This window comes from Lissotriton vulgaris, chromosome 1_2 (assembly GCF_964263255.1).
Source record: "Lissotriton vulgaris chromosome 1_2, aLisVul1.2, whole genome shotgun sequence".
In the NCBI taxonomy this organism is placed as follows: domain Eukaryota; kingdom Metazoa; phylum Chordata; class Amphibia; order Caudata; family Salamandridae; genus Lissotriton; species Lissotriton vulgaris.
The window spans coordinates 308,702,373-308,842,923 of record NC_141686.1 but is presented as its reverse complement, the minus strand read 5'-3'; the positions used below and the strand labels follow the sequence as shown (position 1 = coordinate 308,842,923).

At 45.6% G+C, this 140,551-nt stretch overlaps 1 protein-coding gene across 2 annotated transcripts; it reads right to left on the bottom strand.

Moving 5' to 3' along the window:
* Window positions 1–22,025: 22,025 nt before the first annotated feature.
* On the bottom strand, window positions 22,026–118,853 carry LOC147736577 (zinc finger protein 692-like). Of its 2 annotated transcripts, XM_086953318.1 has the most exons (11): window positions 118,779–118,853; window positions 115,151–115,349; window positions 110,236–110,267; window positions 103,654–104,544; window positions 84,755–84,797; window positions 66,056–66,169; window positions 58,992–59,054; window positions 46,671–46,749; window positions 39,334–39,448; window positions 29,615–29,714; window positions 22,026–22,697 (listed from the first exon to the last, which is right to left on the bottom strand). In XM_086953318.1, exons 1-11 carry the CDS (start codon window positions 118,792–118,794, stop codon window positions 22,409–22,411), a joined length of 1,941 nt encoding a protein of 646 aa, XP_086809444.1. In that variant the 5' UTR covers window positions 118,795–118,853; the 3' UTR covers window positions 22,026–22,408. The 2 variants fall into 2 exon arrangements, with proteins under 2 accessions (XP_086809444.1, XP_086809445.1); XM_086953319.1 differs by lacking the exon at window positions 58,992–59,054 and having other exon boundaries at window positions 118,779–118,833.
* Window positions 118,854–140,551: the final 21,698 nt, after the last annotated feature.

Sequence of the window (140,551 nt, the reverse complement as noted above, 5' to 3'; positions counted from 1 at the left end):
GAGAGGAGAGAGAGGAGAGAGAGAGAGAGAGGAGAGAGAGAGAGAGAGAGAGAGCGCGAAAGGAGAGAGAGAGAGAGAGAGAGAGAGAAAGGAGAGACAGAGAGAGAGAGAGAGAAACGAGAGAGAGAGAGAGAAAGGAGAGAGAGGAGAGAGAGAGAGAGAGAGAGAGAGAGAGAGAGAGAGTGGAGAGAGAGTGTGGAGAGAGAGAGAGTGGAGAGAAAGTGGAGAGAGAGAGAGAAAGAGAGAGAGAGTGGAGAGAAAGTGGAGAGAGAGTGGAGAGAGAGAGAGAGAGAGAGAGAGAGAAAGAGAGAGAGAGAGTGGAGAGAGAGTGGGGAGAAAGAGAGAGAGTGGAGAGAGAGTGGAGAGAAAGTGGAGAGAGAAAGAGAGAGTGGGGAGAGAGAGAGAGTGGGGGAGAGAGAGAGAGTGGAGAGAGAGAGAGTGGAGAGAGAGAGTGGAGAGAGAGTGGAGAGAGAGTGGAGAGAGAGTGGGGAGAGAGAGGGAGAGAGAGTGGAGAGAGAAATAGTAGAGAGAGAGTGGAAAGAGGGAGAGAGTGGAGAGAGAGAGAGTGGAGAGAGAGTGGAGAGAGAGCGAGAGAGAGAGAGAGAGGGAAGAGAGAGAGTGGAGAAAGAGAGAGAGTGGGGAGAGAGTCAAGAAAGTGGAGAGAGAGAGGGGGGATGACTGACTGACTTAGAGCAGATTGACTGACTAAGAGACAGAGACTAACAGAGGGAGAGAAAGAGTGTGACTGACTGACCGTGAGAGACTGACCGACTGACTGAGGGAGAGAGACTGACTGACAGAGAGAGATAGCACTAACTGACTGACAGAGAGAGAGAGACTGAGTGGAGAGAAAGAGGAGAGATAGAGTGGACAGAGAGTGGAGAGAAAGTGGAGAGAGAGTGGAGAGAGAAAGAGTGAGATAGAGAGAGTGGAAAGAGAGTGGAGAGAGAGAGTGGAGAGAAAGTGAAGAGAAAGTGGAGAGAGAGAGAGAGTAAAGAGAGAGAGAGTGGAGAGAGAGAGAGTGGAGGGAGAGTGGGGAGAGAGAGAGAGAGAGAGAGAGAGAGGAGAGAAAGTGGAGAGAGAGTGGAGAGAGAGAGAGAGTGGAGAGAGAGAGAGAGAGAAAGGGGAAGAGAGTGGGGAGAGAGAGTGGAGAGAAAGTGGAGAGAGAGTGGAGAGAGAGAGAGAGAGAGAATGGAGAGAGAGTGGAGAGAAAGTGGAGAGAGAGTGGAGAGAGAGAGAGAGAGAGAAAGAGAGAGAGTGGAGAGAGAGAGAGTGGAGAGAGAGAGAGAGAGAGTGGAGAGAGACTGGGGAGAGAGAGACTGTGGAGAGAGAGTGAGAGGAGAGAACGTGGAGAGAGAGTGGAGAGAGAGAGAGAGTGGAGAGAGAGTGGAGAGAAAGTGGAGAGAGAGTGGAGAGAGAGAGATAGAGAGAGAAAGAGAGAGAGAGTGGAGAGAGAGTGGGGAGAAAGAGAGAGAGTGGAGAGAGAGTGGAGAGAAAGTGGAGAGAGAAAGAGAGAGTGGGGAGAGAGAGAGAGTGGGGGGAGAGAGAGAGAGTGGAGAGAGAGAGTGTGGAGAGAGAGTGGAGAGAGAGTGGAGAGAGAGTGGGGAGAGAGTGGGGAGAGAGAGTGGAGAGAGAGAGAGTGGAGAGAGAGTGGAGAGAGAGCGAGAGAGAGAGAGAGAGAGGGAAGAGAGAGAGTGGAGAAAGAGAGAGAGTGGGGAGAGAGTCAAGAAAGTGGAGAGAGAGAGGGGGGATGACTGACTGACTGACTTAGAGGAGATTGACTGACTAAGAGACAGAGACTAACAGAGGGAGAGAAAGAGTGTGACTGACTGACCGTGAGAGACTGACCGACTGACTGAGGGAGAGAGACTGACTGACAGAGAGAGATAGCACTAACTGACTGACAGAGAGAGACTGACTGAGAGAGAAAGACTGACTGGGAGAGAAAGACTGACTGGGAGAGAAAGACTGACTGGGAGAGAAAGACTGACAGAGAGAGAGAGTGTGACTGACTGACAGAGAGAGAGAATAACCAACTTAGGGAGAGAGAATGACAGACTGAGAGACTGACTGACTGAAATGAGGGAATCCCTTTGCCTCTGCGCCCGCACCGTATTACAGACGCAGGCGCAGAGGCAAAGAAGCTGTCAGGAGAGCAGCCCTCTGCAGGGGCCAAATGGGGTCCTAAGGACCCCCCAGATGCCCCCCAGATGCCCCTTGCAGGCGGGTGCAGTCACTGATTGCACCCGCCTGCAAGGGCATCTCTAATCTCCCTTCAAAGTGCAGACGGGTTGCCGCCTGCACAGTGAAACACAGAGCTGCACCGTATTACACTTGAATGCGCTGTCCCCAGGGCAGCACGAGTTCACGGCTGTACTGTGGGCAGCACATTCTATGTAATAGGGCACACTTTCCCTGTTTGTGCCTGCCCTACCTGTTTGAATGTGCACCGTGAGCATACAGGGAAAGTGTGCCCTAATACATAATATGGCCTCTGTTCATGTAAATTGATACCTGTATAGCGCACTACTCACCCGCAGGGGTCTCAAGGCGCTTGTACGAATACCGCTGTGGAACCCGTCCTGGCTTTCCCTGTGAGGCGTCCACTCCTGGGCACCCCCAAGGTGAAGCCAGGCATCCTTAGCGTTGTGGGGGCCGTTGTGGAGATTAAGCAAGCTATTGCCCAGAGTTGCAGAGTGGGACTCAATGATTGGAATAGGCACTGAGGCGAGAATTATCAGGTCTGTGGAATTTTGAGCCCAAGACCCGCCGAGGCGGGGAATTGATCCCTGGTCCCGGGCTCGACCTCTGCATCAGGGTCTGCCGCTCTAACCATTGAGCCACACTTCTCCACCTTCATCATGCAATATTTCTTAGTCTTCTCAACGTAGAAGTTAATTAAGAGCTTTAAGTGGTTCCAAATGGTACAGTCTGTCCACCTCCTTGGAAAAATGTGTTGGAGAGGAACATGTAAAGTGTAATGGACTTGCCCACATGGAAAGGCGACGCCACTTTCAGAAGAAAGGAAGCAGAGAGGTGTGGCGCCGCGGCCATGGTGACTGACTCCGGACTCTGGGGATCATGGTTCGATCCCCGGGGCCGGCGGCAGATCAGCCCAGCACCATGTGACTCTGGGCAATAGCTTGCTTAATCTTCCCGACGGCCCCCAGCGCCTAGAGACCCTTACGGGTGATTGTGCGCTTTACAAAATGTGGAATATTACATGTCCGAAGCACCAGTTTGTCAGAGAAAACAGTTGTATATAGAGGTTGAATTGACCACACCTGAGCTCAAGGTGAATTGACCACACCTGAAGCTCAATTTCCAGAGTAAGAAGCTGCATAGTGCACCTATGGACAGGCTCCAAGGCTACATGCATGAGAAAGGTTAATACCAAATTGAGGTCTCAAGTGGCATGATAAACTGAGCAAGTAGCAACAGGAGTTATTTGAATATTGCTGGTTGATCGGTTAGATGGAGAAAGACCGAAAGGGCCATTGCGTATGTTTACCCACACCTCCCACATGAAAAACAATAGGACATAAGTCAGTTTTGGCTGTAAAGGGTTACATGCATGAATGCGTAGATTGTGGAGGCTTAGAAGAGCCTTGCCATGCTGCAGGGACATAAGGTCCTCCAAAAGGGAAAATAAATAAGGGGAACCTCTCCGGATAAGAAATTCTGTGTACCAGACCCTACAAACCCAATCCGGGGCCACCAAAGTGACCTGTGTGTGGTCCCGACTGACTTTCCTCAGAAAACAGGGGCCACAGGCAATGACGTGAGAATTCTGAAGTCCCACCATCTAGGTTGAAAGTGAAGAGTGCAAAACATTTCCTACAGAGCACTCTCAGAAAAGGGAACCCAAGGGTGTACTCCACTAGGCAAAGAATTGCTGATCCACCTCTGCGAACTTATGCAACTCATCAGATTGGTATCAATCATCCACCACTGCTGGTCCGGAGACCAAATGAGGATTTTGTCCAGCAGATAACCCCCACACAGGGCCCAATGCTTGTTATTGCCCCTGAAAGTCCAACATACGTCACAGAGCAAAGAGCATCACCAGGATGCACAAGGCTAACAGACCCTACAGCCATGCCAGAAAAGGAGTTCATGGCTGAAACATCGGGATTATAACCTGAAATTCCTGCCTGCACTCGCTGTGAGGTAGAAAGACCTTCAAAGAGACAGTGTCCAAGACCGCTCCAGTAAAAGGCACCCTTTGTGTGCGGTGGAAGTGGGTTTTAGACTTGTTGCCAGAGAACCCCTAGCTGAACAGCAGTGGTATTGGGCACTGCAGATGATCCGATACCAGCTGAAGAAAGCCCTGATTCAACAACCAGTCATCAAGGTACGGGAACGTTTCAACCCCATCCCGTGAAGATGGGCTGCGACCACCGACTTGACCTTTGCAAACAGCCCAACAGCAGAGGTGGAGAAGCGTGGCTCAATGGTTAGAGCGGCAGACCCTGATGCAGAGGTCCGGCCCGGGACCAGGGTTCAATTCCTCGGCAGCTCTTGGACTCAATCTCCCCGGACCTGATAATTCTCGCCTCGGTGCCTAGTCTAATCATGGGTCCCACTCTGTGACTCTGAACAATAGTTTGCTTAATCTCCACAACGGCCCCAGCAGTGCTTGGATGCCTGGCCTCCACCTTGGGGGTGCCCAGGAGTGGACGCCTCAGAGGGAATCCAGGATGAGTTCCACAGCAGTATTCGTACAAGTGCCTTGAGACCCTTGCGGGTGAGTAGTGCGCTATACAAGTATCAATTAACATTAACATTTAATGTGCAAAAATGTTTGTAAATGCTGTTTTTTTTTGGGGGATCAACTGTATGGGTAGACGTCTTGAATCTGACCCATACTTAAAATCACACTTTCCAAAGCACTATTGCACTTTTTTTCGGCTGAATGTATCAACATACGTATGCACATTTTGAAGCACAAATGGACTTTTCATGATTGTATTTATTTACATAGGAATGGAATGGTAAGGTATTGTTTATATTCATGTAGCACTCTTGCACTTTCAATTGCCCTTTCCAGATGCAGCAACAGCCAGAGCTCGAAATCCAAAGGAGGACCTGCCACAAGCAAACAAGGAAGCCCAAACATCGGATTAATCCAGGTGGCACAAAATTTAGGGAAGAACAAAACGAGCCACTTATCAGGAACCGTCACTACCATCCATGAGATAGTCCTCAACCCGAGATTCTATAGCACGGGTCAGCATGACCTTTTGAACAGGTGCAATATTCTTCGCCTTTTTAAGCACTTTGCCGTGCTAGACAAGCTACAAACAGGGGACATAGAGTGGGTGAGAATCTTTAGCATGAAGGGCGACACACACGGCAATTCAACAATATTAGGCTTGAAGAAAAAGGAAACTGCACAAGCCATTTTGAACAACTCCATGCAACTTGCCGAGTGGGGCATTGATGCTCAGAATCTTCCCAACCCAAAATACCCATACATTCTTGCTCCAGACAAGGGGGATATGGGCCCCTGGTCAGTACTGCAGGGACAAATAGATCAGGACTCCTCGAGAATACAGGGAAGAGACATAAGGACTACACAGAACTCAAGATCGCATGTCAAAACAACCAAAGGGTTATTAGTGCCATCCCTTCCCTCTTGGATCAATCTGGAAACTGGGGAAGAACACAGAATCGCTCGTAACAACAGCAAGTCCAGGTCGGCAGGAGTGAGACCGAGGGAGCACCTCTTCCTAAGAAGAACTTAACACTAATTTCATGGAACATCGCAGGGAGCAGAACGATCGCAGAGAACAACAACCTGAGGCGATTCCTGTAAACAGGAGACATACTCTGCCTCCAAGAGACCTGGGCATTATCTAGCACGCCATTGGCAGGGTTCTATGAACATCATGTGCCAGCAATAAAGAAGAACCTCTGTGGTCGCCCCTCCGGCGGTCTATCAGTTTATATAAAACACACAAGCCCCCTCGTAGAGACTGGAATAAACCTAAAGTTACCTGGGCTGCAAGCCCTGCAAATAGAAGGTCTGAAACACACACTAAAGCCAAGACGCCTCCTAATAATAAACTGCTACGCCAATCCAGCTCAAACCACCATGAAAGATCAGTTGTAGGCATTGACAAGGGAAATCGACAGCCTCCTAAACAAATACAAAAATCATCAAGTAATCTTAGTCTGGGACTTTAACTTGAAGGACCTCGACAATACAGCATCTACATATCGAGGGACGGGAAGGGACGCACCCTTTCATGACTTATTCGACAATTATAAGCAATCTTCAATGTACGCTGTGAAAGCAAGATACTCGAATGGCGGGCGACTACAGCCGACCTTCCGGGACATCTCGAGGATCGACTATATCATGGTCTGCGAAGTAATGGCGGTCAGTCTGGAAGATTTTACAGTCAAGATCAGGTCGGAAAGCGATCACAGGCCACTAATAGCAATGCTCAAGCTAGAAGTTCCAGCGGCCCTTAAGTTCCAAGCCATCGGAGAGTCCAGAGGGGACGAAAATTACAGCCTCCTAAAGAGAATCAGATGGACAGATGAGGCAGGAGCAAAACTTCAAAACTGGCTGGACCTAAAGCAGGAGGAGATCCCAGCAATTCCGTCTTCACCAATACAAATATGGGAGACCATAGTGGATGAGATACAAACAAGCTTGGGCCATACCCAGCCACAATGCTCCAGACCCAAAAAGAAAATAACAGCTGGAATCATCCGTCCAACCAAGGACATACGCGAGACCAAACGCCTCTTGCGTAAGGAACTAGTAATAAAGAAAAGAGGGGGCAGACAAACAGATGGGACATCGATTGCATCATTGAGGGCAGCCCTAAGAAAGAAATGGTGGGAACACAAAAATGCTCACACGGAGAGGGAATGGATCAAAGTTTTCTCCCTGCTCAAACAGAAGAATTTGGCAGGATTATGGAGACACATAAACCGGCTAAGCAGCAGAGGTGCTCAAAGAGAAAACGGGGTTGCAGAGCAAGATTGGCTGGTCTACGTAAAGCAGCTATATTCAAATGCCCATGTAAACACATGCAGTACTGAAGATTTTAACTGTGGAACAGACTGTCTCCACCTACCAAGGGCAATGATCGAAGAAAAAACTTCTAGCCCCCGAAATCCTCCTGAGGGTTTGCGAGACCAGGCAGAGATGCACCGTACCCTGTCAGCCCAGATAAACCACTATATGGTTATTAAGATATTTAAGAATATGAAGAATGATGGGGCCCCTGGAACAAAAGGGATACCCGCCCAGGTTTTTAAAAAGACCCCAGACTGATGGGCATATGTCCTTACTCCTCTTTACAACCAACAACAGCAATAACCCCCGACTCATGGAGGGGCTCCTTATTAGTCCCAATTTTTAAAAAGGGAGATCGCTTAAAGCCATCGAATCATAGGCTCATCGCTCTTCTTGACATAGAAGCCAAGGCCTACGCCCGCCTCATACTGAAGGACCTGGAGACATGGGCCGAAGGAAAAAGCATCATACCCTGCTATCAGACTGGCTTCAGACCACAAGCCTCGACAATGGATAATATCCTGGCGTTAGCGCACCTAGCAACTGAAGCAATAAAGAAGAAAAACCCTCCCCTCTTTTGTTGCTTCATTGATTACAGCACTCGATAAAGTGGTACGAAATAGGCTATGGCGGAAATTAGAAAATTGGGGTGTTCCGCCAATCCTACTGAAGGCAATCAGGTCACTTTATGATGGCACCTGGGTGCGGGTTAAAACCAGCCCTGGTACAGTGTCCCCCAAAATAACAACAAACAACGGGCTGAAACAAGGGTGCGTGCTGGCGCCCATCCTTTTTAACCTGTACACGGTGGATTTGGGGGATGCCTTGAAAGGCGCCAGCTTAGTAGCACCGAGATTAGGCAGCATGAGGCTGCCGGTCCTACAATATGCCGACGACACAGCTGTAATGGACCACACTAGGGTGGGCCTACAGAGAGCCCTAAATGCGTTGAATCAATTCAACAAAGATAACAACCTTCTAGTAAACCAAGGAAAAACTAAGGTCGTCATTTTTGGGAGCTATCATCTGAAAAAGAAAGCACAGTGGCGAATGGGAGATCTGCGGATCAGTACAGTGGCAGAGTATAATTACCTAGGGGTTTGGTTTACGGAACGGGCCAATGCAAATGTCCATCTGAAACAGCAGTCGTGCAAGGCCAATAAGGTGATATTCCTTTTAAAGCAATTTAGCTTACATCTGATAAGCCCCATGGCCGGACCAATATTAACTGCCTTAAAATCAAAATTGCTGCCAGCCATCAGTCATGGCCACCAAGCCTTTCCGGGGACGCAGGATGCCCTTCTCACCACAATCCAAGCCAAAGCATATAAATCAGTCTTTTCTATCCCAAGGTCGGCAAGGAAGTCAAGACTAAGATTGGAGCTAAGCCTGGTTAGGCCAGAATTGATGTGCCAAGGGGAGATTATAAAATCATACTTAAGGATTATAAGGGCCCCAACAAACTCCCTAAGATACCAATTGAGAGCCATCTTCGAAGGGCCAAGAACAGCATGGCACACAAGTCTTGGCAAAGCACTCAAGATCCTAAAGATCGAGGAAAAGAGCATACCACTGCCAGAAATCCCACTAAATGCATGGAAAAAAGCCATAAACAGACAATTCTGAAAATCTCATTCAAACTGGACCTTAAATCCCTGCGCTATAGCCCCCACCTAGACCCGCTGAATAGTTCCTACATGGTAGGCAAGGCACAACCCTACGTGAATGAGGCCCTGACACCACAAGCCAGAACTAAAATCCTCTCTATGAGGCTGTGTACTCTAGGAATCACTGAATTTAACCCCACATGGGCTCGTAATGGGGAAAATACAAGCTGCAGACTGTGCCCCTACACAAGAGAATCCTGGCTTCACCTTTTATGCTGCTGCCCCTCCCTTACGAATGAACACCGTAGACTTCTCCGCCCAGCCTGAATCATCAAGGGAATCAAGACATGCCGTGAAGCATCAGCCTTGTGCTTTTCTAGAATAACCACGATGACCTTGGCGAGTCTTGAGAAGTTCATTCATCTGATTAGAATGGCTTTAAATGCAGGAAACGATCACAAACAAACCAGAGCCACCAGCGTGGTACAATAAGGGGATCAAGGCAGCCTCCCCTCAAATGAGCGATGATTCTATCCACCCGCCCTAAAAAAATCGCACCACATCAATAGCTCTCTGTAGGAGAAAACCACCAAGGCCTACAAAGCTGTCTAAGAAACTTGGTGCAAGGACTTATGATAAAGAAGCGGGGCTGACGGTCCGAGTGGGTGCAGCGGAGAGGGGATATATTTCTTGAACAAAAAACTTTTTAACCAGCAGTCTTTATAGTTTTAATGTGATCATTGTTTTACTCACCACTTTTATTCTTTCTTACTGTAATGATTTTAATTAATTGAACAGTTAATAAATTCATTCAATTGCCCTTTGCAGATGTTTGAGATTAGGATTTATGCTTCAGATTGAGGGAAGAGGAGGCTGAACAGCCCAACAATGTGTTGTAAAGTTGGCTTTATCCAATTCTATGCGCTTTATTCTTTCGTACAAAAAGTTCTCCATAATCACCTTAGCTTAAAGACAGTCTTTTTCTTTTCTTCTTTTTTTTTCTCTCTTTCTGAACTCAGATAGTGGGTTGTGTTTTCATTAATGTGCATTTTGTATAATCTATGATGGGGTGGAGATAGGCGCTAGGTGATGCATCTTTAGTACCAGCTTAAAATCTGTTTTCTGTCCTATTATCATAAACCTATTGATGTACTATTGTCATTTCTCTCTGCTCAATAAATAAAAATAAAAAACCGTCCTGCATTATTGTGTTGTATCACTATCTTGAAGGCACAATAAATATGATGGCAACTTGAGTTGAGGGCTCTTCCTACTTGCATCTTACTGACAAAATGATGAGTGAAAGGTTATTGAGTTCATCCAAGGCATATACACAAGGGTAAGAACTTCCAGACGGTAATTCTTGGTAATGACTGGGAGTCTGACAGCCACTCATGTTCCTGGTGCCAAAGTAACTGTTGCTGCACTACCCCTTTCAGTTTGCAACTTTTCAATTAAAAGATCGCGGCGGAGCCTGCCTGGTCTCAAGATGGCCGTGCTCTAAGCGAGCTCCACTAGCCATCGTAACAATCTGCCTGGAATCCTGCCAACCGAGCAGGCAAAACACATGCCTGCCATCGCCCTAAAGAGCACATGTGGTGTGCTATTCATCGGTATGCCCATCATGACCTTCCAATAATCTGGAGGACTCGGAAGCGGAGCAGACGCAGGTGCCTGTCGCTGGCCGGAAGTGAGGCCTAACAATGACGAGGCAGAGTGGCCTGCCGTAGCCTGGTGACCTGAGACCTTGCTTGTCCTTTCGGAGCGGAGGAGGGAGACCACTTGGACCGCTCGCTGGACTTTGGAACGGGCTCCGCCAGCACCCACGGTGACTGTATTGAGCAGGGGAGTGAGGCCCGAGCAGCAAGCTCAGGCCTTGCATACCTGATGGGTGGCAGCCTGGAGTCCTGAAGCAGAGACTTTGTACATGTGGTGGTGTGGAGTGGGACTGACGCCCAGACTACGATCCATGGAGAGTATCGCATCTGGATCGCTGGCGGCCAGGCAGGATACCGGTGAACGACCTGAGGAGTGTGGCGCGGCCTGATCCAGATAGAGCGCGATATTGGGAGTCCCCTGCGAGCTACCTTGGTGCTGCTTTCTGCCGGGACCCGGCCGCCTCAAACGCCGCTTATATGGAGACAGCGATTTGAACCCTGCAACGCTGGTACTCCGGGTAAGGTAACGGGCCGTGTGGTGGGGGTCCGGCGAGAGCGCAGGAGATCAGTGAGTGCGAGCCCTAATTGCAGCGCGGGGACACAGATGGACCGTGTAGAGACATGGGGGAGGTCATTAAACGATGCCCTAATACCAGAGGGGAGTCTGTGGAACGCATCTATTCTCCACGTGGCTGCTATAGACTGCTGTGCTCTGCTGGCAGCCTATTGGTTGTCCTTCTTCCCTCCGCTTGATCACCTATAGAGCCCACACCCGTCGACTTTAGCCAAATAAAGGTCCCCACTTATTCTGAGGGCTTGACCAGAGGAGCAGGGAGAATTTTTCTGTGGCCCCCTAACTTAAGTGGTTTGGAAACAGTGTAGCCGTGGGCACTGCGGCAGCTACGGAGGGGCTCCACCTGTATAGCACGATGGGCAATGTATAGCACAATGGGCAAGGTAGACAAATCGCAGCCCAAGCTGCAGTTTGAGCAGCGTAAGGCGAGGCATAGGGAGGCAGGCGCTGACCAGACTCTTGAACAGCTGAATGACACTGCTGATGAGGCTGCAGGTGACATTCGCCAAATCCTAACAGCGATGCAGAAAAGCCTTACCACCATTGATGGCAAAATTGACTCGCTAGCCTTTCGCATGGATCGTATGAGCGAATCGATAAACCCGCAGAGCACCTGGATATGGCGGAGAGACGAGTGTTGGAAGTAGAAGAGGCTCAGTCAGAGATAGATAATGCCCAGAAGCAGATGGGCAGGCTATTTAGCGTGCTACAGGACAAGGAAGAAGACTTGGAGGCTAGATCAAGGAGATGTAATATCCGCATCACAGGCCTGCCGGAATCTACTGCCATAGGCAACATGGAGGTGTTTGTTGAGAAGCGTCTGGTAACACTCCTGGGCTGTGATACTTTTTCTACTATGCTTGTGGTCGAGCGTGCCCATTGTTCCCTGAGCCCCAAGCTCTCGCCGGGAGCTCCGCTGCGACCTGTAATAGCTAAACTACTGAATTATAGGGATAAGGACGCTGCGCTGAGGCAGGCCAGAGAGAAAGGGGATCTTCAGTTTGAGGGCTCCTCGATATCGCTTTTCCCAGACTTCACCGTGAGGGTGCAGGAGGCGCAATTGCAGTTTGCTCCTCTGAAACGGCAGCTACAAGAGCACAAGTTGGAGTATGCAATGTTGTACCCAGACAGATTAAGGGTCATTATAGATGGTAAATCAAAGATCTTTACAGATCCTAAGACCCCACAGAAGGCCCTCAAGGAGTACACCAAAACTGAAGTGCGGAGTAGAGGTTCGGAGTGGCTAGCCGGGGCAACTGGCAGTGACCTGGAAGAGCAAGACTATCTGGTACTTTTTCATTTCTCAGAAGGGGTATGTTGAACAGGGACTGGAATTCGTAGCTCGCTGAAGTTGACATGTGGTTGCCTGTTGCCCGGAACTCAAGGAGATATAGCTGCATTCATGTTTGAGGCTGCGTTCAGTGCCTATTGGGGCTGATATAGAGTCATCAGACTCGCTGTTGTATGTCGCTGATGCGCCCCGGCCTGGCCAGTAGCTATGGAAGATGGCAGCAGCAGGCTACCTCTATTTCTTATGGGTCCAGCTAATTGTGATCTGACGGATGTACGTCGTTACAACGCATGCCTTTACGACGCAACTTTTACAACGCAAGTCGTTACAACGACTTGCGTTGGGGTGCTGGATAGTGAATAGTTTAATTTACTATTCCAACTCCAGTTCCTGTGGATAGTAGGGAAGGTGTTGGATAGTAAATTAAAACTATTCCCTATCCTAGAGCGCCCCCCAGCGCAACTCGTTGTAATGACTTGCGTTGTAATGGTTGCGTCGTAAAGGTACTTCGTTGTAAAAGTTGGGTTGTAAACGCTGTTCCCCGATCTGACGGATCTACATATTATGACCAGATGGCAATGTCTTAATCCAATTCTCTGTGGGGTTCTTAGCGGCGAGCTGGTAACATCGGCCCCTATGTGTTACTGACTGTATGGCACTATGCCAGAAATGTTCTTTGATTATAGCTATCATTTTTGTTAGATTATTTTCTAGTACAGGGGAGGAGGAATTTCATCTATGCCAAGTTGGGAATTGCACAGCGTGTTTGGGGGGGAAGCTATATTGTTTTGTAATCGCAATATGTATGTGGTACCCAAAAATTTCTCGAGCAACTCACCAGTGCAGGACAGGGTGTTGATGGAAACACGGTTGATATATACAGAGCAAACTCTGGTATGGAAACTTGCAACTTTCAATGGCGCAAAGACAGGGCAGTAGAGTACGGTTCCTAATATGGAACATCAGGGTCCTAAATGAATTTAGGAAAATGTGAACAGTGATTGCGTATCTTGCCAGACATGAGATTGATATCGCTCCCTTGCAGGAAATCCATTTGCCCTCACACAGCAAAATGCTAACACGCAGAAGATTGCATGGGCCTTTCCACACAGCAGGGTTCATAACACATGCCATGGGGTGCTCACTTGGGTCAGCCCGAGATCAGGGATAACGTTGGAGGCGATCGAGACAGACCCTGGGGGCAGGTTCCTCTTTTCTAGATGCCGTGGGCGGGGACAATCTGCTTATCGCTAATATTTATGGACCTAACTACGATAATCAACAATTTTACCATGATTTGCTGGAGCGGCTGCGAAGGGACACCACATTGCCACAAATTGGGGGGGAGGGGTGACCTTAGCTGTGAACTAGATCTGGCATTGGACTGCACCGGGGGCCCTTCTCTGCGCCCTTCGGCTATCTCAGATTCTGTGGTTCAGCTTGACATGCTGGACGTCTGGCGTACGCGCTCTCCGGGAGCGGGAGATTTCACCCACCACTCAGCCCCGCATGACCTCCACACCAGAATAGACTACTGGTGTATCTCTAGATCCTCAGCTACAGGCTTGCACAATTCAACCCCGCTCTTACTTTGACCATTCCCTAATTGAGTTGAACATTGAAAGTCCGCAGAAGAGGCCTGCCCCTTTCACATGGCTGTTCCCACCATAGTCTCTGCTGGACAGCGTGTTCAGGTCCGAGATGTCTGAGGCCGTAGAATATTTTTCTAAACAAATAATGGTTCTGTACGTCAGTTCTCCATGGTGTGGGAGACTTACACGGTCTTCATACATGGGATAGCCATGTCCAAACACTCTGGGGTACTCCGATCTCTTAGGGGACTGACTGGCCTGGAGGAACGATTGGCTAAACTAGAGCAAGATGTTTTGATGGGGAGGATGACCAGACCACGGAAGAATAAATAAAAAACTCTGGAGGAATATCACGAAACCGCTGACAACAAGGTTAAACATATGGGGGAATATGCAGTCGCCTGAACATAAGAAAGGGAAGGAGAGCTGCCTGGTTCGGTCTTAGCGGCCTGGTTGAGAGACAGAAGGGAGTTGGCTGGTGTGACAGAATTGTGGGCAGTGAGTGGTGAGCTACTGAGGGATTAAACCGAAATAGCGAACAGGTTCCATCAGTACTACTCAGACATGTACCGCTCTAGAGCCGCAACGGATAAGACAGCGATTCAAGACTACTTAGAGTATATCAAGTTGCCGTGGTAGTCAGACGAGCACAGGGAATACTTAACAAGACCGTTAGATGCTAATTAGGTACTTGCTGCACTAAATGCAATGCGGGCTGGAAGCACCCCTGGGAAAAATGGCCTGACGGTCACTTTTTACAATGAGTTAAAGGAGTTAATTATCCCCTACTTAATTACGCTGTTCGAGGAGATGGGGAGGAGGGTAAGATGCCCCCCACTGAGTGAAGTCTTAATAGTTACACTATTAAAGCCCCCTAGTGAATGCTCATCTTTTAGGTCTTTGTCTCTTCTCAATGTAGACACCAAACTATTTGCTAAAATCTTGGCTAACCGTCTGGACCCTCTAGTGCCGCTTTTGGTGGGGCCTGAGCAGGCAGGGCTTGTACCAGGGTGTTTGGAGCGATACATCATATTAAGCTGGAATCCAAAGCTGCTGCAGTCTTTCTGGACGCAGAAAAGGTCTTTAATTCTGTAGAGTGGGCCTACATGCGGCTAACACTGAGGCGGTTGGGTGTGGTTGACGTCTTCCTACAGCTAGTGGGTGTACTATACCGTTCCTCTACAGGCAGGATCAGAGTTGGGGATTTTGTCTCAAGATCTCAAGAGGTACTTGCCAGGGCTGCCCTTTGTCACCTTTATTAAACGCAATAGTGGCGGAACCTTTGGCATGTGCTCTCAGGAAGTATCATGGACACAGAGGGCTATGCTTTCCGGGATACAGCCTCAAGTGCAACTCGGATAAATCTGAGGTCCTCTTCTTCGGGTGCAGTTCGGACCCGGACTGGAAAGTGTGGTGGCCTGAGAACATGTTTCCACCAGCAAGTTCGTCCCAGGTGGCAAAAAACCTTGGGATTAAGATCGACAATGGCCTCACACTGCGTTCACAGGTAATTGGTCTCACTGGCACCTGCTTTGGCCTGCTCCGGATGCTGCGTAAGTTTCTCCCCCTGTTATCGGAGGAACACAGGGAGATCACAGTGCAGGCGATCATTGGCTCGAGAATTGACTACTCTAACATTCTTTATCTCGGCCTGCCAGAATACCTGCTTCAACGGTTACAGGTGGTCCAGAATTCGGCAGCACGGGCCATCTTTGGACTATCTCGCCGTGCTAGAGCCTCGGGCCTCCTGGAGGCACTGCACTGGCTGCCTGTCCGGAAGCGGATCATTTTTAAGACCCTGACTCTGGCACATAAAGCTTTGTACGCCTCCGGAGCGAAATACCTCCAAAAAAGGCTGACCTTTTACCATCCAGCCAGGTCGCGGAGGTCAGAATCCTTGTTTCTTGCTGCGGTGCCTCGTGTGAGGAGAGCACGTATTGGAGGCTGCTCTTTTAGATTATTGGCGCCCCAGTTGTGGAATAAGCTGCCAGTGGCCCTGCGCAGCACCCCAAACTTGTTGGCTTTTAGGAAGGGGCTCAAAACCTGGCTTTTTACCTCTTAGTTTTTTTCTGGGCTTTTCTGGTTTCCATCTCTCTACCCTTTGTTTGTTTTTTCCTGTTATGTTATGAGATTGGTGTGCAATTCAAAGCGTCGGGACACTCTTTCGAGTAGCCGTACGCTATATAAAACCCGGTATAACATAACATAACATAACATAGTATCAACCTATGCTGACGATACGCTCTTGTACATCAGGGATCCAGAGTCCAATCGGTCCCAGGTGCTGAGGGAAGTAGTAAGATATGATGAGCTCTCATGGCTTAAAACCAATTGGACTAAGTCAACTATTTTCCCATTGACCCCGGCCATGGAACCGATCGAGTTAGAATACACGCTATTGTAAACTTCTGAGCTGATACGCTATTTGGGCGTGAAAGTTCATGCAGTTCTTTTTCAGTGAGAATTATGGGAAAGCAGTTAAATTAGAAGAAGAGGTGGAACGTTGAATCCGATTGCCCATGTCCCTATTAAGTCACATTTCCCTGATGAAAATGGTGGTGCTGTCAAGGTTCTTATTCCGGTTTCTAAACTTGCTGATGGTGCTCCCCGCACTCTTTAGAGTCATTAGAACATTATTGGTGAAGTTAGCCTGGGCCGGGAATCACATTACGTGCCAAGTGGGGCACACTGACACTACCCTACTCTAAAGGAGGCTTTGTGGCCCCGGATTTAGAATTGTACTATAGGTCTGCGCAAAGTTCACATGCTTACCACTGTGTCCACGGGCAAGTTGGCTTACCACACTTGCAGACAGAAAAGGCTGTGGCAGCGCCTTCCCACCTCACATTGCTGTTTCAGGCTCCATCTAGGCGGGCTGGTATCTTAGATCCTGTCAACGCTACCACTCATGCATGGCTGAACCTGTTGAAGAGGGAGGCGGGCATTATCCTGTTTTCCCTCTTGATCCCGGTTGAGTGGTGTCATTGGTTGCCGGTCTGCAGCAAGAAGAAAGTGACTTACGCACTAGCAACAATTAATATTACAAACATTTTGGGGATTTGTTCTCGGAAGGCAGGGCTCGTGGGTGGAATGAGATTGAGGCTGAGGGACACGATTTCACACTGCTCGCCCGGTACCACTTCCTCAGGGTGAGACATGCACTTCGAAGGATGATGTATTGGAGCCCCCGGAGGTAACATTTTCTTTCCTACTGTGCACTGACCCCCAGTAAAATTGTCTCCAGCATTTACAACATAACACAGGACTATCATAGGGATCCTTACACTAAGGCTAGGTTAGGATTTCAAAATGAGCTTAGAGAGGCTATCAATGATACCGCTTGGGGTTATAGTTGCAAGGTCCCGTAGCATGTTATCTTGAATGGGAGACACCACCTCATGCACTTTAAGCTCCTCAATAGAATGTATTATACGCCTGTTAGGTTGCATCGATATGGTCTCCGTGATACTGCAGAATCCAGCTGCGTTTCTGTATATCTCCTGGCTGTATCCGGAGATCATGTATTACTGGAAATTAATATTTCATGCTCCGAGTGGAATCACTGGACTGCCGCTGGCACTGGACCCTCTATTGGTGCTGCTAGGCTACTCAAAGCGATTGCGGAAAGATGCTCCTTGATTAATAGATATGGGGCTGCTGCTTGCAAAACGCAGAGTTGCGATGCGATGGAACCGAGGGCCAGCCCCCACCGTTACGGACTGGTCTAAAGACCTGGTGTACTGTAATACACAATCGGAATTGTACAGTGAACTACTTCCTCCCCAGAATCGACCTAAAAGTTTTTTGGGTCTGTATCGGACCTACTTGGCTGGAAGAGAGACGGTGTCTATACAGCTCCTCTACATGTACTGGTTAAGTGCTTTGTAATGTCTTTCTAAACTTTGCTCAGTATTGATGAACCACTGTAATTGATTGTTTTATTTATTTTCCTTTCCTTTCTCATATTGTTATTTTGCTGTTTGAATAAAACTTTAAAAAAAATAAAACATTTCAAAACTTTTCAATTCAAGACTAAACTGAAAGCCTGACTTTTTTCCCCCTTTAAAATGGTCTCATTGAAAGTATGTGCAAAGGTCTTCAAGAAGACACGGGTGCGACTGGCGAGTCACTGTTCTTACTAATCATTTTTGACATAGTTATACTTGATGGACATCCATAATGTGAATGCATCATAACAATGGAACCACCTATCTCCTTTCCTTTCCCCAGTCCAAAAAATGTAGAAGAATACACTCTTGGCTGATGGTAGAACGTTAAAATATTAAAGGTATTTTGTATTCTGTCTGGCTCTGGTTTCCTGCCAGTCGCCACCAAGGGGATAGTGGGGCAAGAATTATAGGTCCCTGTGAGAAAATGGGTTGTTTTTTCAGGGAATGTGAATCCTTTTCAAGCAACCGGCACAATCACAGTCAGGATGAACCACTAAGGTCACTTAATTAACCTGTGCTTAATACTCAGGTAGCATGGCACAAAAGCACACAGGCTTAAATTGGAAGCAATGTGTAAAGTATTTATGCAGAACACAAATAGGAATAAAGTGAAAACGCAACAAAAGAAAACCCCCAAACCAATTTAGAGAAATAGAGTAAATTTTAATTATTTGACTCCAAAAACCTAATTAGCGGAATTGGAGGAGAGGAATTTTAAAGGTTTTGTAGAAAGCAAGCGCTAAGAAGCAAAAAGAGCCAATTGTGGTGATCTGGTCACGGTAGACCGGGTCTGAGTCACAAGTTCAGACCAACCGGAATGGAGCACGGAGCAGATACAGAATTGAAATCAGTCCGCTGACAAAGTGCCCTTTGGCCTGGACATCTCAATGCGAAGTCCTTGTGTCAATCTGCATTGGCCGGCAACAAGAAGTCGCAGAGGAGCTGCAATGCGAGGTCTGGCATCAAGATGCGTTGCACAGTTGTGGAGCCGATAAAAAAAACAGGAGCTTGTGAAGTGGGGTTCTGCGTTGTTGAGGAAGCTGCTAGGGCTGCGAAGGCTTGAGCTGCAATTCATGCAGTGTGCAAAGGACTAAAGGCATCGCCCTGGGCTAATGTCTGCATTCAGGTCGAAGGAACTGCAGGGACTTGCACTGCGGTGCATCGGTGCAGAGGACGAGAGCTGGGCCGGTGGCGAGCTGCGTCAAGATGTGTTGAGTCGACATCAAAGAAGCCTGTGGCCTTAAAAGGGGGCTAGCCAACACAGGCAAGCTGGATTCAGCAGAGCAGAAAACAGCAGCAGAAGAGTAGTTAGTCAGTATAGCAGGACCTTTGAAGCAGGGAAGACCTCACAGCTTGGTCGTCCTTCATCGAGTCCAGAGGTCCAGAAGTGAAATGAAGAGTTTGGTCTGAGGGCTTACTATTTATACATGGTGCCCGCTTTGAAGTAGGAGCAGCATCTAGAGTCCTCACCCTAAAGAGATGTCTCAATTTCCTTCCATTGATTGCCTGGGGCACAAAAGACTACTGTAAAACCCTTTGCAAGTGTACTGAGGCAGAATCTTTGCAACGTGCAATCGTAGGTCACAGTTCCTTTCCCTCATCCTGACAGAGAAGGCCCATCCCAACAACACGTATTCCCCTTTGTCTAACTGTCCGGGAGTAAGACACAAAAGACCAACTTCCAGGTACACCTAGTCATAACTAGTCATACAGTTTGCAGGATAAAGGCTGCAGGCACCAAATGGTTGGGACAAGAAAATGATAACTTTCTAAAAATGGTATTTTCAGAATTGCAACTTAAAATCTGACTTTACCATTAAAGAGCATTTAAAATAACATTTCTTTAGACTCTAAACTCAACATGCCTACCGGCTCCTAATTGAAAGGTATCACTTAGCAAATGTAATAAGGTAACACAATGTTATTCTATGGACGAAGAAAGCCTTGCAGTACTGTAAAACTAATTTGAGAGTTTTTCACTACATGTAAAACTTACACATACATAGCCAACTTTTTAAATATACTGCACCCTGACCTCTGGGCTGTGTAGGGCCTATCATAGGGGTGACCTGCATGTATTAAAAAGGAAGGTTTATGCCTGGCAACATGTATATTTTATCAGGTCTAAATGGCAGTTTAAACTGCAAACACACAGGTTGCAATGGCAGGACTGAGACATGTTTAAAGAGCTACTTAAGTGGATGGCACAAGGAGTGCTGCAGCCCCACTAGTAGCACTTAATTTATAGGCCCGCCCTCTGAACATGTGGTACCACTATACTAGGGGCTTACAAGTAAATGAAATGTGGCACTTGGGTGCAAGACAATTTTATCATGTTTAAAGGAGAGAGCACAAGTATGGTAAGTGCATAGAGTTGTAAGGCCAACAGAAACAAGATCAGCAAAAATGGGGGTATGAAAGTTAGGGAGGGAAGAACACACTTAGGCTGACAGGCCTAACAGCCCCCCTGCAGTCAGGAGCTGCAGTTTGCCTAGATCGGCTAGGACATGCTGTTCACCAGCCCGAAGGTACAAACTGGCCCTGGAGCTTGCTGTTTCTCTCAAGGCCAGTATTAGGCTTCTGACTCTGGAAGCAGGCAGAGCTGTTATAATCTAGAAGCACAAGACGTAGTAAAGCATAATTTAGAGAGAACTGGGCCATGGCAAAAGATTGCTCTGTAGCTGGCTGAGCGGGGAGGACTCCTTGCATAAGTAATGCACCCAGGTGCTATGTGGATCTTTCAGCCCAGTTAATAACAATTGATCAGAGGAGTCTGTGTGAACAGGAGGTCCAAGATCAGCAGAGAAGGATTCGGCGAGTGTGGGATGAGTCTGCAACATAAGACACCAGCTGTCAGTGATTTTGCAATAGCTCAAAGAGTTTGTTTTCACACTTGGACCCAACATCATGTTTTGTTGCTTACGGTCCACACTCAAAAGCTATTTTGATTTAGTTTCTTGCCCTATGGTTCTGGAGAGCACTTTCCTTGTATTCACAGGTGTCCCAGTAGGAGCCCATGAACCAAGTAAAACAACACATGTTCAAGATATGGTCCTCCAAAGGTTTGCATGTCCAGAGGATGCATATGTGGGTGCTACATCCATCCTGACACACCTAGTCCTCTAGCTTGGCCTGTGAGACTGATCTGCACTCTCCCCCTGACGTCAGGTACCTAAGGTCATACCCCATCTTGGGGAGGCCGAGACTCAATATTCTTTATTTTTGTCTAATCATTTACAAGTCTGCCTTTGATGCAGATGTCGTCTGTCCTCATCTTTCCAGAAAACTTTTAAGGTGTCAATTCATTCAGACAATGACATTGATAATAACACCCGATGCACCCTCAGTCTGGGATAAGTGCTTTGTTATCTCTATCACAAATGAGATAATAACAGGCAGTGTAACCTCAAATGGTGTATTTTTACCTTATTTGTTTATAAGAATGCCATCTAAGGCATTTTGATGCACACAAGCTATGTCAGACATTCCTATGGGTATTTGAGAAATTCCCATCTCAGATAAGATACAGTATAAAAGGCTCACCAATCGACCACTTGTCAGGAGAGGTCCTTCAGCCCATTTTATCGTGTGAGATACTGGACTGGGACTACCAGACTGCTGTGGAGTCTCAGCATCCTGTCCTGTGCTGTGCTGAAAACTGATGCCAAGTCTAGGAGGAGAGGAGCTGAAGCCACTGCTTGTTTTCCTTTTGAGGGGAAAACTCCCATCCACTGATAACATAATAAGTATACAGTGCGTTTATTCTCCCAAAGAAACAGCAGATGCAAGTTACACTACTCCATGCTCTCAATGTACAACGCACAGAGGTAGGTTTTGGGTGTTAGGTTGCTAGAGGATATTTCCACTATGGTAGAAATGTTCATTGTATTCTTGTTGTTTGCAACATGCATTAGAACCGTTTTAATATTTTGTGTGGTTATTTTAGATGTGTTAAGCAATGGGATGAGACCTTTGAAATAAAGCAGTTTTAAGCATCAAATGTCTTTTTCTTATTGCAATTCTTGTGTGTGATACTGTAAAGAATGAAATCGGGTTTTCTAATTAACAATTTTCCTCGGATCCCTGTGTAGTGACTGTTAGTCATCTAGAAAGCACATACACCGCTTCAACTATGTATTGGGTAGGGTTGTGTGATGCTACAACCGGCTTTTTCACATTCAGCTGCTGCTGCATTGAACCAAGTTCACTCGTGACAGCTGTGGGTATGAAAACAAGCCTTATTGAGCTAAGCCAGATTTTTGGTTTACCCAATATCCCCTTTAAATGCCACAGGACAGAGAGAAAAGATGTCACAGCCATCACTTAAAAATCTTTATAAATACATAAATATGCAGAATACCCTCAATTATCCAAAGAGGAACACTCTGCACTTTTGCATCCAATTGTCCAGCAATCCGATTCATAATTGCATAGAATATACTCCAGTGTTTCCTAAAATCTTCAGCAAATGACAACTCTGTTGCTCCCATAGGCTGAGTGTTCACACTCGAAGTCTTCTCTTTCCTTCGAAAACAAAGGTCAGAGCATGCCGCAGTATCTAATGCAGTTCCACAGCTCCAATGTGTGGATGGGGAGGCTGCCGTCTAACCCTGGGAAGATCAATTGTCAAACCTCTAACTGCTTCAGTCGTCATTTAAAGCGACATGACTGTCCACAAATGTCCCCGCCGGTCAGAAATTCTATTCAGTTGTTCCTGTCGCGGCTGCATCAGAGTTCTCTGTGATGGTCTCCAACAGAGGTATGCACTGGGAGTCTAGAAATCCTTCAGATGCAGGAACCTCATGGGTTTCTGAGGGCATAGCTTGGTCAGGGTGTTTCTTCTTCTTGTGGGCAGTGACATTGTCCCTCTTTTCAAACTTCTTGCCACAGGTGTCGCACGAGAACAGGTAAAAAGAGTCTGCATCATGCTTTTTCATGTGCCAGTTGAGGGAGGCCTTCTGACGGCAGGTAACACCACAGATCTCACACCTGAGGAAAAAGGGCAGAGTAAGCATTAGATTGCAGTAAAATTAAAAAGTACAAAAGAATATGGATATTGGCAAAACTAAGCTAGAGAATGGTAGGCAGACGAAAAGGCATGCCGCAACTACAACATGGTGAATTATCAATTTGGAGAAAAACTGATTATTTTTATTACGGCATCAGACCATTTAACCTTAGGCCATGAACGAAAGAAAAAAGGCTTCAAAATCATTGCAATTCCTAAAAGATTAAAACGTTAAGTATAATTGTGTAAAATAGGTTTGTGGGGAAAAGACTGAGTTGTCTGTCTTCTATGTCAACTGGACTGGAAGATGCAAACAAATCCAAATGACCAGCTCAGAATGCACTGTTGTCGAAAATACTTTTATCAGGGCAAATCTGACCCCATAAAGTTAACTCTGAAGATCTGACTTGGTAAAAGAAGCTTTTTTTAGGCTTGTTTTCATCAGCATCATATAGAACCTACAAAAAAGTCAGCAGGTGGTGGCAAGGAGAGGAGATATGCAGCTGAAGACTGAATCTTTGCACTGAAATCAGTCAAACCAATCCCATGCCTGTGCTCCTCAAACCAGATTAGGCTACAAGGTCCCAGCACACAACAGGTTTAGTTTTGGATCCTAATGAGATTAAGAAATGATTAAAAGCAGCAGGGGTAAGAGAGCGGATAAATAAAACCTGTGGGCAGAGTTAATACAAATTACAATAGAACTACCCAATGTTTTAAATGTGCCTGGACAAATGTCAAACAGTGCACCCCATGTTTTAATGTGTGTGCTTATACATACTGAATGAGCAAAAGCTGAGGAGAATTCAGTGAGTCCCAACTTGAGAATGGCATAGCTCTAAAAAACCAAAAGGTAGACTACAGAGCAGGAATGAAAGGAAATGAACATATGTGGAGTCATGAGACCCAAAAGTACCCTTTTTCACAGTGAATTTCATTAAGACAAACCAATGCTTAAGTAGAACTGTCTGTCATGCTTTGTGCCACTATTTTAAAGTGGGTGGCCTGGTTTCAACCACAGATTATTACATTAACCTAGAAGTTGACTACTGCAAAAAAAAAAAAAAAGTTTGCAATAATTGGCAAACTGTCCGTTTGATGTGTGTCACGTAGGATCCAGATAGAGTAAAAATGTGCAATAATTTAGAGGTGTGCTTAAGCGGAATTGTGAATTGTCCAGGATGGGAACATTTATAAGCATTCTGGCAATATGTGACCTTGGTTCATTGTTTGCTTCTTGGGTGGTGGTTACAAGGTTTGTTGGTGATGTGTGATGTGTTGGACTTTTGTCAAATCCAGATCACATTTTCTCAGTAAAACGTTGTTGGTTTAATTGTTAGCATCAGCCAAAATGCACAGTCCAAATACCACCATGTATTTCTGCACCCCCCTGACATCCACCTCACTGTTCTATGCTTGACTTTTAAGCAAGTAGTTTGTTGATTTGTAATAACTATTAAATGACGAACAACATTATGGGGCCTGGCTAGACGACTATTAGGCAACAATTATGGTTCAGTGCATGTGGAGATTCATTTCACAGGCCCATGTGTATTATTACTATGTAGTCCAGTTAATTTTGGACATTTTAACTTCATGTGACGTTGTTTATTAAACACCAATATGAGATCATCTGTCTAGAGTTTCTTTTAACAAACTCAGTATATGTTATTTAGTGACTTATGTTGCTTGGTCCCTCACTAGACCACCATCAGATAGGTGGGTTGCCTTCTTATTGGTTTATGCTTGGTGTGCTTTTATCTCTAGGGCTCACCTTCTTGGTTATATTGACGCAATCAATTTTTATGACTTTCCCTTATTGCACAGTTTGTAGGGTAATTTTATCTTGGACACGTATTTGTGTGCACCTCTACATATAAAAAATGTGTATACATTTTCATGGTGGAATTGTGATATTTTGGCTATTTGTCATGTACATAACATCTTCTCTTTGTATCTGGCAACGAGATGTGCCATATGTACACATGAACTATATTGATGTCATATTTGTTTATGTTTACAGCCTTGAGAAAGTCGGAGTACGAACTAGTACAGACGAAACACATGGTGGCTGTTCTTGCACAGTTGGATTTTGATTTGAAAATTGAGAATAAAAACAGATATTTACTGCTGAAGTCTCGTGGACTGTTCATCTCACCGCATTAGAGATTGCACTGCCATATATGACTTTATGAGCTGTATAATTATTTCTCTATGACTTGGATTATCCTGGTCCTGAATACTGTTCTTTGTGTAGGACCTAATAATACTGATCGAGGGTGTGCTACATTAGCTTATGTGTTGTTATTCATATTGGCAGGTTGTTTTTGCAATGTGCTATACGATCACTCTTCGGTAGTGAGTGCTGCTAGCTAGCCCAGAACCCCGCTGTACTTACAGCAACACTCCATTGATTTGTCTCACACCATTTACTTTGTATACACATCAATTGTACATCTGACCTTTGCCCCTGCCTGCAGGCTGGTCGCTCCACACACCGCGCAGCTCCCTCACTAAGTGCCGGGACCCCCGACCCCTCCGCTGCTGCCTCGCACAGGTGTGTGCCTGGACCGTCACTCTACCGGCTCACTTCCTGCATTGTGCCCCTGCTCGGCGTAGCGATCCTTTCGCCTGTGTACAGCGTTTGCTTGGTTATTCTGTTTTCTGTACTGTGTTGACTTGTATTTTCCCCTAATTGTGCCTCCTGTGCCGCTTGTCCCCCTCCCCGCTCCCCACCGCTGCTCCCCTGCGGCCCCGCCCAGCTTCGCTCATAATTCCCGCCCATTTGTCCACCCCGCTCCCGCCTCCCACCTGCTCCGCCCTCGCTCCGCCCCCCCTACGCCATTTATGGCGGAGTCCACGCATACGCGCAGCGTGCACGCGCAGCGGGCGCGCCGACTGAGCGCCGAAGGTGCGCCAAAGGTAAGCCAGTCTGCGCCCGTCCGCGCCTGGACCGCGCCCAGTGCCAGGACCCCTGGCCCCCACAGACACCAGCCCACCCGCCGGACCTACGACACCACTGAACTCTACGCACTCAACGCCGGCCGACTCCCGAGCTGCTTCCGAGCCACCCCGAGACGCACCCACGGACCTTTCTGCTGCCACTCCTGCAAGTTCACCTGCATCCGGACCTGCACTACTCCAGCACCGACCAAGACCAAGACGAGCAACAGCAGCAGCCACCTGAAATGCATCCTGCTCAACACCCGCTCTGTCCACAGACACGCCGTCGAGCTCTGGAACCTGCTCGACACAACTTCACCAGACGTCGCCTTCCTCACGGAAACCTGGATGAACGCCTCTTCAGCACCCGCCATCGCCATCCCAGACGGCTACAAGATCATCCGAAGGGACCGCATCAACCAGACCGGAGGAGGCATCGCCATCATCCACAAGAACACCATCCGCATCACAACCAACACCGACGACACCCTCGCACCCGCCGAACACCTGCACTTCCAGGTCCACATCAACCCCAAGACCACTCTCAGAGGCACCCTCATCTACAGACCCCCAGGACCACGCACACAATTCAGCGAAGACATCGCCAACTTCATCAGCCCGCATGCCCTCCCCTCCGCTGACTACATCCTCCTCAGGGACCTCAACTTCCACCTGGAGAACAACAACGACCGCAACACCACCACCCTGCTGGACAACCTCGCAAACCTCGGACTCAAGCAGCTGGTGACCACCGCCACCCACTACGCCGGACACACACTCGACCCCGTCTTCTCATCCAGCAAGGACATCACCTTCAGCCACGCCACCGGACTCCACTGGACGGACCACAGCTGCGTCCATTTCAGCTTCAGAAGGACCACGAGCCACCACCACCAGCAACAGGTTGCACGCAGAAGCTGGAACAAGATCACAGCCAACCAGCTTGCGACTTCCCTGAGCAAGAACCCACCCACCAGCGCAACGAACCCCAGCCAAGCGGCCACCAACCTCACGAAGTGGATCAGCGACTGCGCAGACGACCTCGCCCCCCTGAGGACCCCGCCTAGCAGACCCGGCAGCAAGAAAGCCCCATGGTTCACCGAGGAACTCAAGATCTCCAAAAAGAACTGCTGAGCCCTCGAGAGAACCTGGCACAGAGACCCAACACCGGACAACATGACTGCCCTCAAGCTCGCCACCCGAAAACACCACCAACTTATCCACGCCACCAAGAAAACTGCACACAACAGCAAGGAACTCTTCAACATCGTTAAAGAGCTCTCCAACCCCAACGCCGGAAACAACGACATCACCCCTTCGCAAGACCTCTGCAACTCCCTCGCCTCCTACTTCCACAACAAGATCGCGGACATACACAACAGCTTCAGCCCTCAACCGACGCACGCCACGACCGAACCACCGCCCCCCACCACCACCCTCCGCGCCTGGACCCTGATCAGGACCGAAGACACCATCCGCACGATGAACTCCATCCACTCCGGATCTCTGACCGACCCCTGCCCGCACCACGTCTTCAACAAGGCCGACGCTGTCATCGCACCCCACCTGCGGACATCATCAACACCTCCTTCGACACCGCTACCTTACCGGAGAGCTGGAAGCACGCCGAACTCAGCGCTCTACTAAAGAAGCCATCAGCCGACCCCACCGACCTCAAGAACTACCGCCACATCTCGCTGCTCCCGTTCCCTGCAAAAGTCATCGAGAAGACTGTCAACAAGCAGCTTGCCGCCTTCCTCGAGACGAACAGATTCCTCGACCTCTCGCAGTCTGGCTTCCGGGTCAACCACAGCACCGAGACCGCCCTGATCGCAGCCACCGATGACATCTGAGCCCTGCTTGACAACGGAGAAACAGCAGCCCTCATCCTCCGAAACCTCTCCGCGGCCTTCGACACTGTCTGCCACCGTACACTAGTGCAGCGCCTCAGCAACGTCGGAATCCAGGAGAAGGCACTGGAGTGGATCCTCTCCTTCCTCGCCGGAAGGACACAGAGAGTCCGCCTCCCCCCGTTCAGATCTGAAGTCACCGAAGTCATCTGCGGCGTTCCTCAAGGCTCCTCGCTCAGCCCAACCTTCTTCAATGTCTACATGAGCCCCCTCGCAGACATCGCACGCCAGCACAACCTCAACATCATCTCCTACGACGACGACACCCAGCTGATCCTCTCCCTCACCAACGACCCCGCCACCGACAGAGCCAACCTTCACGAAGGGATGAAAGAGGTAGCCGAATGGATGAAGAACAGCCGCCTGAAACTGAACTCGGACAAGACGGAAGTCCTCATCCGGGGATCCTAACCCTCCGCCTGGGACGACTCCTGGTGGCCCCCCGCCCAAAACAGCGCACCCAAACCAACAGACCACGCACGCAACCTGGGATTCATCCTGGACTCCTCCCTCTCCATGACCAGACAAGTCAACGCCGTCTCCTCGTCGTGCTTCAACATCCTGCGCATGCTACGTAAGATCTTCCGGTGGATCCCCTCCGAGACCAGGAAGACAGTCACCCAGGCCCTCGTCACCAGCCGTCTGTACTACGGCAACTCCCTCTACGCCGGAACCACCGCCAAACTCCAGAAGAGACTCCAGCGGATCCAGAACGCCTCAGCACGACGCGCCCCGGACATCCCCCGTCGCAGCCACATCTCCGGACACCTGAGAGACCTGCACTGGCTCCCGGTCAACAAGAGAATCACCTTCCGTCTCCTCACCCACGCACACAAAGCCCTACACAACCAAGGCCCAGGATACCTCAACAGCCGCCTCAACTTCTACACTCCCAAACGCCAACTTCGATCGACCGGCCACGCCCTCGCCGCCGTCCCCCGCATCCGAAGAGCCACCACAGGGGGACGGTCCTTCTCCTACCTCGCCGCCAAGACATGGAACTCCCTCCCGACCCACCTCCGCCTGACCCAGGACCACCTCGCCTTCAGTAGGCAACTCAAGACCTGGCTGTTCGAGCAGTAGCGGACCCCCCTCCCCTAGCGCCTTGAGACCCTCTGGGTGAGTAGTGCGCTATATAAATGCTTTGATTGATTGATTGATTGATTGATTGATCTTGATGTGCAGGTTCCTCCCTATTAGGGAACACTACTACCCTCTTGTATATACCATCCTATTCAACTCAACAATACTTTAGGGCTTGCGTTCTTCATTAGCAAAACAATGGTAGCGTTCTTCGGCCTTGCTCTATCACTAGGTGGGAGCAATGAGCGAGTCATTGAACAAACAGCAACTATAACCTCTGAAGAATCACAGATGCGCCCAGCACCTTCTTAGAGCTCTTGGTCAAATGGTCATCCGTGCATCAGGGACCTCCTTCCTGCTCCTGAAGATTGGCAGTTGAAGGCCCTCGTATTGACATTTCAGGAATAACCTGAGCCACCAACCTTTTCTCGCAAGTAGTCTTAGATTATAGTAGCCGATCATCTACCAGACACCGAATAAAACATGGGGAGGGAGTGAAGCAATGAACCCGATATATCTCCAAATATCAGACACAGCAGCCTCTGTCGCTATTCTAATCCTTCAGGGTTTCAGATCCCAAACAGAGATCGAAACCTACCATGCTTTTAACACCCCTCTGCTGGGCTTATATCTCCACTGAGTGTTCCTGATGGCGATTTTACTGCACAACTCCACATAATACTTGCTTTTGTGTCTTTAATAATAACTAGAATTTCTCAGACATTAGTACAGAATTACTTATTTTCATTCCCAGCACATCCTTGTTTCTGAAGTAATTTCCGCAATCTCCTCCAGTCTTTAATCGGCCAGATATCAACACGAGACGAGGACTGTGATCCCAAAAGCAACATACATCCAAGCCCACAAATGCTCTCAAGAATAATGAAAGTTTCTCAACATACATGCAGCAACCATGACTATTTTTAGAGCATCTGAAAGGCATGGTCTCCCTTCATACTTACTGAAGTGGCTTTTCTCCTGTGTGAATCCGTCGGTGTATGACTAAGTTACTGCTGGTGCGAAAGCCCCGGGCACAAAACTCACAGATAAAATCACGCTTATCTGTAGAAAAGTTTTAAAGAGGAGAAAAAACAGAATATGATTCAAAATTGGTCATATGAAAGAGACAAACAATGAAGTGAAAAGCTAAAAATGCAGTCAAAAAACCAACCCGCAGGTAGAAGCGTGAATGTAGCTGTGACAAGTACAGTAGGCAGTACTGCAGCTACTACAAGTAATATGTTGCTGTTCACCCTTTCATGTCATAACACTGTTTTATAAAACTTCTCTGCTAAAATTACTTTCAAAAACATACTTTGCAATTACATTTTCCCCCTGAAATCTGAGACTAATTTTGACACTGCTGGTCCCCATGGCTAGACTACAGAGGACTAATGTGAAGGGATGTTGGGCCATTGCCAGCTGCGAGGACGGAAGGCATAAAAGGTGATGCACAAAGTTTATCATCTGATGTTTCAAACTGATTCTTTTGATTGCGCAAACTATCTGGTGGTTACTGCACCCTGCTTCATTCCGGCCAACATATGTTTTGTTCTTTTATGTTTTATTTGAATTTCTTGTTTCCCATTAAAATGCAACATTAAAAAACAGCCTTTCTATTATAGTTATTTAGTGCGAAAGTAAAATCGCGGAGTTTCGCATGTATTCATGATCATCAAATCATTGCGGGCGGCGCTGTTTGTAACCCTTGTAAAGTTGTATCTTGACTGTAATAAATGATAATAAAAGGCACTTCAATGACTATCAGATATTTGTCTCAGCTTCAAACACAGAGATAAAGCAATATATGTCGTGACAGTAAAATTGTGCTAAGGGCTTCGACTCAGAGGCTGAAGGAGGGATTTGCGGTGTTAGAAATGCTTAGCAGTTGCGTCATTAAGGCTACAGCTGCCGACCTTGCAACTATGGAACCAAGTTTGGGTCCTAGCAGCACCTCAACCCATGATTCTGGGCAATCACTTAATATGCACTTAGGTACAACGCAAAGCTGATCTCTCCCCTGAAAATGAAAGTAGAAGGAGCATGTTTTTTCATCTCAGAATTCAACTTTTTACATCACCCAGAGTAAAGTCACTGGGGCTGTAGCACAGATTTAGAATTTGTATTCACAACGGAATGCAGGAAGGAAGAGATACAAAAACCATTGGCAAAATCAGCAATACTAATTTAAACAATCATCACAGGAGTGGGTAGGATGGGGCGCAGAGGCCAGAGCTGCTGACTCGAGAACTTGGGATCCCGGTGCAAGTCTTGGCGGCACAACCGCTTGTGGGCAAATTACTTTAATCTCTCCTACTGATGAGTTACCCTTTATAAATCTGATGCAAGACAAAAAAACAGAAAGAGGAAACATTTTATGTATGGAAAAAATAGTTCCACCAAAGCGGATTAGTTCATAGTATTTCTGCTCAGGGAAACTGATAAGAGAAGCCGACGAGGAACACACATTGGTAAATGCAGGAAAATATGATACATCCAATACAAATAGAGGAAAAGTAAGTGGCAAGTACAGGAACCAATGAAAAGTCAGGAAAGAGAGGAGGTGGGATGTAAGCACCTTTTAAGTTTTTATTAAAAATAATAGGTTTCACAAGTGAAACCTAAAAATGAAAGAGAGCTTGATGGATGGGCCGAACACATTGCTGTGCCCTCACAGAAGAGTTCAGGGGCCTGGGAAGGGTTGGGGATGTGATGGGCAGCAGCATTTGTAGGCGAGAACAAGAAAACATGGAAAAACACTTGTTTCTCTGATGAGAGTTTTGGAAGGATATGTGACCCTCTCAAAAGGATGGTAAAATGCAATGCTCTAGAACAGTAGTTTTTAACCTTTTGACTTCTGTGGAACCCACTGAATCATTACTGGAATTTGGGGACCCCCAACTAAGCCATTATTGGAAGTTAAGAACCCCGACCTAAGCAACTTCTAGGATTTGAATTTCAAAACAAAAATACAAAAAACAAGTTACACTAAACAAATGCTCAAATCTTGAAATATTTAATTTAATTCACAAGCAAATGTAGAAAAAGTTTCACATTTTCAATTTTGCTTCTTTATTTGTATATTAATTTTAAGGTATTAATTGTAATATTATTTCATTTTGTAACTTAGCCACGGCCCTCCTAAGTAGGCTTTGAGAACTACCAGTGGTCCTTGGACCCGAGGTTAAGAACCACTGTTCTAGGGGAAGGACACTCCAAAGTGTTGCGTTTTAATCTAGGATCCTGATCGATACTGTGACCTTATGCCTCTATACGGCTATAATCCCCTTGTACCCCTATATTGGCATAACCGATCAAATGAAATATTCAGAAACTCGTCTCTGGCCTCACACGAACAGAGCCACATTTCAGAATCGCTTCCTCTGCCACTTCCTTTGCAGCTAATTAGTGCAATGACATAGCAGAAGTTACTATCTAAGATTCCTAGATTAACACTCCGAGTTCTTCAACAAGATAAAAACTCAGCAACCTGGGAAAGCCCCGCTTGCTATGTTTTGATTAGTAATAGAACTCTAATGAGCACTGATAGACGATCACTTCCTAGTGACATCTTTATTGACGTCTTATGTCCAAAAACTTACGTCAAACAAGGCACCTTTCAGGTAAAAATATTACCAACGTTGCCTTAAGCAAACGCTGATGTTGCTGCTGTTTCGCTGAAGCTGAAGCTGCTGTTATGCTGATGATACCATAGCTGCTATCGCTGCTAACGAGCGAACGATGGTGTGGTGAACTTAGGAGCTGAACAGCCGTCCCCTGCAAGAGCCCAGCAGATGCAAGCTGCCCACGGACGCTGACCCTCCTCCTCCTCGACGCGCTGAGAGAGACGCTGTCTTTTCTCCTGCAGAGAAATCCAGCTCCGGCGTTTCCAGTCTACTCTTGCGAGTGACTGGGATATCGAGTTCCCTGAAGGAGATACCAGACCTCCATCATTCTATTCCAGAGGTATGGTGTTGACTAAACCCTTAGAGAGAATTCTTGAAGCAAACCTTGGCAAAACCAACTTAACTAAAAGCTACTTACTTACTCCCCTCCCAAGTATTAGGCTTAGGTCAGGTACACTGGGGTAGGCGTGGGTAGAAGCACCAGTTGAGTATTTTAGCCTAATGTATATATGAATGTATATATGTTTTATTCATTTTAAACCATTGTATGGCTAATAAACCATATCAATGCTTTTACAGTATTATTTCGCAATACTCATCTTACTGTACGTACTTTTTGTGGCAATTCATTTCTCTTGTACGAGAAGAAAGACTGTTCAATAAATGTTACCCTTTATTGAAAACCCCCGTCTCTCTATTCTCTACATATTGTGAAAGTAATCTGCACAACAACTGACTGAGTAAAATAACTGTCTATTGTTTCACACGACCCTAAGAGATTGACTCTTATCTGAGGAGCAAAGTTGTCATGTTGCACGGTTGTGCACGGTTGTTGGAAAACTGAATCCCTTCTTGTCTGTACCAGGGAAGCTGATCACTTCCTATTCAGTTAAGAAAGTTTCCAGTGACCTCTGAGCTAGTTGGTAACAAACCCAATTAAGTTTAGCATAGTCAGTAGAGGCCTGGAAGATCCGCACTTCTACGTCGATACTACTGTTTATGTTATTCCAATGCGCAGGGCCTATTGGGAAAATAGGAACTACTCTACAAAAGAAGATGGAAGAAAACCATCGAGTGTAAAGTAAGTAATTGACATTGACAAGAAAACCAATCAATTAATAAGAATGGTAAAAGCTGTTTTTAGGTGACAACTAAAATGTAAACTTCACCATGATGCTTTTCAATCATCTGTCATGTTACTTGATCTTACTTATCCCTTTAATTGAAAAAGGCACAGACATGTAAATTACATGCAGTAAAGTGGACCTGCCGTACAGGTAAATGGCAAAAAATATATATTCTTAACTCTGCTACTTGAAGTTTTTTGTCAAACTCACAAATAAGGTATTTGCGTTCTATGTTCACGGCATGTTAAAGAGAATATAAATATCCACATTGGCTGCATGGTGAACAAACTGAGTTGTCAGTAAAGAACATTCTGGGCACAAACAGCAATGCACTCACGCTTTTCCCTTCAGAACCAACGCACATGGTGCAGCTTACTACGCTCTTTCTACAGTTTCAATGCTATGTCGCCAGTCAAGTCAAGTCAAGTCAATAAATTTATATAGCGCGCTACATACCCAGAGGGTCTCAAGGCGCTTGAAGAGGGGTGGGGAATTACTTGTCAAATATCCACGTTTTAAGTTGATTTCTGAATGCTAGGTGGTTTTGAGTAAGGCGAAGGTGAGTGGGAAGTGAGTTCCAGGTTTTAGCTGCCAGGAAGGAGAAGGATCTACCACTCATGGTGGTTTTGTTGATGCGAGGTACAGTGGCAAGGGCTTGGTTGGAGGATCGTAGCTGGCGGGAGGGGGTGTAAAAGGACAGTCGTGTGTTGAGGCATTCGGGTCCGATTTCGTAGAGTGCTTTGTGTGCGTGGGTAAGGAGCCGGAAAGTAATCCTCTTATTGACGGGGAGCCAGTGGAGGTTTTTCAGGTGACCAGAGATGTGTTCTTTACGCGGGATGTCTAGTATGAGTTTGTTGTGCTACTGCTTTTTCCCAACTGCCGCTCCTGTGCAGCGTTCTCAGAAGACTATCTGTGCGACTGCTTAAGCCTGAATGGGGTGATCCAGGCTCAGAACACCCCTGTGCCAGAAGACATAAAATATCGCTGCACCAGACCGTTCTTTTTGTGGCTTTTTATGCTACAATTAAGCATGCATTCCTATAAAACATCCACACTTGACCCCTTGAGTGCGGGCAATGGCCGCACTCCCTTCCGAGTGTGTCTACCCACTATTAGCGGACACTGGGAGGGCTGAAAAGGATCTTTCAGTTATTGAACTGAAGGATTACTTTTTTTTCCCCTGCCCATCTGTGACTCATAGTTCCAGTGATCGTGGTGATAGCACTGTGTGTTCTCACAAGTAGTGCCCCTGCGCACAAAGTTGCAGGAGCTACTAAGTGAGTGTTTCTTGAGTTCAAATGTAGATTTTTGGCTTTAGGATACTAGTCTTATACTGGCAAAGTCCCAGCAGCTCCACCAACAATAACTTTTGCATAAGCCATGACAAAAGTATGCTGTGTTATTGGGTATGTGGCAAGGTGAAGGGATACTGTTAGTTTAAAATAAAAAAACTTTATAGTGTCTTTGGAGAACTTTCAGAATCAGGGAACTGGATAAGTAATTTTGCGTTTAATTACTGTTGTGCACAAACACACCCACAGTTTAGAACACTATTTCGATCTTCTACATAGGACAGTGTTTTAGAAGGGGGGGTTTAACCATTCAGCAGAGATGGAGTCTCTGTGGATGACTGCTACCTAGGCCCTAAACTGGGTGATGGAGGCAGGATCAGAGACTGAGACAGCAGATACTGAGGTTGCATCAGGGGGAAGAGAAGATGGAGCTGGATCAGAAAGTGATTTTTCTCTCAGCAGAGTTCTATCCAATGACTCGTCTTCCAGCAATTCTGAGGAACATGATAATGGCATTTGTGCTGCCCCTCCACATGTAAACTCTGTGCAGCGGAGCAACCATAGCAGGGTAGACCAACTCACAGAACTGTCACGAGCGGTGGCAACTACAGAACAAGTACTCTCTTGGCAGACCTCCATTTATTTCAGCCCCAAATTCCACAGTTCACTGGTGACACTAGATGTAAATGCAATACAGTCAATTTTTTGCCAATTTACTGACTACATCCATCTCTTTTTGGATCTTGGCTTCGTTGAGCAAATAGTGCAGCAAACAAATCTACGTGCTGAATGATTTATGAGACAACATGGAGGCACTTTAGAGCCTCATTCTAGAGCACACCAGTGGACTCCCACTTCACTTGAGGAGTTCATGATGTTTTGGGCCTTACACCCGAAATAAGGTTACTGCACAAAAAAACGTGCAGTCCTACCGATCTACTCACGTGGTTGGGGTAACACCCGTCTTCGCACAGTACATGAGCAGAGATCGTTTTTTGCTACTACAGAGTGTGCTGCGTTTCACTGTAAATTCTGCAGCATTGCCCCAGGACCATCCACTTGTGCAAAATTCATGCTGCAGTGGAACATTTATCTGCCAGGTTTACAGAGATGTTTACTCCTGGAAAGATCATAGCGATTGATGAGTCCTTGATCCAGTACAAAGGGCGGCTGCTGTTGAGGCAGTACATTCCAAGCAAAAGAGTTAGCTATGGCATCAAGGTGTGTGAGAGCTCTACTAGCTCTGTGTACAGCTTGAGAGTGTACACAGGGGAGGAACCCACTGTAAACCCTGTTTGCCTCCTAAGCTAGGAGTCCTTGGAAAGGTTGTATGGCAGCTGGTCCAGCAACTCCTTCACAAAGGTTGAAACATTTATGTGGACAGCTTCTATACAGGAGTAGAGTTGTTCAGTGAGCTGTAAAAAGCTGGCACTGTAGCATGCAATACAGTTCATTGTTGCCGCAAAGGATTCACACAGGAGCTTGTTTGTGAAAAGCTCCAAAAATCCCAGAGCACTGTTTTGCATTCCAACGAATGGTTCGCAGTCAAGTTGGCTATTTTGTCTGTAGCCACCCCCACTATCACCAACTCTTAGGCACTCTCTCTGGACGGTAGTCTATAGTGCCTTGACACCCTCGAGTAACTGCTGCGCTCTATAAATTAAAAAATCTAAATCAAATCAAAATCAAGTTCTCTGATAGGAGTGATATGTACATGCACACTACCATTCATGATAACACTTTCCTCGTCACAGTTTGGGGTCAGATGTTCGAAGTTCACAAGCCCACCTGTATGCTTGAATACAAGTACATAGGCGGAGTAGAAAAGAATGACCAGGCGATTCAGCCATACAATGAGAGTTGTAAAACTAGCACTTGGTATAAGAAGCTGTTTTCCCACCTGATCCAGGTGGCAACATACAATGCATGTGTTGTTTATGGTCAGACCACCACCTGAAGACTGATGTCTTTCCTGGGTTTTCAGTTGACCGTCATTGAAAGTCTTACTGCTACAGAAGCAACAGTCTCCATTTATGAAGCTCTGGAGGAAATTGCACGGTTGCAGGATCAACACTTTGCCTGCTGCATTGCTGACACAGCTAAAAAGACCATGTTGTTGTTGTAGTTTCTGCTCTTCAAATCAGATTGGTTCTGCCCAAAATTGATTTCCTTGTAGGTAGGTTTGCTGACAATTTCAGAGGGTGCCTGGCTCCTGTCTACCGGGCGATATATTGAAAGGGATATTCCCTACTTTTAATTGTTTGTATGCGTTTCTGTTCTCATCTTTTATTTTGTTTGTCTTGGTTATCAGCAACATTCCTCTCACACGGAAGCCTGCAGAGGATTTGGGTGTTGTGGGACCCTGGTCTGCTATTGTTTTCCCCCCACTCGTTTGGCATATAAGTGTTGGAAAGGGCTGGATCCCTGCCACGCCCTGGGGTATGCCCCCTTGTACGGAGGGCTATTTAGATCACCAGATACTGTGTCCGTGCAGCTCTACAAATCAGGTTGTTTCCGCCCAATATGGATTTAATTGTAGGCATGTTTGCTGCCAATTTCAGGAGGTGCCCTGCTCCTGTCCACCTGGGCACCATATTGAAAGTGATATTCCCTGCTTTTAATTGTTTTTTATGTGTTTCTGTTCTCACCTTTTAGTTTGTCTTGGTTACCAGTCACATTCATCTTGCTGGACCCCGGTTTGCTATTGTTTTTATCACTTGTTTGTCATATATGTGCTGGAAAGTGCTGGATCCCAGCCACGTCCCCCAGATACGCCCCCTTGTATGGAGGGTCATTTAGATCAGCAGACAGCGTTTACGCCCAGCTCCGCAAATCAGGTTGACTCAACCAATATTGATTCTCTTTTAGGCATGTTTGCTACCAATTTAAGGAGGTGCCTGGCTCCTGTCTACATGGGTGCCATATTAATAGGGATATTCCCTGCTTTCAATTGTTTTTAGGTCGACCCTAGGCAGTAACATGTGCTGTCTCTCGACATGCTGTACTTACTTCTGTGGGCTTTCACCACACCCATCATACACCCATCACTTTCATTCGTCCCTTGGTCTGCCTTTCAACATTCCTTTGCTTTCCTTAGTAAATACTTTATATTTATCCCACCTTCTGGCTGTTTTGTTCCCGCCCTGGCGACTGACCCCGTTACATGGGTCAGTTCACTTCTGGCAATTTTGTTAGTTTCTGAGCACTATTTTTCTTTTGCTCAGCTCATGGTGCCGTCCCCCAACCACCTTCTGCCCATCGCTGCATTTTCTGTTCGTATCAGTGCCTGTCTCATTTAATAACTCTGTACGGCGCAATCCCCCAACCACCTCAAGCCAGTCGTTCTATTTGGTACTTACATATTCGCACCATGATTTATGATTTTTTCATTTACTTTAACTGTTTTGCTGTTGCTACTAAAGAAAGTGGCCTGCCTTTCTTCTTTCCCCTCCCACCTACCACTACTCTGTGTTGGCGCTTGCCGCTGCTTCTCACGCTGTGATTTAGGAATTTTAAAATATATTTTACATGTTTTGCTCAAGACGCTTCCTTTCTGCTCTCACCCAGTACTTGTCTGTCTTGCTGCCCCGCCCTACACGCTTCCCAACCGTCCCCACTTGTTTATAAAGTAGGATCATTTTAGCGTTTTATTTATTTAAGCTATTTTGCTCGTATGTTTGATAGTAAATTATTGCGCTTCCCAATCCACTGTCACCACATTTTACCAGAACATATGCATTCATAACCTCTAGTACCTCCCTCCCGCTTGCTTCCATGTCCTATGTCAACAAAAAGGCTTGGATAGGCCGCACGATGTCCTGAGAAGAATCTCTTGATGGAGGCTGGAAAGACGTTCTACCGTACTTAATGGTGAGATTAATCAGTCAGGCCTGTGTACCACTCCACGCCGGATCCATCAATAATTGAAGCCCGGGCCTTGGTAATGCATTCCCTACTTCACCCCAGTTGGCCATTTCAAAGGTATTTGGGCAGTTTTTGATGGGTCCATGTAGCACTAAATGCTGAGAGAATGTTAAGCCCTGCTAGCACTGCAACCATTAAGCATCCACAATTAAACGTATTGGTACAATATTTACTGACCCCCATACAAGTTCCCCCTTCCCACCCCCACCCTGCTGTGAGAGGTGGAATGGGTAATATGGGAGCTTGGGTTGTGGGCCAAATCAGGTGGCAGTCTGACCCCTTATCCTCAGCGCTACCACCAAAGCCCAAAAAGAGACCGGAACGTTTTCCAGCGCTTCACAATCTATTCAAATTTATGGAAAACTTTGGTCTATTTGTTCTTGCATTTGTGGGCCTTCCTGTTTGTATTTCTGCCTTTAAATTTTAAGTGCCTTAATATGTTTATTTATTTCTTTAATAGCCACCCCATGGTCCAGACCCCTTTCCTCAGGATTCTTTTGACCTGGTCAAACACCCTTCTGCTTTAGAATACCTGTTGGTTTGTAAAATACCTTTGCTAAAGTGATTCCCCTATTTTAAGGATCGCCTAAAAAAGTTCCCAAGGAAGACAAGTCTAGCGCTGCAGACGACGTCATAGTTACATTAATGAACACTTACACTGCGGTGAAGGTTTGTGCCTACAAATGGTTCCGAAACGTCAGAGGGAACTTACCACTGTGCCGCTTCTCATGCTCCTTCAAATGCTTCTTAAAGTTGAAAGATTTTCCGCAGCTGGGCTCCGAGCAGGTGAAGGTGTACTGGTTCACGTGCTGGTACTTTTTATGGTGCTGTGAGAAGAGCAATTGGTAGTTTTTTGAACAAAAAGCAATAGACAGATGCTCGTAGTTTGAGGGTGCATCATGAAACAACTATTTGTCAGCTTCAAAGGCAGATAAAGGCTGTGCCTGTAAAGCAGTCTTCAGCTCATCTATTGGGTGGCACAACCATAAAGGGATATACCACTGAACCAATGCTCTGTGCTGGAGGACAATATCAAAGAGTAGATGCTCTGATACACATGCCACCACTGGTAGTACAGATGCTCCATGTTGCTCAATGATACAAGCAATAAACCATTTTTTAAACACATACAAAACTACAAGGCTGAGGGTGGAGATCTATTATGTCATCCCTATTTGCGTAGCACTTTCTACCATTAGCCCGGCATCAGGGCACTTTTTTGACCAGGGCCCCCTTTTCACCAGTTCCTGGGATTGCATCAATCATATGTGGATCTTTGTTGAGTTACTCTGTGGTAAGCATAGATTTGTTAAATGTCCAGTTTACTAATAGCTTGGTTAATGTGTGAGTAAACTTTGTTTGATCTAATTGGTATTCGGGTGAATGTAGCAAAGGATTTGGGTGATTTGCCATGTGCATACTCCAAGCCTTGTGCAGAAAGTTTTCTATCTAGGTATCGCCTGAAAATGTACCCGTTTGTGAAGTTCATGTTAATTACATGGAAAAATACCGAAAGCCCAACTTTGTTAGTCATGTGAAAGTCTGAAAGATTTGTACAAATTCATTTTAGTTATGTTTTGATAACCATCTCACATCAATGAAAAAAGTGCAAGGTACAGAGACCATGGCAAGTTCTTCTAGCTAACCAGCAGACTTCTAGGTAGGGAACAGGTTAAGAAATAAACTGGGGGCACACGTAATAGAATATACCTCAGGGTTTCCACGGAAGGTGAGGAGAAAGCAGTTACCGGATGCCTTTTGTAAAAGGATTGTTATGACTTGTAAGATGTGAAGCTTTGTAATGCTGGAAAGCATTGCTGTATCCTGCCTGCAGCAAACATGGGGTGGGCAGAGACATTTGCTGAAGGATTCAAGCTGTACGAGGAGTGGTGCGTGTTAGGGCACAAAAAAGCCTGCCTGCAATACTCTCCTCGCTGTGCCTTATATGAGAATAAGACGAATGTTTCTGTAGTTTCCAGGAATTTTGCAGTTTCAGTGTCTGCTTTACTTGACTGAAGCGCACTGTTTAGGTCTCGACATGCTTGGAGAAAATGCTTAGTCCTTCAAACAACTGTCTAGTTCACAGTAATGTACTTCTAGTTCAAATGAAGTACTGCTCAGCCAGCAGTATCACCTCAAACTCCGATTGCCAGTAGCCTAAAGCTTGTACAGAACACATTCATGAAGGCTTTGATAAGGGCTGAGATCAGCCTCCCTTTCTTTAGACTCGCCAGATCCATCTTTCTCTTATCCAGGAGTGATGCATTACTTTGCCATTGTTCTCAAACAAACCTGACAAGGACAGCTGTAGCTTCGCCAACATCATTAATGTCATGGCAAACGCATTCACTCTGTTCCCCATGGAGGCTAATTTTCACCTTGGCCGGCTGGTGCCTCAGGGCATTTCCCTGGTCGTGAAACATCTGGTGGGATCTTTGAATGAAAGGATGGATGAAGAACTCAGATGGCAGCACCTGCCAGATCAAAATGCGGTTACATCATGAGTTGGCACAGGGCATCTTCCCGCAATATGGAGAACCTGAGCTAGATCTTTTCGCCACCCTGGAGAACGTGCAATTTCAGCACTTGCACGCTGGAGTTCCCAAGCAGGTTCTTTCTGGGAGACTTTTTCCAGGATCTCTGCACTGCTCTCTGCTGCTGCCTCTTCAATCCAGAGTTCTAAAGAAGATGGAGAATGATAGGGCCCTAGTCCTTCTAATGGCTCTGGATTGGGCAAGGGGGGTGTGGTACCAGGCGCTTCAGGGCATGACTATCTGTCCTCCAATTTGGCTACATTTCAGGAGGATCTCCTGTCACAGCAGCAGGGCAGGGTCCCGAAACTGCACAATCTGCACCTCCCTAGGAGGTGGCAATTGACCTCGTTTGATCTTCCTCCCCAAGTTGTGGATGTTATCGTGGCTACCAGGTGCCCTTCTACAGTTTGTCTATGCCAGGGTGGGGGTCAATTTGTACCCTGAAGTGGCACCAGCAAAATTGATCCACCTCAGGTTAAATTGACAAGTTATTATTTGTTTTGTCTTGGGTCCACTAAGGACTTGCAGTGGATACCATTAATGGTTCTATATCGGCTCTTTTGCCCTTCTCGAATTTACAGATCCAGCCATCCTTGTTTAAATGACCAACTGTGATGCAATTTCTAAAAGGTTTGATTCATTTGTTTCCTCACAAACCCTTTGTGAAGCCACAGTGGGACCTTAATTTTGGTCCTCGCCTTTCGAACCTTTGCACAGCTGTTCTCTACCTCAATTTACTCTGAAGACTGTATTCTTGGTTGTGGTAATGTCTACTTGCCATGTGAGTGAACTCCAAGGTCTCTTAGTGCAGTCACCCTACATCACTTTTCTCCCCGGAAAGTGGTGCTGAGGACCAGGGCGGCCTTCTTGCCTAAAGTCATGACTGCCTTTCACTTTGTTCAATCAATCACTCTCCTGATGCTCTGAGATCTGCCTCACCCCTCGAAGGAGGAGACACTTCATTGGTTGGACCCCAGAAGAGCCTTAACTCCTTCCATGCTCATGACGAGCTGAGCTCGTCATGAGCCACGGCGCTCCGGTGCTCATGACGAGCTGAGCTCGCTCTGGTCTGAGCCATTCCAAAGACTCACTAGGAGTGTTGCTTTGGTATCTATTCTACAGCAGAAGAATATGGGATTAAAAGGATCCATCAGAAGAACAAGTTACTTCCCTTTGGTAATGCTCTTTTTGGCGGATACTCTAAGAACAGATTCCACACTGCCCTGCTACCGCCCCATTCTGTGGAATGTGGGGTTTTATCTAACAAAATGGTCGTAATCTAGAAAATCAGCATACTGACATTTCTGATTATTTTTGGGCCTAGTGTCAGAGGGTGCGGACATGGTCAAGAAAGACATCAGCGTGTTAGATTGGTGCTTATACATGGCCCGGGTTTGTCATTTTGGAGTGGACCAATGCCAATGTAGAGCACACCATGCCACGTAGCGGCACGAAACAGCATTGATGTTAAAAGTCTCTGGATCCAGGCTTGTGTGTGTGGACATTGTAAAGATGAGGAATCTTGGTTATATATGAACATCCACCAGAAAGTGTGTTACTGAAAATAAGTTACTTGTTCATCATTAATAATGTAGCAGTCAATGCTGCCGTTGATTATGCTGTCATCACAGATGGTGATGTTTGCTTGGAGAAAGAGCAGGTCAATGACAATGGTTGTATAGTGGACTAGCGTGAAATCCACTAGGAGTTCAGTGACAATGTGGTGGGTCCCATCAACGACACACGCAATGATGAGTCGACCACATGTTTGAAAGGCAAACCAAAGGTTGACCATAGAAACACTTTTTTAGCTGAGGATGCGCACTAACAATGCAGAGCTTTAATAAAAGTTGGTGAGGACTTATTTGTTGGGTGGGTTGTTCACAACATCCTCAATGAGGGTGGCAGCTTGTGGCGGCCTCAATCTTTTACTCTGTGGAACAGAATTCTCCCATTGTAGGAGACTATCTCAGAGCTGTGCCCCACAAATTCCCCTCAGTAAATTTAGCCAATTTTCAAAGAATGCCGTCTAGCTCTAATATTCTCCTTATCAATGGCTTAGAAGGAAGCCTGCTCTGTACTGTATTTTCACCTGATGAATCGCTGACCAAACCCCATCACCGCTCACAAAAGTGCAGCAAGGAGTCTGATCACGTTTGCTCTACAGACATTGAAAAAACGTCCACCAGTCATGCAGACCAGAGGAAAGAGGTTTCCATGAGTCTATCCTTTACATTATACTACAGGAAGGGCCAAAATTGTGGTAAACAATCAAACAGATTATATATGCCTAGACTAGCATAAGTGAGCATAAAGAAAGAGAAGGATGTGAAACAGAATGGATTAGACTAGTCTTTATTTTTTCTCCTACATATGGTGAGGTGATGTGTTTAACGGCTAGAGCTGCTGACTTTGGCAATGGGGAACCTGGTTCGAGTCACGACTTTGGCTCAAAAGCCTGTGATTCTGGGCAAATCATTTAATCTCTCAGTGCCCAAAATTGAGTGATGCAAACTAGGACTCAAGTAAAGTATTAATGCCCTTTCACGAAGCTCACGCTATAGAAAACTGCAAAAAACAAATAAATAAATAAAAAATATATCCAAACTCCTAAAAGTTGGTAGCTAATGCACCATCATGAGAAACGTGGCAATGAATGAAAACAGTGCAAGGATGTGCAGACATGCTCATGACGTACCTGAGAATGAGGGGAGAGGTAAACATGCGATTAATTTAGTAGCCTAATATATAAATGTAAACAGAACTATAACTTATACAAATAAAAGCAAAACTACACATAACTAATAGTGCCGCATATTTCGTGCGAAATAATGAAATATAGGCACATTTTTGGAAAGAAAAAATAACAGCTAATCTCTGCCCCTAAACTATAGACTGAAAAATCTGAGCAAACGTCACAGCTTTGCAGGCCACGACTAAGATGCAGCCATAGCAAACACTGCATATGTGTATTATCTATAAACATTCCCTTTGTCCCATTTGTGTCAATACTGTTAGGCTTTGGATGCAGTATCTGCCTTGGCTGCATCCAAGCTTCCTAGAGGGGAGTTCATATTGGCTTGCAAGAATACACATTCACCATACAATATACTAGCAGCCCGTCCCGACGTTGTCCGGGTATGAAATAGAATGTGTGTAATGCGTGTATTTGGCAAGGGCAATTTATTTTAAAATCGCGCAGTAAAATGTAAAAATGTAGTATACTTGTAAAGCGCACAGCTGCCCCAGCAACAGGGCGCCCCGGCGCTGTATAACGCTGTGGAACCCTTCCTGGCTCTCCCTGTAAGATGCCCCTCCTGGGCACCCCCAAGGTGAAGCCAGGCATCCCAGTGTTGATGGGGCCGTTGTGGAGATTAAGCAAGCTATTGCCCAGAGTTGCAGAGTGGGACCCATGATTAGAGTAGGTGCCGAGGCGAGAATTATCAAGTCCGCGGACATTGAGTCCAAGACCCTGCCATGTCGGGAATTGAACCCTGGTCCCAGGCCTGATCTCTGCTTCAGGGTCTGCCGCTTCTAACCAGTGAGCCATTTTTTGTTTTATTAGAATAGGGACGGAGAAGGCCCAGCTGCAGCCCTGGTTGACGTTAGCAGGCGCGTGTAAATGGTGTAGTGATCCGCCGCCTGAGCCCGGCTACAGCCCTGGTTGATGTTAGCAGGCATGTGTAATTTCATTGAATGAGAGAGTTCAGTAACAGCGTGCAGGAGAGGCTGCAGTAATGATACTTACCAGGCCTCCAGGTGAACTCGTTTGTCACGGCCACAGTACACGGCCACAGCAGACGATCTTCTGATTAATGTACAACCCACATGGCATGAAGGGTGGAACGTAGCACACGCCCCCAGCGTGCCCCTTGATGCGGTGCAATTGCGTTCACATGTCATAAAGGCCGGACGCACGCCCCCAGCGTTTCTCACGCCCCCAGCGTGCCCCTTGATGCTGCGCAGCAACGTAATTGGCTCTTGTATGTACGACTCACATGGCATGAAGGGCGGACACACGCCCCCAGCGTTTGTCATGCCCCCAGCGTTTATCACGCCCCCAGCACACGCCCACAGCCCACGATGTGATGGCCGTACCACACGCCCCCAGCATGAATCATGCCCACGCCCACAGCACAATGCAGACACGCCCACTAGGGACTACTTTGGTGGCACGGTTCTTTTACCTTTTAAATGTATAGAGGAGTTGGCCAAATCACTTAATCTTCCCGTGCCTAACAAAAATGAATGTGTGTCCTCATGTAAAGTAACTGGCGCTATGTAAAGAGCTCTGATACCTGATTCAGTTCGGGCCAAGTTTGCGCTATATAAAACTCTGTAAAAAAAAATATATGTATATGGCGGCCGTCTACATAGCCTATGTCCTTCTGCTGCAACTGCCCTTCCCAACGCTGTATTGGGTGTTGTGATTGGTGCTGTGGTTACTGAGATTACCCACCTCAAAGGTTTGGGCTCTCTCTTTAAAATATTAGTATGGATATGGATACACCGTTTGAAAAGCTTTAATTGTTTTGCCAAATAACGTAAATAGAACTGCTGGAAAGCAAAACAATGGTATATGGCGATGTGTTTATGGGCGGCAATGGTAATAAATGGTTTGCAAAGGGACAGCATTAAATGAGACATTACAAGCCATTACATAGTTCAAGCCAGACACTTAACATTACAGTTCAGTAAACTGCATTGGTTGACATCAACTAGTGATCTAGATGTAAAAAGTATCCAGATTTCAGAAAATCCATAATCCTGTCTGATATTTATTCTACAGAGCACTGGATGCTAAGAAGATCAGTCCTGGACGAGCCATGATCTGCTCTACCTCCCTAGGCGCATGGAGAAAACTACAATGTTGAGAAGGGAAGGATGAGGGGGGAGACTTCTGGGCTGTATCCATCCATCATCACAGGACAATACAGGAGTACGAGAGTTAAACCTCTTAGTGATTTAGTTTTAAATCTTTTGATAGTGTTTGCATGACTAATTCAGGCTCTGGTGCAACTGCGAAAAAAAGAGGGTTACATGGGATTGGACAGCAATCCTTTCACTATAAAAGATAGTGATTCACATGAGGCGGCATGGCTGGTGCACTAAAAATGTGTAGGAAGTAGGAGTGCGTGAACTAGGAGCATAATGTAATTTTCAGTCTTGTGGAAAAAGTCTAAAGCACCTATTCACATGAAGGACAGTCCATTGTAACGGCAAAGAGGGCAACCTGTACAAAAATGAGTAACAAAAAAACATTGCACTACAACCATCAACATCTGCATTTGAGGGAGGCAGGTAGTGTCCATCATATAGCCAAATGGCAGCATTTACAGGAACGTCTGGAGATGTTCTGCAATACTGCTGCACAAATCTCATTATTCATCAAAGCCAATGCTGCATTGAATGCATGCTCTCCCACCATAGCCCACACAGTTCAGTTATCCAGCACTAACCAATTCGCCCACCCCTATGCCCACTGCCGAGCATTTCACTGGAAAAAGATACTGACGTTCAAGTACTGGCGGTTGGAGAAGATCTTGCCACATTCCTCATAGTCACACTGGAGAATTTCCTTCTTGGCAGTCTTCCTGCACAGACACAAAAGGTACAGATTACTCTACATCAGAGAACTACAGCTGGCATCACTCACAAATGCATCTTTATTAGGTGTACTGCACATGACCTCCTCAAGGTAAGTGTTCTATATTTGGCCCAGTGGATAATCCTTCTTACTGAAGGCCTCTGCCATGGTATTACATTGGGCCCTTAGCCTGATAAGGGTCAAACGAAAAAGTTACTTAACGACGGTAGCAATATTTCTGATGGATACATTATCTCCCTGCAGATTCCTTAACTTATGAATAATCCTTCATACTTCTGACTGGTCTGTAAATCTTTTCCCAAGCTAGGTCTCTCCAGTGTTGCTAGGTGGTCTTCGGGATAAGAAGTCATCAGCTTGAAGGGGGATGCTATCAGGACAATCAGCACAGGATTCATATCCCTCTGAGGAACAATAAATGGAGTGGGAGGAAACAAGTAATAAAAAGTTCTGAAAACCAACCACTGTTTATGATCTAAACAAGCAACGTTGGTCAGGAAGGCATATGAAGGCAGGCAGTGATGTCAGGAAGCACTTAACTGGAATCACCACTATTGCTCTGGTATGCAAGGGACAATACTTAACGCAAGAGGTTGTAAAGGCAAGATTTAAGAGGATTGATGGCTGCCAACTTATACCACCAAACAAACGTGTTCCAGTGACCTCCAGAGCCGGATTTGATAGCAGGCTCCCTTCCTGCCAGTATGCCATCTGTGACGTCACCAGGAAGGCACAGGGGATCTAGCTATTGAAACTCAATTTCCAGTGTGTAGTCACAGTGTCTGGGGATTGGGACAGATGATCTGACCACCCTGCCTTAAGAGCAGGTCCACTCTGTAGGAAAGAGGAAGAGGTTGCTGAATGCAGAGTGCCAACAGACTGGAAATCTAGGAAATCCTGTGACCAGTCTGGGGCAAAAGGAGTAGCTGTCCCCGAGTTTTCCACACCTTCAATAATACTTTTGAAAGGAGTGGCATTGGTAGGAAAGAGTACAGTAGACCTTGAGACCAGCTGAACCTGTAGGCATCCTATAGGAAGTCGTTCATAGAGAAGCAAGTATGCCACAAAACTGAGGGTACTTCCTATCCTGGGTTATGCCCAAAAGATCCATGAATGCCTATCTCAACACGAAGATCACCAACTCTGTTGCTTCGGAGTGCTGCTCCCACATGTAGGCCTCCGCTGAGAGAGAGCATCTACTTTCACACAGAGAGCCTGCGAGATGGGCTGTCAGAAAGTTGTGGACAAAAATGGCTTAATTGCAATATGTATGAATGCAGCTCAAGCACATTTAGTTGCAAGCACTACTCTAGAGCAGACTACAGCTCCACGCCAACATTTTGCCCAGATGGGCACCTCAGCCCAGCAATGAGGCGTCAGACGCCACCAAAGCTGCTGACTACCAGGGCTAATCGACAACTCTCCAAAACGTTGGAGGAGTGCTGTAAGTAAAACACCAATTTTCAAGGCGATAGAATTTTTTTATTGCAGTAACTACATTATCACCAAACCTGTTTTGCCTAAATTCCTCCTGAACGCTAGGGTTGTTGGTAATCTAACTAGTTGATCCCTAATCAGAGAATCACAAAGCTTCCAAACTCATAAGTTAGACAAGCATCTTAGTACAGCTGTGTAAATTAGGTATTTTTCATATTACCTGTGATTCTTCCAAAAAATGTGTGCCTTAAAAGTTCTTAAACGTGATTCAGTAAAGATGCATTAAAAATCCAGCTAATAAGGACTCTGGAAGGCTATTGTATTATCTTCTTTCTTCCACTCCCAAATTGTGAAATAAGACATGGTATTTCAGAGTTGGGATATCTTTTGACTGTTTCTCCAAATGCAATAAGATATGGTTCAAATAGTTTTACTAATTGCGTCCAAGGTAAATTGGTTTGACCCGTTTCATTTAAGAATGGCGGGAATGAGAAATGATTGCAGCTCCATATTGTAATGAAGATCGCTGCTGAACATTACACCACAGGGAATTTCAATCCCGATGGGCCTGCAACGAGTTGGAATAAAACGAGGAAGAAGGAAGGAAAACATGCTAAAACAGGCTGGAATAACAAATGAGTGTAATTACCTCAAACAATAACAAGACAGACTTGAATAGGCTTCTTTTCGTGCACTTGTAAAATAGGCACTGATGAAATTCCACATCAATAGAAGTTTTAGAAGCCTGAAGATGTTTCTTCTTTTTTTTTATTAACCAAGTGGAACGGAAACATGCTTTTAACCCCTTCGATGCTCATGACGAGCTCAGTTCGTCATGAGGCATGGTTGAGCTGTGCTGATGACGAGCTGAGCTCGTCATGAACAATGGTAAATCAGGGAATGCAGCGCAGGAGGAAATTATCTCTAGCAGCCAAGGTGTTAATGAACAGAACAAAATAAGTGGAGGGGATTCCAGCATTCAAACCTTACAGGAATGGTGACTTTGCTGCAAGTCCAAAGGAATGTCACGCCAATTGATTCTATCCACTGCTGTTCATTGTCCTATTGGAAAAAGGCCTGCGTGGCAGCAATTCCTTGATGCCAGTCCTAGCTAATCAGACACACTGATGATCCACATGAAGGAAGGCAAAGGCGCTGTTCCTCAGAGGCATTCTCCCCAGCTGTAAATTTGTTATACCACAGTTATCAGTATGCTACTTACTAAAAATAAGGACACAACTGAAAAACAAATGATACATTGTTGTAAAATGTATGATTTGTTATAAGCGTCATCATTTAAAAAAAATCCCTTGACAGTTGATTATACGCGCGCGGCAGCTCACGTGAGGAAACGATCTGTGATAGCGATGATACTTGTAATGTAATGTGTCTTGTAAAGCGCACTGCTGCCCTGAGGCATCCTGGCGCTGTAGACCGCTGGAGAACCCGTCCTGGCTATCCCTGTGAGATGGTCCCTACTGGGTATCTCCAAGGTGAAACCAGGCATTCCCGGCGAATGTGGGGGGCCGTTGTAGAGATGAGGCAAGCTAATGCCCAGAGTTGCCGAGTGTGATCACTGGTTAGAGTAGGCACCGAGGCGAGAATTATCGAGTCCGCTGACCCTGGTCCACGACCCTGCCGCGTCGGGAATTGAACACTGGTCCCGGGCCGTCCTCTGCACCAGGTCTGCCGCCTCTAACCAGTGAGCCACACCACTCCACACTTCCGATCTTATCATCGGCTGGAAAGACACTTGCGATGCACCACCATTTTAACGGACATTAGCATCTTTAGGCTATTCAGGCGGTTTTCAAGGCGAGATTTTGCGTGTATCGCTTAAGGACGGGCAGCGCAGATTTTTAAAGAAAATAGAGCATGATTGCTTATTTGGTGGAATCATGCTGAAGCAGAGGTCATGCTGCAGAGGTCATGCTACAGCGTCTGCCAAAAACAGATATAGTTTACTAGGCAACGTGCTCAGTGCCGGCAGTAAACTGTACGGACATGCAGCAACAGTGTTTAAAGACAAAATCTACATTTACATGCAGGAGATTATTATTGCAATATTTATAGTTTAAAACTTGTTGGTTTATTTTAAGCTGAGGAATATAGCAAAATGAAAGAGCAACAGTCAGGAGAAATATTGCAGGAGGAGTTAATAAGAATTTTTTTATCAGAGGAACTGCATTTAGCAGTTAATGAGATTGCGAAAGACGTTTTCAAGAAGAAAAGGTCAGGCAGGAGTAAGAATGATGAAGAATACTTTTCAATCTCTGGGGAAGAAGGTGATTTACCCAGGGGTCCAGAAGGAAAGTTATTAAAAAGAGAAAGCATTTGAAGAATGCAAATGAGGAGAAAGGAGTACGAAGCAACTCGAAGAGAAGATGACCTAAGCGATATACAAGATGGGCAGTGTAGCACTGCATATGAGGAGGACAGGCTGGATGAGTTTGAGCAAACAGATGACCGTCAGGATATTGACAAATATATTCTAGATCTAGATTATAAGCATAGTTTATATGAATCTTTTAATGAGAACTTAAGAAAGAAAGAAAAAGGGAAAAAATTGTGCTGGACCCATTGGGTGAGAATTTGTTTGATCCTAGGGAAATTAAATAACCAAGGAGCAAGGAATGGCGGCCCCTGGATCATGAGGCGGAATATATTACATTTTGGATAAGGAAGCCGTTAGCAAGGGATGAGACGAATATAATGAGAGCAGAGACAGTATTCAAACAAAGGTCAAGGTGAGTATGAAGATAAATGTTGGTTCAACCCAAGAAGGGTGTGGTGGAAGACTAAAACTGTTTGTACATTAATGGGAAAAAAATAACGGAAGAGCCTTGGGTTATGTAAGCAATTAAAGGTTACCAAATAGATTTAGATTCAGAACCATACCAGAGAAAGGAACCCGGGGAGTTGAGTATTCAAAGAGATCTGGAAGCTACTGTGACAGAAGAAGTGATGCAAATGTTAGCAAAACATCCTATAGTAAGGATAAAAGAGAAGCCAGTAGACTATGTCAGTACGGGTGGAGACCAGTTAAAAATTTAAGAGTTAAACGAAGTTGTTACATACAAACATTTTAAGATGGAGGGTATCCATCTTATGAGGGATATGTTACTAGATTTAAAATTGAATGGTGAAGTTTGTTCTCAAGGACGCATATTTCACATTTCGATTAATCCAGAAAGTCAACGATTTTTACAGTTCAGATGGAAGGGTCAGTTTTACCAGCTTCCAGGTCTCCCATGGAATTGTCGCCAGCCCCTTTGTTCTTTACAAAGATTTTGCAACCAGTAGTGGACTGTTTGAGAGAAAGGGGTTTAAGGATGATTGTTTAGCTGGACAGAATTTTGATAATGAGTCAAAGTGGGAAAGAATTGAGACAGGCAAGCAGTTTATGGTTTTCAGTAAGCTGGCAGGTTTGAGCAGCTCTGCAGATCACTTTATGATGTCTTATTTTTATAGTCCACTTAACTGGATACTGCACTGTCCATTCCATTTTACGGTAGGCATAGGCATTACATGGATCAGAGATATTCTGGGATGGACTTTACTATCATTCCACATCTGATTGCCATTGTGAGATGCTAAAAGGCGGTTATAGCATGTAATTAAGTAAGACCCACATTGGTGAACAAAATTAAAGCCTTATGTTGGCCAGCATTGTTTGGCAGATCCCGTCAGTTATTCTGCGCCTGTTCAGTTTCTAACAGGTGGTTTATTGATGTAGACTGGTACATTACTGGGCGATGGACATGAACCATAAGAGTTTTGTCTTATGTGAGTGTGTCAAGCAGTATACGTCAACCATTTTGCAATCTGTATGAATTACAATCACCTGCCCAACCTCAGAGTGATATGGTATTAGTGTGTGTTATGTATTGTATAGTATTTGCATTTATATAGCCCTTCTTATCCCTGAAAAGGTATTGCAGCAATCTGTCAGGAAAGCGCACTTCTCCGAAACACAGGATTATTTGTTCGTTTTTTTGGCTTATTATTGGTTATTGGCATCAGTCTTGCACTCCTAAGGAAACCTTGTGATGTGTTTACTCCGGTTTCCAGGTTGTTGATTAAATTAATAGGAGTTAGGTGTGATCTGTAGTGGAAGATGGGGATAGGTGAATTCATGCATTGCTTGGCGGTATTAATAGATGAGTTACAGGCTTGTCTTTGCCTCCCCAATGTGTCAACCCCATCAACATTACAGAAAGCTTTCTTTCTACACCAGGGCCGTACGGTCCAGACAGACTGCTTACTCCATCTATCCAGACCCACCAACAGCCGTATTGCTTCTTATGGGGGAGAGGTAAATCTAGCAGATGCCAATAGTAGATGCAGTCCCCGCATTGTTGTGCCAGCCCTGTCTCCTCAAAATCCCTCTGACTGCCTCCCTTGAGCCATCGTTTTTTAGTGGGGGGTGCTACCATTTTGCCACAAGGTGATCACATCACATCAGATTGATGGGTCATCCAGCTAATCTATAAGGGCTGCGCTCTACCCTTCCAAGTCCTCTCCCCGGACCTTTCTCTTTCCACCCCAACAGTGAGATTTTAGAGTTGGAAGTCCAAGCCCTGCTGAGGAAGGGGGTCTTAGATGTAGTACCTCCTGAACCAAGAAGCACTTGAGTTTACTCCTTGGACTTGTTGGACCCAAAGAATGATGGAGGTTTACAACCCATTCAGTGTCTACCACCTCAGAACTTGTCCATTTGGGAGCACATGTTCCAGAGGCTGTTCCTGAGCCAGGTTCTTTTGTCCCTTAATATGGGAGATTAGTTCCCATAACTTTACCTACAGAATACCTGTGTCCTTCTGCCAAACTTTCCCCCCTACTTGAACCCATGCAGCACTTCCTGCTGTTTACAGCGGTTACCTAGCACTATCAGTTCACGGTTCGGCCCTTTGGCCTCCATGTACCTTTACAAAGTGCTGGCAGATGTAGCACATTTCTTGCGTTGATCAAGAGTTCATGTTTTCCTGTAATTGGTCGATTGGCTACTAAAAGTGGAGGTTTCAGTACTGGTCAGGAAACGCCGTCAGAGGATGATGACTCTCCTCCATAAATAGCATTTGGCCATCAATGCCCAGAAGTGCTAGGGTTTGTTCATCAATGTCCAGAAGTCCCACTTCTCTTCCATGCAGATAGTAACCTTCACTGGGTAACCCTCATGGAGGCCCTTCCTCAGAGATATTTAAGAAATGATCCTGGACTTTCTGACTCCAATTTGGATCCGGGGTGTACAGGTTATTCAGCTTTGTGGCATCCGGATTTGAACTGGTGAATGGACCCCTTGCTGTAATGTTGTGATGTTCCCCTTTTCCTATACTCTGTTCCTTCCTCCATCCCTTTTTCCCTCCCTCCACCCCAGTCACCTTTCCTTTTAGTACTTACCAAGCTGTCCTGAAATGTTCTGTCCGGAGTGCTGTATTCTGGTTAGATGGTGTGTAGATGACCTTATGACTGGTTGGTTATAACATTACTGCAGTTACAACAATAAAAGCTTCCTTCCGCCTTGGCCATCTGAGTTTTATTTACAGCACTGGCGATGGTTAACGTTCTCCCTTGGAGGGGCAGCTGCTTATCACCGGCTCTCTCATTCCTGCTGCTCTCTGCCTGAGGTCTCTATGAGGTGATTTTGACCTTGGTACAGGGAAAACACTAGTTTGTGATTTATTAGACCATTAAGTAGAATTACCTTGCTGCTCAGTTTGTGGATAATTGAATTATTTGTTCCCTCTGTGGTATGTCCTGCCTGGTTGCCTGTTTACACGTCCTTTTGAACTTTGTTTCGTGCTGACTGTGCGTGAAGGGAAATCGGAGCATAATATGAGCGATAATGAACAGTGTGTGTCCTGTTTATTCAGTTCCCAGTTACCGCCTTCCAAAGCACAGCAGTAAACGAGGCAACCTCTTGTGAGGCACGGCCAGAGGGGTAGTGAATATTCTCTTCTGGTGAAGTATCAAGGCTCAAGGCTGCATCGGTATTAAAGTGTGGAAGGAGATGATCAGTCTTCAAAACATCATCTTCCATGCAACGATAGTCCATGTCTGCCAGGGTGGGAGCTTTGGAACTAGAGTTGAATATTTCTTCCATAATAACAAATCTCTGAACCCTTTGGAACCGATTAGCCAAGGGAACATTATTGAAGTTCACCATCATCTTTTCTCTTGCCACATGGATAATCCTAACCGGCAATCATCCCTGTGAGTAAATTCCTTGGTCTGCATCAGAAAAGAGAAGGCTCCTTACTTGGCTTCGACTGAGCCTTAGGCACTGTGGACAAAGTCTTTGGTGCAGTGGTGGTCGGTGCCACTGCAGCCGCTAATCCGGCAGGTACATGCTTTACAGCTTTACAGTTGGGAAGTGGCCAAGAAGGAGCCAGATCTGTCCTGAACATAGTGAGTATAGGCTGCAAGAAGGTCTCAACCTGTGAGGGTCAAGCAGATCGACTCAAGTACTCGGCTTTCACCTTTAGGTGTTGGCATCTTGCCCGACAAGAAGGATTGAGACTTCAAACGCCCGTAGGAGGACTCTCCTTCCTATAGTACTTCTTGTGTTTCTCATGGGAACACGTCTTTGTAGAATATTCCCTGGAATGTGATTGGCTTAAGGAGAGCACCTGGTGTGTCCTTACTCAAAGATAAATGTACCTTTTGTGTCTTATTAGCCTTCGGTTCTGTGGAAGGACAAGAGTCAGAGGCTGTGTTGTAGTGTTATGATCCCAGGTACCACATGCAGATCTGAACAGTACATTTTCTTGTGTCGAGTGAGACAAAGCTTGAAATCGGAAACCTCATAGTCACTGATGAATGCTGAGGAATTATTGATGGGACATGAACAGCAGGCTGGAAAAAAAGGAAGTGATGTCAGCATAAGTCCACAATGCCGCACAGTGCCACACACAGGCGCTGGAGAGACACTGATGGGGAAAAGTTAGAGGCCTGAGGATAATTCAGAAGGTGAGGAATCTGTTGGAAAATGCAACCATCAGTAACTTCTGTACATGTTGGTGCCCAGGCTGTGTACATTTATTCTGCTTCCATGTGTATTTTTTTCACGTTTGTAGCTACAACTCAATAGCCCAGCTCTGATCACTTCCTAATGTTCTGCTAAGGCCCAATTACCAGTTCGTGTGGTTGTTTTATCCTTAATGACATTATCTGCAGTGGAGCCACTTCCAAAATAAAGACATCTGAACACCACAAAACATAAGAATGTAATGGTTGCGAAGGGATGGCAGAGCATGGAAAAGAACATGACACTGATCATCCATTCTACAAAAGATCCAGACCTGGCAACTCTTTCCTGCCTGGTTCCATGTGTCCGGTTCCAACTATCCCTGCCCCAAAGCTCTTCTTGTTAGGTTTGATTACCAATATGTATATTCATTAATATGGTCCAGTATCAAGTTCAGAGTGGCCACTGCAGTTATGGCGTCATCACTGACCCATTAAAGGCTCGTCAGTGACAATGTGCAAATGACTCGCAGTCATTAGGACTGGCTAGAGAAGATCTGCAGAACATACTGGTTAGTGATAGCAATGCAATGTTGTCTAGTCCGGGATCTTTGTAGAGTGTTAGGTTTTCGAATATAACAGACCACAGACTTTACGGTTTATTTCACTCACCCACCACAGCTGCGGATCCCATGCACAGTCGACCAATGCTCAGGAGAGGTGGCTGTTGTGTTTAGAGTAATCGTTATGCAATGTTATGGCTTTGGTGCAAGAATGCGCATGTGTCAGTGTAGTGTGGTTCGCTATCTTCTTCTGAACGGGTAAGATGTACAGGTTTGGGGAGCCTATGGATCTCCTGTTAAGGTGGCAGCTTTGGTGCTGCATAGTGTGTGAGGTGGTATCAGAGGGTGTGTTTACTGCGCATACTGTAGGTACAGAGGAAGGTTTCAGACAACACAGGCAGAGGTTGTTTACATCCTTTACACTTTGGTATCTTGAGGATCAGCAGTTTTTTTTACCAGACTATTTTAGGCAGCTGTGCCATTCTGAACCTTAATTCTTTAAGCCATCTCCTTGATCAACGACCTTGCCTCATTTGTGATGCTCTCCTTTCCTGCAAAGTAGCTTTCCAGCCATTCACATTTGGGTCACTGCTCATTCTTTAAAGGTGCTAATACCTGGGACGTCACTTGGTACTGCCGGATAGAAGTGTGGGTCTTCGACTGAGATGCTAGATGAGAGGAGGGCGGTGTGAGCCTGTGGGTTCACTAGCTTCCAATGATGTGCAGAAGGAAAGGTGTATTTTCGAGAAGGATGAGCAGGAAAAGAGACATATGACAGACAGCACCTGTCATGGTGTAGCAAAGTGGGAATTTTGGAGGGAAGGCCCCTAGTTAAGTTACCGGTTTCTGCCTTCTGCCTCAAGAACTCAGCTCCATCATCCTCTTCTCCCTAAACCCCTTGTCATTATCCTTTATCTTCTCCAACTTTTTATCAGTGGTCTATTGATTCAGTTAGAAGGACACACATCCAGGTTTCCCCCACTCTGATCTAGTGCCTACCCTTCTCTCTGCTGCGGTCAACGTCAGTGACAGCACACCTGCCCTCTGTCTTTGAACTTCGGTGCGGAAGCGGCAGGAATCACAACAGACCAACAGCAAGATCTCTAGGCACTATCTGGAACTGCCAACTGGCTAAAAGGCCCTTCATAGCTTCTGTTTGGTGAATTTTTATTTTTTATTTATTTTATTGGTTTTATATAGCGCTATCTAGACCAAAAGGTATCAGAGCACCTTACCATATAATGAGAGACACAATAGATTCTAGTACACACCAAAGATAAACAAAGAAAATTTGTTAGGCAATGAGCGTGGATAACAGTAAGAGGTCAAAAGAACAGTATGTGTTAAAGGAGAGAGGACTTAATAGACAGCAGAAGCAAACAAACAAACAACTTTGACAGAGTGCCTAGTCCTGTAAAGAGAGATAATTAAAGTTCAATATGCTTAAGAGTTAAAGTATTTGTTGAGGAAGAGGAGGTACAGGTCTCTTTTGAAGTAAGGAAAGGAGGGGTTGCACCGTAGATCTCTAGGTAGAGAGTTCCATATGCTGGGTGCATATCCAGAAAAAAGCAATTCTGTGTTGATTTCCTTTTTAGCTTGGGAGGTAGGAAAAAACGTTAGTTAGAGTTTCTCAAAGATCTGGTTATTTCAGCTTTCATGAGCTTGTTGTCTAAATAGTTGGGGGTATGTGAGTGAAGGTCTTTGTGGGTGAAGTTGAGGTTCTGCAGTTTCTCATGCTCAAAGTAAGCCAGAAGTTCTGCAAGTGCAGGACAGAAACGGGAAGGGATCTTATACTCCCTTGCATCTATGGTGCAATCTTATGAAAGCAAATTTACAAGTGCAGCTGTACCAAAAAAAGTTAAAAGAATTCATTTTCTACATGAACATAGCAGAACACTTGACATTCAACACCTTTTATGAAGTTCAAAAATTAATTTGCCTAACGAGGTTCAAAGTAGATGCAGTATAACTGAACACATCTCTCATTAACTGCCCCAGACTTCCCTACTGCCATACTTTAGCAGATACTGAAAATGTAATAAAATAAAAATTTGTGAAGATTGTGGGAATTTATATAGAACTGTGCAAGATGAGAGGGTGATTGCAACATGTTTACATAGTCCACAGGACAGAGACAAGTAATACATTTATCATCGCTTATAAGGGCTGGGTTTTATGGGATCAGGGGTGGAGTATGGAGTATCGGGCAGAGTCAATCATTTTGTAGCAGCAAAACTATAACAAGGTAGGTCTCTGGGTTCCTTTGTTAACTGTTGCCAAAAATCAACTGACTTTTTGTATCTCGATATTTGCAGAGGATGGGCCTTTGACTAGAAACAGCCAGTGATACGGAGCTTGTCTAGAGGCACTCCTTTTTACAATTGACTGCTTTTTCGATAGACACTAGGCCTTCAATGTAATGCGTGTTGGCAGAGGCAACTAGAAGAATTAGCTTAAGGTGGGAAATATAGTGTTTGGGTTTTCATCGATTGGTGGTCCAGACTGGGGTTGCATGCAGCATGGTTTTCATTTGATCCGGTGTTGTATCCAAGACATTGTGTGAGGCAGAACGAAGGCCAGGATAGCAGATGGACAATTGCTGGAAGGGAAGATCAGCTTCATTCTGATAAGGAGGCCCATCTACTTTGCTCTCCATCACGCGGTTAGTTACCATGTGGCAGCCAAGTGGTCTGCATAGGGGGGCTGTAGAAGGGAGAGAAGCCACTGAGGTTCATACTTGCATGTACAGCTCAACTGCGCTGCTATGAATGAGCATCAACTCCATTTTCACCTGTTTGAGCTTCAAATAGATGTAAACATCTAGGTTTGGGGAGACATGAAGCACATTGTGATGCAGTGGATATTGTGGGTGTCAAATGCTGTATTGTGGGTATTATATTGGTGATGTTTGAATTCTCATCCTGATTATGCAGAACTGCAGGAAATTCCAAGTATTGTCTGAGCATCTCAGATGAGTAAGGAGTAAAGGGGAAAAACAAGCGTGACTTGGAGGGGTGAGGAGTGTCTGGTGATAGTCGGTGAGAACTAGTCTAATACTGCGTTTCAGGTTCCTATGGTGGAGATCGTCACCAGCAGCAGCTGGGTAACCATGCCAAAAGTGCCCGCAGGTCTAGCAACCTTAAAAGGAAGGATCTCTATTATCAGTTATAATCATAAGATCATCGATGACTTGAACGGTTGCTACTTCAAAGCTTCAGAAGGGGTGGGATCTGGACAGGTAGACCTGAAGCAAGAGGTGACTTACCGGATTCTTTTCCTGACTATCTGCGACCCATCCTCATCACTCTGTTTGTGTTTTTGCTGCTTGCTGCAAGGAAAGGGACATATAATAATTACCTTAATTAATTGTATTAATTAGCGGTTTTATTTAGAACATATTAAACAAAAAGAGGTGAGAGTCATACAAAACAAAATAATTTGGGGAACATGGGTCTAAGATAGGGGTCTTCAACCTTTTCTGTAATAGGCGTTACTTCTGTTCAATGGAAATCATGATGTGCTTCTAATTGTACTTGTGTGACTGTGACCACAACAGTCAAGATGGCTGCCTCATGCAAGATTACCAGCAGTGATCCCCCCTCGGAAGAGGATGTCCACTTTAGTCCTGAGGTCCTCAGGACACAAGGGGACCTCATCACCCCACCAGCAGTGTGCCAAGAGGCGTGTTTGCAGAGTGGTGTAAAAAGGGGCGTGGCCTCGAACCACCTCTCAGCAATCAGACTGTGTGGGGCTTACTGGAGATTCCTAGTGGCCTAGTTATCCCCCAGGGACCCTCAGGATTCAAGGGGACTTAATCCCCCAACTTAGAACGTGCCAGGGGGAACGTTTGCAGAGTGGTGCAGGAAGGGGGCGGGGCCTCTGGCAAGACGCCGGCTTTTCTTTAAAAAAATATTTTTAGAAGGGGGGCTGTGTGGTCCCCCTTCTTTTAGTATTTATTGGGCCCTGGGGACCCCATCCCCCAGGGCCTGAGCATTTTTTTCTTCTTTTAATAATAAAAAAAACGGGGCCTTGTCTCCTTTTCACTATGTTTTTGTTGTTTTTCCTGGGGGGGTGGCCGCGTGGATATTTTATATATAGATTTTTCTGGCGCCAGATTTAGTGTAGGGTTATGTTTTGGTTATTAATCAAGATTCATGTAAGATAAAGTGTTTCTTAAGAGTTGTCCTGAAGGAAGAAAGTGCAGCCTGCTGTCTCAGTCTGACATAAGTGAATTTGTGATAGGTTACTAGACACCACAACTAGCCACTGAAATCATTTAACAAACCTGGGTAACTAGAACATACTAGTGGTAAAATAAGAAGTCCTAGGTCCCAACTAGGAGGAACTCCATTCTACCTCCTGTAGTGTTGGAAGTAACCCCACATTTTTCACTCAAATCTGCAGGCTGCTAACAGAGCTGCAGAGGCTCCAAGAGGTGTTACATGATCTACACACACCTACTACTGAGTAGGGTTGGATACCCCTGGAGTGGTACAACTCTTCCGACATGTTCCACAAGTTATAATTTCGGCCAGAGTCAGTATATTTTTCTGTTAAGGGGCACTCGCATCATGATGTGAAGCAGAGAAATGTACTAATTGTTGAAGATGGAACTGAACTCTGAAGTGTATCTATCCTGTTTTTCAGGGGCAACTTCTGATCCCTTGAACAGCTTAAAACCCAACATAAGTTTGGGGGGGCAGCTGCCTATAGGTTGGATGCAGGTATTTTTATTAGAAGAGAGGCTGGGGAAGTACCCTTGTGGCCATCTGTTCTAAAATGCATGCAGTCTGTTTTAACTTACAACCTTACTCTCCATCCAAGTACAATATGAGAGTGGCTGTGTGTTCTCACAGGGGGATGTAGTAACAACCGGTATTGGGGAGTAGGACATAACGTCTAATCTGTAGAACTTGCTAGTAGCTCTGTCTCACTCAACATGCCTATCTTGCCCAACTCTATCCACCTTCTATGCATTGGTCAGTGTTGCTTTGAGGGCTCTTTATCTGGGTGGGACCTACAAGGTCTCCAATGAAGCAGATGAGAAATTCATGTTCAACATACCAATCCGAGCCAGTACTAGTAACAAAGAATTCAAGAAAATGGCATGTTATGGGTACATTCATGACACAAGAGATTTACTCTTTGCCAAATCTTCGCCAAGATGAGGTAGGAGCTGTAGCTTCATTGACAGACTGAGATTGGGGCCTTTCTAAATTACCCTACCATCCTGCTGAATGGTGTGGAATGTCTTGCATCTCTTTGGATTCTGAGAGACTGCAAGTATTAAGGGATGTTCCAACACTAGAGGAGGGCCCATCACACAAAGACTGATGTACATGGATGCCTGTGGTTGCCTCTCTGGATGTTCATTGCCAGAGCACAGGGAATTGTTTTAGTGACTGAGCCGAGGAGGGCAGCTTACATTTGGCTGTTTGCACACTTTGCAGCCAAGCAGGACACCTTGTTTCTACCATCCGTTGAAACCTGTGATAGTATCTGGTACTGAAGAAGTCTGCGAACGCTGTGAACTGAACAGATAGAATATGTGACATGTGCAGAGAACTCTCATCCAACCCATGAAAGGGAGACCCAGTTCGCACTACAGACAGCAGCAAATGACCATTCACATTAAACCCCCAACTTCAAGCCATAATGGAATCCTACGCTTGCGGCCGGCCAGCTTTGGACACAAGAGTACTAAATGTCAATATCGGTAGCAATTGGTCCAGAATTATTCATTGGTTTTAAGGTACCACCTTAATGCTTCAGATAGAAACATGCTAAAGGTTGAAAGACTTTCTCTGAAATATACACCGAGCACAATCACCTCAGCACTATAATAAACTGCAAGAGGATACAGAATGGACCGACTCACTCGATATCTTTTTCTACAGCTCGGGTCCAGGGACAGGGTTGATCAGTGGTATTTACATGATGCTTGAGTAGAATGCATGAGAGCTGTCTTGACAACATTCATCATCACAAGAGCATAGTGAGGTTGAGTATAGATCAGGATGAGACGAGGGAAGAATCTTGAAAAACTTAGGAGAAAGTAAACTAGCAAACTGGCTGCCTTTTTTACTGAGAAAACCAGACTTATTAACATTGATCTGGAAGCCAGGAGGGCTCTATTGCTCCCCAATGAACCTGCACCCCCACAGGCCGTACTAGACAAGACAGCACCATGTAGCTGGGGTAAAAAGAACAACGCTTCCTGGGACACCTTTACCCCCCTAATGAAAATGATATCAAAAAGGTTCTTCGTATTATCAACCCATCTAATCACTTCAGTGACCCGTTACCACCTACCATCTTCAAAGTAAGGACAAAATCGCCCCCTTCTGGACAAAGATCGTCAATGCGTCTCTGTCACAAGGCACGATGCCAGAATGCCTAAAAGAGGCTCAAGTAACACCTATATTAAAAAAAAAACACAGCTGACAGTACAGATCTTAACAACTTCCGACCTATCTCCAGCATCCCCACTCTAGCCAAACTCCTTGAAAAATGCGTCCAGTCACAACTATGTGCGCACGTCGAAAATTACCATCTCCTGGACCAACACCAATCTGGCTTTTGTAGTGGGCACAGCACTGAATCGGCTCTCACCACGTGATGGATGACATCTTAATAATACTTGATCGAAATGAATCCTGCCTCCTAATCCTACTTGACCTTTCCTCTGCATTTGACACTGTCAATCATGACAACCTCCTACTCATTCTGGAGCATAGGATGGGCCTTTTCGGGTCAGGTGCTACATTGGTTCTCGTCCCTCCTGCAGCACAGAACCCAAAGAGTTCAAGCGAACCACTTACTCTCCCAGCCATCCCTAGTCACCATGGGGGTTCCCCAAGGGTCCTCCTTATCTCCCATTCTCTTCAATTTGCTCCTGGAACCATTAGCTAATGTTCTAAAATCCTTGGACATTCGTTTCCATATGTATGCAGATGACACCCAACTATATCTGAAAATCTCCTCTCAGGATGACATCACTTCACAAAACTCTACCCTACAGACTACCCAAAATGGGTTAACTGCGCACATTTTCCCGGCTTTAAAATCGCTAAACTGGCTACCATACGAAGCTAGAATTCAACTGAAGATTGCCTGCCTATCACACAAAGCCCTCCACTTCAAAACCCCCATCTACCTTGCACAAAAACTAGAACTATCAGGAGGGGGTAGACTGTCAAAGAGTGCTTATTTCCTCCTCTTGAAACCACAGATCTTCCGCAAAAAAAGAACATGCCAACGAGCCTTCTCTGACTCTACTCTTAAAATTTGGAACTCTCTTCCACCGAAAATTCGGAGGATCTCTTCCAAGGCTGCTTTTAAACTGGAAGCCAAAAAATTCCTCATGAATAAGTTCTTACCTTAACATGAGGGGCAATTTTGAGCGCTAAGTGCATAGGACATACTATAGTATCGGTTATTATTCCAGTATATGATTATTTTGTTTTTGGTTATTATTCCTGTACATGATTATTGTATTTATGCCCCTTAAGTCATTATGCTCCAATGTCTAGCCCATTCTTCGTTCACCCAGGTATATAAATGATCTGTTAGATGTTCACTATTTATTTATTTATTTTGAAAGTTTTATATAGCGCGAACAGGATCTTTGCAGATATCAGAGCGCTTTACACGGTTGGGAATGCCAACAAGAGAGTGGGGTTACACATAAGTAGTACAGCACATCAATAATACAAATATAACAGTTAAATGTGTGCATAGATAGTCAGTAGCATCAATAATACAGGTGGGATACACATAAGTAGTACAGCACATCAATAATACAAATATAACAGTTAAATGTGTGCATAGATAGTCAGTAGCATCAATAATACAGTAGATAGTTAGTAGCGACAATAATTCAGGTGAAATACATAGTCCTAGAGTTCGAACAGAGTAATACAGGTCGGAGTAGGGTCTTTCCAAATCCACGCTAATAGGTCAAGTGTATTTGGCCATAAAAATTGCTTTTACTTCTTTCTTAAAAAGTGTGAAGGGGGAGAGGAGTCTGGTTTCAGGCGGGAGTGAGTTCCAGATCCTGGGTGCCATTCCTGAGAAAGAGCGTTTATATGTTTTTGCCTTCCGGAATCTTCGAGGTTTTAGCAGAAGATTGTCTGTGCCTCTAGTGTTTCTAGAGCCGCCAGAGATTGACAGCTTCTGAGTGAGATATCCGGGAGAGCTCAGATGTAGAGCCTTGTGTGTCATGCAGGCGATTTTCAAATGTATTCTGGCTTCAAAAGGCAGCCAGTCCAGTGATTTCAAATCAGGGGTGATGTGCGAGTGTTTTTTTGATCCAGTGATGAGTCTGGCTGCAGCGTTTAGAGAGGCTCTTAGTGGTGCAGTGCTGGTTAACGGGAGACCGCAGAGGGCGGTGCTGCCGTATTCAATTCGTGGGATTACTAGAGCTTGTACTGCAGTTTGGAAGTCTTTGGCTGGTAGGAAGGGTTTAAGTTTCCTCAGTGTATTGATTTGGAAGTTCGCTCCCTTAGTAGCCTTGCTGATATGATGCTGCATGTTAAGGTTGGAGTCGAGGGTTATGCCTAAAGATTTCGCTGAGTCCACTATGATGGGTTGGACATTGAGTGCCGTTAACTGTTTAAGCCAGGTTTGCGTGATGGGGATCTTCGCGGGAGGTGTGATCAGCAGGAATTCTGTTTTCAGAGCATTGAGTTTGAGGTGATTATCAGCAAGCCAGGATTGTGTGCTTCTAATCGTAGAGTTCAGTAGTAAAATGTCGTTGGGGGATTGTAATTTGAGATATAGTTGGGTGTCATCTGCGTACATGTGAAAAAGTACATTGGATGCTTGAAGCAAGGTGGTGAGAGGTTCCATAACTAGGTTGAACAGGGTTGGTGATAGGGAAGATCCTTGGGGGACGCCTAACGACACAGGTATTGGAGAGGACATCAGGTTGTTACTCTTGAATTTCTGCGACCTGTTGTGTAAAAAGGAGGTGAACCACTTGAGAACAGTCCCAGAAAAACCCATTCTTGTGCTCAGAAGATCGAGTAACTTCTCATGTTTGACTGTGTCGAATGCCGAAGAGAGATCAAGCAGGATGAGGAGGCAGGTATCACCTTGATCTAGGATTTGAAGGGCGTCGTCAATTATGTGAGTCATAGCAGTTTCAGTGCTGTGTCCTGCTCGGAAGCCTGATTGATGCGGGTTGAGGAGATCAAACAGGTCGATATGTTTAGTCAGTTGTAGTTGAACGCATTTTTCCAATAATTTGGCGAGAGTGGGAATATTGGTAATGGGACGGTAGTTGTTTAGGTCTGATGGGTCGGCAGTAGGTTTCTTTAGCAAAGGTGTGACTTGTCCCACTTTGAGGGAGTCAGGGATGGTTCCTTCTTGGAGCGAGCTGTTGATGATTTTAGTCCAGAGGGGAAGGAGCAGTGGGATGAAATCTTTGACAGCGTTAGCAGGGAGGGGATCCGTGAGGTGATTGGAAGGTTTCAAGGTGTTGAGCAGTTTGCCTATTTCTTCTTCGGAGTAGGTTTCAAAGGTTGACCATGTTGCATTGTTTTTAGGTTCGGTGGGTGTTATGCAGTTGAGTGTGTTGTGGAGTATTGCATCAGCGCGGAGATCATTCTTTATGTTGTCAGTTTTTTGGGTAAAGAAGGTGGCGAAGTCTTCACAGGAGGGTGCTTCGTGCAAGGTACTGAGAGGTTGGGGCTGTTCCTTGGCTTGTGTTCTGATTAACTCAAAGAGTTTTCTAGGGCGATTTTTTGCTTGGTCGAGCTGGAGGCTGAAGAAGTTTGCTTTTGAGCGCTTTATTTTCCTGAAGTAGGCGTTTCTCTTTTTCTTCAGGGTTTTCAGGTGTAGTGCAGAGGGAGCTGACCTCCAGGTGCGCTCTGCCAATCTCATGGCTCGTCTATCTTCATTGAGACTCCCGTCGTACCATGGGTTGGAGATTTTAGCGGAGACTCTTTTTAGCTGCATGGGAGCAGCCTCATTAATTATTGAGGTCACGGCGCTACTTTATTTAATGCCTAGAAGACTCCCCATTTGACTCATGTTTTGATTTTGTTTTGGTATTGGTTATTATTCCTGTATATGATTATTGTATTTACTCCCCTTATGTCACTATACTCCATCGTATAGCCCATTCCTCGTTCACTCAGGTTTTATAAATGAGCTGTTATATGTGCACTATTTGATTCAATGCCTATTAGATTCCCCATGTTAGACTCATCTTTTGATTTGTTACCTTTCCCTCAAATTGTAAAGCGCTCGGATATCCTTTGGGATCAAGTTTGTGCTATATAAAACTTTATAAATAAAATAAATAAGAAGAGAAGTAATTCTCACATATGCGGTGAAGGCAGAGTGTTGTTCTTGTCTTGTAAACCGTCTCTGAAGTCTGTATTATCCTCAGGAGTTTCTGCATGGTCACCAAATGCATCCTGCCCCTGCTTCTCAGCACTAGCAACAAAAGAAAAGGAGAGAAAGAGAAACCGAAGAAATAAATTGATACAGTTAGGATGGGGAAAAAATAATTTTCAGCAACACACAACACATCTATCTTAATGTGGCCATGACTGGAGTAGTTTTAAGACACTGTACAACATGCTATATCTATCGGTTCATTTTCATCTGATACATGTTTTGAACCTGGGACCTTGAAAATACAGGTGCAGCCCAATGAATACCAGATAAATGCTGCTCTCAGGTGTTGCCAAAAGAAGGATGAAATGGATCTATAAAATATAAATGAATCTTTTCCAATACCCTGAAAACAAATGTATCAATCAAAACTTCTCACAGCATTTTATATTATACACAAATTAATCCATTGTTTACACCTATGGAGTAACATAGCCCAAAATGGTAATTGATGTGCCAAAACTACCAGCAGCGAGGTACTTCAAAGACTGTACCATTTTGTAGAAAGAAACAAGTAGTACACCACAATAAACTGATGCAAAGGTTGCCCTCATGTAGCATCAGCAGGTGAAAGATGTCTCATGAGAACAGAACCATTTCAGGGGTGTTCTACTTTTTATATATTACTGCATAAAAAGTTGTCTAAGTGGCTATCATCAGAAAGAGCCATGAGTGGTCACTGTTCTAAGAACTGGAGTACTAGCTAAATAATAAATAAATACATACTAACGTATACTGAGAGGCAGATGTATGCAGCAAAATTCTAGAAAAGGAACATCAGTGGCAATCTTTAGTATTAATTTATTTCCGGGGACTTCAGAACACACCTGGTGAGTGTGTTAAAACCCTCCCAGTAAAGCAATGGTAGTGAGCTTCCTATATGTGCTGCTTCCTGGCGAGCTTTCCTGATGTGCTGCTTCATGGTGAGGTTTCTAGATGTGCTGCTTCATGGTGAGGTTTCTAGATGTGCTGCTTTGTGGTGAGGTTTTCTAGATGTGCAGCACAGGTTGAGGTTTCTAGCTAAGCTGCTTTGTGGTGAGGCTTCTACATGTGCTGCTTCGTCGTGAGGTTTCTAGATGTGCTGCTAATTGGTGAGGTTTCTAGATGTGCTGCTTCCTGACGAGGTTTCTAGATGTGCTGCTTCGTGGTGAGGTTTCTAGATGCGCTGCTTCGTGTTGAGGTTTCTAGATGTGCTGCTACGTGGTGAGGTTGCTAGATGTGTGGCTACGTGGTGAGGTTTCTAGATTTGCGGCTACGTGGTGAGGTTTCTAGATGTGTGGCTATGTGGTGAGGTTTCTAGATGTGCTGCTTTGTGGTGAGGTTTCTAGTTGTGCTACTTCATGGTGAGGTTTCTAGATGTACAGCTCAGATTGAGGTTTCTATATGTGCTGCTTCGTGGTGAGGTTTCTAGATATGCTGCTACATGGTGAGGCTCCTAGATGTGCTGCTACGTAGTGAGTTTTCTAGCTGTGCTGCTACGTTCTGAGGTGGCTAGATGTGCGGCTACGTGGTGAGGTTTCTAGATGTGCTGCTATGTGGTGAGGTTTCTAGATGTGCGACTACGTGGTGAGGTTTCTAGCTGTGCTGCTACGTAGTGAGGTTTTAAGATTTGCTGCTTTGTGGTGAGGTTTCTAGATGTGCAGCACAGGTGGAGGTTTCTAGATGTGCTGCTTTGTGGTGAGGTTTCTAGATGTGCTGCTTCATGGTGAGGTTTCTAGATGTGCTGCTTCATGTGATGTTTCTAGATGTGCTGCTACATAGTAAAGTTTCTAGATGTGCTGCAACATAGTGAAGTTTCTAGATGTGCAGCACAGTTTGAGGTTTCTAGATGTGTTGCTTCGTGGTGAGGTTTCTAGATGTACTGCTACGTGGTGAGGTTTCTAGATGTACAGCACAGGTTGAGGTTTCTAGATGTGCTGCTTTGTGGTGAGGTTTCTAGATGTGCTGCTGCGTGGTGAGGTTTCTAGATGTGCTGCTTCATGGTGATGTTTCTAGATGTGCTGCTTCGTGGTGAGGTTTCTAGATGTGCTGCTACTTAGGGTGTTTTCTAGATGTGCGGCTACGTCGTGAGGTTTCTAGATGTGCGGCTACGTGGTGAAGTTTCTAGATGTGCTGCTTCGTGGTGAGGTTTCTAAATGTGCAGCACAGGTTGAGGTTTCTAGATGTGCTGCTTTGTGGTGAGGTTACTAGATATGTTGCTACGTAGTGAGGTTGCTGGATGTGCGGCTTCGTGGTGAGGTTTCTAGATGCGCTGCTTCGTGGTGAGGTTTCTAGATGCACTGCTTCGTGGTGAGGTTTCTAGATGCGCTGCTTCGTGGTGAGGTTTCTAGATGCGCGGCTTCGTGATGAGGTTTCTAGATGTGCGGCTACGTAGTGAGTTTTCTAGATGTGCTGCTACGTGGTGAGGTTTCTAGATGTGCTGCTTCGTGGTGAGGTTTCTAGATGTGCTGCTTCGTGGGGAGGTTCCTAGATGTGCTGTTTCGTGGTGAGGTTTCTAGATGTGCTACTTTGTGGTGAGATTTCTAGATGTGCAGCACAGGTGGAGGTTTCTAGATGTGCTGCTTCGTGGTGAGGTTTCTAGATGTGCTGCTACGTGGTGAGGTTTCTAGATGTGCTGTTTCGTGGTGAGGTTCCTAAATGTGCTGCTTCGTGGTGAAGGTTTCTAGATGTGCTGCTTCGTGGTGAGGTTTCTAGATGTGCAGCACAGGTGGAGGTTTCTAGATGTGCTGCTTCGTGGTGAGGTTTCTAGATGTGCTGTTTCATGGTGAGGTTTCTAGATGTGCTGCTTCATGTGAGGTTTCTAGATGTGCTGCTACATAGTGAGGTTTCTAGATGTGCTGCTACATAGTGAAGTTTCTAGATGTGCAGCACAGTTTGAGGTTTCTAGATGTGTTGCTTCGTGGTGAGGTTTCTAGATGTACTGCTACGTGGTGAGGTTTCTAGATGTGCTGCTTCGTGGTGAGGTTTCTAGATGTGCTGCTTCGTGGTGAGGTTTCTACATGTGCTGCTACTTAGGGTGTTTTCTAGATGTGCTGCTATGCAGTGAGGTTGCTAGATGTGCGGCAACGTGGTGAGGTTTCTAGATGTGCTGCTTCGTGGTGAGGTTTCTAGATGTGCAGCACAGATGAGGTTTCTAGATGTGCTGCTTTGTGGTGAGGTTACTAGATATGCTGCTACGTAGTGAGGTTGCTGGATGTGCGGCTTTGTGGTGAGGTTTCTAGATGCGCTGCTTCGTGGTGAGGTTTCAAGATGCGCTGCTTCGTGGTGAGGTTTCTAGATGCACTGCTTCGTGGTGAGGTTTCTAGATGTGCGGCTACGTAGTGAGTTTTCTAGATGTGCTGCTACGTGGTGAGGTTTCTAGATGTGCAGCACAGCTTGAGGTTTCTAGATGTGCTGCTTCGTGGTGAGGTTTCTAGGTGTGCTGCTTCGTGGTGAGGTTTCTAGATGTGCTGCTACGTGGTGAGGTTTCTAGATGCACTGCTTCGTGGTGAGGTTTCTAGATGTGCCGCTACGTAGTGAGTTTTCTAGATGTGCTGCTACGTGGTGAGGTTTTTAGATGTGCAGCATAGGTTGAGGTTTCTAGATGTGCTGCTTCGTGGTGAGGTTTCTAGATGTGCTGCTTCGTGGTGAGGTTTCTAGATGTGCTGCTACGTGGTGAGGTTTCTAGATGTGCTGCTTCGTGGTGAGGTTCCTAGATGTGCTGCTTTGTGGTGAGGTTTTCTAGATGTGCAGCACAGGTTGAGGTTTCTAGCTTAGCTGCTTCGTGTTGAGGTTTCTAGATGTGCTGCTACGTGGTGAGGTTTCTAGATGTGCTGCTTCGTGGTGAGGTTTCTAGATGTGCTGCTACATAGTGAGTTTTCTAGATGTGCTGCTACATAGTGAGGTTGATAGATGTGCGGCTACGTGGTGAGGTTTCTAGATGTGCAGCACAGGTTAAGGTTTCTAGATGTGCTGCTTCAAGGTGAGGTTTCTAGATGTGCAGCACAGGTTGAGGTTTCTAGATCTGCTGCTTTGTGGTGGGTTTTTAGATGTGCTGCTTCGTGGTGAGATTTCTAGATGTGCTGCTTCGTGGTGAGGTTTCTAGAAGTGCTGCTTCGTGGTGAGGTTTCTAGATGTAAAGCACAGGTTGAGGTTTCTAGATGTGCTGCTTCGTGGTGAGGTTTCTAGATGTGCTGCTATGTAGTGAGTTTTCTAGATGTGCTGCTCCGTGTTGAGGTTTCTAGATGTGCGGCTATGTGGTGAGGTTTCTAGATGTGCAGCTATGTGGTGCGGTTTCTAGATGTGCTGCTTCGTGGTGAGGTTTCTAGATGTGCAGCACAGGTTGAGGTTTCTAGATCAGCTGCTTTGTGGTGAGGTTTCTAGATGTGCTGCTTCGAGGTGAGGCTTCTAGATGTGCTGCTTCGTGGTGAGATATCTAGATGCACTGCTTCGTGGTGAGGCTTATAGATGTGCTGCATAAGGTGAGGTTTCTAGATGTGCTCCTTCATGGTGAGGTTTCTAGATTTGCTGCTTTGTGGTGAGGTTTCTAGAAGTGCTGCTTCGAAGCGAGGCTTCTAGAAGTATTTCTGCGTGGTGGTCTTTAGATGTGCTGCTTTGTGGTGAGGTTCTTATATGTGCTGCTTTGTGGTGCGGTGTCTAGGGGTTTAGTAAGGTCCAAAATATGTACAATTGCTCTTGATGGCTTCCATGATTGTCTTCTTGTGTACAGAGGAGGAGTCACAGAGGCCTCTATCTGCAGCTATGCTCGGTCAGAGATTTAGCAGAGGTGAGGGGAAGTTGAAAGGAAAGGAAAACGTAAGTGAAGTGAAACAAGACCTGAGGAAACTATTTAAGAGATAGGGCAGAGGACTCAAACGTTATATCAGAAGACTACACAAAACAAACTTAACAATGCTGGCGGTTTCAAAACTAGCAAAATACCAACAGTGCCAGTGACAGTAACAACCTAATGCACTCACCCCCAACCCTTTGTAGAACCAAACTATGTATGATGCAAAGAGGATATACAAAGGATTGAGTATAGCCTGCTGTTGCCTTCACTTTAAAAAGCAATGCATGTGCAAGTAGCACAAAAGAGCTAATAAAATCCCTTATCTAGTATAGCAACTAGCCTCTAGGAGACGTCTGAAAGCAACTTTTCAAAGCCAGGAACAAAACAGAACGTTTATTTTGCTGTGTCTGTCATTGCATGGGACACTCTTCTGCCTAACCTGTAACCTGGAACCGGCGTTGCTGTATATCACAAGGCTCCTCAACCCACGCCTCGCGATACCCGCTCCGCGGGTCCCGCTTCGGATTCCTCTTGCCTGACGTTCCAGTGGGGTTTGTGTGAGGCTGCAGGGCTGCGAGCGCGAACCGGGACTCGCCTTCCCAGGAGTCCCGGTGTCAGTGGCCGAGTCACCTGGCCCCGATCTCCCTGACCGCCCCGCCCCACCTCCAACAACTCGGCCTATAAATATTGGAGTCATACGCTGCGCGGGAGCGCCCGGGGCTAAGCCCGGGCAAAGGGCGGGCCGTCTGTGGCCGTCCGTGACCTGGAGTGACCGGACCGGGCTACCCCTCTAACCTGTGTTAACCCCCTCTTTCTATCGGGGACCATGGCTGGAAGAGATAACAGAATTAAATCATCACTAACTGGAAGTCTATCAACCGCAGGAGGTATGGAGAAATTCCTCATAAGGGCCAACAACATCATAGACAAGGAGATTGTCATCCTGGAAAAACGTCTATCATCCGAACTTATTTCTCTTAAACGTTCATCCATAGGGCCTCTTGCTAATGCCATAACACCTAACAGAAATAGCGAACAATTTGCTATCCTGGAGGTAACATCCCTGCCAAGAGAAGACCCTGGCACCTTGGCTACCTTGGCTACCACAATTGACACTGTGGCGGACATTAATTATGTCCCCGAAAGTATTAATGTCTCTCTTTCGTCCCACCTTGAAGGGAGCATTATTCAAACTAAGAGTCAAGGGGAGAGAGAAGGCGCAATTAGGAAACGGAAAAGAGTCTATAATAAAAAAGAAACTAAAACGGGAAGGTCTGTAAAATCAGCCAAAGTACGGGGCGAGCCACCCCAGATTACCAACCCCCATGACGTTACCCCCCGGGTAGAGAAGTGTCCATTGAGTGGGCCGTGGATTTACTTAAATCAATTATATCTCCACTAGAGGCTAAATTGGATAGGTTAAATTCTAGAATATCCAACATAGAGAAAACCACTGCCTCTATCCTAGCTACTCTTAGTAATCCCCAACGTCCAATAATCCCGCCCATTGTCCCAACTCCTCTGGTCCCTCTACCTCTAAATCCGAATCAACTTACCATTCCTTCATTAAATAACTGTCTACCGACCCCTTCCATGCCCAGCAATACAACCGCCGAGCATGTGGCAAGTCATCAATCCAGTCAATCTAACCCCCCAGTTCACATGGATGAGGCAAATCAGGGATCTCCGGTTAAGGTACACAATACTCCTAGACCTAGACGGCCTGATCTCCCACCAGAGGCTAACCGGTTCACAGTCATCCTGGCTGGAGTACCCCCATTAGAACAAGGGGAGACAGAAACCTTCAGTTCCCTGAAAAGCAAGATAATCAAATGGCTTAATTGGAATAGACCCCTCCCGACCCATTTACATAACGAAATCATCATGGTCAGGAGGGTTCCCTGGATAGGTAAGACCCCTAAAAACATCAATGGAGACTGCATAACCGTCAGCTTCAGAGATCCCCGTACGGTATCCCATATATGTGCAGGCTTCAACAGATCCTTCGATTCCACCATCCAGACCCTTCCAGTTTCCTACTTCTTCCCACCAACTAACAATTACCATCAATCAAGAAGAGGGGACTGGACTGTTGTGGAACGTAGGGGCAGGCAGCGACCTTACGATACCAGACCACCTAGACAACCCCAATACGCGCCCCAATTCCACCCCTTTACGGATTATAACCGCTTTGGTTGCCTAGAAGGCCTGGAGGGAGTTGACTGACTACACCCTGTTTCCTCTCCCCCGGAGCCAACTCTTGCCCCAGTTAACAGTGTAGCTCTATCTACTGTCAAACCACCGACCCAATGCATGGAAACCGCTCCCAACCTGACATCTACTCCACCCATTGTCCCGAAGGCAGCTCTTCCTGTACCTCACGTGATGGCTCCTACCGATGTGGGTTATGTAACTCCCTCCACCATAGCTACCCCCACTGACCTGGTACAAGCTCCCGTTGATGTGGGCAAGGCAACCTGCCCCATCACATCTATCTCCACCGACACGGTACAGGCTCCTAGGCTAAAGGGATATTCGATGGCGAGCTGGAACATTGCAGGGTGGCGGAAACAGGTATCAGCCCTGGGTTGGAGGGAGCACATCAGGGACTTTGACATTTTGTGCCTGCAAGAAACGTGGTCAGTGGAAGATATTCACTATGATTGTTTTGTTTCTTACAACTGTAATGCTGTAGAGTCTGTTATGGGGAGGGCTAAAGGCGGATTACTGATCTTACTATCTGTACACCTCCCTATACATGTAAGGGAAAGTCATTTAGTGGGGTCCCATTAGCAGATACTGGAAATAAAGGTTAGTAGGGATAGAAATATTCTATTGATCAACCACTACAATAACATCTTTGACCCTTCCAGTACCACTGTTGTGGATGAACTTGAAACTGTTATAGACTCAATTCTCTGTAAATCGGCCATATCCTATGATATTATTTGGGGGGGAGACTTTAACATCAGGACTTGCCCTCTCTCCCATACAAATGCATGTGGTTATGATGGGGATAATGGGGAGTATTTATTTCATTTTCTACACTCCCCCTACGGTACTTCCCTTAACAACTTGATGCTAAAGTACGATGTGTCCATTCACCAACATGCCCCTGACAACGAGGGTAATTTGGCCCCCACTTTTACGGGGAGAAATACTGTTTCTATAATTGATTTTTTGCTTATCTCCACTCGGATAGTTCCGCATTGTACAGTCCCGCACATCCTGGACCTTGGACTGAGTGACCACAATGCATTAACCATGGCCATCTTCTGTGAGATTACTAGGAAGGTATTTTCCGGTAGGGTTGTTGATGACATTACCCCATGTAGGCCGAATGGAATACGCATTAAGTGGTGCGGGGAAAACTCCGAGAAATTACACTGCAGTGTTGTGAAAGCCGGCCTAAATGCGATACTTTGCTGTCTCGAAACCGATGTCCCACCTGAATATTCCGTAAATAATTTCGAGAAACTGGGTGCCATAATCAAGCAAACCCTCACCACCAAGAAGGCCCCAATCAAACGGGAAACACTGGGTTGGTTCAATCAGGCGTGTACTAAGGCGTTAAAAGCCCTTAAGTTTGCCCTCTCCATCAATCCTAGAGATAGGGAAGCAGTTACACTCTTGAGGGCTAATTACAAAAACGAACTGAAACTCAGGAAACAAGAACTAAGAGAACTAGCCTGGGAAGATCTGAATAAAGCTGCAGCCCTTCGGGACAGCAAGCTGTTCTGGAGCACCATCAACAGCCCATTCCTCCAAAAGGAGGAATTTCCAGTTCTTACCGCCCAAGTAAGCGAAGATAGCTGGGTGTCACACTTCACAGGGATTTTTGACCCAACTGGAGAACCTAATGATAATTTCTGTAACAATCTTATCTCCCCAGTTGAAACCCTGAGAATTACGACCCATGAGGTGGATATGGCAATAAAGAATAGTAAAGGGGGAAAGGCACCTGGCCCAGATGGGGTGCCAATTGACCTTTATAAGCATGATCTGGCCCTTTGGAGTCCATTATTAACCATAGCATTTAATGCTGCTGTGGATAACAGGACTCCCTCAAGCTGGGGTGAATCCATTATAATTCCAATCTACAAGACGGGGGATAGAGGAGAGGCTAAGAACTACCGCCCTATCTCCCTTCTGGACTCCTCATTAAAAATCTTGAGTAGGGTCTTGTTAACTCGATTGGAAGACTGGGCCACAGATAACCATATCCTCGCCCCATCCCAATACGGCTTTAGAAAGGGCCTTGGTACTATTGAACAATGTATTAATCTGAACCTTTTAATTGGTAAATATACCAAGGCCAAACCGGGAGCACTATACCTGTGTTTTGCGGATCTTTCTAGCGCCTTCGATTTGGTTGACCATGCCTTGTTATGGTCAACTTTACTGGGCATGGGGGCTCCCCCTGACATTATACACTTCTTAGCAAGACTTTACTCTAACCTATCGGCCCAAATCCGTTATGGTCCAGCGGGGGAGTGTACACGAAAGATTAAGGTAAGATCTGGCATCCGTCAGGGATGTGTTTTGGCCCCGTTGCTTTTCTCGCTCTTTATTAATTCGGTTGAGCAAGATCTAAAGCAAATTCAAGCCGATGCCCCCCAAGTAGGAGGTCTTCCCATACCGGTATTACTTTATGCCGATGATACTGTTTTACTTTCCAGGACCCCTATAGGCCTTCAAAAATTGATGAATGGGTTTTATGATTTTATTCAGAGAAGGAAACTTAAAATCAATAACTCCAAAACCTTTGTTATGGTGTGTTGTAAAAAGTCCAAACTTCTTAAACCCTTTTGTTTTAAGGAAAACCATATTGAGACTGTTGCCAATTTCTGTTATCTGGGAGTTACTTTTAACAACAGAGGTTCATGGGCTCCAGAGCAGATAAATGTTAAAGCTAGAATGGGGAAAGCATCCCTAGGTGTGTTCCGCTTTGCTTCTAAAGTGGGAAGCCACCGTATTGTACATATGCTGAATATTTACAAACACAGATGTACATCGATAGCACTGTACGGTTCTGGGGTGTGGGGACATTGTAATGTAAGGACCCTGCAAATTATGGAAAACATGTTCCTCAAACGGCTGCTCTGCCTTCCATCTTCGGCATCTACTGTTTTAACACACATGGAATTAGATCTGGACTACTTATCTGATCTAACAGGACTAAGGCCATTGCTGGTCTGGAAATCCATTTTTACCAAGACGGAAACTGCATTTACCAAAGACATTATTAAGGACTGTTTACTTTTGGATAAAGTTTAAAATATTCCTTGGTTAAAATACGTGATTTCAACTGTTAAGGATCTGTTTGATATGGATGTGTGTAATGACCCTATTTGTTTGAATTCTCTGACCAAACAGGAAGTCAAAAATGAATATTTGAGGGTTAAATCTGATCTGCGGAAAAATGCAACTAAAGAGTATTCTACCCATATTTTCCATTATTCTTTGAAAGAAGACAGACCTGGTATACCCATGTACCTTAATGTTATCCATAGACAGTCTCACCAATTTGTACTTTCAAGACTGAGACTAGGTATAGTACATAACTTAGTTGCCTTCCCCACAATGAAATGTCACTCGGTCACCCCTTGTCCGTGTGATGGTTTTACTAAACAAAGCACACCGCACTTTCTCCTACTCTGTCCTTTGTACAAAGCCCAGCGTATTTGCTATCTTAAACCTATGTTTTTGAAATATTCTACAAATACTACAGAAAATGCAATGAGGCTATTATTCTCACTCGCGAGCCCAGATTTATGTTTCTTTACTGCTACTTTTATTTTGAAATCTATCACAGCAAGACTTAGTATGGTTTTTCCATAAATTTATGTACAGTAATTCCCACATTTTATGCCTAAATTTTCTTGCCAAACAATTTCATTTGTACTCCCCCCCGCCCCCCCCCCCCACCCGGGGCTGTATCTTTTTGAATATATTCATGATTGTGCAATGTTTTAAACTGTATACTTTTATTATGTTTTTTTTTTTAAACAATCGAATAAAGTTTATAAACTGAAACTGAATCTTTTCTTTCTCAGGAAAAAGAAGTGTATTTCACAGATGGTCTTTTTTTTTAATAGTGTATAAACGTTGGAGGAGGAAATGGCTGGTGGGAGGGAGACCAGGTTAATTTTAAAAGCACACATGCATGACTGTGTAGCAAGATTTCAGTTCACTGCACAGAGTTTAGCCGTTCTACTTTACAACTGAAAACCACTGGGCAGCAGGTTAATTTCGAAACTTAGGCCAAGGCAAGAGTACTGCAATATTGTAAAACAGAGAATTCAAATATAGAAAACTGGTCCCACAGACTATAATATTCCATACAATTCAAATGTACCCAAAGGTTACTTTAATCATTTTACATAGTAGATTATAAAGAATTCATCAGTGATTGCGCAGTGGATGTGTTCGGTGCTCTCATAAACATGATACACAAGTGTGAATCAGTGATCAAAAATGTGCATCATAAAACAAAAAGACTACGGCCCATTTCCATGGACATTCTTTGAAAAAGGGTCCATAATAAAGTCAACGTTTCGATCCCCGAGAAGAAGTGTGGGCTCATCATCAAGACTCTCAAAATAAGTGAGCCCCAGACAGGGAGAACAAAAACTGAAAAAGAAGACAGTTAACAACCCAAATTAAAATGACAAAAGCGCTGCTAGAGTGTGAGCATCACGTACATACAGTGTGATTTTTACTTGCAGAATGCAGAGCATAAGCTTATTTGGGAAAGATAGAGACGCATGAGAAGAGTGTTGAGATGAGATCCTGCAGAGTGCACTGAAAGTCAATCAATGCTTATGTTGATGGAGGCTATCTAATTCCAATCCACAGGGCAGAGTGCAGGATCCCAAGATGTCCAGCCCACCAGGGTACAGCTAGAAAAGTGATCATGGCAAGCTTAGGCCCAGAGTAAGTAAAACCATAGTGAATACTGGGAGAGTATATGTTAAAATGTACATAGTTGAATATAGGGCCCCCAATCACTTGCGGACAAAACAGGTGCTCCATGCAGGTGGAAATGTCACCATAAGCTATTCTTCTGGTCAAGCGCGAACTCCGCGATAAAGTCAAATAATTGTTTGTGCTGAAGGAAATGCACCGCAACTAGCGGGTCTTCCCAGGAGTAAAACACTTTGAAGAAAGTCAGCTGCAGTGCGCTGACAAAGTAAATAGAATACGCTTGAGGGTAAAGAAACTCCGCAGTGAGCAGGAGAGGTGTGGGGCTGCGGGCAGGGCAGCTGACCACAGAGCACAGGGCTCACGGTTCGATCCCCAGCACCGAAGGCAGATCAGCCCAGCATCATGAGACTCTGGGCCATTGCTCACTTAATCTCCCCGGCGGCCCCCAGCGGCCCCCAGCGCCTTGAGACCCTTACGTGTGATTAGTTTGTGCTTTACAAATACCAGGTCAGTGAGCGATTCTCCTGCAGAGTACTGCATAGGCCGGCAAATTGAGCGGACTGTATCGGCGTCAGGGAGCATTTATTGGGCCTGTGTGGCGATGCGTCTCCCGACATATCTAGTCTATTATGCTCCAAGAGGTGAACACAATTCATGCACAGAATTAAGAAAATAGAAAAAGCACTTGGGGGGGGGGGGGGGGGGGGGGAAGGAGGAGATGGCGGATGTAATCTTGCAGTATCTAAAAATATTGCAGAAAAAATTTACTTGGAGAAAACAAATACATATATTTACATAAGGCTAGGAAGAATACATGAAAGGGAGTCCAGAGGTTATATAAAACGAAGAAAACCTGGAGATGCCAAAGATTACAGGATGGGTAACAGCACTAGAACAGAGTAGTGTACCCGGTTAGCAAGTGGGCAGGAGGAGAATGGTAAGAACATCCAGAAACACTTGCATATTAATAATGAAAATGGTTGGCTGCTTGTATGAAACAGGTTCAGCGGGAAACAACAGACAGTGCAGGTAGGAATCTGAAACCAGCGCAGATGAAAGTAGTCCATTCCTCTTGATGATTCAAACCAGTCCTCACTGTATCCATTCTGAAGATCCATTTCAGTTCTTCCTTGTTGAACGGCAGTTTCAAATTGCCACCTCTTTCCAGTTATTTCAACATGTTGATCACCTGCTTCTTTATGTCATCCTCCATATGGATTTCAGCAACAAAATGTTCCACTAAAGGAGCAGAGGGGACCTTACAGCGGATGCAGCTCTGGTGTTGGCAGATATGCTTCCTTATTTCCAGTGTGGTCTGCCCAATGTGCAGTTTTCCGCCTGGACATGTTATACTGTAAATCACGTTACAATATTACAGTTAGAGAACACGAAGTGGTATCTCAATACTGGCATGGGAAAATGTTTTAGATTCTATAAGAAACAGGCACATTGAAAGCGTCCTTTAACTGGTTCAATTAGGGTTTCTGGTAATATTCTGGGTGTAACTGAGACCCTTTCCAAATGATCTTTCAGGTTCTTTCTCCTTCTATACGACAACATGCGATGCTCCAGAGCAAGGTCCCGTGCAGACAATACCGTTCAGCGTTTCTCGATGGTTTTAAAGACCAAGGTTGAGAACAGAGAGAAAGTGGTCACACAAATGAGTTTCTTGTCTAAGTAATGTGTCTCTGGGATAGTACCAAGCTTGCCTGAGTGAGCGTTTTCAAAGACATTTGGGGTACTCCCTTGCGATGACTTTAACAATTAGTATTTCAGCCTCTCTAAGGAAGTCTCCTCTGTGAAGGCAATTTCTATGTATGCTTCAGAATGGACTATAAGGTAAGGAGTCTTTCAAGGAGCATGTGTGGAAACTGGAGTTTTCCAGCAAGGTATTTCTTTTAGCCGGTTTCCGATAGAGTGCTGTGTATAAAGTGTTGTTTTCTACTTTAACAATTACATCTAGGAAAGGGATTTCGTCCCTATTGCTTGTTACAGTAAAGGCTGGACCATTACCTGCTTGATTTAGCCAGGTAAGGAAAAGTGTTAGTGTCTTCGGGGAACCCTTTCAAATCAGGAAAATATTGTTGATGTAATGTTTCCACATGAGAATATAATCTCTAAAGGGATTTTTTTTGGGTGGGTTGGTCTCACTTATTTTGAGAGTCCTGGTGATGACCCTACCATTGGTCTAGGAGAACGAAACATCGACTATTACTACAGACCCTTTGTTTAGGACTGTACATGTACATAGAAATGGGCCATGTAGTTCTTGTTTTATGATACAAGTGATCACTGGTTCTCACTTTTATCATGATTATGAGAGCACCGAGTACGTTCCTCATCACATGCACACACACACGCACTACGCCTTCACTGATGAACTCTTTATAATCTACTATATAAATTGATTAAAGTAACCTTTGGATACATTTGAACTGCTTGGAATATTATTGGCCATGGGACCAGTGTTTCTATATTTGAACATACCGAAGGTCCCAGGCGACTCTCTGGTTCTCTTGTAAATTTGAAGTCAAACAGGAAATTCAATGCAACATGACAGAAGTTCTTAAAACTTTGACCATCAGAAACAAAGACGCATATTTCTACAAACAAAAAAGAGAATCTGTAGTTTTTTTTAACCATATTCACTGCAATGCCCTCAATGAGTTATAGCATGTGCTTCCTTTTTTGATTAGTCTTAATTTCTAATGTTAATATAGTGTGTTACACTGCCCAGCTGATCACTTTAGCATGCAATCAGTCACAAGACTTTCCCATGTCCCAATTTATTCATTTTTAGAATGTATTTAAAATGTAGGATTACGTTTTTTTCAAAGCTCATGTGCCCTTTCTTTGAGGCATTAAGTATCCGGCTTTGTTTCCCCATTTATCAGCTATTGAATTGCAGTAAATAAAGAAAAACACACGAGGAAAAATGAGTGTGTTAGCTACAGGAAGGAAAAACAGACACTGCTTCTAAAAAGGTAAAGCATAAGGAAACCTCTTTCCTTTAAATTACTTAGCTGGTGCAGCCAGTTCAGGTTCCACTGGAGACTGTTTACGCTCTAAGTGAATAGTGGGAAGCCCTCCTCTCATTCTAGTTTCTGCTTCCAAGAGCAGCCAGGAAGAATGTAGACCTCAGAGCTCCATGCCTCTCCTCATCCACTCATGTCCAACCTGTGAGTAGCCCTAGCTCACTGAGAGCCATGTCTTTCTTCACTTGTAATCCTTTACACTGCCTCTCATCACTAGCTAGAGGGGAGCCAAGGGACAGGAACTACTTTACGACCTATTGTGTCAAAAATTAAGAACAATGAGGATGATAAGTTACTCAAGCGAGCCTCCTGGGGCTGCTGAAAGGAGCCAGTGAAGAGAAAATTGGCTCATCAGCTGTTGCCCTGGGCAGGTACAAAGGAACCATGTGGAGGGAAAAAGAGACAGACAAATTAGCAGTAGGAGTCCTCTTAATAGCACCTATACTTTCACTTCAGTGCAGGAGGCACCTAGAAAGAGGGATCCAGGCCAATTTCATTACCTCATCCCACGCCACCCTGGTGTGAACCCCAGAAGGACAACAATCGTGCAACATGGAACAGAAGCCCCAAGTGCCTTTTAGAACATCCCCAAGTGAGCAAAACTACAGGAGTCCTTCAGGAAAGAGGGGACTGGGGACTACACGATTCCACAACAGCTTATGAGAATGTAGTTGGACATCTGGCCTGGCACACGAGGAAGCTCACTTTCATATAAACCTGTTCAAGAAAGTACCAGGTCGAGCACAGGCATCAGAACCCAAAACTGGACACTAATGACTGAACATCACCAAAAGCAGCACCTTGGCACAAAAGCCACACCTAGGCATATGAGTTTGTGAGCAGGCATTTACAACTGCAGTTGAACACATGATGCTTCACTTAGACAAATACTAATAGCCAGTTCCCATATAGTGCTTTACTACTGCGGTACATATGAGGCTGTGCAAGACATAGGAAGCACTGAAAGGGTGTGCAAGTGCTCAGCTGGGCACCTGAAGCTATATGTGGGCATTTATGAAAGCAACTGGGATCATGAAGCTGCACATGCACATATACGTGCTTTTACATACTACTTAAGACTACATGTTTGCAGTCTCTAAATAACAGGTGCATTTGCTACCAAATTTAATAGAACTTATTTTACCAGTTTCAGAAGAACGGAAGGTTAAGTTTTCCCCGTCGAGATTCTAACTGGGTGCAGCAGATGCCAGTGACAACATAATTAACGGATCCACCTTATTGATACATAATGCTGCACAACAACATAGAAAGAAACACCTGGGTGAATGAGAAGGGAACTTGGGCACATGAGGTAGCACACTGTGTGAAGCTGCAAATGCAAATAAGAGAAAGACTGTGAACGAGAGGAAGAAACTGTTCACTAGAGGCAGCAAATGATCACATGATGAAGACATGGGAGGTAGGGGTTGAGCATACGAGGATGCATCAGGGAACAGGGAGAAGTGTCTGGGCAAGAGGGGCAGCAATTGGGCATCAGAAAGAGCAACTGGGCAAGAGACACGAACAAACATAAGTAGCATAAACTGAGCTTCAGAGGTAGAAGCAGAACATACGAAGCAAGACGTGGGCATACGAGGTAGGACATGGGTATATAGACAGCAACTGGACAGGCGGAGCCACACTCTGTGCCGGAGAGGTAGAACATGCATAGAAAGCATAACCTGGGCATTGGAGGGGCAAGCTGGGCATCAGAGTCAGTAGGTGGGCTTCACAGATGGCAAATGGACATCATAGCTAACAACTGTACATGTGTCAGCAACTGGGCATACGAGGTAGCAACTTGGCATACGAGGAAGCAACTAGGCATGAGATGCAACAGCTATGTGAGACAGGTAGGAATAGGAAATGGAAACATAACGTTGGCATAAGAGGGAGAACCAAGGCATCAGAGGCAGTAACAACACCAATGAGGATGCAATTGAGCATATGAGGCCACATACGGATAAGATGAAACAAGTGGGTATATGAGGTAGCAAGTGTACATGACAGGTAGGATCAGGAAGCATACAGTGCACATTAGAAAAACTGGGCAACAGAGAGAAACTGGGCATTTGAGGCAGTAACTAGACGTGAAAGGTACCAAACTGACTTATCGGGCAGCAACTAGGCGCAATAGGTAGCAAGTGGCAATTAGAGGCAGAAGGACAGCACTGTGGTGACAGAGTTAGCATCTAAGCATCACAGGCACAAAAGGGCATCATAAGGAAGCGCCATCTGAGCATGCACGAGAGGTACCCGAAGTATTTGAGTGTGGGCCTACGAACAGAGGGGATCTAAACTGACCTACGAGGGAACTGCCTCCAATCCATTACGTTAATTAGCATCAGTACTGTAATGGCCCAGTAGTACAGAATGATGACCGTCCATGACACATGACAAATGATCAATAAAAATCCTGTTACGTCAGTGCCAAGATCAAGCTTTAGTGGTATACAAGCGCTGTATAAAGCATGGTATGTCATATGATGGTCTTCCTGGGGGATAAGTTGCTGTATCTGGGTATATAATGGTTGTTCTTGAGCACAAGGATTGAGCCAGACATACGACGGCATTACCAGGCACGCACATTTTTATCTGGCATTTCAATAGCTGTGTGTACCATGTGAAACATTTCCATGGCCTACCGTGAGAAAAAATGTCTTGGAATTTCATGGAAACAACCTGGACAACTGCTGGTCAATGGTAAATTAGACATTTTATTACTGTTACTAAGAAATGTTACTTTATTAATTTTATATTTATAGGAATATGTCTATTTACCTCAGTTACTGTTGGTCGCAAGATACCAACAGGGTGCAAAAATGTGAACATGCAAGGATTCCTTTAGGTACAACATGACAGAAGTAGATGTATTTCAACAATGTGTGTGTGTTAGACCGGTAAAGTTTTATTTTATAAAATGCCCCAAGTACCAAAACAAACAACTAAAAGAACCTCTACTGGAAACCCATTAAAGTCTGATAAATGTTTATTTCAGAGCTTTTACATAGGCCAGGTGATTTTCTATCACTCATATGTCTTAGTTGTCTAATTGGAGACGGACCTTCTTGCCATTTTAGATTTTCTACACCAAGAAATCCCAATCTGTCCTTGGGAACAAAAGCGTGAAGCTATGGGCAGAACACAGAGTTCCAACTTTCTCTTCAAGCTGGCCCACGACATTATGATTTGAGGTCAGAAAAATGAATGAAAATACTAGTGCATATGTTTAATCCCTGAAAACTAGCAGGACCAGATTCCAAGTCATACTGGATAATTCAAGTTTTGAACGTTGTTAGGGAGACTCACCAGCTTGAAGAAAAGCCTGTAACTAGCATGTGGCACTAAAAGCCCCAATTCTGGAGCTCTTCAATGCGCCAATGAGTACTTTGCAATCCTTGAGTTATTCTCAAATGATTCTGAAGGACCCGGTGCACATGCTGGCATGCGATTTAAGAAGTGCTCTCAGTAGTTCTTACAATTCTTTGTACATTAACTTGACGTATTTATATCATCCAGTACAGGTCGTGCTCATAATAGTGCCCTGTGGGTGCGGCTTCAACTACTTTAACACCCAGCTCTGCACCGTGTATACAGTGAGTCTGCAAACCTCATGGACCTCGCCTGACATCTCACTCAGGTCCATTCACAAGCAACATCCTTTTCAACCATGCACGACCTGTACAAGGGGGTGAAGAGCTACATAAATATTACAATATAATAACACTAAGCTCAAGATTTAGGGTGCAGGGAAGAGTGTAAATATGAGGTATGCTTTCTCCCCGCCCACCTGTGTCTAACACCATGAGTTCTTTGTCTCAGAATGGTTTGCTTCATGATCTCCCATTCTATCCTCATTTCTACTGCAGAGAACAGAAATGTGGCACATACCTATTCTCATCTGAAATGCCAGTCTCAATATCCGCCCGTAGACCTGCCAAAGACATAAAGAGATCACCAATTACACAACCTATGACACAGTATCATAGGAAAGAGAACATTGCTAGAAATGAGTCAGGAGCCTATGCAGAATAACACTAAGTGAATGGAAGATGTGGTAAAAACAAAGCACAGACTTAAGGTATGACGAAGGGTCCAATTTTAAAACAGGCCGCGACATAGCTCAAAGATACTCTGGTATCAGAAGTGACAGCAGAAACCACAGAAGAGAATGAGGGTTAAAGAGAAGGTGAAGGAACACAGAAGCAAATGCTGCGCGTCAAGGCCGAACTCACAAGTATCGATTTCGCATTTTCAGTATAGAAAAAGATTTACTTTTAAATGTTCTTTTAATTCACAAAACTATATAAATATGTACTAAGTACTTAATCATAGATGTCAAAACAACGTACAACCCTTGCTAAAATGGCAAAGTGAAAATCTTCTACCACAAGTGTTTGCAGCAGGGGTCTAATCAAAGGCAAATTCCTTACCTACAGTGTTAATCTGTCAAATTGCCTGTAAGAAGCATCTGCCAACAACCTTTGACATTGTAATGATAATCCACCCTTAACAGCCTACAATAACTAAATCAGGCCTACCCTTTTGTCGTAACTTTTCATAATAAACAGATCACCCCTATAGCATTGATCAACAGCTTGTCACCATCGCCAACTCAGTCATACTTGTAAAGCATATTCTTTCCTACAAGACAGAAAGTGCAATATAAGCACTCTTTTTTCATCAGAAGCCCACACATTCCTCCCATCAAACCTGCACCCAGAGCCAAACTCCTCTCTCAATAGTCATTCATAAAATTACATTTATGTATAAATTGATAATTGGCAAAACAAAATGCAACACTTTCTGTATCAGCACATTATTTTCCCCTTGGCTTAGCCAACACCAAACGCCTGGGCTACTGTTAGGCTGTGAGGTTCCCTGCAAGAAATGATTTGTCTACAAGCTTTAACACAGTGCAACAGCAAACCACCCTTAAAGGCCTAGTAGCTTAATCATATGATTTTTACAATAACTTAGTCAGGCCTATCACCTTTGGGTAACTTTTCATTTTAAACAGACCAGGTCTGTTTTGCTCCTATTTAAATCTTTGTTTGCATCACACTTCTGAATTACAAAACATTTCTTTCGTAATTCCTGATATATTTTTAAATACTGGTCCTAGTCTTTTACAAGCTGTTTAAATGGTGTGTGTTAGGGAAAAAACTGACATATTACAGCCTTTTTTCTCACAATGACTGTCAGACAGCTCAACTGGCAAAAACCTCCAACTGTAATAATAGAAAAGTAGCTTCTACTATACCTCCAGAATTTTGATATAATTGCCCTTCAAGAGACCTGGTCGGATGAGCCGTACCAAATACAGGGCTTTAAAGCATACTACACACCAGCTTCAAGAAATGCTAAATATGGCCATTCAAAAGGTGGCCAAACAACTTACACCTCTATAAAGAGCATAAATGAAATAAAAAGTAAAGACGCCACACAGTCAGGGAACAACAGCATAAAAACAATAGAGCTGGAACTAGGGGGAAAAGACCAAAATCGAAAGCTAATACTGCTAAACGTATATGTTCACCCCTGGGAAAAAAAAGCCGGGATTAAACTACTAATTGCAGAAGTAACAAAGATACTGTCAGAGGAGTCAACAACCAACATCTTAGTAACAGGGGACTTTAATACGTACCTAGGCGGGCCCCAGCTAAGGGACTCATTCCTAGAAGAACATTTTAACATATGGGGAATCCCCCAACAGGTGGCCAGCAAATGGGGAAAACAAAGCAGATTGTCAAGAGAAAGCCTGAAAGATTTGGAACATCTTAACCTTGTAGCTCTAAACGGCCGCTTCATAAATGACATCCCATCGGCAGCCACTTTTCACAACACAATGGCAAGCTCCACAATAGACCTCACATTCTCATCTCTACAACTGTTTGGCAAAATTCGGGATTTTCGAATAGGAACAACCGCAGCCAGCGACCACCTACCGCAAGAGATCACTCTTGACACCTATGGGGCCGCGGCCACCTTACCAGTAGCCAATGTGGGATTATCATACTTGGTTATACAAAAAAGGATAAAATGCAAAACGCACAACTTAGAAGGCTTCGAAAAAGAAGCGAAAAAACTGTGGGAAAAAAGCAAAGAGTCCCGGACAGATAATCTAAGCCGATGGGAATCATTCACCAGCAGCCTTGGAACTGCCCAAACAAGCTCAAAAACAGCCTTTAAAAACTTGGAAAATCAAAACCAACCAAGCTCCAAGGAAGAGGAAGACAAGAAAATAAAACGGAACACCAATTTAAAGATTCACAAGAAAAACATCAACAAACTATTGAGGCAACTACACCGAGAAGGCCCGAACAAAGAAGTCCAAAAGGAACTGCAAAAACAAAAATCCATCAAGAAGAAATTAATCTGGAACCTGAAAAGGGAGGCAGAGGATGACCTATGGGCAAAGCTGCTCCATGATGCAAAAGGAATAAACACCCGTGGAAGATTCTGGAAGACAGTGAAAGACCTCCAGGATACCAGAAAACCCAGCATAAACTCACACATCACCGAAGAAGCCTGGTCTGAATTTCTATGGCTCCATTTCAATACAACAACAAATAACTCCGCCAAGAAGACATTAGAACTCAATAGAAAAAACTCAGACTGCATACAACAAACAGAGTCAACTTTAAAGTGCTTCTCAGAAAAACAAATCATAAGCAGGATAGCAAAAGGGAAGACAGAGGGGGCGCCAGGCCCCAACAGAATTCCTCCCATTTTGTACAAACGAAAACCGGAATATTGGGCAGCAGCCCTACTGCCACTATTCAAACAGATTTCTGAAACGGGAACGATTCCCGACTCATGGAAAGGCTCAATAATAGCTCCCATTCATAAGAAAGGCAGCAAAAATGAACCAAAAAATTACAGACTCGTTGCTCTAATTGACAATGAGGCCAAATACTATGCTGGCCTATTACTAGAGGAGCTCACAGAATGGGTAAATGAAAATGCAGTAATCCCCATCACCCAAACAGGCTTTCGGAAAAAACTAGGAACAATGACAAACATTATGGCCCTAACTCTGCTAATTGAATCCGCCAAACTCGCCAGTTCACCCCTCTATATATGCTTCATCGACTTCACCTCCGCTTTCGATAACATCAGCAGAAATTTACTATGGGAGAAGCTTGCCAACAGGAAAATGCTGACAACTTTACTATCACAACTGGTGATATTACACACGGACACATGGGTACAAATCAAGCTAGGCTCAGGAGACTGCCTGTCAAGAAAAGTACAGACGACCAAGGGCCTCAAACAAGGGTGCGTTCTAGCCCCGACCCTCTTCAATATTTTTATGTCGGATCTTTCTCCAATGCTAGACGAATGCAATCCTCACGCCCCAAAACTAGGAGGACTTACAGTCTCAAACCTGATGTACGCCGATGATATCGTGCTCATTAGCCGGACGCCGATAGGGCTACAACACCTAATCAACACAACATACACCCACGCAGCCACGAACGGCCTCAGCATAAACCTCTCCAAAACAAAAGCCATGAGAGTAAATGGGAAGCCGGCCACATCTAAATTTCTCTGGCAAATGGGAGGCCTAACAGTGGAAACCGTGGACGAGTACAAATACCTGGGTGTAATTGTTGACAGTAAAGGGACATTCCTCCCTCAGAAGGAAGCAATATCAAGGAGAGGTACCACAATATCAGCTGCACTGAGAAACCTTAAAAAGAAAGTATCTGGCCGCAGTTTCACTCCACTCCTACAAATAATCCAAGCAAAACTAACACCGGCTATTACCTATGGAAGTGAATGTCTCCGAGGAAGGGACGCACAGATACTGAACAAAACAACAGCCAGGGCAATGCGAATGTTATTCAATCTGCCCAAATACACTTCACAAGCACAGATAAGACTCGAATTTGGCCTGAGAAACCAAGTAACAGAAAGAATGGGGGTCTATGCCAAAAGTTGGCACAAAATACGAGGAGCCGATGCCTCATCCATGGATTATCATCTCTGGAACGAGCTATCAGGGAGAAACACGAGCGCTGCCGCAAATTACCTAAAGCACTCCATAGAAACTTTGGAGCTACAAGAAGCCTGGAAGAGCAACATCTCTCATAATTTGTTCAAACAACTAGCAAATAAATCTGTAAGGACCAAGTCTCTAATAGAGGACAAAGCTGCACTAACGAAAAGGGCACACGGCTGGATCGTCATCCAAAACTACACCAGCAGCTCATGCCAAAGCTACTTAGGAGCCGGTTTCACACGGTCTACAAAGGAGAAATTCATACAACTAAGGCTGGGCATCCTCCCATCTCAAATCCATCTTCCCCCGTGGAAACGGCCACAAATGCCACCAAGTTGCCGATTATGTGGGGACACAAAAGAGGATATCCTTCACTTAATATGCATCTGTAAAGGTCTGGACAAAGAGCGCCGACAACATCTAAAGCCAACCCTAAAGAAACTGGGAATAAGGACATGCCGGCAGGCAGTCAAAGCATGCTTTGATGGAAAAAACATCCAATTAGCAAGTCATCTGGTAAAATTCCTGGAAAAAGCTGGTAAGAAGCAGAATGACATAAGGGAGAGCCCGGAAGACACTAATCCACACAACATCTAACTCCGACTACTGTCCCATCAAGCCGCTACCACAAACTCAAGCCACAATTACCACGGATGGATTACGAACCCCAAAGAATCTGTAAAGGCTGCAGGGAGTCTGCGAGCTTGCCTTTTATTCTTTATTCTTTATTCTCTTCCAGTTTACAAAATGACTTAGTATTTAGATAACCGAAAGCCTAATCGTTTTCCAACATATATTTTTTTTTGCTCAAGTAAGCTCTTAGAACATTTTTAAAATTAATCTAACTGAAATGTTTGATAGTCATATTTTACTAGACAACAGTTTTATTTTAAGTTCATTCACATGTAAATATGCTGATTGCAATGGTTTTAATTAACTGAGCAATAAAATTATTCTATTGTAAAAAAAAAAAAAAAATCAGGCCTACCCTTTTGTCGTAACTTTTCATAATAAACAGATCACCCCTATAGCATTGATCAACAGCTTGTCACCATCGCCAACTCAGTCATACTTGTAAAGCATATTCTTTCCTACAAGACAGAAAGTGCAATATAAGCACTCTTTTTTCATCAGAAGCCCACACATTCCTCCCATCAAACCTGCACCCAGAGCCAAACTCCTCTCTCAATAGTCATTCATAAAATTACATTTATGTATAAATTGATAATTGGCAAAACAAAATGCAACACTTTCTGTATCAGCACATTATTTTCCCCTTGGCTTAGCCAACACCAAACGACTGGGCTACTGTTAGGCTGCGAGGTTCCCTGCAAGAAATGATTTGTCTACAAGCTTTAACACAGTGCAACAGCAAACCACCCTTAAAGGCCTAGTAGCTTAATCATATGATTTTTACAATAACTTAGTCAGGCCTATCACCTTTGGGTAACTTTTCATATTAAACAGACCAGGTCTGTTTTGCTCCTATTTAAATCTTTGTTTGCATCACACTTCTGAATTACAAAACACATTTCTTTCGTAATTCTTGATATATTTTTAAATACTGGTCCTATTCTTTTACAAGCTGTTTAAATGGTGTGTGTTAGGGAAAAAACTGACATATTACAGCCTTTTTTTCTCACAATGATTGTCAGACAGCTCAACTGGCAAAAACCGCCAACTGTAATAATAGAAAGAAAAGTAAACACCAATTTCAGGATAAGAAACAATTAGTAAAAAGACAAGCTGAAATTTCGCCTCTGACCTTGAACAGACAGCAAATGTGTCAAGAAAAAAACAAAATGTAAAGGTGTCTTTGTTGCTCATTCACTTTCTGAATGAACAGAACACCTGTTCCTTCCAGATTAAGTAGACTTGCCAGAATGGAATAGTAGGTGCCAAAATAACTCAACCTGATAAAATATGACGCAGAGTGGGTGAGTAGATTTTTCGCTGCCTGTGATTGCCGCTCTGAGGGAACTGCTTTCTACTTTGCTGAGCTGCCCTGCTGATCTCTGCCCCGCTGAGGACAAGGACTGGACCCACCTCACTTGAACATAGAGTAACTCCAAGGGCTTGCTGGCTTTTCCCCGGCTCTGAAGTCTCAGGAACATAAAAGAGGTCCTTAAACTCTGCCATCTGCGAGAGCTGCCATGTGGTGCCAATCCAGTTCTGGGCCCTTGAAATGTGATTTCTGCTGTCCAGAACTATCAAAATCAACACAGTGACGACTTTGTACCGATCGGAAATACATAACTCCGGTCTACTTATTTTACCCCTTTTGGACTTTATTTTCTCATTAAAACTTTTCTAAACCTGTATGAAGTGTTTTTGTGGTGTTTTCATTGTGCTAATGTGTGTGTGTGTGTTTCACAAATATTTTTTACATTGTCAATTTAGATAAGCCTGACTGTTCTGTGCCAAGCTACCAGAGGGTCAGCACAAGTCATCTTTGAATGTGTATCTAGCTTACCCCGACTAGGATTGTGGTCACTACTTGAACAGGGTGCATACCTCTGCCAACTAGAGACCCAATTTCTAACACAGGGTATTGATAATTTATCCTTAATTGCCTCTTACATATGCTTTTCTAAATAAATATGTTGGGCCAATTGAGTATATCGTAACTCTTCATAATAAATAGTGCCAGCCTATAGTCCTGCTCAATGGGTAGTCACCATCAACAACTCATCTTGCTGTATTGAGCATAGGCTTTCCAACAAAGTAAAAAATGCAATACCAGCACTGTTTCAGCCCAATCAGAAACTGTACTCAAGGGAATTAAAATTTGGGTGGAGCCAAAGTCCCTCTCCGTAGTTATAACATTTCAAATATGTCAAAATTACAGTTGGCAAAACATATACCCCTTCCCAAAACAAAATTTGCAAAGTGTCAATCTTCCACCCCTAAGTATTGTTACAGCGGTGTAACCAACATCGTAATCATGGCCTTGTAGTGTAGGTAATCTGCAAGATTTCCTGTAACTAAATACCTGTCTACAAGTTTTAACACAGTGTAATGGCAATTCACCCTTATTGACTTTGAAAAATGATTTATGTAAAAGTCAGGCCTACTGCCTTTGTCATAATTATAAACAAATCAGTCCTATAGACTTAATCAATAGTTTGCCACTATAACCAAGTCAGTCCTGCTGTGTTGAGCATACACTTTACCACAAGGCAAAAAGAAAAAGAAAAGCACTAATTTTCAGCCGATACCAAACAACGTATGTCCTGTAGAAATTGGTACTACGGCAAACCACCACTTAAGAGAAGCGAGAGTTCCTCATCTGTAGCACTCTTGAAAGCTCTTTTTTCTGCTAATCACATAGCTGCGCTGTCATGTCAGACTAAAGAAGAACAATTTGTATTAAATTGTAATTGCTTTTCTATAGCGCTTATTACCCCTGATGAGATTAAGTGCTTTACACTAATCTAGAAACCAAATCTGGTGGCTCATTCAGTGGTTATTGAGATTAACCTTCTACTCACAAGGAAACCATTCCATGCATTTAATCCAATTTCTTTGGGGTAAATTAAAAGGCATTAGAAGTGTTATTTATTCAGCGCTTACTACCCCAGATTAGGCACTGAAACACTTTACGCCGGGCAGCAAACTGCTCCAGAACTCAAGGTTAGTGGTTAATCTAGTGGTTATTGTAATAGAAACCATTCCGTGCACGCACTCCAGGTACTCTGTGGAGGACTAAGTGAAAGAGATCATTAGCAGGATGGGTATGTGAATTAATGCAAATGGATGGTGGGACAGTTGGAGATGCAGCAAGCAAACAAAGAGTGCAGATTGTGTAGCCATAATGAACTGGTTACTTGGGTAAAGGAAGAGAGTTACCAGTCATATGGGTGTCCTGGTGGGTTGTAAACACTCCATAGATGAGGTCATGGTTGAACCAAGAAAAGGAAAAAGGAACAACAACCACCTACCCCATATAGTGACATCTGCATATGCCAAGTGATGCAAGGTTATTCAAAATGTGTATTAAGAAAGAAATATAACAAATCACGTCTATATCTATTTTATCAATAATTTTTATTCAGCATTTTTTTTTCTCCTAACATTTTTCTCCTATCGTCCAGCCATATTCTTATGTTTTGTGGAAAATAGTGATTAAACAGCGTATTGCATGCTAATCTACCAAAATCCAATCTGACATAATTCTACGCGGCTAAACCAACCCTTCTCGACACAACTTAATAAAAATTCAACAATTTTACTGTTGTATTTTAAAATTATACAGTATCTTTTTTTCATAAACAATCAATATGTTCTAGTTTGTAACTTAGATCCATAAAAACTTTCAATAGAGAGGATAATAAACAATTCATATTAGAGAATCCTCTCAATTTCTATTGTGCTTGCTTTAGGTAGCGTAGTCTTCCAGTCCCCACTTTTGTTAACGTGGACAAGCGATATCACAGGATGGTAGTGGAGGTTTAAACAAGTCGCACCTCGAATTCTACCTGACAGTAAAAAAAAGATTTGCATTCCTTTTTATTTGAGATATGTGGAAATTACGGTGCCAATCAAGGTATCAAGGACATCCCACTTCAAGGATATCAATTCATCAGGTAAGAAATACCTAATGTAAAATGTCTTATATAATTATTATACCTCTGCACTCTACAGATTTTCTTTACGCTATTCGCAATTAGCTTTTACTGATCCAGACAAGTATCTCTGATGGTCACTTAATGGTTAGTCATATGATACCAGACCAGCATGTTTTTAAAAGAGCTTCATAGTTATTGTTCTAGAATCAAAAAGAGAACATCAAAAATGTTCAATATATTGTACTGTTTTGTTTAACATCCCTTCGGTTCAAAACATTCTGTGAAATCAATTATATTGAAAAAATAGGCATTATGCCAAGAGTTCAAAGTACAAGACTGTGCATAACGTATTGGCAGTGCATATAGTACATGGAATATTGGCAATACACCCGATGTTCACATTAAAATCACAGATTTTACTTAGTCTTTGAGCACGACAGAGCGACAAGAAAGTGGATCAGAAAAAGCGAATAGCGTAAAGAAAATCTGTAGAGTGCTGCGGTATAATAATTATATTATTATTACATGGCCCCAAAAAGATAAGAAACCTTTTACTTCATAAGGAAAGCAAGAGAAAAGTATACGTCATAACCACGGCTGCCTGGCGAGCGCATGTTCTGTGACACGGCCGGGTTGGGTTTTGAGGCTTACTGTGATATCTCTCGCTAGAAGGCCTCTTTAATACATAACAACGCAGCAACGTCTTCAGTCTCTGCCCCAACATAGTTTACTTAAAATAAGCAAATATTTTTATTGCATCGTCCAAGATGGAGCGAGCACCATCTGAAAGAATTTTCTCGAAAGCGCAGCGCAAAGTGTGCGTCTATAACTATGTGCTCGTGACAGTGTGTGTACACACTGTCGATAAGGTTAGCTCGTTCTTTGGAGGACATAAATTCCACAGAGTGTATGTAAATAGTGCACCGATTTGTGTGAAGACACTGGAGGGGACAGAGCTGTGCAGTCGAGGGAATAAAAGCGCCCAGGGGTCCACTGATGGCATGCATATAGCTCCCAATAACATTATTCCATGCATTCTTCACACGTCTGATAAATAGTTTGTAGTAATGTACACACATCCACAGAAGAGAGATCACATCTCAGAATAATTCGATAATATACTACCTGGGAGGAGCTTGCAGTCGGAAAAGTCAACGATTTTACTGCCATGCTCAAACTGCGTCCACAAACCGCCACCGCCCCCCCTACCGCGAGCCTATACCACCCCTCACATGCTAGCATCGCGGGAGGCTCTCCAGCAAGCAACACTTGTCAGAGTGTTTGTTTTCGGGACATGTGCCAGAAATGGCGCCGCAGAGCACAACAGATAAACAGCCGGCACTTTTCTAATGTCGCAGGGCTTCATCGGGTAAAAGGTGCCAATCATTGGTCAACAAAACAGGCTCGCGCATGCAAGAGGCTGCACTGCGCACGTGCTCGCCTCATGCATTTTTATACAACTTTTATATATGACTGAAACTTTCAGTATCCAGAGAATTACTCTACTACCTCGACACATAATAAATGTACAAAACATTTAATATCAACCTTTTTAGATGTTTCTGGTGTCAAGTAGCTGAATGGCGAATGCTTGTTCCTGTAGGTGCTTATGCATCCCAATAATGTTTGTGCGTATTGTAGCAGCATGGTGCAGCTGAGGTATACCATCACAACAGCACTGAAGCAAGACAACAGCTAAAATAAAACATCAATGCAATAGGTCTCGCCTTTGATTAAGTTAAAGCCATTTGCTTTGCTATACCATACCATTAGCAAAACAAATGGCTTTAACTTAATCAAAGGCGAGACCTATTGCATTTTCAATGCTTGTTCTTTCTGTGACTGAAGTTAGAGGATTTTGTAAAGTGAACTGTGACAATTGAACTGTGCAAAGCATGTGAAATGAAAGACTGCAGGTTGTCAGGCTTTTTTCTAACACTGAAATAGTTAAATGAATTGTTCAAACTGTTAAAATATATTTCACTAGTTATGGAGGCAATTATTATTATTTTTTATTCTGTGGTGAAAATGTTTTTTATAGGATTTAAATAAATTAGAGAACTTTTTTAGGTGATGTGCAAATTTTAAATATTTTTGCTGAAACCCAATTTCCAAACATTGTTTATGCGCTATTTTCAGTAAAACTACATATTAGTGGGAAAGTTATGTGGCCATTACAATAGAAAATATGCGATCTGTAAATGACAGTGCACTACTGTATCATGCTTTAGTAATATATTTATGTTAAGTGAGTTTTTAAACTTGAACTGTGCATTATTAGTGCTCCTGCACAGATGACAATGCTATTAGGGGGCTCGATTTTTGTTATACATGGAGCAAACATTTAGTCTAGTAAATAAAGAGAGTATTTTTGTACAGCAGAAATAATGGACTAGTATATTTGAAGGTGCTCTCTTATGTGATAATAACGAAAAAGGCGGCTCCATAAGACAAAGTATTTGCCTAGGATGACACAATTTCAGACCAGTTCACGGGGTCAAGTACATGACAGTTAGGTTGAGTAGATTCTTGCAAGCCTAAATAGCAACCAACCATATCTGGAGAAAAAGAACAATATAAGGCGGCTTTTGTACCAAAATTACATAGCTACTATGTTCCATGGCCCTAGTCGCCCATGGCACGATGAGTCTGGTGCCACAGTGAGAACGACACAGAGGAGGGAGTGCTGACCTGCATGAGCTGGGGACTTTACCTTGGAGACAGTACCTGGAGAGCCACAAATTTCCGCTCAGCCCCGGGTAGCAAGCGGGATGTTGCTTTGAGGTGGCCTTGGAGAGCCGGCTGTGACTGGGGTGTGTGTGGGCCCTTCCTCGGACGTGGATTGACAGCGGGCTGCTCGGACCTCTTGGGTGTACAGCCTAAGACACATAGCCTCCTGGAGGGCCCTGTGGTGTACAAGCTTGGTGGCGCTTGCCCTGGGGGGGTAGAGAGGGGGGGGGCATATCTTCCTTGCTATCCCGGACTCAGAGGTGTGCTGCTGGTGTGGCTCAACCGCAAAGTGAAAATGGGCATGGACAGGGTGACAAGTGAGGCCCAGCAAACAAAGCCACCAGTTTACGGCCTATGGGCCGGAGGGGGAACAGTCAGGTGAGACAGGAGAGGGCCTGCAGGTGTCCCAAGGCCCTACAGGGGGTCAGATTCTGGCAGCTATCAAGGCTTCCAGCACAAATGTTAAGGCAAAGATCAACTTAATCTCCCCCGATGTAAACTTCCTTAGGGCAGACCTACATAAATTCGCAGAAAGATCTAAGAAGGAGCAACAGGTCGCCCAACTACAGGAGGGGCTGTCCTCCCTCAAAGCCACGGTGGCCACTCTCACGGCACAGATGCAAAGGCTGAAAACACATATTGAGGATGCAGAAGGTAGATCCAGGAGATGGACATTTGCCTTTGAGAAGGTAGAGGGCACACCATCTTAATTATTCCTGGAGCAGTGGATGAAAGAGAAAATCCCAAAGGCTGCCCTGTCACCGGTCTTTTTAATGGAAAGGGCACATCAGTCCCTAGCACCTCCCACTCCCCCAGGGAACCACAAGGGACCATCATTGCAAAGATACCCCACTATAGGGACAGGGTTGCCATCCTCCAGACAGTTTAATGGCAGTGGGATCCGTTTTTTAACAGCCATGTGATTCGAATATTTCCAGACTAAACAAAACACATCCAACAACAGAGGCAGACTTTTTGGGGGAGGGGCGGGTTGAAGCAGAAACTTAAGGCTATGCATATGCTGCTCTACCCAAAGTTAAAGGTGCTCCAGGAGGGGCGTTCTTCATGATGCCAGAAGATTTATGGGACTGGCTGGAGGTCCATGGAGAGGTCGTACCCCCGGCCCAAGATAAATTCAGCTTGGTTGCAGGGAGAGCGCCGCAAATGGACAGAAAAGAGACCGACACTCGATGAGAATGATGTCGAACAACCGGGTGGTGCTGCCTCAAGATAGAACACGGGACATGGAAAGCCAGAGGCTGAAATGGAGAAAGCTAGGGCCCTAGTGGAGCCAGTTAAATCAGTTGAAAGTGACTCAGTTGTGGTGGAAAGTACGCTGACTTTGAGGCTAAGGAGCCATCAACTTAATAGACTGTAGACAATTGTGTGTATGGAACTACCCGTTGGCCGGCCTACCTGGACCGGGGCAAGGTGCCCTTGGTGGGACTGCTAGACTCGAAAACCTGGCATGGGATGACACAATGAGGAGTGGAGGCGTTGATGGGACTTGCTGAAACCGCTATAACGATAAATATGCATCCTATGCAGTAGTGGAGATCTTAGTGGCTGCACTACGAGCCGCTTGGGTAGGGGAATGCGGGCCAAGTCAGAAGCCAGCGGACTCCCACCTACCTTCCCATCCATCTACCTACACACTTAGGCCTGTTCTTTTTTACGTTGGGGGATTGTTCCTCTCTTTTTTCTAAGTCTCACTTCACAGGAGTTAGAGTAATAGCTGTGTAGTTTGGGGATTTTGAGGGTGGGCAACCAACCTCTTTTGTCTCACTAACTAGTAGTTGTCAAGCTGAGGATGATAGGAGAAAGCTCTCCTACTGGCGCTCTGAGGCTTAAGACCATGATATATTGTAATGAGCAACTGGAACTCTACTACTCCATGGTGGAACAAGCTCTTCGCCTGCAAAATATTTAAGGCCCCTTGCAGCCTTACTTACTCCCGCATGAGGTGTCACACTAATACACACTGTTAGATCGATGTATAGACTATGTGGGCGAGAACATTTTCTCTGCGCTTAACAATGATCGAATGGACTATTGCAATTACAAGCCTGTATCCCTTGGTTTGCCATGCTGATACATAGCTGTAATTTGGATGTATGTTGCAACCTACTGTGTATTTCAGGTGGTGCAGGGGCAGGTATCAGCTGAGCTCCATGTTAAAGTCCATGAGGGGTGATGCGTAGTTGCCGGAGATCCATGCTACCACTGAACTGTCTTATATCATGTATGTGCATATTATGCACTCTTGCCGATTGTTTTTTGTTTAGGATGCAAAATCCAATTTTTTTAAAAGCCAAGTTTAGGCATTTGAAGAGCGTGCGTGAGAGAAGGTCATGCATGGAGTGGATCCCAAAGACACTTCAGAAAAAACACTGAAGCAGTGGTACATTTTTGAGCGCACATTGCATAATAAAGGAGAAAATATGGCATAAAATGGGTAAAATAATATCTCACTACCTAATCAGCACCTGGACACAAGTAATTTAGATAAAATAACAACCAGGCAGTATAGCCCCTTCCGTGCGGCCGCGATTTTCCCCGTGTGCGGCGCCGGCCGAACACGGGCGGGCCATGACGAACCCCAGCCGTCATCAGCACACGAGCACCGTAGTGCATGACGGCTGGGGTTCGTCACCAGCATGGAAGGGGTTAGGCTAGATTGATTGTGCCAGATCATAATGGTCCGTTTTAATGACGGGTATAAGAAGGAACTTGTGTATTCATCTAATATATCACCATTTTCAATAGTGCCAAGATGTAGCAGCCATCTGCAGCTCAGATAACCTTTATATGTCCATCATGTTATGCCTAGCTGTGAATGCACTTGAGAAAATATGTGTACCATCTGTGTGCACTTGAAATGGATGTAGCTCATTTAAAACCGTTCCAAAATATGAAGCCAAAATAAATAACGAGAATCAAAATATACTGTTATAGTAAAAAAAAAAACACCTTAATGAATACAGTGCTAAGGGCATCTGAAATACTATGCCTTCAGTAGCAGTAATGCCCAAAGTAATAATGCATTACAGAATAACAGCCCTCACAATACCAGTGCTATGTAATGGGACAAGGTTACTTAAAATACTGGGCCCACAGTAAGCCATGGTACTTGGCCTCAGAATGTGTCATGGTAGAATAAAGCCCTCATCCAAGGTATCTACAGACACTTGAGTGGCAGCATTTGTAACCCACATCTCAACAGGAAATCATTGCTACCTGCAAGAATTAACAGTAAAATCAAAGGAGTATTAGAAGAGTTTTCCTTGGCCAATATTTGCATTGGTGGCGTATGATATGCTGGTCCTTGCTTCTGCAATAAAAGAAACCTGTCAAATCTCTTGATTCAGAATGATACCCAGCCAGACTCCCAGCGATCATCGTAATACCCAACTGCATGCAGTGAGCTGCTCTAAACACCAAGACACTCTCAGGTCTCAATGCAAGTGAAGACCAAGGGCCACTCAAACCGCTCTTAAATGTCCAGTCGCTGAGAGGGTTATCCCTGGTAATAGCTAGACAAGCTCAGCCTCTGATCTTGATTATAGACATGGTCACATAGAACTCTTTACAGGACCTATGCTCACTCACAGGTTCACTGTCCCATAACAGACAAAACACAGTTCAGCTCACGATAACACATGGATTTTTAAAATACCCATTGTCATTCAATGCTCTTCTCTTGAAAATACACAGATTCATTCACAAATCCTGTTTTAATATTACCTACACTTTCTTTGAGATATTGTTACCACTCAGAACCTTGTTGTTGAAATTACCCAGATCTGTCACTCGGTGGCAAAGTCTTGATAATACCCATGTTCACCTAAATAGTTGTCCTTCCTGATGACCGCAATCTCACTGTTCGCTCTGCTGTTGGCAATACCCAGTGCCACTCAGAGTTCTGCTATTGCCTTCACTCACTCAAAGCTTCATTTGTAATAGTACCACAAGTAGCAAATCTTCTATCCCTAGTGTTTATCAAAGGGGGTAACCAACACCAAAACTGATGGGGTAAATCTGTGAGCTTTCATAGAGCAAACCAGCAGACTTTGACACAATAAAAAAACAATAAACCCTTACGGTTTCTTGGCTTTAACATTATGTGTGGCATCATAAGCAAATCAGGGCTACTGCCTTAGTCATAATTATTCATAATCATCATCAATTTAACTTTATTTCGGTTTGTTTAAGAACCATAAAAGTACATCAAGTAGAAAAATACATTTACAATAGTAAAATAATACACAGTTGAATCTCATTTTGAATTTTTGCAATAAAAGCAGTTAGCATGTGGTTTATAGGGTGATGAAAAAAACACTAAAGCAAGAAAATACATTGATTAAATATTCAGAACACAGTGGAAGCATAGTATTACTGAATTAGAGTAGCTTGGTACTACCGAATCAATCTCCGTCTAATTAACCACATTGAAAACAAGAATTTAGCAATAGCAGTAACTATTAGTGTATTAGTATCAGTTTTTAAAATTCTAAAAAACTCTACATGATTCCCGACTCCTAGGTTCACACATAGCTGTATAATCCATTTTTTCCTGGTGACAGAATAAGCAGGACAAAACAAGATCACATGGATTAGGGATTCATTTGGATCATTGCAACCTGGGCAGGGGCGAACTGGACCCGCTTTCCATTTATCAGTGTAAGAGTGGAGGGGTAGTGTGCCATATCTAAACTGTAGATACAGTTTTTTTGCTAAAACAGGTTCTATGCTGTCTAATTCCTTCTCAAAGCTGTAGGCATTTTTAAAATCCAGAAAGCTGTCAGTGAGACTAGAAGACCTGGCTGATCGAAGGACCTCTTCTAAGTTATAATATTTTATAGACTCAGCCAGGGTTTTCTTTGAGATAGATTTGCATGTGTCCTCCGGGTTGGACCAGAGGTTCTCCATGCCAACCCTAGACGCCTGCTCCCTTATAAAGGATAACCACTTTATCCTCCCTACACCCGGGCGTGCCATCACAATCTTCAATTCTTCTCTATAGCACTCAAGCTCCGGGACGCTCCACAATCTGCGCCAATAAAGGAGCGGGCGTGAGGCAATAGTTTCTGCAATGGGCCTCAAGTTTAAATCCAACCTTAAAGGAACTAGAGGAGTGTTTTTTGGTAAGGAGAGCAGATGTCTAATAAAATTATTCTCTGTTATGCTAATCTCACTCGCTGGACAGTGGCCCCAGAGTTCAGCCCCGTAAAGGGTGGCTGATCTGTTTTGGACTTTATATATTTCCAGTGGAACACTGACTACTTTATGGACACTAGACTTCTGCACCTTGAGGATCCCACCCATAGACTGAGAAAGGGTTAAATTAGCCTTAGTCATTTGGGTTACCCAACTCATTTTATCATTTAAGGTCAGACCTAAGTAAGTGAAATTATTTACCCTTTCCAGGGGTCGTCCATCCATTAACGGGCGTGGACAATTTATTGCATTGGCATTGAACACCATATACTTTGTTTTGTCTATGTTAATCACCAAATTCCTGTTCCTACAGAATTTGGTGAATTGGTCTAACACCCGCTGCATCCCCATAGGTGTTTTAGAGAGCAGCAGGGTGTCATCCGCAAACATAAGTGCAGGGAATTTGCCACCAGCTAGGTTAGGGGCGTCAATGTTATGAACACTATTTAGGTCATCGACAAGGCCATTTAAAAAAAGGGAAAATAAAGTAGGGGCAAGTACGCATCCCTGCCTAACTCCCTTCTCAATAGGAAAAGCTCTCGTCAGCTGGCCATATTTGCCATAACGTACCTTTGCATAGGTTCCTTCGTGGAGTCTTTTAAGTTGATGACATAAGTAGGGTGGGATGCCCATTGTTGTTAATATACTCCACAGTTGGTTCCTGTCCACCATGTCAAATGCGGATTTGAGGTCCACAAATGTCAGGTAAAGACTACCCCCATCCATAACCACATGCTTCCAGTATAATACCTGGAGCCGTAGTAGTTGGTCGATGGTGGATGTTTTGGCACGGAACCCTGCTTGCAGGTGGGAGAGGATGTTGTTCTCACTAATCCAATCTTGCAAGCGTTGCAAAAGTAGTTTGGCGTAGATTTTTTGGGTGACATCAATAAGACTGATTGGCCTATAATTTGATGGGTCCAACGGTGATCCCTTTTTATAAATCGGGATGATTTCGGCCCCCAACCAGGTATTTGGGATCTCTTGACAGTCAAGGATAGCATTAAATATGACGGTCAGGTAGGGGACCCAGATCTTCGGCTCTTCTCTAAAAAGATCACCAGGGATCTTGTCCAACCCTGGGGCCTTGTTACATTTTAATGCTTGGACTGCAAGTGTGACTTCCGACATGGTAAAGGATGGTGAAGGACGTCCATTTCATAATAGTCACATCAGACCTGTGGCGTCAGGCTTACGTTTTTCCAGTGCAGCAATGGGAAATGGCTGTTATTGTTGACTTGCCGTCACAGCTGACTCGGGCATATTGTATTCAGCGTTTGCTTTCCCACAAGGCAACTATCAGGGTCACAGTCAGAAAATTACAAAAGTATACCAAACTACAGTAGGTAAAGCAACAAAATACTATCTCTCCTAAGACACCCTAACCAGGATTCTCACAGTACAAATCTTCTATAGCCACGGTTTGTTGGGAGTTGGAAATGAGGATAGGGGGCGGTAACAATAACAAAACCCTTACCTCCTATGGTAATCTGTGAGATTCAATGTATCAATAAGCCTATCTGTTGGGTTTAATTCAGAGTATTAACAATCAACCCCGACTGCCTATTGACTTTAACATATGCTTTTCAAGATACACGCCAAGCCAAATTAATTTATAGTAACTTTTGGTGAGAAACAAGTAAGCCTAGAATCTTTATCATTGGCTTGTCGCTATAACTAAGTCAGACTTAGTGTTATGGAAAAAAGCTTTCCCACAAGTCATCAGATATACTGCAACAACATTATAAATATGTACAAAATTAGTTGTCAACTCCTGACTAGTCTTATGTATAAAAATGTCGGGCTCTAAACAGAGTTTTTTTCCAATTATCTGTTTTATGGTTACAGAGCAAGGTACATATCAGGGGACATAACCGATCTCAATAGTGCTGAACTTATTGCTCATGCTTGGATGAACTGCTGAGTTGGTCTTGTCAAGATCAGAACCCAACCACCTACAGGACAGTAGCATACCACAGCAGTGAACATATAAATCACTTTGTTTTTTTAATAGGACTTGGCTAACATATTTATCATTCCAGGCACACAATTTAGTTTAGTAGACAGGGAATATTTAATAGTGAGAAATATGTTCATGCAATATTGTATTCCACCAACTAAGTAACCTTCATTTGTAAATACTACAGTGATTTTACACCTTGCTAATAGCTTGTACAGATATTTTTGCACAGCTACTAACACGTAAGAGCAAAAATCATTAAAAGAGAATGTGAGTTTTTGCAATCCCACAATTTCAGCCCCCTTACCTTCAGGTGCAACATCAAACCCTGGCATTTCTTGCTCTGCATCTGCCTCTAGACAGAGACTGGGAAATGAGGAAAAGTCTCTGGGAGATGCTACGGAATATGGCAACTGCTCGTGAGGGTTCACCTTCTCCCTTGTGTTAAGAAGGTCAGCAGGCGTAGGCTCCGACTCCTGCACGCGGGGCGGGCTCTGGGCAGGCACCTCAATCTCTTTTGTCCTACGCTTTCTGCCTGGGGATTCATCTGTTAATGTTGCCCACTGCCAGCGAGTGGTCATCCTTTCCAGGGAGCACCTTCCATTTGGAGGCCTGGAAGCACAACTCTGTGCTCCACTGACTTCCGAAGCGGTGTGTAAATTGTCATCAGAAGGTTCATTCTGACCAGTGAGCAAGTCTACAGCAGACATATCTGGACTCTCCTCCATGAACACAGTGGGGGTGTCAGTCAGATCCAGAGTCCTTTGGACGGCTGGGTCAGTCTCTGTCCTTTCTCTTTGCTTCATCACACTGTCCGCTGCTGGTCTTCTGGAAGTGTGTGCACGCTTTGATCTCCTAGAGTTCCGCGGTGGCAGTGTTCTTTGGGCGCTACTGACAATCGGCTGCTCAGCAAAAATCTCAACTTCTGTGCTCTTTGGTAGATTTGTAATCTTAGCATGTGTTGGTGGGACATCATCCTTCCTGGAAGAGAGAGGGAACGACCAAGAGAATGTGTGCCCAGCGAGGCATTGCCAGAACAGTGTTCTTGCCCGACCTCTTCTCTCCAGCGGCGTACGGGGCTTTAAGTTGGGAATAAATCCACAGTCTTGGCTATGATCATGGCAAAGGATGATCAGCTGTTGCAGCGTATCTCCAGTGACGGAAAAAATGCCAGAGGGCTGATCCTCTGTATGCTGCTCTGAAAGCAGAAAAAGATGTCTGAAGTTAAAGACCGCAGGAAAAAAAGAGTAAAAAAACACTTGTTTACATCAGTACATGTAATCAAGGGTAACATCTGTGTAATACGACCAAACCATTATGTAGTGAACAACAATTTGAAGGTTCTCATTACATTTTTTGCTGGTAGTAATGGTAGTGGAATCAACATTTTCACAATGTTTTTGGAAAACTAAAATCACTAAACTACATTTATTGATTAAAAAACTAATTCTAGCATTTTGACTACTATGTAGGAACACTAAGAAGATCACTGAAAGGGTTACAATAATGCACTTCTCACTAAGAATTTCATGCTCTCAACTTTCATATAAACATTCAGAATCTTACCTTTGCATGCCTTATTTTCACCCTATGGAGAGTGCCTTATCCACCCCCTGTTTTCAAAGTACTTATGTTTTTTTAAAACTTTTATGTACTTCTTTTTCTCTTTGTTATACCTGTTCACAGCTAATGTCACAGAAAAAGTAATTCACTAGTGATAGTGGATATTTTACAAACTCTGTGAATGTATTCGAAACAAAACAAACGGGCCTGAATGAACAGAGTAACCTAATGTCATAGTTAAACAGTTGCCACTGTGAAAGCTTCAATGTGACCGTCCTGTTTCCAAAAGAAGCGGTCGCTCCCCTCAGCTCCTCACCTCCGGTATCGTGCTCATTGCGCCTGCCTGCCTGCCTCATTACTGCTTATTTAGATTGTCTGCCGCATTTGTGTATCTGAGCTACCTGCTTTTAACTTTGTGTAGCGCTTTGAAGCGCTCGCCATTGCTGGGCATTACTCTGCATTGTGAATATTTAAATTGTATGTTTAACTGTGCCTGCCTGCTGCCGAGCGCTTAGCGCTTTTCCACTGCTGCATTGTGATTCATTTTCCACATAGCGCTCCTTTGCCAACATTATTCCTTCACCCTCGCAGTATTTGTTGTTGTTACTGCCATTTTGTTTAGCTTGTTGGCCCGTCCCAGACCCTCCCTCCACCTCGCTCCCGCCTCCCAGCTGACCCTCCCACGCTCCGCCCCCCTCCACTCTCCATTTAAGACAGATGGACTTACGCGCAGCGGTCACGCCAAAGGTAAGCCCGTCTATGCCCGTCCTCGCCTGGACCGCGCCCAGCGCCAGACCCCCTGGCCCCCGCAAAGCGCTCCCCCACAGCATAAAGTATGACGCCGCCACCCTCCTAGCCCTTAACCCTGGATGCACACCTCTATGCTGCGTAGATGCCCCAGGATTCACCCATGGACCCTTCGCCTGCCACTCCTGCAAATTTACCAGCATCAAGACCCATACCACTTCCACTAACACCAAACTCAGCTCCGTCTCTAACCACCTGAAGTGCATCCTACTGAACACCCGCTCGGTCTACAGACACGCCACCGAACTCTGGGATCTACTCGACACTACATCACCGGACGTCGCCTTCACCACCGACAACATGACCACCTTCAAGGCAGCCACCCGCAAACACCACCAGCTGATTCGATCCACCAAGAAATCAACATTCAAGGACCGGCTCGACAACGACGGCCACAACAGCAAGGAACTATTCAACATCGTCAAAGAATTCACCAACCCCACCGTAGCCTCAAACGACATCACTCCCTCCCAAAACCTCTGCGATTCGTTATCCTCCTTCTTCTACAACAAAATTGCCGACATACATAACAGCTTCGAAAACAGTTCCAACGAACAATCCTCTCCACCCCCCTCAGATCCTAAACCGACCTCTAACAACCTCAGCGCCTGGAACCCAATCACCACTGAAGACACCATCCGCTTAATGAATTCCATCCACTCCGGCGCGCCAACCGACCCATGTCCCCACCACATCTTCAACAAAGCAGACTCCATCATCGCACCCCATCTCCGTGATGTCATCAACTGCTCCTTCAACTCTGCTACCTTCCCAGAAAGCTGGAAACATGCCGAAGTCAGCGCCCTCCTGAAGAAACCCACAGCAGACCACTCTGAACTTAAAAACTACCGCCCCATATCCCTCCTCCCATTCCCGGCCAAAGTCATCGAGAAAGCTGTCAATAGCCAACTCGCCGCCTTCCTCGAATCCAACAACTCCCTCGACCCCTCACAATCCGGCTTTCGAGCCAAACACAGCACCGAAACCGCCCTCATCGCAGCAACAGACGACATCCGAACACTACTGGACAACGGAGGAACAGTGGCCCTCATTCTTCTCAACCTTTCCGCCGCCTTCGACACTGTCTGTCACAGCACCCTCATACAACGCCTCAGCAACATCGGCATAAAAGGAAAAGCCTTGGACTGGATCATCTCGTTCCTAGCTGGGAGAACTCAGAGAGTCTGACTTCCCCCATTCAAATCAGAGGCCACCGAAGTCATCTGCGGTGTACCACAAGGATCATCACTCAGTCCCACCCTCTTCAACGTTTACATGAGTCCACTCGCTTCCATCGCGCGTCAACACAACCTTAACATCATCTCCTACGCTGACGACACCCAGCTAATCCTTTCCCTCACCAAAGACCCCAACACCGCCAAAACCAATCTTCACGAAGGCATGAAAGAAGTAGCCGTATGGATGAAAAACAGCCGCCTAAAACTTAACTCAGATAAAACGGAAGTGCTCATCCTAGGATCATCCCCCTCTGCCTGGGACGACTCATGGTGGCCTTAGGACCTGGGCTCTTCACTCATACCCACAGACCACGCACGTAACCTTGGCTTCATCCTAGACTCCTCACTCTCGATGACCAAACAAGTCAACGCCGTCTCATCCTCCTGCTTCAACGTACTTCGTATGCTCAAAAAAATCTTCCACTGGATCCCCGCCGAGACAAGAAAGACTGTCACCCACGCACTGGTTACGAGTCGACTAGACTACGGAAACACCCTATACGCTGGAATTGCAGCCAAACTACAGAATAAACTCCAACGCATCCAAAACGCATCAGCGAGACTCATTTTGGACATCCCTCGCCAAGATCACATTTCCAACCACCTGAAAGACCTCCACTGGCTTCCCGTCAACAAGAGAATAACATTCCGTCTCCTCACCCACGCACACAAGGCCCTCTACAAACTAGGGCCCGAATGCCTCAACACTCGACTATCCTTCTACACACCCACCCACCAACTAAGATCCTCCAATCAAGGCCTCGCCGCAGTTCCACGTATCCAAAGATCCACCATGGGAGGTAGATCCTTCTCCTACTTGGCGGCCAAGACCTGGAACTCACTCCCCACTCACCTCCACCTTACACAGAACCACATCTCCTTCAGAAAAGAACTTAAAACCTGGTTATTCGATAAATAATGAACCCCCTCCCCAAGCGCCTTGAGACCCTCTGGGTGAGTAGTGTGCTATTTAAATTCCTGAACTTGAACTTGAATGTGCTATGGAGCCCCACCTGACAGGAATTTTTTAATTGGGGTGGGTAAAATGTGAATTTCCTCAACAAAATTTTGCAAATCTGCTTGCGGGAGAATTTCCTCCTGAAAACACATTGCGAGACTTCTTCAATAGAAGTGAGTTTCTGCCCAGGAATTTTCTTGTTTTCGTAACGAGAAATTTCCCCTGCGAAATCTGCATTTGAGGAATCTTTTGTATTGTTCTCTAAGCTAAGAACCCTTAAAAAGTTTGTAGAGAAAGAGACTTTACAAATGTGCATACTGTGTGTAGAAAACTATGTACTACCTCTTGGCTACCACAAAGGATGGAGTACGTTGTTTGCATTTTATTTAACAGATATCAAACCACTTCTTTTAATGGCATGTAAATACCTGTATTGCGAGTGGTACTCCAAACGAAATTTAAGATGCTTTATATTTTTCAAATGCATATTTTTTTTCTTTCACCAACAACTGCAATAGCCAAACAATAACTGAATATGTATGACGTCTATTTTTAGTGTGAGCAAGGCTCACCTAAGCACATCTCTGTCACAACAGATAAATAAGCTGAGGTGTAGGCTCTGTTCAGAAAAGAGGTGCTGTAATAGAAAATTGAAAAAAGGCTTAGCCTTTTCCTTGGCAAGTATGTGATTCTGGCTGTTTAGGGGGGTGGAAACTGACAGATGGCCAAATGCAGCTCCTGCAGCCCGAGGTGCGGTGCCACAGAAAAGAGGGAAAAGCTTTAATTTTAAGTAAAGGATCGACAAAAACAGACTGTCTTTTGCTAAAGGAGTTTGCACTTATTTGAATAGCTTTTCCAATCAGGGGTGAACGTGCTGGGACGAGAAAAAAAATCAACTTTTTCTAATAACGGCCACCTCAGTGGATTAAAGGCATCCTACTCAGAGATGAAATAAAAAAGGTAGGCACAACTCAAGCTGTAATGACCACAGCCATTTTTGTTTTCTCACTTCCCCAAAAGCACTGTCAAGAAAGGGAACTCATAAAGGAAGAAGGATGAGACATAAGGGTTTCTGGAGTAGTTAATGCGCTCTAATCAAAGGATGTATGTAGTATAGGGCAGGAACGTTGAACGTTCATACAATGGCATGAGGCTTGTTGCGGGTTCCTAACTCACATTTTCAGATGTTCCCGACAGGTAGTAGAGGGAAGGTGGGCCCGGAAAGCAGTCGGTCCACGTTTGAGTGCTTTTAGGATAAGCAAGCAAGACTAAGGGTTCCGATGCTTCCCATAACTGGCCTGTGTGAGATGGACAAAGAGGAGAAGGTTAAACAGTGACCCAAGCAGAGAAATACATTGTCGTCTCCCACCTCTTTGCAGAGCATAGTGAGTATTAGTATCCAGGTCACATTGTCATCTCCCATGTCTTCGCAGAGCTTAGCGATTATTAGTATCCAGGTCGGTTGGCACAAAAGTGCCAGAAAAGGCTGCCAATGCAAATGGGGTTTCCAGCATCTAAGGTGTCACTGGAAGCCATACACTATTAAAAGGCTGCAAGAACATACTGTTGGAAGAAAATCAACCTGGGAAGGTGATACACTTAGGAGGAGAGCAGGTAAGGAGAGGGAATTGGTCCAACAACACCACTTGAGAGAGAGAGTGCCATGCTTGAAACTCACTGGACAGTCTTAATCCATACCAGAGCGTGACCCTCCAGTGCGCAGACAGATACTGTTCTTTCTTGTTCAATGCAGTGCATGCAGTTCTTTATACTCTCTCCATAAAGCGTATCCATTCTGGCAGTTGATGACTCTTTTTTGTAATTAATCTGTGATGTATTTCTGACATCAATTGACTTGTAGAGTTTTTAGATCTGAGACCTGATCCTTGTACAGGGAGGAGGGGCTGTCCAAAAGTGGAACTCTAGGGCACCTTTAGAACTCTATCTTCCCGTTCACCGTCTAGCTTTTTGAATCTGCTAGATAAATGGCATGACAGTGGACAACCTGGAAATATGCTGTACCCATAAGCACCCTTGCTTCTGGCTCTACTCATAAGCTTTGATGGTCAAGAGATACCAATTAGCTCAATGATGCATGAGGGCTATGCCCTTCCACACTGGGCTATCATGCAAGCACGGCAAGCAACTTTGAATGGAAAGAATTCAGAAGAATATTCAGCAATGAGTTTGTCAGATTTCAAGAGTAGGTCACGATTAGCAGAGAGGCACACTTGGAGCCATGATTCTGCAGAATACAAGAGATTGGGTTTCAGGTTTATGACAGTTGTAAACATGGTGGTAAAAGGCGGGCGCTGAGCCTTACCGTTGCAAACCATGGCAACCGAAGAGCTGTAGCTGTGAAAAGAAGAAACACAATATTTAAACATGACAAAAAAATAATCTGATATTTACTCTTGATCAAATTACATCTCGAGAAGACTAGTAATTCACAAATAAAATCAAAAATAGATTTAAATGTCCAACAAGAACACCAGATTTTGGAGGTGAACAGGTTATGGGGGAAAGAAAGGAAAGCCAAGATGGGGAAGGAGGACGCAGAAGTGGAGATGAGGTAGAGGAGGGACTGACATGTTCATCTGGGAAGAATTGTGGTTTCTTACAAAAGAATGGTTAATAGGGCAAAGTAAAATATGATTCCTTTTTCAGTGGGCTGCAAAACTGTGGTTTGGCAGAGCAAGCTCGGTTTCTTCAAACGACATATACATCAAACTAAAAATGGAAATCATTGGAACCCAGGAGGGTAGCATGGCTCACATTTACCACGATTCTAAATAGCCCACTAGGGCAATGCAGGTCGCGGGGTCATCACTGCTGCTATACAGGAAGTACAAACATCTTCTGAGGCCCTGACCCCTTACTGAACCCATAGAAACCAGACAAGGGGAGGGAGGGAGTGGGGGCACTAGGCAGCTAAACAGCTTCACTTCACTACAGATCTAAGAAAAGAAGGGAAGCCCCAAAGGAACCAAGACAGCATCTTCCTGCAGCATGAACTGCTGGTTTCCTGCAACAGATATTGAAAAACACTTCATATACTACAATAACTCCAAGTACGCCACACAACCTAAGAACAATTGCAGGACTCACAATAATCATCCCCCTAAAATGATACACCAGGCACACAGTATGGTAAAATTTCAACACCGAGTGCAGGTCACTACAGAGTTAGAAACATGACAAATCCATCAACTGCAGAGGTTGCATGTCACCTATGACAATTTCCCCATATTCTTCAGATTAAATAGCCTCTGTTGACAACAAAGTTTTATCTCCCTCCCCTTAGCCCAGCCGCTCTCATGGATTGTCAGATGGGCACCGACCAAGCCTTGCGAGCTGAGCTGTGACCCGGCTATGCAACTGGCAGAACCCTATTTGTAAACTAAGCACTTCTATTGTAGACACCATACTTAACAGCAGAGCGGGTGCATGAAGAGATTGGTATTAGCTAGATAATTGATAGATGCCTTGCTAAGATGATGGGACGATACAATTATATTTCCCATAGCAAGGCTCTTTACTCCGAATATTCTGACAGAAAGATGAAGATGACATGAAACGTCTGCAGCCATGGATGATGTCTTGGTTCTAATGCAGCAGTGACCTGCACTCCGTGTTCATATTTCACGATTCTATGTGTGCGATGCGTCATTTTACAGGGGAGACTCTGCACTCGGTCATGGTTGCACTAGCAGCATGCCACCAAGACATTTTTTTGCGTCGTCAGTTAACAAAAGCCCAGTCACGAGTGTGGAATTTTACTGAATATATCACATGATTTTTAACAGTCTTTAAATCTGGGTCTTCATGGTCAGGAAACTTTTTGTCAGATTCGGACAAGAACATGAATCAAAATAAAGAAACTCTACACCTAAGAACCATCTACAGAAGCGACCAGAGCTTGTAATTATTTCAGCAGGCCTTAGGTACCAAAACAGTAAATATCAAAGCTAATCAGTATATTTACTTAGTCTAATCATCTCAGAAGATAGAATCAAAACATAATTTTAATTCATAATAAAACCTCATCTTAGAAAGAAAATTAAACCAAGTCACTGAAATAGTCCAGGGGGTAAATCCAAGGTCATAGAGGGGGAACTTGGTCTTGGAATGGAGCCAGAAGAGAGACCGTCTTGACTTTACTTCTCGTAAAACTAAGCCACTATGGACAGTAAAAACGTCGGACACGTTTCAATAGGTAACAATAGATCATCCATCCACCTTCATCAGGAGTACAGAGTTACTCTATGTTCATAAATGTTAGATGGATATTCTATTACCGCATTTGTTTGTTCCCTGCCGTATTTGGCACCCACCGACGCTGCTGGTCACACGCTAGACCCCATCTCCTCCACAAGCACCCACGTTGCCTTCGACCACACCACCGAACTCCACTGGACCGACCACCGCTGCATCCATTTCACCTTCAAGAAACCAACCACGCACCACCGCTGCTGGAGCAAAGTCGCCGAAGACCAGCTGATCATCACCCTCGCCCAGAACCCACACACTGACCCCACCAACCCAGACGCCGCAGCCCGCAACCTCCGACTGTGGATCGACGACTGCGCCAACACCCATGCCCCAACAGCCACGCCAGCAAGAGAGCCACCTGGTTCACCGACGAGCTCCAGACCTCCAAACGCACATGCCGGAAACTGGAGAAGAAATAGCTCCATGAACGCACACCGAACAACCACGCAGCCCACAAGGACGCCACCCAGAGACATTACCACCTCATCAGATTAGCCAAGAGATCCTCCATCAAAGACCGCCTGGATAACAACGCACCCGACAGCAAAGAGCTCTTCAGCATTGTAAAAGAACTCTCCGACCCCAGCGCCAACACCAACGACATCCTGCCCTCACAAGAACTGTGCGACTCACTAGCCATCTTCTTCCACAGCAAGATCGTTGACACCCACGACAGCTTCAACACCACAACCGCACCGACTACGCCAGACTCCACCCCCCTGCGAACACCACCGGCGCCAACCGACTGACCTCCTGGTCCAACGTCAACGACGTCGAGACACGCATGGTCATGAACTCCATCGACTCAGGATCTCCGTCAGACCCGTGCCCACACCACGTATTTAACAAAGCAGACGCAGCTATCGTACCCCAACTACGGAAGGTCATCAACATCTCCTTCGAAACAGCGACATTCCCGGAAAGCTGGAAGCACGCCGAAATCAACACCCTCCTCAAAAAGCCCAAAGTGGACCCCAAGGACCTCAAGAACTTCCGACCCATCTCCCTGCTCCAGTTCCCGGCGAAGGTCATCGAGAAAATCGTAAACATGCAATTGGCCCTCCACCTCGGAGACAACAAAATCTTGGACCCATCCCAGTCCGGATTCAGACGAAACCACAGCACCGAGACAGCCCTCATCGCCGCCACAGACGACATCAGGCACCAACTAGACAACGGCAAAACATCAGCCCTCATCCTCCTGGACCTGTCAGCCGCCTTCGACACGGTCTGCAATCGCACTTTAAATACACGCCTCCAAGAAGCCGGAATCCAAGAGAAGGCCCTTGACTGGACCACGTCCTTCCTCTCCGGCAGAACCCAGAGCGTCCGCCTCCCACCCGTCCGATCCGAAGCCACCGACATCATCTGCGGCGTACCCCAAGGATCATCCCTCAGCCCAACGCTGTTCAACATCTACATGGCCCCCCCTTGCACAAGTGGCCCACCATCACGACCTCAAAATCATCCCGACTGAATGAGGAGCAGCCGTCTGAAACTGAACTCGGACAAGACGGAGGTCCTCATCCTCGGACCCAACCCCCCCAGCCTGGAACGACTCATCGTGGCCGACCACACTGGGAAGAGCACAGACACCCACCGACCATGCACGCAACCTAGGATTCATGCTCTACTCTTCCCTCTCCATGTCTAAGCAGGTCAACGCCGTCTACTCCTCCTGCTACAACATCCTCTGCACGCTCCGCAGGACCTACAAGTGGATCCCGACCGAAACAAGAAGAACGGTGACACAGGCCCTCGTCAGCTGCAGACTAGACTACAGCAACGCACTCTACACAGGAATCCCAGCCAAACACCTACGACGACTACAACGCATCCAAAACGCCTCCACCGACTGATCGTCCACGTCCCCCGCCGCAGCCACATCACCCCCTACCTGAGAGACCTACACTGGCTCCCCGTCGACAAGAGGATCACCTTCAAGCTCCTCATCCATGCACACAAAGCACTCCACAATGCCGGACCAGCCTACCTGAACAGCAGACTCAGCTTCTACACCGCCACCCGCCAGCTCCGCTCCGCAAGTCTCGCCATCGCCGCTGTCCCCTGCATCCAACGAACGACCTCCAGCGGCAGATCCTTATACCTCGCTGCCTAGACTTGGAACACCCTCCCTACAGACCCAAGACCTACTACTCATCAGAAGACTCCTCAAGACCTGGCTCTTGGAGCAGTAGCGGCACCCCCCTCCCCTCAGCGCCTTGAGACCCTCACGGGTGAGTAGCGCTCTTTACAAGTACTCTGATTGATTGATGGGTGTGTCGAAAGAGAAGAAACAGATGGAAAGAGAGTTGTGTGGCAAAGCACCTTAAGAAGTGTTGGTCAATGTGTCAAAAGGAACAAGAATATGTAATCACAAATCATTGCAGACCAGAAGGTGCCCAATATAGGAATAATAGTGTAGACGGCTGCAATGTCTTACCAAGGAAGATTGATACGGTGCGAGAATTTTTTTCAAGAGAGTATTGAGATGAAATTTTAAAAACATTGATGTTGTGCTCCATTACTTCATACATGATCTATCGTACTAAACCTTTAAATGTTACTTATACAAACTGCGCAAATAGACATCTAATAAACGATGAAAGATAAAGCATAAAAAAACAAGCATGATAGCAGAGCAAAGTAAAGAACAGTATGGGACAACATGAGAGACAACCGTAGGACGAATTTAGGCAGAACATGATAGAAAGGGCACAGTAGGGATATATGGCTGTGGGGTGGGAGAAAAAGCAGTGGACGAGCTACTTAAGCAAAATGTGCAGAAAAGGGGAGTAGGGAGGTGTGTTGGCGGAACATAAGAGAAAAGAGACACCGAGCAATATGGGAACATATCATGACAGAAGAGAGAGAACTGGAAATGTAAGAGAAAATGTACTGCAAGAGGTGTTGTGACAAGTCTGTTATCAGATGTATAGGAATAGGTGAATGATGTAAAAGAATACCTGTCCAGCAAAAACTTGGCCAACTGCGAGTGCAAAGAAAAGCCAAGCTCTTCCTTCAGGACACACCATTGGTCAAGGTGGGTGCCAATCCGGATCCGGCATTTGCTACGTCTGGCGTCCAACTCCTTCCTTTTCTGCTTCCGCACTTCCTCCGGGGCACGTAGGAGGCGCCGGGAACCGTGTCTTTCCATAGTTCTACCTACATAGAGCCAGAAGCATGGAAAACTAGCAATTACAATAACGTGATATCCCAACAATAAAAAGTCTACTTTACAGAAAAACTGACGGCCATAAAAGAGCTGCCCCCCAAGCCTTTCTGTGAAGCATGCTGACATCTGAAACCTCAGAGAACAAATTAACAATAAGACTCTGAAAGTGATTCAAAGCAAAGAGCCAAATGTCTATCTGATAACCGTCTGCTAAAAATAACAAGTCTTCACTGACAACCTAGTCCGCCCGCCATCCTAATGGGCCCCTTAGTTTCCGAAATCACAAATTCTCCTTCGCTGAAACCATATCTCTGCAACCTACAATACCTAGGCTCTATCACCAACCATTTGGAAGAACTCGTGCAGCCCCCACGAATGATTAAACTAAACTCCAAGCAATGTATTCTACCACCAGAAACTAGTAAACACATGGAATGTTTTCCTCAAGTGCATAGGATTCATTTTAAGAACCGCTGGGAGAACCACTAATCTACAGAAAGCGATCCAATGCCTCGTCAGGGATCGTAAGTACTATATAAATTCAATTGCAACACAACACATACGTTCCAAGTTGAGAGTAAATACAACCTAGCGATGCTCTAAAATGTGTTTGTCCACGTACTATTCTCTTGCCCTCCTTTTCTTGGGGTGCCGGGGGGGATTGATAAGGTGTGGAAAATGTTTTGAAGAGAGCAGTTTTATGAAATTTTGAAAAACATTGAGCTTCAGCTCCCTTACTTCATATATCACCTATCATACTATGCCTTTAAATGTTACTGCATACAGACTGGTCAAATAATGTTATACTCCTATGAAGAGCACAAAAAAGCGCAAACACAATTCAGTAGCTACATAAATTAAAAGGCATTTAATTGATCATTATATGAATCATATTGACATGAAAATTATCAAGCGAATGGTTTGCATTTCAGAAAAAAACCGCCAAGGACGATGATGCTTTGAGACATAAAAGTTGAACTACCTACTTTCTGCCACACTGGTGGGTCAATTTTAGAAACAGGATTTTCTTTTACCGTATCCCTTTTAATGTGTTATTTGTAAGTACTTCAGAGTAGTCACTGATATTTCAAGCAATGAAATAGAGCAGTTAGGTAGTGATAACTTTAAGGACAATTTAAATTAAGCGTTGGAAGAAAAGTTTAATCTCCTACGTATGCAGCGCCCAGACACCACACTGGTCTCAGGCTTAACCCCACTGCCCTTTATGAGTCACAGTCGTTTTCAAATTCCATTTCTTTATTGTCCATCACCTTTTTATATAGCACACTTTCACTTTTAACGTCTTGAATTGTAATTTTTGCTGCCGAGAGGATCATTCGGAACCGTGACCTTGATACCAAACCCTGTTGATACTTTACAGTCCATCGATCGTGAACGAGTTTGTGAAAAGTCACATCCCCTCTATATTTTTATATGGATCTCTAGCAGGGATGGTGCAGTAAAAACAAGATATTGATGTTAAGATTATAGGGACAGGACCTCTGTAAGGAGAGCAGGGCAACCCAGGCCTGTGCCTGACAAACCCAGAAGCTATACCTCCGAGAGCCACCCTACATATAACATTAATCCTAGTTACAGAAAACAACATCAAGTCACTGGAGAAATCCTAGACAACAGACTTATTAATAGCCCATACGTTTCAGACATGTAGTGTCAAAGATTACTTTGAATGCTATTATTCATTGCAGGAAGAAAATGAGATTGGGGTTGGATATCCAGCTAAGCATGGATTGTGCAGAACTCACCTCAAAATTTAATTTTCTATAAAGTCTTAGATGTTCTGTTTGGAATTGTGAAGCGTAGTAAGAATTGCAATGGGTAAGGCTGTATACTTGTATTTACATTTGAAGTATGTAACGTTTGGTTTGTACACTTAAAAAAAAAGAGTAAAACTGCACCTTGAGTACAGCAATGATCAGGCTGAAAAATGTCGGAGCAATGAGATGAGAAAGAATAAACCATAACACAGACAAGGTATCTGCTGAAGCATAAAATATTGCATTAAAAATATGCCATTGCATAGTTTTGAGTTTTTCAGTGGGGTGTTGAGAGCAGAAATCACACCTATTACTTTTTGATGATGTCCGTTTTGTCCCCCCTCTATTTTTTACTCACACAATTCCAACATGTCACCCTACGCCACAGTCCACTGCTACTAAAAAATGCTGCCTTAACATTCATAAATAATCATGTATGTGCTCTCTAGTGCCATATAATCAGGAACACTGGAATGATGTGGCCAGTGTTCAGCACATAATTATTGATTTGATGCATTTTGCACATAATCCCTCATTTGCTGCATACCTAGCAGATTTTAACAAGAAAGATTTTTGGGAGACCAAAGATACTAAAAATGCACTAAAACGTGTTGTTGCGCTGCAGAAGACCCTTCCTTCGGAAAGGTTGATTGATCAACTTTCTTTGGCTTATTGTTGTATTTGGGTGTCAAACTGGTACCGAGTTGAAAACTTTGCCCAGCTAGTATTAACATATGTAAAAGTGAGAAAATAATTAGGCAATACTATCACCAAGAGTGATGCATAGTGCTGCACAATTCTCCTTGTCACATAATTTGGTCCCTCATTGCATATTTCGAGCGCCCCTCCATATAATTCACTCCCTCATCCACTAGCCTACGGCGTGCATCAATCGACTGGACACTGTCCAATATTTCTGCCCCTAATCGGACGCTTCCAGCCTCTGTTCCCATCACCCAAATGTCTCCTGTCTCTGCTATGTGGCTCAATCCCATTCGTTCATTGACACCTCTCACCCTCCCGTCTTCTTCTCGGACCCTGAACTCTCACCTGCACTCCACTGCCCCCTTACTCGCTAATCCCCCCAGTGCCATGATCCCTTCGTCCCCCAGCGCCTCTCCAGCCTTCACTCCTCCTCCCCTGTCACCCCAGGATTCATTTTCTCCGTTTTCCCCATCTGCCCTCTCCTTCCTTCGCCCCGGCTTCTCTTTTCCCTCAAATGCCTCCTTCTCACCCCCAGCTCAGCCTCTCCCAGAACCCCTACCATACTATAGTTCTTTTCTGCGGAGGATCCAGCCCCCACACTCTGGGTCCCCCTCTCACCCCTCGGCCTTCTCTCCCTCCACCGCCTTCTCTGTCATCCCCCCGAGTCCCTGCCTCTTCTCTGGATCCACTCCCCACCCTCCAGGTGGGACCCCCTGAACCCTCGGCCCTCTCTCCCTCCACCGCCCTCTCTGTCATCCCCACGAGCCCCTGCCACCCCTCTGACTTCAGCTGAGACACCTCCCTTCCTCTCCTGGGTTCTCCTCTCCTCTCTTCTCAGCCCGCCTGGCCTTTCTTCACCCCTTCTCCCCGGCTTCCACTCTCTCCGTTGCCCCGGCTCCTCCCTCGCTCCCCAGCGGCGGTCCATCCCTCCCTTACCCTTCCATCTCCCCATATCACTGTCCCATCTCTTCCTGCTAGGGTCAACTTTGTTTCACAGGAAGCGGCTTGCGCGTCACTTCCGGCAGCGGAAACAAGCGCAAGCGCTTTTCAAAAAGGACCCAAGAAACGAAATTGACACAACAACGGCGACAGGCTAAACAAAATCAACTAAAAAGGACCAAAACCGTCCTCATTATCTTATTCCTCTCCCTTCACGCCTTGTCCATTTGTTACTCAGGTTTTTTGCTTGACATTCAAAATCCACCAAGCCATTATTGTTATCGCTAACTGTTTTCATTGTTACTGGTTTGGAGTGATCAACATGAACTTTGACCTCGGTGTCATCACAGTGAGCTCATGACCTTTGACCCACACAATACCGCGGCACAGAAAGTGAGTCCATTGTAGGTACCAAACACAGCAACAATAACGATCAGAGCTGCAGCCTTCAGATACTCTGTCACATTTCGGGTTGCTACCTTACAAAGAGAAAAATACCAGCCCTGTGTTGTTGCTTTAATTTTCTGCAAAGGCCTTACACAAAATCATATGTATTCATTGGTAACATTTCTGTCTTTGCTTACTTTAAATATTAATAATGGTTCATTATAGCAGCTCCAGAAAAGCAACAGGCAGTCTTTCCGTCCGCAACGATGCCCCTAGCCATACTAATGTGGCGGGGGTGAACCGGGGACATTAGGTGGGCGGATCGCCACCGCCTGGCTAACTTCATGCAGGAATCGCTGATGCATGTAATCTGCCTTTGCCCTGTCTTAAAAACCTTAAGATGCTATTTTTTTATTTTGTATTTATTTATGCAATTTTATATAGCGCGGACTTTACCCGAAAGCGTCAGAGCGCTTCACAATAGGAACAGAAATGATACAAATTGAGAACATTACACGAACAACAGATTGCAGAAGCATACGTTACGTTACATACGGTAAAGTGATAATTGTGAGCAAACAAGAATACATGAGGAAGTAAAAATTGTGAGAAACCAAAAATACATGAGGTAGACAAGGTAATAGTGACACTTGTGAGCAAACAAAATACATGAGGTAGTAAAAATGTGAGCTACCAAAAATACATGAGGTAGTAAAAAGTGCACAGGAGGAAAAAGTGACAAGTGTGCAGGCTACAAGAGAAAATAGAGTATAATTTGTGGTATAATACTGCAATATATGTTAGACACTCAAGCACAAGAACAAACGATTGCGTAGGCAAAAGTGGCACTTGTGCAAGTATCAAAGGTAAAAAACATGTGAGAGGAAGCAAACCGTGTGTTACAGGGGCAAAGTGGTGAGTGCAAGTTGCAAGAGGGTACCAAACACAAGTACATGGATAATACTGCAATAAAAGGCAAACACTCTAACCACAAGAACACACTGGGAAGGCACTTCCATGGACATGAGAAGTAGAAATTTTCAGTAGTGGGAGGTCTTCCTTCAGATAAAAGAGAGGACGTGAGTTACTTTTGGAGGTGTCTCTGGAGGAGGAGAGCTTTGAGGTCCCTTTTAAAGGCCTGGGAGGAGGCGGTGGTCCGGAGCTGAGGCGGGAATGAGTTCCAGATTCTCACTGCGTTGCCTGAAAAGGATTGGGCCATCGTTCTTTCCTTCTTGAAAGTGGGAGGTTCAAGCAGTAGATTCTCCGCATTGCGTGAAGGTCTAGAACCTCCAGAGAGTTTCAGTTTATTCGCCAGGTAGCGAGGAGAAGAGGAGTGCAGGGCTTTGTGGGTGATACAAGCGGTCTTGTAGATAGCTCTAGCCTCAAAGGGAAGCCAGCGGAGGGTAGATAACATCGGTGTGATGTGATCGCTTCTTTTGGCCCCATAAATGAAACTAACTGCTGAGTGGAAAACAGACTTAAGTGGGGACAAGTGGGATTTGGGGAGGCCAGTAAGAAGAGAATTGCAGTAGTCGAGTCTGGAGAGGACCAGTGCTTGCACCAGGGTTATAAGGTCCCGCTCCGGGAAGAAGCGACAGATTCCCCAAAGAAGGCGCAGTTGGTATCGAGCTGATTTTGCAATGGAATTGATGTGGGGAATTAGATTGAGTTTTTTGTCTAGTATGACACCAAGGGATTTGGCGCTGTCGACAATGATGGGTTTATTGTTTAGTAGATTCATCTGATCCATCCATGATTGAACCGGGGGAGGAGAGAGTGAGGAGGAGAAGAGGAGGAATTCAGTTTTGGAGGGATTCAGAATCAGTTGATGAGTTGACATCCAGTTTTGAATGGAGTCGAGAGTGGAGCTTAGGATGGAGAGATCGTGAGTAGAGGCAATCTTGAGGTAGAGTTGAGTGTCGTCAGCATAGAGATGATAGTGAATCCCGGATTTACTTAGGAGATTTCCCAGTGGTTCTAAATAGAGATTGAACAGTGTGGGAGCAAGTATCGAGCCTTGGGGAACACCTTGACCTACCGCCACAGGAGGTGAAAGACTGTTCGCTATTTTGATCATTTGGGATCTGCCAGAAAGGAAGGATGCAAACCATTTAAGCACAGTGCCCTCCATGCCCATTCTCTGTTGAAGAATATTGAGGAGGGTGTTGTGATTGACAGTTTCAGTTTCAGTTTCAAAATGCTTTATTTGGTTTGTACAAGTACAACCATATAGCAACATACATAAGTACAGTTTCAAATCATATTTATGTAAGTTAGATAATGAAACAATTAAAATTACATCGATATCCATGCCAATCTTATTTTGGTTCAATAAGGTATGTCTCATTTGAGTACAAGTTAGATTTGGTCATTATATACGTTTTGGCAGCAGTTGTTATAGATGATTGACAGTGTCAAAGGCTGCGGAAAGGTCAAGGAGAATTAGAAGACAGGACCCCCCTGAATCGAGTATCCTCAACGCGTCATCAACCACTTGCAGTAGGGCTGTTTCAGTGCTGCAGTTTTGGATGAAGCCGGACTGACAGTTGTCAAGAAGATCATTGTCCTTGATATGACAGGAGAGTTGTTTTGTTACACATCTTTCTGTGATCTTCGCCAGAAAGGGAAGGTTAGTGATGGGGCGGAAGTTGTTGAGGTCATTCGCATCAGCAGTGGGTTTTTTAAGAAGAGGGGTGACCTGCCCAGTTTTGAAGGAGGCAGGAAGGGAGCCTTGCCAGAGTGAGAGGTTGATCAGAGTGGTCCAATAGGAGAGGGAATGGGTATAGAAGTCAATGGCAATGGCACTGGGGATAGGGTCAAGAGAATGGTTGGATGGCTTCGTTTCTCGTATGCACTTGAGAAGGGCATCTTCAGATATGGGGTCAAAGCTCTGCCAAATGGCTAAGGATTTGCGCTCCTCTGGAGGGGTAGGATGAGCGACCCGCTCCCTCAGAAAGCCTATTTAGGAAATCCCTGAAAACTTGGATTTATTCTCAGTCCGACTCCTCAGTCCTCGCAGCTATTTGATCCATGCCCCATTTAGACGACCTTCTGTGTGCTCAGCGCCAAGATGCTCCCTCCGGAGCGAAAGTCAGCGCTTTACAAATGCCAATAAATATCAAATATCAAATATCAAGTGATTTCACTTTTTCATCGAAGAAAATAGCAAAATCCGCTGCTCTCTTTGTAGAATCATCCACCTTGGAGGTTGGGGGAGAGCAGTTAGGCATTTTGATGAGATCGAATAGTTTTTTGGGTATATTTTTGGCGGAGTCAAGGAGGGTTTTGAAGTGTGTCGCTTTCCCAAGGAAGATTGCTTGTGGTACTTGGATTTTGCTGAGCGAAGCATGGCCAAATTGTCGAGGAGGGCACTTGCCTCCATTGTTTCTCCAGGGATCTTAGCTGCTTCCTTTCCTCATAAAGAGATTTGTTGAACCAAGGTGCTGAGGTAGTGGGCCTTAACCTTTTGCTTTTGAGTGGAGCGACTTTATTAATTTCAGCTGCAAGAACTATGAGGCTTTGGGAGGTGAGTTCGTCAACATCTAGGTTCGGGTCGAGCCTTGGAAGAGATAACAAAGCTGATTCACAGAGGGGACCGACATCAATATTTTTGGCATCCCGGAACCATGAGATGGCCCTCTTGGGTTGGCCAAGAGTTATAGAGTGTGAAAGTTGAAGAGAGAATGGGATGAGGAGGTGGTCAGACCAATCTACATGAATTGGGGTAGTGGTAGAAAGCATGCCTGCTTTAGAAATAACAAGGTCCAGGATTGCGCCCTTAGAATGTGTTGATTCAGTGCAGTGTTGGATAAGATCGTTTGTAGAGAGGAAAGTGGCCAGTGAGTTCGCAGAGGAGTCTTGCGGTACTCCCCAGTGGAGATTGAAGTCACCCACGAAGGTCTGATTGTCACTTCCCGAGTATTGGTCGCTGATGAAGTCGGTGAGTTCATCCATAAACGAAGGGCCACTACGAGGCGGGCGGTAAATGACATGGAATCTGAGGGGTGAACGGTGTTGCAATTGAAGCTCAAGAGAAAGGCATTCAAAGGTTTTGGAGGAGCTGTTAGGAGAGGCCTTGAGTTGGAGGGTGTTTCTAAAGATGACTGCAACACCTCCCCCCGTGTTGTCAGTTCTGTCATTCCTAAATAAAGAGTAGCCAGTGGGTAATAGGAGATCAAATATAGAGTGAGATGTATCTTTGAACCAGGTCTCTGTGAGGAAGAGCATGTCAATATTATGAAGGGTGATGGTATCGGAGATTTCAAGTTTGTGTTTTACTGCAGATCTGCAGTTGTGAAGCATGCAGCGCAGCTCTGTCAAGACTGTTTTGGTGACGGGGGCACTAGGGCTCTGAAGGGTGATCGGGATATTGTACTTATGAGGGGGTACTCGGGGGGGTTTAGGTGGATGCTTTGTTCTGACAGAGGTGATGATCGGAATGGTGTAGATAGTGGGGTTGCTAGGGTATGCCGGTTGAGGAGGGGTGGCGTTCAAGGGCTTGAGTGAGTTAACAGAGTTTTCCGACGATAGGTTAAGCTTGGCTGTACTGGGGTGAGGGGGCGAGGTGCATCTCGTGGGAAGTTGGGAAGGAGTAGCGGTGCAAGAAGGGGTGACAATCTTAGAGCATAAAAGTGAAATGGCAGCTGGGAGATGGAGGTGATAAGAGAGCCTAGCGTGTTTTCCAGTGAGAATGAGGCAGAGCACGGAAGGTTGGGTTGGGGAAGGTTGGGTGGCTCTATTGAAACAAGGGGGGGTGGAGTGGGTGGTGGCAGGCAGGGAGAGGTGGCAGGAAAGGAGGTAATTTGGGGTGTGGGGTTCATAAGTGGGGAAGGGTGGTGGGTGAGAGCGGGAGTTAGTGAAACGGATGTTAAGGGAGAGTTGTCTATGTTGGTGTTGCAAGAGGGAGAGGAATTAAGGACAAATTTAGGGGGAGAGGGGTGCGGAACACGGCGGTTGGGTAGAATGAGAGGCGAGGCCTGTGTGGAGTCATGAGAATATAGGAGGTTTGGGAGGAAAAGAGGTGCGGTGGTTGTGGAGGACCTGTCAGCTAGGAGAGGTGGCTGTGAGGGAACGGGCATCTGGCAGACTGAGGGGGGTTGGGAGAAAGGGAAGTTGAAGAGAGGAGGGGGTGTGGTCTGGCCACGTTCTGAAGATGGCCGCCTAATCTGTGAGCTCCATCACGAGAGTGGCTTCAAAAGGAGTTGGCACCCATTAAATGCCAGACCTTTGACATAATTTCAGCATTAGGAAGGTCATGAAGTCAACGAGGAAAAGGTGTGCTGGTTTTCTTCAGTATGGGTGACTCTATTTCTGAGGAATGGAAACTGCGCATTCTTGATACCGGAGCTCCGTGCTGAAAGGAAGCCCTGATGTCACTGGCAGCCTTCCTTTTCATTTATTGAAACTTACTTCTATCAACAACATAGCTTAAATAACCGTGCTCACCGAGGTGAGAATTACACGACACTGCATAAATCCCTTCAGAGGATATGTGTCTGTTTTACTTTTGGCGCCAATATTTCAGCCTCTGACAGGAACTAGCTGCCCCTGCTCGTGCCCTGTGAAAAGCAATCCTGAAGGAAAATAAGCTGAATGGATTCATGCCTCTTGAAATACAAAGACTGAGAGAGAAAAGCACCGGAGCCTTTCATTATGACTCATGACTTCAGCTGACTTCAGTCAAGGTCTGTAAAGTTAATTTGGAGTTCATATGCTTGCTCTTTGAAATAATTACCTCAAGAAGTGCGGGAGGGGTTTCAGCTGTGAGGGGCTGCAGCTGTAATCACTCTTGTGAAGTCTGCCTACTTCTGAGGAATTAAATGTGGCTGTTTTGTGGTGCTGAATTACCTAAATTATAATAAACAAAGGCTTTACCCTTTTGTGAGGAAAATCTGAGTATTCTGCGCACAGTCTGCAACATTGTATACAAAGACTTGCATTTTTACACTGTGAAGTGCCTGGTATGCCGACAGAGGTTCTTTGGTGGAAGAGATGGGGATAAACAATCCCAGCTGGAATATAATTGACATTGGAGCAGTTCATGTGCTATTTTTGGAAAATATCCTCTTCAGCCTTAACTAAATTACAACAAGGTTTTGTGAAGTTTATGTGTTGCTGGTACGGCTGCCCTATGAAATTAAGCTGTAGTGTTGTTCAGCACACAGTTTAACTGAACAAATGCCCAGACTGCCTCTGAGATTCTTTGGTGGATATATATGCAGTTCTTAACTTTCTCTAATACATCTTGCTTTTTAACTTATATGCTGAGAGACTCTGGTCCTGTCAGCCTGCCTACAAACTTGATCCTGGAATTCCACAGCTTCCCACTTGCAAAGTGCCACTGGTCACATCTGACCTTCCTGGTTTTTTTCTCATGCGCCTCAGTCTGCTCACCACACACAATTATTTGCTGACTGCTGTGAGGTGCTTCAAGAACACACTTTAATCCGATATTTTGAAAAATAATAGCTTTACAGTGGTGATACTTCTGAGGGATTCTGAGAGACTAAGCAGAGACAAAAATGTCTACTGCCAAACATGGAAATAAACATGGAAATAAACCCTCTAAGCAGCCTCTTTTCTCGAATGTACTTAAGCAGTCACAAAATACAACTGCCAACAGCTCTTCCTCTACAATAGACAATTCTATACAAACTAACCTCACCATGCAAGGGCAAACCATGGATCGCATCCTACAAGAAATATCAGCGGTCGGGGGGCGTGGCTTAGCAAGCCACGATGGCGGCTGTGTCCTGCTGAGGCTCCGCGATCGGGCTAGCATCTTGCCCAGTTCCTGGATCGCAGGGAGCCTCAACATACCCGAATCCACACCCGGGATGCCCCCGCACACTGGGGCACCCCTTGAGTGACCAGCAGCTACTGCAAACAGACAGCGTGAGCCAGACTGCTCCCTGCCGAGACCGAGGGATGCCGACCCTGGAAAATGGCGGACGCTACTGAGCCCTGCGGACCCGTGAAACGCCGAAACCCAGCTTCCTAGAGGGCGACCCCAGAAGTCGTAACCAGCGACAGCTACGGGAGAGCCTGCGAGAGCGCCGACGTTAGCCCACCGGGATATACGGTGCACAGCGCTTCTCTGCGCTCCGGAGCCCCGACACACAAGATGGCGGCCGCCGCCCCGGGGCTCCGTTACACCGAGGCTGCTTCCCCACCAGAAGCCTGATCGGCTCCCGGATTCGGACTACCTGCCACCACAGACCGCGAGGAACCAGCGAGCGCACCATCGGCACGGAGCTGACCACCCCAGGTGCCCGGCACCCTCAATGTGAGCGGTGAGTGGGGGTCTCACCCATCCCCCCCCGGGGGTCTTGACTGTGGCGCCCCGACCCCGGTCCCTTGAGCCGTCATCCTGCAGAAGCGGCGCTACCGAATGGCGCTCTCCTCCATCCCGGAGCCCCGGCTCGCAAGATGGTGGCAGCCACCCCGGAACCCCGGCACCTCGAAGCCGGTTCCCCGCCAGGAGCCTGATCGGGCCCCTCGAAACTGGACAGCTTGCCATCGCGGACTGCAGGAGGCGCGCCGCTTACACGGAGCCAGGTACTACAGAAACCCGCCATCATAATCAAGGGCGGTGAGTGCCGTTCTGGCTCCCCCCCCCCCGAGGACCTCAAGCCGGCGCCCCGGTGACCTCCATCTCACGTCCAACCGCGTGGGAAGCCACTGGACACGCCACCACCTGGCCAGGGTGTCCGAAACGCGGTCACCTCAACTAACTGCCCGGTGAACCCGAGTGCCTGACCCTAACATGGCGCCCGTGAGGACCTGGCGCCGAAGACAGTCATTCTGTGGATAGGAGCGCCCTACTTGCACTGAAGACGGTACCAGCGACCCCCCCCTGGCCCACGCCTCCCGACCTTGCCCTGCCGGTCAACGCGGATACTGGGCCCCTCCACACGGAGAGGGGAGGACCCCCACGCAGACGGAACCGCCGACCCCGGCAACCGCACACCGCCCCTGGCACCCCTGGCGGAGGCCCTCCCGAGGTGGAACGAGCCTCGCATTGAACCCGGAAGGGACTGGAGGAGCTGACTGGCACTCAACTGCCACTCACCCGGCGATACTGCGTGGCGACGACCTACCGCCCTCGAGACACACGACAACCAAGGGGGAAACCCCCTCTCCCTTCTAGCAGCACCCATGGGGAAGCCGAGGGCCACCCAAGCGGTCCCGGAAACAGCTGTCGAGAAGATGCCACAGACGAGAGCATGGACACAGACCAATGCGTCGCAAACCGACCCTACACTATCAGCGAAGCTGGACCAGGTGCTAGCGGCAATTGAAATGTCTCGCCTCTCGATGGAGGAGAGATTGGGAACCCTGACGACAGACGTTAACCTGATTCGGGATGAACACCGTAAACTAGCGGACAGAGTGAAGGAGGGTGAACGGATCGTGACTGAATTACAACCAGCAGTGAAATCACAGGAAGCAGATATGCAGGAGATCCTGCGCCGCGTGACGACCCTGGAAGAACGCACAGTGGATTTGGAGGGACGCTCGAGACGCTGTAACATTCGCGTACTGGGCCTGCCGGAGGGGATTGAAAACTCGGACCCTCTGACCTACATGGAATCCTGGACTAAATCGTTTACCCCAGACTGCGACCGGTCGCCGTACTTCTCCATCGAAAGGGCCCATAGAGTCCCAGCCCGGGCACCCAAGCCTGGTCTCCCCCCACGGCCCATGCTAGCCAAGTTCCTACACTTCCGAGACCGGGATGCGGTCCTCCGCGCGGCCCGGACGGCGGGCCCCCTGCAGGTAGAAGACCAACATGTTATGGTGTTCCCGGACTATGCCCGAGAGGTCCAACAACGACGATCCACGTTTCTGGAAGTCAAGAGGCGCCTCCGCGCAAATGATCTTCAATATTCCCTGCTGTTCCCTGCCCGCCTTAAAGTGATCCACAAAGGGAAAGCTCTCTTCTTCAACACGGCAGCGGACGCACAGGACTGGACCGAATTTCATTGCCCACTGATCCCTAAACCCGGACCCCAGAAGACACGCAACAATGACTCCGGACGATCAAGGAGACGAGGCGCAAGTCGCGCGCGATCTAGCCGCTCCAAGAGTCAGGCGTCCTCCCAGGCGGGCTCACCCGATCTCACGCAAATCATGCAGGAACGACGAGACGCCATACGGGCGGCCACCGGACTACATTTGTCACCCCCAGCTTCGGACCTGGAAGGTCAACCACACCTGTTCACCCCAGAGAAAGACCGGGACAGTGATGGAACTATGTCAGGATTTGGCCCAATCTCCTCCCCCCTCGTTGTGGCACACACATTGGACGCTGCCCTAGCCAGCCAGCCTGCCACCTCATCGTGAACAGCTGAACTGTCAACTGACATATCCTTTTCATGATTGCCTGTTGTAATGCGCGACGTCTAGAAGCCTAGACTACTCTACCGGATAACTGTGAGCTCCAGCGAGCGATAAACACTTCTCCTACTAGAGCCGACCCGCACACAGGCCCAGCAGCGACACATGCTGCCACCCCCGCGAATTCCTGTTGATTTTCTCCCCTAGTGGGACACTAGTTTGGATATGTCACCCCCAGTGACGTATCCTCAGTATTGGGACAGTTGCCCACCCAAAGTTCTAGTTGTTGTTAACTCCCCCAGTCCCCCCCCCACGTTTGAGGAAGCTTGGCGCGCAGGAACACATACAACACACATACACGGGCGGCCCACAGGAATTGTAGAGGAGCCCCTTCCCCAACCACTCCACCCTAGGAATGGCTGTCCCCCACTCAGACATTAATATCCTTACACTAAACGTGCGGGGCCTACACACACCCAGCAAACGCTACTCTGTGTACTCCTACATACGACGCATGGCAGCCAATATAGCGTTTCTACAAGAGACACACATTAATGCCACTGAGCTCAACCGCTTACAAGCCAAATGGCGAGGGACCATCTGTGCCACACAATATTCAGCATTCGCGCGCGGCGCATTAATCTGGGTGAGGCCAGGTACCCCCTTCCGGGCGCTCCGGCGCATAGTAGATAGGATGGGCAGATACGCGCTTCTAGAGGGCATTCTTGATGGGCAGGGGGTACTCCTAGGCAGCATTTACGCCCCCAATACGGATCAGGACCAGTTCTGGGATCACCTTACGAGCGTACTAGCCCAGTTCACCACAGTCCCGTGGGTATTGGGAGGCGACTTTAACTGCACACTAGACCCCTCACTGGACCGCTCGCACCCTCCCCCCACACGCTCCCCGGCCCCCCGGCAGGCGACCCTCTTTAAAGCATGGACCACACACTGGGCGCTTACTGACGCATGGCGACAGCTACACCCACTAGCTCGCATCTACTCCTTCCACTCGATTCCACACAACCTCCGAGTCCGCCTAGACCGTTTCCTCTGCTCTGCTCCGATCCTTCCTAAGATTACATCTACGGATTATCTGGGACGGATCCTCTCCGATCATGACGCCCACATTATACGTCTTACCTGGCGCCCCCCGCATCCACCGGTCCCCACCTGGCGCCTCCCTAGAGACTGTCTAACGGACCCGGTTTTCAGGGATGCACACACATCCAGCATACGCGATTACTTTACGCACAAAGAGAACACTGCGTCATCGGTACTAGTGGAATGGGACGCGTATAAGGTGGTGGCGAGGGGAGAATGCATCAAACAGATAGTGGGGGTCCGCCGCGCCTTAGAACGGACGCTCTTAACAGCGGAACGAGCTTTAGCTGCCCTCACCAAACGACCTGACGACTCGGAGGAACACGCCGTGCTCACGGCGGAGGCTAAAACGGAATATCAGACTGCCTGCGCTGACCTCCGGAAGTATAATTTCAGGGCATACGCCTCTAGGGTACACAAAGACAGAGACAAAACCGGGGCACTTCTGGCCTGGATGGCGAAGCAGGAAACTGAAATCAAGCCGATCACAGACATCATCAACCCGGAGGGTGTGTTAGTGCAATCACAAGCCGAGATTCTCCTAGCATTTCAACGCCATTATACGCGAGTGTACGAAGCCCCGGCTTACTGCTCCCCGTTTCCCGCGGACCCCTTTTTAGACCCCCTGACGCTGCCCACGATATCGGATGACGACAAACGCACACTGGACGCCAGAATAATTCCCTCTGACATCACCCGAGCGATACGCGCCATGTCCCGGAATAAAGCACCGGGACTGGACGGCTTCCCACTAGAATACTACTCAACATTCTCTTCCCTGGTGGTCCCCCATATGTCACGGATGTTCGGGGCGTCACTCCATTTAGGGAGGTTGCCCCAGTCACTACGGGAGTCCGTGATTGTCACCTTTCTTAAGCCTCATAGGGATCCGCTCCACATGGGGTCATACCGGCCAATCACACTCCTATCGGCTGATTGTAAGATCCTAGGGAAGATCCTGGCTGATCGATATGCACAAATCATACGCCCACTGGTCCACCCCGACCAATGCGGCTTCGTCCCAGGGAGAAATACCTCCCAGAACCTCCGCCGGGTCTTCCATATCCAAGATCAAGTACGTGACAGATTTCCCCGCGCCGCCTGCCTCATCATGGACCTAGAGAAGGCGTTCGACACCCTCACCTGGCCCTACCTGTTCTCGGTCCTGCACCGCCTTAATATCGGCCCGACCCTCATGGCATATACCCGCCTCCTATACACCGACCTCACCACTCGAGTTCGTATCGGGAAACGCATCTCACCGGCGTTTGAAGTTCGACGGGGCACAAGACAAGGATGCCCCTTGTCGCCCCTCCTATTCGCGCTGGCAGTCGAGCCGCTGGCGATTCAACTGCGTCAGGAAGGTGTAGACTGGGGCGTACCACTCGCAGACGGAACCCATTGTGTGTCCATGTACGCGGATGATCTTCTCATATATGTCCGAGACATTGGAACGGACCTAACCCCCATAGGAGCCACATTGGCGGAATTTGCAGCAGCCTCAGGTCTACAAGTAAATTGGGACAAGTCCACAGTCTACCCTCTACACCCAGACCTACCCCCCCAAGACGTCGGACTCGGACCACATAAGCTCTCATGGTCAGCGGAAGCTCCCCGGTACCTCGGCGTTCGCTTGTACCATTCTCCAGCAGACATCTTCGAAGGCAATCACTGCAAGGTGCTAGCTAGCCTACGCCCGACGGTCGCCTTCTGGAATAAACTACCGCTAGCCCCGATAGGACGGATAGCCCTCGCTAAAATGGTGATGCTTCCCCGGCTCCTTTACCATTTTACAAACCTGCCGGTGATACCGCCCAGATCCTTCTTTCGCGATGTTGATTCCCTCTTGGGAACTCTTATTTGGGGAGCGGGCCGCCACAGGGTCGCTCTGAAAACTCTTCAACTCCCTACGACGCAGGGGGGACTCGGAGCACCATCCTTCGAGGCATACTTTCTCGCGGCACAGCTCCAGTGGCTGTCCTACTGGACGGCGGACCGTTACCCTCAGGAGACGGTTACCCCTACTAGCAGAATCGCGACTCCGGAGCTCACTCGTCTACTCCTCCCGGGCACCATGCCACGGCGCACATACCCCCTCCATGTAGTGATAGCGCGCCGATGCATGATGCGGGTTCACCGGCTGTCCCCTGATAGGCCCCCATGCTCCCCGCTGCTACCATTAATAGGCAGCCCCAGGCAGGATTCCTACTTCACGGCTCCACTGCTCGCCGACTGGTCCAACTGTGGCATCACAGACCTGGAATCACTCTTCGAGGAGGGACAGTTGAAGCCGCTTGACCGCTTGATCGCAGAATATGGGCTCCCTCCGGGTCAATTCCTCAGGTACAGGCAACTGCTCGATGGATACCGGCCCCATTTCAATCTCCAAACTGGCGAGCCAGACACGCATCCAGTAATACATGCTGTCCTACATATGGGGGTGGGTCGCCACCTGGTCACATGGCTATACAAATCCATCCGAGAACTCTCATACGCTCCCCTGACAACCCTACGAGCCACTTGGGAAGAGGACATAGGCCGCGCTCTACACGACTCAGAGTGGACCAAAGCGCTCGAGGCCCCTAAACGCGTCTCTAGGAACGCCCGCTTCAAAAATATTCAATATTATATACTACACAGGGCATATATCACCCCAACGCGATTACAGAAGTTCTACCCCTCCACACCATTCCTATGCCCCAGATGCTGTTCCCCTGCTGCAAATTTCCGTCATATGTTTTGGGACTGTCCCAACCTTCAACCCTTCTGGCGGGCAGTACACAACACACTACTGGAACTCACGGGTCTCACTACACTAGCCACCTGGGAGTCCAGTGCACTAGGCATCCTCCACATCCCAAAGCAGGAACCTGTCCATAGACGTTTCGTGCCCTTAGCGCTCCTGTTGGCCAATAGATGTATAACCATGCGCTGGCGATCCCCAGAGGACCCCCCCATAGCACAGTGGAAAGGGGCGGTTAGCAAATGGGCGGCAGCGGAGGAAGACGCCTTAAGAGAAGAAGAAGCCAAGGGTGCGCGTAAAATTCCCATCTCCATGGAATGGGCCATGCTCCTTCACAGCTTCCGACAGTCCACGCAGGCAGGAGACCCACCTGACCCTTCCCCTCCCCCCACCCGAGAAGACCGGTAGCCTTTACCTGATGTGAGCCACCCCAGGGTCGAACCCCGATAACCCCCCACATCTTGAGCGGCCTCTCGTATGTCCGGCCACCTGGCCCCCACCCCGCTAGCCGAGATACAGCAACCCCCCCTGCCAATCCCCCCCCCCTTTCCCCCCCCCCACTTCGGACCGGAGGGCGCATAGCCCCGTGGGGTTTCCCCCCCCCCCTTTCTTTTCCTTACCCCCCCCCCTCGACACCCTGCGGCCGATATCTCCCTGTTTGAACCCTGCTAGCGCCTACATGCTTCCCTCCCACAGTTTCGTCACCCCTCTGTTCACTGGTAACACTATTATATGCACAGTACAGACCCAGATCCTGCGCCGTTATGGCAAGCAAGCACCCGCCTGTCCTTATTCACCGCCCCCATGGCGATACCGTTCCATCGCTTCCCAGCCTGCAGGCGCCCTCACGCGATTGTAATGCACTGATTAACCGAAGTCATGTTTATGTGTACCAGCTCTATAAAATGAGAAAATGTTGCACGCATAGCTGTTCGTGGCTAAATGTTGAGGCCACGTCGGCGGATTGTTTACTCTGTACTGATATACTTTTTTCTCTGCAACAATAAAAACAAATTTAAATTAAAAAAAAAACAAGAAATATCAGCGGTCAGTCGCAGACTTGAAGGCATGAATTCAAATATTTCCTCATTAACAGCAGAGGCTAAAACAATATGAGCAGACATTGCAGGATTTCAAGATAAGACAGAGGAGCTTGATCACCGGCTAATAAATGTAGAAACTCGTCTAAACTCAATACAAAACAGAGATCAGGAGCTTTAATTTTTACGAAGTAAGTTAATAGATTTGGAAGACCACAGGAGGGATAATGTTCGCTTTTTCGGTTTTCCAGAAAAGATTGAAGGTTCAAATGCTAGAACATTTCTACAAAATATCCTTCCAAAAATTATGGACATTGCTTTTGACCCTCCACTGGAGATACAACGCGCACATCGAATTGGTCCATTACGTAAAGAATCTGCAACAAACTCACGTCCCCTCATCGCTTGTTTTTTAAGGCATGAACAGACCAGGCAAATATTAATATCAGCACGTACTCATGGTACATTCTCATATAATGGGTACGAAATTCGTATTGCAGCTGATTTTTCCAGAGACGCTAACGAGAGACGCAAGGCCTTCCTTTCTTTTAGACCTCAATTATGTCAGCTAGACATTAAATATGGTCTATTTGATCCTGCTCGTCTCCGAATTTCTAAGGATGGAATATCTAAAGACTTCTATGACCCTGAGGACCTCCGTATATTTTTAGACAATTGGAAACCGCAACAAATGAAAACTCAGCAGTCCACTCCAGATCTGTCACATCACGGTTCTTTTCCTCGGGCATCGAGCAATCCACGACATAATGTCAGCAGTCCTCGACAGAGAGGCAGAGATTTTGAAAGGACTATTCGTGGTCATGAGGACAAGAATGCTGCTCTTTAAACTGTATCTGCCTTCACTAAGGAACAGCATAGGGATAAATCCCGATCTCCACTAAAATCCATTTCGAATGCAGAATATGGATGCCGCAATACTTCTCTACAATTTTGATCAAATTAACCTATGCTCACACTTGTATCTTTAAATGGCTAACCACTCTTAATGAACTCATAACATACAAGAACTGAAGCTGTTATCTTACCTGCGGACAGATGAGTATTAAAATCTAATTTGAATCAGAATGTGGATGATTTAATGTTTTAATATACTTTTGTTCAGATTTAGCTCTGTCTTCACACCCATTTTCTTCTAGGAGTTAGATCAAACTTAATGAACTCATGATATAAATGGGGAGAAGAAGATATATTGTCATCAGTTTGCTGAGTAATATAGTTATTGTACTGTTCTTTATTGCTCTTCCTTTCTTTTCTCTCTTTTTTCTTTTCTTTTTGTTTCATCGCATCTATTATATTAACTATATTAACTATATTGACTTCAAATACTGGGTCTATCCCGCTCACTGTTTTTACACGTATCTGATTGATATTCTTGGTATTTATCTATTCACTCTAGGATTGTGGTCATTACAACTCTTCATGCTGATACTCCCAATCTTTTAATTCTTCAGATATTATTTAAATATCTACAGGGTTACAACTCCCTCTCTCCTTATCTTTATTCTATTCTTTATTTTCAATTTAATACTCTAATGGTTTAACAATGTGTTTCGCAATTATATTATAATGATATGTTCTTTATTATTACTACGATACGTCTTCATATGAACTATAATAATTCTCCTGCTTCTGCATCTATCATTCAATGCAAGAGCCTTATGATTACTGATAGGTATATACTAATTCGTTTTGTTTTTTGTTTTTCCTTTTATTGATTACTTAATGTTAGTAATACTGTTTTTTACTACCAAATTTACTGTTTATCTTCCCCCATTCATATGGTAAATATTCTCTGTATTGATCATACATAGGTTTCAATGTTACAGTATTACAATTTATTGTTATATTTCTTATTGATAGTAAGAATACCTGTCATTATAAAAAATTTAAAGACATCTTTGGATTTATATATGTCAACCACTGCTTCACTCTCCTGGTGGGGCCCCTCCTCGTGGCGGAGGTCCATTAGTGTTTAGACGCGTGGTTAAAAGTCCTGAGATCCCTTGTGCCATTTTATACTTGGCACTCTTTCCTCCCTACCTTTCCCTTCGTCATTTATACTACATATTACTCCATCTGTTGCATTACACCTCTACCTAGCTCCACACATATATTCTTCCATCATCAAACAGCAATACCATTTGATCCATTTATTATTTACCTGATCTTTGTTACGGTCCAAGGTCACTTTTTATCTTATCCTCTTAATTGTATTTATTTTTTAATTTTCTTTCCTTTCTCTCCTTTCTTTCCTATTCTTATCTGACATGTCCACTTCACACAAGCTTCAAGTAATAACCTGGAATGTTCACGGATTGACACATTATATTAAAAGAAAAAAGACGCTCTCTTATTTACAGTCCAAGCATGTGGACATAGCTCTCCTCCAAGACACCCACCTTGACACTAAAGAGTCTGAAAAATTACGTAGAGACTGGGTAGGTCGGGTTATACCCAGCAGCATGCAGAAAAGAACGGACCCAGACCGCAAATGTGGAGTTGCGATTCTTATCCGTAAATCCTTACCAGTGACAGTCTTGAACTCCTGGATAGATCTGGATGGCCGATATCTCTTTGCCAAACTTCGCATCGATGACACACACATATGCGTTGCTTCATTTATGCTCCCACTGGAGCAAAACAATCATTCCTCCTTCAACTAAACCGCCTTTTTGTTTTTTTAAAAATATTTTATTTATCATTTTGACAAAGAAACAGGCAACCTCATAACCAGTTGGAGGTATGCATACAAACAGTTCAGATGTTACAATAGGCAATAATTGAAATACAGGTACGTAAAGCAGGTAGGTTCCCAATCATCATCTCTGTACAGCAGTTGGGTTCATGTTATCACAGTCTGAGATCAGTGTTCCAACTTGTAGTGGCGATAACCGTCAGTTTAATTCCTTCCACTGTAATTAATAAAATCACAGATACATCTACAACCAGCAGTAGACATTCAGACAGTCTCCGTGTGTTCCAACATATAGGTCATGTATGGCCCCCAGATGTCTCGTGGTCTTGATGCCCCTGGAAGCCCCTCAGCATAACAGATGAGTTGATCACGGCAGTATGCCAGATCCTGCAGCCATTGTTTTGATGTAGGTACCTGCCTCCCTCCCCAACATAATGCTGCTATCCTACATTTGGCCAGCTGCAAGGAGAGCACCACCAGTTTGCGCACCCCCACTGGTATCTTAGATACTATACCCAGCAGACATATCTTAGGGTCACATCCAATCGAAGCACCCGTCATAGCAGACAAGACCTCAGTCACAGTTGTCCAAAATGCTAATATACCAGGACAGTTCCAGGCCAAATGCGCGAAGTCTGCGCCTTCCATACCACAGCGCACACAACGGTCAGAGTCTCTCAAACCATATCTATGTAACTGTGCTGGGGTATAGTACACTTGATGGAGATATTTATAGTGTATAAGTTTAAAGTTGCCATTCACAGCAAATCCTCCAGTCATCGCACAGCATTCTTCCCACTCATCGTCCGTCAGTGGCTGCTCCAGACTGCCATCCCACCTGTCCCTGGAGCGCGACCCGGCGGCCCCTTCATCCATTTGTGATGTCTGATACAATCGGGAGACTAACTTTGTTCTATTATTGGCCGTATAAAGCAATTGCAAAGCCTCCAATGTCATCGGCTCCGCAGGAAACGTTGAGTATAGGGTGCGCATTGCAGCTCGAAGCCTAGTGTATATGAACGTAGCCATGGCCGTATTACCCCCTTTCTCTAAGAAAACCCGTAACGTGATGAATGTCACATCTACAAAGGCCTCTCCCATAACGTGCAGACCAGCATTATGCAGTATCTGGAGAGCCCCGACCTCAATCGTTACGGAGGTATCAGAATGATGCAGTAGGGGCATAGCAGGGGCATACAACAGTAGTCGTCCTGCTCTCTTCCCCATCTCAGACCACGCTCTCGCTGTGCATTGTACTGTATCTACCTCGTTCTTTTCATGCATTCAGTGTGCATTTACAATCATAGCTTTAAGGGGCACCGGGTGAACTGCACCAGCCTCAACCGCCACATGCGGTGTGAAGGGCGGTGCCAACTGCCAATAAGCCGCAAAATGTGCCTGAGCACATAGATAATATAAGTGCATATCTTGAATTGCAAACCCGCCAAGTGCATAGGGCTTTGTCATCGTATCCCATCTTATTCGAGGTTTCTTACCTCCCCATGTCAGTGTGATTAGCAGTGTGATTAGTATTGTGTCAAATAGTTGCCCCTTCACGACAATGGGAACGTTAACAAATAAATACAAAAACTTAGGGAGCACCACCATCTTAATCAGTGCAACTCTATCCGCCATTGACAGAGGCAGACGTATCCATCTGGACACCTGGTCTTCCAGTTTAGATACTGCCACACCGTAGTTAGCTCTGATAACTTCTTGAGGGTCTTGATGTACCCAAATACCAAGATAGCGGACAGGGTCTGTTGCCCACTCCAACGGAAAGTTCATCTCAAACCTCACAGTGCTACTGGTGAGTGGTAGTATTATAGACTTAGTCCAGTTGATGGCTAATCCCGAGAACCATTCGAAGCGCACATATTCCCGAATTATGCCCTCCAAATATTGCTCCGTCTCTCTGAGATACAAGACCATATCGTCAGCATACATCGAGATAGCCAGCGGCTTTTGATAGAATCTAAGGGCCGAGTCTGCATGCCTCTGCCTTAACAAACACGCCAACGGCTCCAGCACAAGGGCAAATAATAGGGGCGATAGCGGACACCCCTGCCGGGTGCCCCGCTGGATAGGAAAAACCCCGGAGACATGCCCGTTTACGGCACCTGAGCCACTGGATCAGTATACGGCAACTTTATTCAGTCCGTGAAAAAAAAAAGGCACCCCCATCCGTTGGAGCACTGCAAACATGTATTTCCAAGCAATTGAATCAAACGCCTTGGCGGCGTCCAGAAAGACCGCGGCAGCCGGCAAGTCCGGTTTGAGTAAATGGAGCACCGCAAACAGAGCTCTCAGATTATGAGCCGTGGAGCGTGTGGGAATAAACCCTGACTGGTCCGGGAGGACCATAACGTTCAACAATAGACGCAGTTGTGTCGATAGGACCTTGGCAAGTATCTTTACGTCTGTGTTCATAAGCGACAGCGGTCGGTAGGACTCGCATTTGTCCGGCGGTTTACCTGGTTTGGGCAGTGCAACTATTAAAGCCTCTCTGAGTGTTGCGGGCAGCCTCCGCTGCTCAAACGCCTCATCGTACATAGCCACGAGATGCGGCAGCAGTTGGTCTACATATTTCTTATAAAACTCAGAGGGAAGACCATCAGTGCCCGCAGCTTTCCCATTAGGCAGCGCAGTAATGGCATCTTTAATCTCAGTTTCTGTCAGATGATGCATCAGATAGTCCTGCTGTCCCTTTGACAGCCATACCAACACCACATCGTCCAGATAGTGCGCTATCTCTTCCTCACTGGCAGTATGTTTATGACTGTACATTGCTTTATAGTATTGAACAAATTGATCTAATATATCAGTAGTATCTGTGACAGTCGTATTTTCCTCTGTGAGCTCCTGCACTCCACAGTATTTAGCCCATGGTTCTGTGATCCTTTCTGCTAGACCCCGCCCAGGGCGGCCGCCCTCACCATAGTATCGGGCTCTACGGCGTTTCGACAAATACCTCTCCTCCTGTTCCGCTAGGTCATTATATTCGTCCACCTTTAATCGTATAGCAGCGAGGGTGGATGCTGCCGACTCCTGCTCATACTTTCGTTCCAAGCCCATCAGCACCCGCTCCAACCTGCTCATAGAGTCTCATAACGACTTAAGCACTCCTGCCTGTAAGCCTATGCACGCGCCTCGTACAGTCACCTTGAACGCCTCCCAGACGGTACACACATCAGCCACAGATCCAACATTCAATGTAAAATAATTTTCTATAGCATCTCGTAAACCCTCTCGGAACACCAAATCAAGTAGAGCCGTAGGTCGCAATTTCCATGTAAATGGGGCCGGAGTGTGCGCCGGAAGCACCATATCAATCATTACAGGCGCATTGTCCGACAATGTGTGGGGCAAATGCACAGCGTTTACCACCCACGCATTCACATCTCGTGTCACCAGCCAATGATCCAGGCAGGACCATGTGTCGTGCGCAGACATTTTACACGTACCCTCTTTCACACCAGGTTGACGCAATCGCCACCCATCCACCAGCCCTAAGTCAGCCATACCATCCTGCACCGCTTGCACCGCCTTTTTGATGTGGGCAGTGCTGCGCACCTTCCTATCAATCTCTTGATCCAAGACTCCCCGCATATAACAGCAGACAATGGTAGCGCAAAGACCTTGCTCCATAGTATTGTATAAAATTCAGGGTCATCTACATTCGGCCCGTACACATTTACCATTGTGATCAGAGTTCCACATAATTTCCCCTGCAGTATAATGTACCTGCCTTCCTTATCTATGTCCACATAAGTACTCACAAAGGGGACATCCTTCTTTATTAGTATCATGACCCCCTAGCATATGAACAGTAAGTGGAAGCAAGACGTGTCCCTGCCCAATGCCCAGCCACTGATGTAGCAGTGTGCGCTGTGAGATGCGTTTCCTGCAGGAAGGCTATCTGTACGTTATGGCGATTCAAATATGCCAGGACCTGCCTGGTTTTCTTCGGATTGTTCAAACCCCCGTACATTCCATGTAAGCCAAGTGATGTTACCTACCATGCCCACAAAGATCAAAGATTAATAACCTGTAGCGGATAGTTGAGTACCATACCTCCAAATTCCGTTGCCAAAACTGGTAAACCCGTAGTCCCAAATAGTGCTCATGAATTCTCACCATGTAAATGGGAGCAAGGAACAAGCAACCCTCCTCACCCAAACCCGACCCCTTCCACCCGCCACCCACTTCAGCTACCCCAACCTGCCAAAGCCATCCCAACATCCCACCAAACAACCATCCCCACCCACCATAATCTACAGTTTGGGGTTCACCCATACGTGGGGGCGTAGATGCGCATTCCTCCCGCAGAATGACCAAGCAACTATATTATATCATCCCTGTACTTTAGTGATAGCAGTGATACCTGACCTCTACCGGCAGGGTAACCATGAGGGCCCTAAATACCACTGAAGTCCGAGCA

What these genes read in the sequence shown, in the direction of transcription:
- LOC147736577 (XM_086953318.1), bottom strand. An exon ending in GCCAAGTTTTTGCTGGACAG is followed by an intron (nt 110,268 to 115,150) that starts GTATTCTTTTAC and finishes TTCTTTTCACAG; the next exon opens with CTACAGCTCTTCGGTTGCCA. An exon ending in ATAGTCAGGAAAAGAATCCG is followed by an intron (nt 46,750 to 58,991) that starts GTAAGTCACCTC and finishes GTGTCTGTGCAG; the next exon opens with GAAGACTGCCAAGAAGGAAA.